The following is a 144,179-nucleotide window of genomic DNA, read 5'->3' as shown; positions in this document are numbered from 1 at the left end:
TAAGTTCGTTCTTAAGTTACAAAGCCATGAATACTAACTTAGTTACATCCCCACAACTATAAATATACATAAAACGGTCAAAATACAAAATAGCAAACAACCTTCTAACAACTTTCAAGCTTGAGGTGGATTGTCGTCCACCAGTTCATTTCCAAGGCCTGAAAAAAATAATATAAATAGTAGGGTGAGCATAAAGCTCAGTAGGTGACACTTAAGACACAATTCTTATGTCCTTGTGAATCCAAACAAAGCATAGGCCAATGGGATATAGGGATCATGCAATATAGGGAATTAAAACAATATGCACGTCATTTCCAATTATAAACCATGCAGTGCAATAAAATGCAATGCATGCTAATGTCACTCCCCTTTTTCATTCACAAAACCATCACTTTCAAATGTTAATACAGCCCGCCCTTTGGTAACCCCGCCGCGACACGAGAGGAGGATTGGCTATCGTCCCTAGACCTTTGGTAACCCCGCAGCGTCATCGAGGGGCCCGAATAGCTCAACCACGCTAGGGCGACTACCTAGTCCCTTCTAGGCTATATTAACCTCCGGCCCGTTGGTAACCCCGCAGCGACCGGATTTATCAAAACTATTTGACAAAACTCTTCTCCCAAAATTCCTCCCATTTTCATTTTAAGACAAATTCTCCCATTTCATGCATCCCAATGACATGTGCATGGATGTACATATAATCTCAATATTATGACAATGGGAAATTTTGGCACAATACAATTAAGCATGGTCTCATACATCACATTCAGCAAGTTTACACATGGTGGACATAAACTCAACATATAGGCAAGCTTTTCACATAATACATCACATGTGCATAAACATACATTTCTCTAGACAACATTAAAATAATCATTAACACAATTAATCCCCAAGTAAAGCATGTTAGCACATAAAAGAGGTGTAATTCACAAAAAACACCACAAAGCCATCATCTATACATGCTTTTCACATAGACAGGTCATAACCCTAAGACATGAATTTTTTCTAAACATCACTTACACCTCATTGAAGCAATTAATTCTCAAATTTAGCATGTCTAGCACAACAAAAGAGCATAACTCACAATGGAACAAGAAGAGAGTGGATTAAGATGCCCCTACCTCAAGATTGCACCAAAATCCTAGAAAATGGGTCCTCAAATTCGAGCTCCAAGGAAGGTAGCAAAACTGGAATTGCTGGTACTAGAACGTAGAGCTCGTCACACTCGTCGTTTTGCCTCAAACGGCACCTAAATCCGGCAAGGATTGAGAGAGTAATCAAGGGTTAAAGCTTGAAGTGAAAAAAAAGAAAAAAGGAAAAGAGAAGGAGCCGAGAGTAGCAGTCGGGAGAAAGAGAGAGAAAAAGAACAGAGACTAACTTGGTCTCTTAATTCATTTAAAAGGGACGTGGGTCCTACCTCTCTTTTTCTAATTTCTTTTTCTCTTTTTTTTTTTTTTTCTTTTAATACACACCGCACACACAGGCATATATATATAAAGGCACAAACATTACAATGACTCTATCTGTAAGATGGTTGAGGTGCATATAATTATCATAACAGAAGGATGTTAAGTACCCATTACCTATATGGTATTTGAGAAATGATATGGCTAGTAATCTGAGCAGAAGTATCTTTCTTCGTGTCCAAGGGGTTTAATGAGGTAAAGTACTAAAACACCCCAAAACTATTTTCTTGGAATACATTGCAATGCATGCAACCCAGTGATTTTATGTCTTTCACTAAATAATTTCTACATCAATTTGAGAATGGAGGCTCTGTTCCATAATTCAATGTTGGGAATCCTCGACCCCTCCCCCCTCTTTATGCTGACATATACTTTGCAAACTAATCTTAACTTTATGGTGGTTCATATCCACACTTTACCAAATAAATGCACTAAGGATGTCATTAATGACATTGATGGTCTTGTCAAGAAGAATGAAAAAGCCTAGTACAGTAATGTATGAAACGAATCAAAGTAGACTTAATTGACTATAATTTGGAAACATAAGAAAGAGCTTTACAAGTCCAGCAGCAATTTATCCACCAACACTTGACTGTCACTAGCGTTCAGTCCCTTGGATATTAATGGCATGTAATACCCCTACTTTTCAAAAGGATAGAATTGGAAATTTAATTTAATAAAGGATAGAACTGGAAATTTAATTTAATTTTTTTTTTCATTGATTAATTGTGGTTGCTTAATTGATTTAATTAATATTTGTGTGTATTTAATTTACATGTTAATTGCGATTGTTTTAATTATATTATTTGAATTTATTTAAATTAATTGCCTTAGTATTATGCAACTTGAATTTATTATCTGATTGATTTTTTTTTTAGTACTTATTTAATTGCTTTATTTAATTAATGTACTGTTTTCTATATGGTAACTTGGGGGTTTTATTTTACACAGATGTCGCCAACATAGTTAGGAAATGGATGTTAGGGTTTTGTTTTCCTGTTGGTAAACGAATTAGAATTAGGTTAAGATTTTAGGTTCTATAAATATATAGTTTAATGTGGGTTTACGGTTTTATAAAAGTACACAAAGTTCTTCTCACATACCTAAGAAATAGTGATAAAATACAGAGTGCAATAGAGAGGAATTTTAGGAAAAACAGAGAGTAAACCTTGAGAGTTTAATAGAGAGGTTCAAAGAGTAAGGAATGGGGTTGCTTCTGGGTTTAACCAAGAGTAGCAGAGGCGTGGAACGACAGTTTAGAAGGTGGTCGGAAAACTTCAGAGACGATGGTTTAAAGTTTCAAATATGAAATTCAAGGCAAGTCTCTATTCTTCTCTTTCCCGTTAATTCGTGTTCTGTACATGCCTAGTTAGACTCCAGGGATTAAATAAAGGCTAAAATGGATTTAAACAAACATAATAACATGTCTTCTATGCATTTATGATTTTATTTGATCCGGTTGAATTAACTGTTTTGCATGAACTTATGTTTTTCTATTATTTGCTCCTCTGGTTGTTTACTTTTAAGTTTTGTTTAACGGAGGTTGGTAATGCGAATGAAGGCTTTGAAATTGATCTGAGTCTAAGATTAAACTCTAGAACATGTATTTAGAACAGTATTTAAAATTCAGGAATAAATCTGTTATGAGTTGCTTTGAATTGCTAATTGAAATTCTGAAATCGTTGTTCCAGATCTTGGTTTCAACACATGTTATGAGTGGATATCAGTGGTTTAACATTTGTCTAGGACTAAGATTTAACCTTAAACAATGATTTAAAAACATTACAAAGGCTCAGATAATCACCGGAGTTGGAAAAGACGAGGCAGGAACGGACGAACTGCTCTAAAAAGGGAGAGAGCTGTGATACCCCTCGGATCCGAGACACGGGTTGATCAGGCCCAAGCCCGAGCCTGAGGGAATATCAAACAATTAATATTTTATAATGAACACGGAATACAAAATGAATTAAGAAATGAAATTAAAGCTGAAAGGAACTAAAAACAAGATCCGTAAAATATTATAATTATTAAAATCCATCAAACCCAAACTCCAAAACTCCATCAGTTTACAACTCGGGAATCCATCTCTAGTGGACCCCTATTAAACATCCAAACGGAAGATAAAACAACTATAATAAACATCCAGAAATAAAACTATGGAGAGAGCCCTACATCGTCGGAAGAGTGAATAGAGACCGCTGCTCAGCACGAACACGTCTAAGCCTGGAACTGTCGTGTACCTGAAAAATAGAAGTGGGTCAGGCTCACGCGCAAGTTCTATACTACTACAATCCAAACAGAGGCCCGATACGCATGTACATCCTAAACAATTTAACAATAGCTAATAGTCCGTAAGTGTATATATATATAGTCACACTAAAGGACTCTCACTGGAGTACAGGCCGGTCTCAACCTGAATAGAGGTAACATGCTAAAAACGCACACGAAGTGGGCATGTGTACCTAAACCTAAACAGGGTACACCTCTAACCATCGTATCCAGCTATGCATCCCAATGCATATACGCTCCCTAACCGTCGATCCTGAGACTCAAGCTCATATCGAGGTACCATAACAATATATTTAAAATCCATCCTGAATCTTAGTAGTGCCGCTCAACTAGTTGTTGCCATGACACTACACTCAATAGGACTTAACTTTTAGTTAATCCAATTCCTAACCCAGAGTCGGTAGGTTTTGGTATTTTGAATCCAAACCATCCCTAGTATACCACCGTCCCATACCGGTGTATACAATCCAATCATCCAACAGTTGATAATACAGACAACTACCATAAATTTCAACTCAATCCATATCTCCCTTTCTGTTACTAACAGTCATATTGTAAGCATCAATAAACACAATCAACCATATCCATAAACAGGCTCAATTTTATATCCATTACTGATACTATCAATTAAACACAGTCAAACTATTTTTCTACACATGCTCAGTTTATAGTGTTCCACAAAATCTGATCTAGTGCTAAGTTTAAATTTTATTAGCATCCAACATCCAGCAGTTGGTATTACAATCAGTTAAGATAACCATTAACTATGTCCATTCCTCCAGTAAGTGATACTAGCAGTGGTAAGATAAGCATCAACAACAAAAACCACAGTATCTATATAAACATGCTTAATTTAAGTTATTTTACAAAATTCCCTTTAGTGCCAAGTTTAAGACTTAATCTCATTCAACTCTAACACATCCCAGAAGAGTATAATCCAGATACATGCTCAGGTTATAGAGTTTAACAAGTTCCAGTTATATCATCTGTCTCACAAGATTTCTATTGCAGAGAGAGTTAAACACTACTAGCTTCACAAAATTAAACATAGTTTAAATACTTGATTAAGTCCCTACTGTCCAAGCTAATCTAAGCAAGTAGACTTATTTAACACCACAACAGAAACTTTAATCTAACCAAATATATCAATTAGACCCTCCATAATCACCCTGCACTCAACTGAATACTCCAGAAACAACTACAGCATGCAAAACTTACTGGAGAACGAAGAAAAAATAAAAATTCACCAAAGGAGACGTCTCTAAAAAGTGGAGCCGCCTCCTTTAGACCTTGGAGCCGGCTCCACTTTTTGGAGCCGCCTCCACCTAAAAAGGGAGCCGGCTCCTTTCAAGGGAGAGCCGGCTCTCTCCCTCTCTGTCTCGTCTCTTCGCCCTCTATCTTCGTTTTTACGCCTCTGCTACCTCACGCCATGATTTTCGGAGACTGTAACCCACTCCCAGTACATCCCAGTTCGTGCTTAAGTCCAGTTAACATTACACACATTGTTTTAAACAGAGATTCATGCAAGCAAACAACAGGTTCTTAACAGTTTTACAAAGCGTGAAAACTTACAGACCAGTTTCGGTTTAAGCACAAACAAATAATGTTTTAATTGATCCGATTAATCCTAAAATTGTTTAAGAATGCAAAGAACACGAAACCTAAGGGAGAGAGTGAGGATAGAACTTGCCTTACGCCGACGTTCGCCTCAATTTGCCGTCGAATCCTTCGTTTGCTCTCTATTTCCTGCCATCTCTAAAACTGCTCACAGACTTACTATGTAGTAGTATTATGCTAAAACCCTAGACAAACCCCTTAGATGAGTATTTATAAACCACTATAACCTTAGGCTCAATTAAACTCTAATACAAATCACTTGGCCCATTGAACAACCTAGGTTTAAAACATTGACGGCTATATAAACTATAACCCTAATGTAATACTATCTGTGTGCAACCTTCTATACTGACACGTTAAGATAGAATAAATAAGGAAATTGAATTAAATAACTTCAAGTAAAACAATTAAATAATTAACTTAAGCAATTAATTCAAATAAAACAAATAATTCAAATAAAGCAAATAATCACAATTAAGTCAAATAATTCAAGCAACTAAAAAATTAACCATTAAAAATTTAACTAAATAAAACAATAATCAAAGAATTTACAGAACACAATTAAACCAAGTAAAACATTAAATAAAACAATTAATGAAAAAAAAAAATTAAATAAAATACCGAGACTATCCTTTTGAAAATTAGGGGTATTACAAGAGCAGGCTCTCAAAATGAGAGAGCCAGCTCCCTTACACAAAGAGCCGGCTCCATGCTAAAAAAGTAGGCTCCCTAAGTTAGGGAGCCGGCTCTAACATAAATGGAGCAGGCTTTAAATTTTTGGAGCCTGCTCTTGCCCAGAAAGTGCATACTGAGTGTGTTTGTGTGCGTAGTTTGAGCTGTACAGTGAGTTCTAAAGTTGTTTAAAGGATACTGAGGGGTGTAATTAAATGTTAGGGACTTATTAAAATAGTGAAAACCATTATTACAATATTGGATTAAGGAAAGGAGTAAAATACAGCTCAAGAAAAATCTTTACGTTGCACTATTTTGCTAAGAGATTTAATTACTGGAACTTAGCAAATTGTTGGTATATAAATTAATTATATTTAATCATATTGTCCACCATGTTATAAACATAGTGGATTAACTATAATTTCAACTATGATTGGGTTGGAATCAATTGGTACTCAATGGTTGTTAAATGGTATCAGTTTATGGACTATATGTGGAATTTGAATGCTATGACCTATTTTAGCTATTTAAATTATTGGATCATGATATTTAGGTTCTGAAGTGAATACCTAATGTTGATATATATGTATGAATTCATATTGGTGCATATTGTGGAGGATGGCAGTTAATTATATAGTGTTGTTTTAGTAACTATGCTATGTTGGAGGATTTGCTAGTTTTATATATTGGAGCTTAACAAGATTGTTAAATATGATTTAAGTATATATAATAAATCATATTTCTGGGGTATTAGAAGTAGAGTGAATTAACTGGAATGACCTGTGCTTAGCTTGGGTGTAATTGATGCTTAAATTTCTGTTAATTGTATCAATTCATGGATTATGATGGTGAATGTGAATCCTTGAATTTATTATAGCAATTTACATTATTGGAGTTGGATTTTAGGCTGTATTGAATGTCTAATATTTATGTATATAGATTAACTTATCTTGTGCATACTGTGGAGTGTGGTTGATGACTACTTAATATTGTTTTGTCAACTATGTTAACTAGAGGATTGTATGTACCGGTATGGGACGGTGACATACTAGGTATGGATTAGTTCAAACACTAAATCCTACCTAAATTGGAATGAATTGGATTAACCATAAAAAGGTTAAGTCCTACTTATATGGATGTATATATATGAACCGGTATGGGACGGTGTCATATTGGGGATGGCTTAGCTCAAAATACTAAGATCTATTTAAATTGGATTAAGGTATGGATTAACCATAGAGGTTAAGTCCATCACCTACATGTGTCATATCAATTATGAATTGAAAGACTTACTATGGTTTTAGGATGGATTTATTATACAGATATCAGACCACTACACAGATGGATGATATTTTATATTAGGAGGAGTACAGACTTTATGTATTTATTATATGTGCCATTGTATGAGCCTGAGTCTCAGGACCATGGTTAGGGCGCGTATATCGCCTAGGATGGATAACTGGACATAGGTGTTGTCCCCTGGTAGGTCTAGGTACTCATGCCCACCTTAGGGTGCGTATTTGCATGTTACCTTCTATTCAGGTTGAGACAGACCTACTAGACTAGCGAGCGTCCTGTAGTGTGTACTATATATACATATATGGACTACTCTAGATATTGTTGAGTCTTTCTAGGACGTATCTGCATATTGAATTACTGTTTGGATCGTAGTAGATCAGGACTTGCATGTGGGCCTGACCCACTCTATTATTTTTCAGGTGTTCGACAGTACCAGTCTTAGAGCTGGATCGTGTTGATGCAGATACAGACACTCACTCTTCCGGTTACATAGGATTTCCTTTCTATTTTAAATTTTGGATTTTAATACTGTAAATTTAATCAAGGATTTGGGATTAGGGGTCCACTAGGTGGATTCCCGAGTTGTATGGTTTTAAATCATATTAATTTATTTATTTCAAGTTTGAGGATTCTTATGTTAGATTTCTTTCAGCGTATTATTAATTTGTTCTTAATTCAGTTTTATTTCTGCTTGTTTACATATTAATTGTTTGGTATCCCTCGGATCTGTGCTCGGACTTGATCACCCGTGGCTCTAGAATCGAGGGGTATTACATGGCACCCCTAAGTGCTTAATAGTAATGACTTCTGAACCTTAGCATATGTCAAATTTGAGTTTCAATTGAGGTCCTAATCCAAGATAGATATATTATGTTTTTGCTATGGTTAATAGTAAAACGAGAATGAGAAGCAAAAGAGTCAAAAACTTGCTTGATAATTAAGATTGATGTGAGATCACCATGGGACAATACAATAGCATAAGATCACCCGCAAAGCTTGAATAGTTTATCCTTATCTCTTTGCACTTTTAGTGGTATTGAAATGAGTGGTTGTGGGTGATAGTCTTATGAACAATGAGGGAAAAAATCTCTATAGTAATCACGAAAAGGGATGGAAACAAAAGGTCTCCTTCTCTATGTCTTTTTACACCCTCATATAACCCACGAAGTTCCTCATCAATAGAAATAAGAATATGGGAGTGGTGATACACTCATTGATCTAAAAAATCAGCAAGGGAAGGAAACCAAATAACTACAAAACGTCAATTAAGAATTCCCAGGAAAAAGAATCCAAAGTCTTTAATAAATCAATTTTGAGAGCACATTTGGGAGGGACTGGGTGAGTGTGATACCCTTGAAAAGGCTCCAAAGCCAACAAAATGTTATCCCCAGTGTGTTTGCTCTGAACAAAGGCACTTTGAGAGTTACTTATGAGAAAAGAGAGGGCGAGCTTAAGTCTATTAGCAATTAATTTAGAGATGCATTTATAGTTAGAATTATAACATGAAATAGCTAGATATGAGATGGGCTTGGTTTAGCGCATTTAGGAACAAGAGCAATGTAGGCAACATTCACTTCCTTCCATAACTTGCCATTAGAAGAGAATTATCTAATTGCTTTAATGACATCCCTCCCAATAATATCAATAACTCCAATAATGGAAAATAGGACATCTTAGGGTTTTATGTTAGTTTGAACATTTTTGGATTTCAAAATCATATTTTACCTCAATTTTTCTATTTATATTTTATAAGGGTAGCTTTGTTATTTAAAACTCCTACTAATAAATAATGGCCAAGATGAGATTATTTGCAAATAGTTGAGATGGAGATTCTTTAAAGCTCAAAAGGTCATTTGTAATTATGAGATAGTTAAAGGACTTTTTTTGGATTTTGTCCTTGGTAAAGCCTTTTGTTGATTGTATTAAAGACCTCAAAATGAATTTCACCTTTATTCACACGTTAAAGGGTTTTGATGGAGGTATGTATATAAATCTCTCTTACCAGTTCAATAGTTGATAATTTATGAAATGTGTGTTATATATCTAATACCAACAACCAGATATATATATATATATATATATATATATATATATATATATATATATTATTTTTAAAAGGGAAAAGAATAATAAGTATAGGTTCGTTATTATTACTCCCTCCATCTCGAATAAGTGTCATGCTTTCTTTTTTTATCTATCTCCAAATAATATTTCACTTTCCTTTTTCAAATAATATATTTCACATCTTTTACATATACTATTTGAGTTTAAAATTTTAAACTTCTATATTCAGAACTTAAAAGGACAAGTTAATAATTTTTCAGACAGATAATACATATCCCACATGTCCTCTTAAAAATTACTACTCTCCATAAGTGACACTTAAATTGAGGCGAGAATATATGTATCAATGGATGTATTAGGCTTAAGAGTTCAATCAAAGCATACCTTTTTATTTTTTTATTTTTAAACCTGACAAGAAGAATTAATAATTTAGCAAATATTAGAAAAAGAATATTCGAACCTAGAATCATACCTCAGTGTTGACGTTTATGATTGTGTTGTATTTAAATTGGATACTATTAAATATAACAATAATAACATGCCCTTTCATTAAAATAGTGTCATGCAAGCATATCTAGTACACTATTCACATTAAATACTCGCATGTGAAAGCGGAGTATATTTTAAAATGTGATTGTACGTACGGGTTTGAGTGAGTTTCACCGGTTTCTATGGTAAGATTTAATTGGATGGCAATAAAAACAAATTGCTAATAAAGCTTATATCTGATGCTGATTAGATGAGGTTGTCTAAAAAGGAACCATTGGAGAGTTTTGTACAAGTATGCAGAAAAGTTAGAATATATATATTTAATTATAAAGAAAAGAAATACTAATTTATTTGACAAGAGGAAAATCCTAAAGAAGAATAAGTTCAAAGAGAAAGCTATACATTGAAAATGACACGTCAATAATGAAGTGAAATATTTCAAAATCAAGTCTATAACCAATTGATATTTTTCGTGATACATAATTATTAAGTATTTTGAATTCATACAACTTTAGCTTGGCTTTTAATGTGTATACCTGGACAAGTTGTGATTTATGAAATAGTTCCTTTATCATAAATTAAATGTTATGTTCACGTTTTTTTTAACAAGATATTTAATTTGAGATAGAGGGAGTATAAAACTTATAAATTTGATAATCAATATTGCAAATCTCAAATAAAAATTGTAAATAAATAAATAAATAAAATTGTACTCAATTAAGTTATCAGTAATCATCTATGCCATTTTGATATTCTTATCCTTTTTAGCCATTTTGATATTCTTATCCTTTTTATGAATGAAAATCAATCCGAATTTTTAGATACCTTATTGCATTGGGTGGGACCATTAGGTAGAGCTGTCGGTTCACCTAAAGATCTGTATATCAAAGCCTTCAAGTCCATTCCAAGTGTCCCATTCATTTCTTATTTTGACTTTTTCCCCACTATTTTATCTGGAAAAAAATATCTTTTCACACCTGCCCCTACCCGACACACACAGGTGTGTGTGACCACACCTCAACAGTGCTGCACTGCTGCCCCCACACCCTTTGTGCATCCGCTAGGACCTACGTCTGCCCTCATAGCATAGGTCTTCATTATATCCGATCACTCTTTTTTATTTATTATTATTATTATTTTTTGTGTCTTTATTAAAACTCTCCTAATAATGTTTGAATACATAAAATAATAATAATAGTTATGAAAAAAATAATAACAATAATCTATATTCATGTATGATAATTAAAAAAAAAACAGAGAAAAGAAAAGAAATGCGAGAAAATACGAAATAATAGTATTCTTATTTGGATAAGATATAAGAGAGAAAAAAAAAAAAAAAATCAATTGAAATAATAACAATCAAATTATTATCATACATTTTAAATAATATTGAACATGAGTAGAATAACAATTTCCTCCTTCTAATTATTGGCTCCTTCTAATTATTGAGGACAATTTTGAGATTATAAAGTTACTACTTAATAGTTAATACACTATTCTTAACTCATTTCCTTCTTTATCTTTTCATTCTTAGAAGGTATAACATTTGAGGAATAAAGAGAAATATCTATCTATTCAAATCCTTCCTTGTCCTTTCCTTTCTCTCCACTAAAGTCATCCAAACACTGAAACACACTCTCTCATTCTTATCATTTATTTTCTTCTCTTTTTTCCTAACTCCCCCAAATCTTCCCATCCAAACGAAGCCTTAATTATGAAGTACCGACATTGTCTTGATCATGGTGTCCAAAGCATTGTAACTTCTGCTTGTTAATGAAGATAGGGATCGGAACACCTTTCAAAAAAGAAGAAGATAGGATCTAAAGGCAAGCATCGCGCGCATTCTCCCAACACTTGTCGATGGCTCTCTCTTTCATTTTGAATTGACTCTATGTCAACGCATGTACTTTACAATAAATCTAGGCAACGTGTTACACCATAATTAGTTATTAGTTAATTTATTGGAAAAAAAATAAGGCAGAAAAAAAGTCTCATTTTTTATGCATAACATGTAATTAGATATTAGATGAACGTGATATATTATTTATGTGATATATTCGACTCACTTAATATATAATTTGAGTAAAAGTTTGGTATATATAATTTGAGTAAAAGTTTGGTATATAGGAGATTCAACTTAGGATAGTGGACAGAGTAGAGATAAACATTCAAAAGTTTAAAAAGGTGTAGGGTTGCAAAAACACGTTTTTACATTCAAAACACATTTTCTAAATAAACAATCACAGTGAAAGTCAGTTTTATTTAATGAGAGTTGAGTTCAAACAATTCATGGCTAGGCTCATTTGTGTTCATTGATAGGCTCACTAAATCTCGGTACTCGTTTATGGAGATTGTCGAGCTCAAAATTGATTAAGTATATACTGGATCAAAAAATTAAATCAGGTCGAGCTTGACGAATATTGCTCAAGTCGAGTTTTTCTTCATTTTTTTTTTAACAAGAAAATTATGCTCAAGTTGAATTTGAATACTATTAGATATAGGTTCGGGTGCTCGAATCAAGCCCGAGCTCTTGGCTGAAGCTGCTCCAAAATCAACTAATCAAATAGGCTGGATATGTTGGATGAGCAAATGACATCTCGTGAATCTTTCAAAATAAATATGGTAATGGGTGTACGTTTGTCTATTTATTTAAAATTTTAAACTATTAGGTAATATTGCATATCCACTCATTTATACGTGTACAATTCAATTTTCATTCAGATCTGATATGGGAAAAGTCTCACTTGTACCATTCTCCCTCACTCAAACCCGCATAGCGCCCTCGTCACGGTTAGGCCACCCTGCCTACCCGGGGTGAAGATCCAAACGCCCTTCGAGTTGGCAGTTTGGAGTGACACCGAATCAAGGACTCGATTTGACTCTGATATCAATTGTAATGAGTGGGTTCTTACCCATTTATTCAAAAACTTAAATTATTATATAGTGTTGCATACCACCCAATTATACATATTTCAATTCCCATACAAATTTAATATAGAAGAAGTCCCATTTGTTATATATGAAGGCACAACGGAAGCATTTAATAAATTTTCTGAATCGTATCCACATGATATTTCATCAAATCAATTAATACTGTAAAGGAATCTCATACCTTTGAACGATTGATTAATCGTCAACACTCCAAGAATAATAGTGAATTAGATTGGTTCTCTTTTTGGCCTTGAACACCAGTAAACATTCACCTCTATATCCCCGGAATACACAGGTTTGTGGAAACCCTATATCATTGTATATCTTCCCGAATAAGAGATATATCATGTATATAGATGGGGCTAGAGATGAGGATCAAAAAAATGAATTCTTATCCTAGCTCCATTTAGATAGAGATAGAGTTATCCCATAACTCTATCATATCTAATTAATTACAATAAGCACCACAATAATATTGTAATTGCACTCTATGATTTAGAAATTACAACAAGGCCCTTTCATACTAAATAACTATAACTAAGTCCCTCCACTACTGAATATCTATAAGTAGTCCCAAGGAAAATAAATACTGTCCCACCTGAGGCATGCTTACTCTTATATTCCTTGAGTAACTAATTTAATCTTTATGATTATTGAATTTCTTTTATAAAAGAATTTTCAAAATAAATATTTTTCTAAATAAATAATTTAGTAAACATTTTACTAAAATGCCCTGGCCATGTTTTAGTGATCAAACTTATTAAATTGCATCAAGGGGATATTCTAACTCTTATAAAGAGTGTGAATTCCATGTTGAGCATTTGTGTTCCCTGAGCTCCAACATTAGCGACCCAAGATACCATGGTATTGACCTTAAAAGATCTCACATGTTAGTAAGTCAAAGTGACCAATACTGAAACTTGAGTCCACTAAACCTCTCAGGTTTTAGAGCTTAATGTATTTAGTAGATAAGAATCACACCAAAATAATAACAGTGATTTGTATGGTGTGATCTTATAGTGATCCAGTTCAGTGTACTCTAAGCACACTAACACACTACCTTAGAGTCAACTACCCTAATGGTCGAGATAAACCATCCTATCTTGTAAAGGTAAAGCGTGTTACAGTCTTACATATAAAAGTGCCTAACTTTTATCACTGACTGTGAACAATGCCAAGGTGCAAGAAACCAGTGAGCCCAAATCTCCTGCGTGTAAATCTCATTTACATACTTAAGTCACATATAATGCAACTTGAGGACAATAATGCATCTCATGCAAATATATGTAAAGCCCAATGCATGAATATCATATTTATAAATAAAATATCGAATATATATTAATTAATTGGCTTGTAGGGCATATAATCCCAACAATATATATATATATTAGGGTTTAGGAGTAATATATATATATTGTTGGGATTATATGCCCTACAAGCCAATTAATTAATATATATTAGGGTTTAGGAGTAATACAACTCAAGTTGACAAAATAAATCAATTAAAAAATAAAATATTTAATAGACATTCTATATATATATATATATATATATAGTTGGGATTATATGCCCTACAAACCAATTAATTAATATATATTAGGGTTTAGGAGTAATACAACTCAAGTTGACAAAATAAATCAATTAAAAAATAAAATATTTAATAGACATTCATGTGGAACTCTCTTGGTATCATATTGTTTTGTTAATAAACTTTTCACACGAGTTTTAAATTATTAGTTTTATACATTTATTAGTCACTTGTGTTTTGTTGACCAACTTATCTAATCCAGCTTTAAATTATTTATTTTTTTCGTAGCATTACTCAAATCAGGTTTGGATTCTGACTAATGACATTGAAGTCACTATGGTATTTTATCGTGGATTTAAATTTATTATTATTATTTTTTTTTTAACAAAAATTTTATACACTCAATTTTATGGCTAAAAAGCTTAAACTATTACCTTCAAACTTGGAAGGTTGCCATTAACTGCAATCCCAAGTGTGTTTGTGTGTGTATTATATATATATATATATGTGCGCGCGCGCGCGTGTGCGCACTTGCATTGCATGCTCCTGAGTCGGGGTTCCCACATGTTACTTAAATGAAATAATTCTATTCCAAGTACTGACTCACTGTGACCCATTAACTTCTCTTCATGTGTCAAACTTGCTCAAGCTAGTCAAATGGCTGGGGGTAACCAAATACAGTGTGTGTGTGTGTGTATATATATATATATATATGATATATCTTTGAGTTAGATTAAAGATACTTCAAGTTTTCTTGTTTCAATTAAAATGGAGGACGTAATGTGGTTCAAAAGTTAATGCGAGCAAATATATACCTTTTCCAACATTAATTTCATTGCGGAGTGATAATAGTCAAATATAGACGTGTCAAACTTGTTTAACTAGTCAAAAATCTCAAGTTTTTGTGTTTTTATGCAAAATTTGACATTTAGGTTCGTTTGTTTGAACATAAAATATTTTTTTATTTTCGGATGTTTGGTTGTAATAAAATATTTATAAAAAAAATTATTAAAATTTAATAAAAATAACTTATTCATTAATTTTCGACAAGTTATTTTACATGTCCCGCCCGATAAATTCGACCTCAACGTAAACTTTTGCCAAACACCAAAAAAGTAAAAATAAAATAATATTTTACTTGAAAAAGAAAAATATTTTTCAAAAAAAATATTTTATATCGAAACAAACGAAGCTTAGAAGCAAAAAAGTTACAAAACGAGCCCAATGGAGTGTTTTTGGAGTATGAAGATCGTGAAAGAAGTGCATAAAATTTAATGTTGACTATTTGACGTAAAAAAATAAAGGGTAAATTACATTGACCTCCCGTAAAGTATGAACAAATCTCACACAAGTGAGGTGTTTCAAATTTATTAGTTTGAGCTCCCTTGAGGTTTGTGTGTATGCTCAACAACCGCCTTTCTCCGTCCAAACTTGTAAAAAAAAAAAAAAAATCATAAAATGATCAAGTTGCCCTTACACTCATTTTATTTATTTATTTACAATATTTTTTTTAGGAGGGGTAACGGTGGCGGAGAGGAGAGTGAAAGTAATAAGAGAGATGATATAGAAAATTGATTTTTTTTTTTATATATATATTTTATAATATATTTTGTATTATAAAAATATATTACATATAAGGATATAATTGACTTTTTATAATCTTAAAGGAGGTCAGAGTAATAAATCTTAAAAGCTTCACCCTTGTGAAATTTGTCCAAACCTCATTGGAGGTAAATATAATTTACCCAAAAATTAATAAAACACTTGTGATTGAGTGGTAATGGACGGATAATTTGTGAGATATGTGTGTGAAAACTTATCTTAAAAAAACAAATGCCTAGTTTTTAATAATTTTTTCCTTTTCAAATGTGTATTTGGTTTTAAGAAGTGTTTTCATATTTCATGTAAAGTTGTGACATGTTTTTATTTATTTTTTCCTTTTCAAATGTGTATTTGGTTTAAAGAAGCCTGTTAGGTTTTCATATTTGGTGTAAAGTAGTGACATATGAACGTGATAATACTGATATCATCCATTTTTCAAAGAGTAATGATACTTGCACTGATTCGTTGCACTGAATGTTTCTGATTAGTTATTTATACATAACACATGTAAGTGGATGTCTCTACTTATTTATTATACATAAATAGACTCATTAAAATAAATAAGTTTGACAATTCATTACAACAAATCCTATTAAAATAAATAGGTCTGACAATTTATTATAACAGATTACATAAATAAAGAAATGGGACTCTCCATTTTCATATACTATACATAAATAACCAATCAAAAATATTCTATACAATAATTCAGTATAATAAATCAGTGTAAGTATCATTATTCCTTCTCAAATATTCCAATATAATTACTACTAATATATAACATATCCCACAAAACAATACTGAATACTTTTGGTTTATCTATATATATATATATATATTTCTTCGCTTCTCAAAGAAAATGTTTGATGTTCATACCTATAAAAGACATGTGAGCTTTGACAAAGAGACATCTTCATTTGTCTTACCTATAAAAGAAATTTTTGCTTAAGTCACCGAAAATTAAACTTTAAAATGCAATATTAGTCACTGTCATTTCACTTTTCAGCTAAGAAAACGAAGTAATGCTATCTGGGGTAAAGCGGCCCAAGTTAAGCCTGCACCGTTTCGGTCCAAGTTTCTACAAAATTATACGATCATTGGAGAATAGGTATTTTAAAAAAAGGTATTTGGTCGGTCCCGTGCATGGTTCGAAGCGGTGCGCATGATACGCACCGACGTGTGCGCATCACATACGGCTTTATTAGTCCAGTGCATTGGGACATTCAATATCTATTCTTTATTATGGGCAAAAAAACAGATGAGGAAACATCTATAGGTAAAATCCAAAAAAAAAAAAATTAAAGTTCTTGAACTGTGGGCTTTTTGTAACTAACTTCCTGAATTACAAAAAATTTCTTGAAATATCAGTTTGTTGCAATTAAGGACAATGGAAACTTTTTCGGTCAAACTCTCTTACTAAAAATGTTAAATGACATTCATACTCTCATACAAAACGACAAGGAAGTTTCATTAAAATTTCATAGGCCTAAATTGAAACCAATGACATGGCAGATTGTAATATGAAGAGAAAAATTATACAAGCACTAAAAGGAAAGATGGGGAGAGAAAGCAATTCAGTTATATGCAAGGCTGAAGATGGTGATGTGATGGCTCGACCGTGGATGATGGCGACGGCAACGAGCTCGGTTGGATTGAATCGGCTGTTGATGATGGATTGAATCGGCCGTGGAAGAATTGCAGCGGTGAGCTCGCTGGCTGAAGTGGTGGCAGCGGTGATGGTCGTTTATGATGAAGAACTACGGTGGACAAGGTAGCGAGGACAGAACTAATGGCGGTTCGAGGAGGCGTGACTGGCGCAGAGATTGGTGACGACTGGTGCAATGGTGGGCGACGGGCTCGGCTGCAGCGGCTCGAATGGTGAAGAGCTCGGCTAAGGAATGTGGACAGCTCTGTAAATGGGTTTTTGTTCTTTTTTTCCTTTTCTTTTTTTGGCTTGGCTTTGTAATTAATTGGTGGTGATGATGATTGGTGGTGAGGGGTGAAGGTCTGCTAATTAGGGTTGCAATAGTGATGATTTGGGTTTGGATTTGCAGAGAGCATATGCGTTAATTATTATTATTATTATTATTTTCAATTGGGGATGGCTTTGTGATGGGGATGAGTGGTGATTGTGGAGGTTTTTGGTGGAGGAGCGGTGATGGTTTGGTGGTTTTGGTTGAAGGTAGTGGTGGTTATAGGTTTGATGTGTTATTTGGCTACCAATTTGGAATGGGGCGATGGGTGGTGACCGTGGTGGTGGTTATGGGTTTGTAGAGATGGATGGTAGATGATAGAGATAGAGAAAAGAGATATTGCAGATCGAAACCAAGATGGATCCACCAACTATTGATTTAGAATGATATAGTTATATAAATATATATATACACACACACACACACAAATTACGGTAATGGATTTAGGAAATAAAAGGGAATTTTAGTATTTTTGAATGACAAGGGTGAAATTTTAGAAAAAAAGTGACATACACGTGCCTAATAACGGTCAAAATTTTTTTGACGGTGACCGGAGTGGGTAAATTCCAACGAAGTACCATAGTTCAGGGAGATTTATTGCATTTTGGCTTATAGTTCAGGAGGTTTTTTTGCACTTTACCCATTCTTTAATGGAAATTATGTCCATATTTTTTTGTAATATAAAAAAATAATATTTACACTCCATTTTTTAGTATTCTTTATGAAAGAATTGTCATAATTATTCTTAAAAAGACTCCCCACCTCATAATTATTTTATAAATACATTTATACTTTACTTTTAAAGATAATTGTCTCATTTTTTAGGCAAAAGTGCAAAAAATAAATTAAAAAAAAAAAATCAACCTTAAAGCACAATCACCTCTATGATATAAAAGTGAACAAGTCAATCCCTGTAGTTTTAAAAGTGAACAACTTACCCCCTTGCATTTTACTTCCGACCATTTTTTCGTTTGATGTTATTGTGTATTTATCACACTACCCCCTATAACTAACTTTTTTTGATAAAAAAATATAAAAGGCAAAATATCTTAAATGCCCTGTATAATAAATTGAGGCATTGCATGACTCTAAATTGACTTAAGTGTTGTAACTCCTCATGTGGGCTCGGGCCGAATGGATTTTCTATTCATTTTTTTTTTCTACAAAATTAAAGAACGCGTGTCCATTAAATGTTTCCTCACCCTTCCTCATTTGTATTCATGGTGAAGTAAAGAGCGAAAAGACAAAAAATCATTAACAGAAAACTAATTTGCAACTTATTGAAGTTTTAAGTAAATGAAATCCTTAAAAGTTATTTTAAGGTGAGGAACAAGGAAGGCTTTGAGGTCAAAAAGAGATTTACAATTCCATATTTCAAGTCATATCTAAGAGGGGCTTTAATTACATACATTTCATGGTTGTATTATATTTTCAATTATTGATATCATATTATTACATTACAGATCATTTGATATAATCTAGTTCCCAAAACTCTTCTAGTAGTTAGAAAAGATATAATTGAAAGAAATTACACATGAACATATATAATACACATGAACATCTATATATGGTCAAACAATAATGATATATATGTGTGTGTGTTTAAATGAACTGAACTTGGAGGAGAGCAGATGCAAATGAAAAGGAGAGAATAAAAATAGGTTTGATTGGAACAAAGGAATGCAAAAGTCTTTTATAGGAAGATGGGGTATACGGTCATGCATCACAATATGAAAAGAAAGTGACCGGAGGTAAAATGTAAATAGACAAATTGTTCATTTTTTAAATTTTAGAGACTAACTTACTAATTTTTATACCACATGAAATATTATGCTCAATTGGTAAAACTTCAAGATTTTTATATTAAAAAAATAAAAAATAAATTTTTACTTTTTGAAAAAAGTACGAGAATCTAACACTCATATACCACACATACATTTGTGTGTTTACCTTCTTCTTTTCTTGTGTTGCGGCAAGTGAGTTAGATGATTGAAATAACTAATTTAGTGCTATAATTTATTGATATTTTTTTACTTTCTAAAGGAAAAAAAAAAAATCAAGTGCTCATATGAATAAATTAAATGTGTGAATTTCTAGTCAAAAATAAAAATAAATGGTAAAAAATGCAAAATGGGACCACTTTGTATACCATCAATTTAATGCTTTAGGTATGTTGAATGGATAAATTTATTTATTTGAGCCCCTATCTTTTTCTTAATAATTAATTATACTATTATTTTCATTTTAAAAAACGTTTCGCGTTTGAGTCATGATTCCCAACAAACAAAGTTACTTTTGGGACTAATATTTAAGTAGGGAAGGGATGAAACAATTAATATTCTATCCTTTTACCAAACCACTTTATCATCTAAGATATTTATCGCGATAAATTGCTTTTGGATATCCTCCCTGCAGAGTCAGTACTAATACTGTAATTGATAACTCACGTCATGAAAAAGAAGCGAGTCCAAAACCATTTTATCATTATATCAACTAAACTATTTATCGCGATAAATATTGATTGAAGGATCTACTAGATTATGGATGAAGAATCTACGAGAAATTCACAATCAGAAAGCGAAGTACACAATCCTAAGAGGTGCGTGTAAAAACACGCGTTTAAATAAAGTATCATTTGTTTTTTCTTTGTTTTAGTAAAAGCTTGGATAAATGTGTAAAGGACAAAAGTGTCGTAATCACCTCTTTAAGCGAAGAAGAGCGTGGGACCAACCTAGCATTGTTATGGTACAAAAGCATTTAATCAATTTAAAAAATTACTTATTTAAGAATCAGGATAAATAATACTTAAGTTAGTAGTAATGTGTAAGCTTAAAATATTTCCATTTTCTTCTTTCTTTTTTCCATCGTGCTGTTATCAAATATTAAAAAATATTATTTTATTGATAGGTGTCATCTTTTCCCTAGTACTAGCGTTAAATTATGTCAATTAATTTAAAAAAATTTAAAAATTACACCATTTTAAAATAAAAAAATTTACAAAAGTTTAAAAACTACATCGTTTTAAATTAAAAAAAATTTACCATACTCTAAGTACGTTTAACGTCGTTATATCTCCCTCATCTTTTTTTTAAAAAAATATCTCTTTCTCCTTTTTATTTCTATGTTAAACAAGTCGCAATGGTCTCTACCAATCATTACTATTACAGACTTACAGTAAAAGTTGCATGTCTTGCAATTACATTTTCGTCCATTTAATATTCATTTTTGGCACAAAATATTTCCCCAATTGTAGGAATGAGCAAAAGGAGAGAGAGGGAGGATTTTTTTAAAAAAAAAAGATAAGGGAGATAAATGTAGTTAGAGTATGGTGAATTTTTCTTAATTCAAAACCATGATAAATTTTCCTTCTCTCAAAATTGTGCAGTTTTCAAACTTTTTTTTTTAATTAGTTAACTGGTTTAATACTAGTATTAGATAAATTTTAAATATCACATGTCAATATGTAACAAATTCAACTTAAAATAACTTAAAAAATATTTAACTTAGAGAAATCAAACCTGTTTGGGAAGTGTTCCCATATGTTTTGTAATGTTCCATGCTTGCTACAGTAGCCCATTTTGAGAACAAAACATATTTGGACCGGTTTGTTTTGTTTTCAATAATACCAGAACACTTTCAAAACAAATCCATTATTTGGCCCAAAAGCTGAAACAAGGGGTAATAATAAATTTTTTTTAGGGCAAATCATTTCAGCCTCTCAATCACCTCCATCTCTCATTCTCAACTCTGGAACTTGCCCCCCCCCCCCTCTCTCTCCAACTGCAAACTACAAAATCTATAAGAATTAGAAGTTCAAAACCCGCCTCCATCTCTATTCTCGTTCTCAACTCTGAACTTGCCCCCTATCTCTCTCTGCCTTTGCAAACTACAAAATCTACAAGAATCAGAAGTTCAAAACCTATATATTTCAGTTTATCTATATGTCTGCAAGAATCAAAACCCATATCCGCATATCACTTCAGATTATTCAAAACCCAAATCGGCATATTTGTTTGAAAGAATCAAAATCCATATTGGCATATCATTTCAAAAGTTCAAAACCCATATCGACATATCATTTCAGATTGTTCAAAAAATCAAAATCCATTTATGTCGTTTAATTTACCATCAGAGTGAGCCTTGCAACCTCTATCATGAGGGATATCGATGGAGCTAATGATGAGGGGTTTCCAGGTTTCAATCTGCGGAGGTCGAAGCAGTGGTTGACCAAGAAAGACAAGGACTTGGAAGGAGTGGCGGCGGTGGTTTGCGGCTTTACTTCTATGACGGCAATGATGGCGGATGCCATAATCGGAGATGATCTGGGTGTTGTTGGGAGAGATAAAGGAGGCGATGAGAGGAGAGTGAGATGGGTGTAAGGAAATAATGAATGAGGAGGAGAGAGAGAGAGAGATTGGGTTCGTGAATGTTTTGAGGAAAGAAAGATTGAGTTTATGGATGTTTGAATGTTTTGATTATCGTCAAATATATTTTGTTCTCAGTTTTAAACACTATATTACAAAATACTTATTTTGCTTCGGAGTGAAACAAATCATTACAAAACACCACACTTTTCAAGTTGACCAAAGCATGAGACTTTTAAAAATAAATAACAAAGGTTGTATCAATGCTCCGTGTTTTGCGCTTCACTCACGCATAAATTACAAGCTAGTGATGTCAAATTCCACGTGGAGAAAAAAAAAAAAAAAAAACACTATTTTTGTTTCCACATATTTGATCATGGTAGGAAACTTTATCAATCAATCAGACAACCCTGATCCGGTCAAATCAAGAAATTTTTTTTTTTTTTTTTTTTTCAAGGGAGGTTTCGGATCCTTCAAGAGCAAGATTAGTCTTTTGGAATAGTCATAATCAGGTTCGGTATGCTAAATGTTTACTAATGAAACAATAATTTTTTTTATTACATCTATTGATTTTATGTCAACCCATAGGGTTGGTTTGTTATGCGCATTGTCATTAATGTTTTGTTTAAAATAAAACAAATGTTTTGTTTGTAGATTGTTTTAAATAATGATCGAAAATATGTTTGGTAATATTTATTTATTATAATATTTTTATTTTTTAAAGTAAAAATATAAAAATATATTTGATAAAAAAAATGTTACAAATTTGAAAAATACAATAATTAGTAAAAATATCATTTAAAGAGTTATTCTTTTAAAAAAAAATATATATATTATTATTCATTGCTATGATACTAAACGCTACAGTGCCGAAACATATAAAAACACTAAATTGGTGTTTTGATTTTTTGTCACTATTCAAGAAACATTTTAGTATTATGCAAAATAAAACAGTTTTTACTAAACATGTTTTTTTCACTATTCACTTCTACAATTAGACATGTCAATGGATTTAATTTCGATCAGAATCCGAACCAATTATCCGAATTTGGATTGAATAAAAAATTCAATAATCCTTTTGCTTAATAAATCAGATATGGATTAAGGGTGATCCGATCCGATCTGATAACAACTAAAAATTATATATATATATATATATATATCTTCACAGTGTGGTCAAGCTTCAAAAGAGTGAATTGTTAGATTGGTAGGCAGCTAATCCCCTCCAATAAGTTCCGTTATTCTCTTGTTTTTCTTCTGTTCTTCCTTTTGCCTTTCTTTATACAAATTTCAAGTCCTAATTTGTGTTGTTCTTACAAGTCCTAATTTTTTATTTTTTCACCTTTTCCATCTTCTTCTTTTTTCTTTCAAGCCCTAAAATTGACATTAAGGAGTTGTTCTTACCAGCCCTAGGTTTTTTTTGTTACTGAACAAAGAGTACAAAATGCCTATTTAACTCACTTTTTCTATCTTCTTCTTTGTGCAGGATTTCATCTCTTTTCTACTCTTCTTCTTCCTTCTTACCATCCGTAAAATTACCATTAAGGAGTTATTATTCAAGCCCTAAGTTTTTTTAGTTACTGAACAAAGGGTGCATAAAACCTATTCAACTGCTTTTTTTTTTTTTTTTTTTTTTTTTTGGTTTGAACTTCTTTTTTCCATCCCTTTAAGAAAAATCATCTTCAGAATTGATTTTTCTCTTTTTTCCCCAGTTTTTCTTGCGCTGATAATTGTTTTTCTTGCTCTTTAATTTCTTTGATTTGTGCAGAAGTTTAAAATAAAATATTCTAATCCGATTATAGGATTGGATATCCTATAAACAAAATAATCGGATATGAATTGATTAACTAATAATTTGTTTGATTATCGGATCGGAACGGATCATTTATAATGCTTATTCGATTCAAATCGGATCAATCATGATTCGGTTCAAATAGTCTAACTATCATACTAGACAAAAATAAAAATACCAAAAATAAAACTCATACCAAACCCGTAAATGGGGTGATATCAAATTACATATATACTTCCTTACTCTCAATTTATTTGTTCATTTTTGGGTATTTTAGCTATTTAAATTAAGGGACATCCATTTAGTTAGTGTCCTTTAAAAGTTTCAAGTGGGTCTACTTTTCCGGATGATCGCCAATAGAAACAAAATTCTTTTGGGGCCCACCAATATATAAGTATCAATTTAAACTTTAAAAAACATATTAAAAGTATTTATAAAAAGATGTAGTTATTTAATAGAGAAATGATAGGTCTTCCGATTATAATTGACGATTCATCTTTCGAATATAATGTGATTGGATTATATTGGAACTCTTAAAATAAAATCTCGTAAATATCTCTTTCTTTTCGATATTATGATGTGGAGAAGTGCGAAGCTAGCATTGCGATAAGACATGTATTGTTTAGGGCTTTTGGCCCGTGTTCAAAACTCACTAATATTTTATTATTATTATTTTTTTATTCTTTAGGTAAGGGGGACAGTTTTAAACCGGTGTACTCTCCAACGGGAGGGCCTTTTCACCCCTCCCGTTTAATTTGTTCACTCGTCTCGTTTAGTTCTAGAATTTTTCATCTTTATTAAACTTTTTTTTCATCAAATACAAATATATAGTAACTAATAAAAATTTCATAAAAATTAGACGATCAATAATTTAACATAAAATTCATGATGTACTCTATTTCACCACTTATATATAAAGGTACTGATGAAATTTGAAATATAAAACTAACATGTTGGTAGGAGAGGTTTTGGATCCTATTTTTGTTTTTACCTATTTTATTTATTTATTTATTTATTTTTATTTAACAACGTCGTAATACTTGACAGCATATGTTAACACACAATATAAAATAAATAGATTTAAAATTGACTTAGTTGTGTTCAGATTATAATTATGTAATTCTAAATTGACACACTAATAAGTGAATTTAAAATTAATAATTAATTTAATTGTATTCTGATTGTAATTATGTGGTTCTAAATTAACATACTATGTGGATCTAAATTAACAATTGCTCCATTTCTGTCAAGGTTCTTCGTATTATGTTAGTGTCACTTGTTTGATAATTGCTCTATTTGTGAAATAAATAAATAACATGAATAATGATAATTTAAAATATGATACTCAAATTTTTAATGGTGGTGTGTCATGACTCATGACACAAATATATCCCTAGTAGACTTAGAAGTATCAGACTTCTCGTAACAATGCAACACTATAAATTTATTATTCTCACGAAGTCATCATTTCATGTAGAAAAATTATAAGTCTTCTGATTTCAATTGTCGATTCTTTCTCTAAATATAATAGAATAGGAAATGAGTCGAAGAGAAAGAAATATTTACGAAATTTTTTTTAAGAATTTTAACTGATCCAATCATCCTGTATTCGAGAAAAAAATTGATAATCGAGTTTGAAAACATTTTTCTTTCACGTATTGTTATTCGATGATGACAAGGATAAACTGTTCGGACGAATTAATTATGAATGGAACCGATGACCGCTTTTCTAAGACTAGTTTGGTTTGGAAAATTAAAGGAAAAGTAATATTAGCTGATTGGTAATGGTGGTCATATTAGCTGATTGAAAGTGGGTGACAGTCTTATCAATGGGTCCCACTGTCCTTTCTTAAGACGTAAGTGACTTCTCCATTTCCAACACCACAAATCCACATACCATGATATGTATCGCGATATACAAATATTGTACGATATGTTATATATATATCTCATATAGTTCGGGATTGACGAGAATCGAGATCCTATAAACTAAGATGACCGGTGGGACCGATCAACAGACGACTGGTTACTTTTTTTGCCCCTTTGACACATCACGCGCCTTCTACACTCAAAATTTACTTTATTTGTCCCAAAATTTTTGCCCTCTCTATTTTGAGATGTGATCCGAAAGTTGTTTTTTTTTACAACATTTTGTGTAGACGAGGGTTAACAGTCTAAAGAGTTATTTTTCACTTTTGTAGTACTACTACATGGATTTTTTTGATTTTTTTTTTTTTTGCACTTTTGCCCAGTTTGCAGATGCCTCGATAGTCTAATAATTAGTGTCTTTGATGAATTTTGAAATTACAGGTTTTGACTTCCTGCATTTATTAATCTAACTTTTAATAATAATAATATTAAAATAATAATAATAATATCTGGTCTAGTTTAGGTTATTATTATAGCACAATAAAGAGGTTAAATTTTGGGCCGCAGACTTCAAGCCCAGTTCACTTATGAGCCCCAAACATCATTGGTCCAAATTAGGTCATAGAAGTCCAAATCCAAGAAAAAATGCTTAAGATATCCCTATTCTTCTTTTTTTTTTTTTTTTTTCCTCTTTTCTTTTCTTTTTCACCAAATTAGATAAATTTTTAAATTATTTTTACCATTAAATCCATCACTACTTTATTTATGGGATTTATTAAATATTTATGAAGGGTGATTTAGTAATTTAAAACTTTTATAATAGGCTTACTTGTATTCTATCATATTTTTCGCCCATATTTGAGTGGATGAAAATTTATGAAGGAGGAAGGATGATTCATCCTTATCCTTCCTATTATCATTTATTTCCTTATATCATCTCTACTAAGGAAATTTGTTTTGTTTATTCTGAAAAAGGATTCTTGTACCGAATAGTTGTAGTGAATTGCTAACAAATAAGGAAGCGAAATCCTCCACTTAGTTGTATTTGGTATAAATAGTCAATTAAAAAACTGCAAGTGTTCCTCTCTTCTTTCCTTCCGCCTCTCTTCTTTCCTTCGTAACGGACATAGCATTAATGATAAAGATTGCAAAATTAAGTTTTGGATGAACAATAAGTTGCCTCATTAAATTCTTGAATGGAAAATGATATAAATGGCAAAAAAAATTTGACTAATTTTTTTTGTATACTTGGAAAGAAAAAAATCCTAATAGATCAATGCTCATTTATTAACACTCATTAAAGCTTCTAATTAATCAAGCTTGGTCTTTCTAAGCTCAAGCTCCAATTTTTCAACTTCACTCAAGCTCGAGTCGGATCAAACAACCACCAATTTCGAAAACAAAACTGACCTTGAACAACAACCAATTTTACAAAGCCAAAGCCTTAACAGCCAAATACTCGCTTCTGCTTACCTTTTGCAGCCTATTCAAATATATGCAATGGAGGTTAAACTGGCAATATCAACCTGGCATTCGAATTTCATAAAGTCTTCATCCAATTTTTTGATATAAAAACACACGCACAACAGACAATATTAAAGAGATGGGCTTGGGAGCTCCGCATAGGTATTGGCCCACTAACTGCTCTTGTAAAAAGAGGGAGGAAAGAGGACCATCTCATTTTATGTCAATTCGCCCACATGACACACACATAAAACCATTTTGGACTAGCCAAAATTCATAAAAGAAAGTTCAAGAGATTTATTTGTAATATATTAATATTTTTGTGGGATTATTTTTTTAATTAGAGAGTTTGAATTTAATTGGTTCACTAAGAATCAATGGACTTAGGACCATCTAATAAATTTTCTCTCTTGAGGAAGGCAAATGACAATGTTTTCAATAGTTGAAAGACTCGCTTGTAATTTAGTGAACAACCTGCTAAAACTTCCAAATTTAATTTACGTTTTAGATGAGCATTACCGAATGACTTAGTTGATAGAATGTCCAACTCTCCTAGCGGGCCCAAGGATATTGTCAGAGGCAATTGCAACCAAGCATCAAGAATAGAAGGGCAATGAGAATAGGAAAGCAGGGAATCGAGTGCTAGATGAAAAATGATATCAAAATCCCTTCTAAATTGACTCGGGAAAAGGAGTTCAAGAAGTGAACTGAACTCGTGTTCGAGTCCCCCTTACTCTTTGTTTGTTGGGGGAATTTTTTTGGGTTAAGTGCAGAAACCCCTGTAATATAGGTTTTGTGTACAAATAGTCTATTATTTTTGAACAATGCGTATTTCAGTCTATAAAATTTTGAAAAGGTGCAAATAAACCCCTCTGACTACTTTTTGATTAAAATTAACATAAAGTAAATTTAAAAATCTAATTTGCCCCTTTCTCTTCCTCTTCTGCCTTTTTTTTATCAGTTGTGTTTCATCCCTTCTCCATTTTATTTTTTTAATATAACATAAATTTTTGTACACGTTTTATTTTATTTTATTGGGCAACCTAATCAATCAGGATTGAAAGACACGTGTTCTTGTCTAAAATGATAATTTTACCTTACTTTATTTTTTAAATATTATTTCATTTTACTGGCAACCGGATATTATAATCTTTTTATGTAAACAAAGAATATTTACACCAAATTAAAATTAAAAGAGGGTGTTATAGGGGTATTTTTTTTTTTTTTTTTTTTGGCACTTAACCTAATTTACGTGGATCGTAATCTATTTTGATCATATCTAATTCGTTTTGGGTATCATTATCCATTTGTAGTCGCCCAGAGGACCTTAGTTTCTTTATCCATATTCCGTCGCCTACGTGTTTAAATCCAGCCCGTCAATATGTGAGTTTGTCCACGTGGTGTTTGATCCTTTCGTTTTTTCCTTAATTTTGACGAGAAACCAAATCATGTACAACCGTTTATGCTGGTGTTTTTGGTTCGCATTCTCCAAAACCATTGATTTCAATGGGGTCCACATAAACCAGCAATAGTTTGCGTTTGGACCTTATAAGCAGCCTACTGTCGCAACACACGATATTTACTTGTCATTAATTTTTCCAAATCGACGGCGCAGAATTCCAAGCCCAGTTGTCCAATATGAAGCTCTCCATCCAAATTGCTCTTAATATTCTCTCTCTTTGGGCTTTGAGAGAGATAACCGTTGACCCAGAGATCTAGGGTTTCAATTTCTCTCTTTTCAATCCATTCAACAAATTACAGAAACCCAATTCGATCTATTATCGTCTAATTAGAATTCGAAGGATTCAAGATCATCATTTCTGTAAGTTTGCATTTACTTATATTATTCTATATATAAGTATGTATTGATCGTATCATATATCGCTCATATATAATTCTTTATATATGAACTACAATGGATAGTAATTATTCAGCTCTGCCTAAGAATTCTTTTGTGGAATTACAAGTGCAAGACAACGATTTTGGATCTCGAAACCCTAGATCTTCTCATAAAGAGAGCTCTTCCAAATTGCTATCTATTGATGATGAACAGGGTTTTATCAAACCACATAACGTAGATGATTTAGATCATCTCGATGATGATATTGATTTAGATAATCTACCGCTTATTGTTCCTGGTGGCAAGGATGGTTCTGGGATTTATGGGGCTGTCTTTAACCTTACCACTTCGATTATTGGGGCTGGCATTATGGCCTTACCTGCCACGATGAAAGTTTTAGGTTTGATTTTAGGGGTTATTTTGATAGTTTTAATGGGTATTTTGTCAGAGATCAGTGTTGAATTGCTTGTCCGGTTTTCTGTTCAATGTAAGGCGTCTTCGTATGGGGAGGTTGTTCAATCTGCATTGGGTCGAACTGCTAGGATTTTGTCGGAAATTTCAATAATTGTGAACAATGCGGGTGTTTTGGTGGTTTATTTAATTATTATGGGCGATGTCATGTCGGGTTCACTCCATCATGTTGGTGTTTTCGATCAATGGTTGGGAAATGGCATGTGGGATCATAGGAAGTTGTTGATTTTGGTTGTTTTGATTGTTTTTCTTGCACCACTTTGTGCTTTGGATAAGATTGATTCATTGAGCTTGACTTCTGCTGCTTCAGTAGCTCTTGCTGTTGTTTTTGTTGTGGTTGCTTGTGTTATAGCATTAATTAAGCTCATTGAAGGGAAACTTGAGGCTCCTAGGTTGACCCCAGATTTTGGGTCAAAGAAGGCAATTTTAGATCTGCTTGTGGTGATTCCGATAATGTCGAATGCTTATGTTTGCCACTTTAATGTTCAACCTATTTATAACGAGCTTGAAGGACGCTCACCTCAGAAGATGAACCGGGTGGGAAGAATCACAACTATTCTTTGCATTGTGATATATGCTTCGACTGCTATATCTTGTTATCTACTATTTGGAAAGGATACTGAAGCTGACGTGCTAACTAACTTTGATAAGAACCTCGGAATTGATTACAGCACAGCCTTAAACTATATTGTCCGTGTTGGCTATATTCTTCATTTGGTTCTTGTTTTTCCTGTTGTCCATTTTTCCCTGAGGCAAACAGTAGATGCCCTAATTTTTGAGGGATCACCTCCTCTATCAGAGAGTAGAAAGAGGTGTTTGGCCTTAACTGCGGTTCTGTTAGGACTTATATATTTTGGCTCTACTATGATTCCCAACATTTGGACAGCTTTCAAGTTTACGGGGGCAACGACGGCAGTCTCATTGGGTTTTACATTCCCAGCTCTTATTGCATTACGGTTAAGCAAGCAAGGGAAAGGTCTGAGCTGTGGAGAGAAGTTTTTGTCTTGGGTGATGTTGATAATGGCAATCATAGTTAGCATCGTTGGGACGATTGGCAACGTCTACAGTATGAAAAGCCAATCTTAGTAACCTTCTTTCCTGTTCAAGGCTTACTTTTGGAAGATATCAGTTTGATGAAGTTATACAGAATGTTATTTATGGGAGGACTTTTCAATTCATATGTTGCTGTGCTACCTGGGTGATTTTGTCAACTGAAAGATCATTGGGTACAAAGTAGACCGTTGATACTGGAGTGAAGTTTTTTTACTAGTAATCAACTTGGGGTGATTATGTTAGGAAGTGAAGATAAGGCTGCGACTTGGACAAAAATTTGAGGGGTTTGTTCCTTCTGGATACAATCCCTCTCTCTCTCATTTATCTTCCACAAGTTTGTGATGGATTGACAGATTGATTGAAGAATGCAAAAAGCAATGCACTGCCGCGAGGTTCCATTAAGTGTACGTTGTTTTAATGAATTCATTTTTATAGTTCATGCTGTAGTTTCTTTTTGCCCAAGATTTCTCTTCATTTTCACTTATCAAAAAAAAAAAAAAAAAAAAAAAAATTGTTTTCCTTTTCCCCAATTTTTTAGAACAGGGGTTACTTAAACTGTATGATACATCAGTTACTTTGGTAATAAAATGATTTATGGTATCTTTATTCGATATTTTGAAGCATACTTTTTGGATAAAGCTTTGTTATTTACTTGTATTGTTGGTTATTGCATTATGGGCTTGGATTTCACACTTATCAGGGAAACAGGAAAAGAAAAAGAAAAAGAAAACAAAAAAAAAAAGAAAGATATATTGTAGGTTTGATTTTAGCGGTATCACAATTTTGACTATCATTTTATACAATTGTTGTATTGATTTTTTTTTTTTTTGATTGGATAAGTAATTGTTCTATTTATTTTAATTCCTACATAACAAAGACTTTGAGACATTGGGAGTTCTGTATGCTCTGGAATATAATCAACCTTCAATGTCCACGAACATAGGACTTTGATAATCAAAAGAATAAAAAAGAAAAGATAACGGTTCTAGAAATTGCTTTGGCTTGATTTCCTGCTCATTTTATTTTAAAATGATGGCTTCACTTAGTTTAATGAATTTCAAAGGTTGAAAGTTGAAACATGGAATGTTTTTCCCTGAATGGGGACGGTTTGAATTAAAAAGAACTACAAAAGAACAAGGATAAGTGAAGGCATATCTTCACTAAACATGAAAGGGAATGAACCATTTCCAACTCAAAGAAATCAGAATATATATATATATATATATGTATGTATAAAACCATAATCAAGAAGCTGTGAAGGAGATGAAGGTCTTGAAGCAGAAGCCCAGACAAATACAAACACTTCCAAAGGACCAGATGAGCAATTTCAAGGGCTGGTCTCTTAGAATCACTATGGACAGAAGAATTCCTCTCAGCCCAGATTTTTATAGACCAGTAGGCAAGATGCATATAAGGAAAGAATACTAAGCATAAGGGCGTTTGATTCCTAATTCCCATAAATCTGACTTGGGAAATGTTCAGTAATGTAAAAAATTGACAGAATAATATTATTAGGACTTCCTTTGTAGAAGGACAACACTAGTTGTGAAGATATGCAATAGATATAGCAAGTGATTGCACAATATTCGGTCGAAAATAGGCCTGAATGATTTACTGGTAGGACCACAAGAACAAGTGAATAAAAACATGAGAGGTCATGGATTTTGTCTACCCCACAAAATAATTGTTTTTGAAAGAATGGATAATCACCTGCATGTGAAAAATTTATCACAGTTGGACCCCATTCCTTAACGGCTTAAGCTTTAAGCAATTGATAGTCTAACATGGTGTTAGAGCTTTGTTTTTGCATGTCTTGGTTCAAGTCTTCTCATTTGCATCTGTTTTCTGATTTCGTATGCAAGTATGCACTTTGTTCTAGTCTGTTCTTTTGGCTCTCCTTGTGTGAGTTGGGGTCGAATGTAAATAAGGGTGTGAGAGCTTTATATATATTGTTTGCCTGTTCCTTAACAGCTTTTGGTGCAATTGGTAGTCTAACAAGATATTCAAATCCTCATGGTAGATAAATCTTAAAGCATTGCCATGTTTAGTCACCAATTCATCTTTATCTCTACCTTCACAGAATTGAGCTATCAGAGAAAGTGTTTGATAGTGGTCTATATTCATCTTACATTTTTGGCAGACTGAAGCATGATGGTAGATAACCAGAATATTACTTAATTAAAGATACAAAAAATAGTTTATATGCTACTCTGAAACACTGAACTGGTTAGTGATACTGGAGATGATCATCTGGCACCACAAATCCTTTTATGGTGTCAAATTTCCCATCAAATGTACAACTCTGTTCAATTCGTTGTTATAACTGACTTGCAATGCTTCATTATTGAACCTTCATGACATGGATCTTGGGTTTTTTCCACGAACCGTTCCATTGAAATACAGAGAACATGATCTTAAAATATTCTGTGACGGTTTTGAGTAGTCTTGGTAAGGAAAACCAGTGGTTAAAACTCCGCTGTTCCTTCAGAATTATTTTTTGCCTGAATTATCATAAGTTCATAACCTATATAAATCTCCAAATGTAGAGTGACTGCATTTAAATTCGTCTCTATGTTTGTTTAATATTTACTTAAAGAACGAAAAATAGTTTATACGCTACTCTGAAACACTGAACTGGTTAGTGATACTGGAGATGATCATCTGGCACCACAAATCCTTTTACAGTGTCAAATTTCCCATCAAATGTACAACTCTGTTCAATGCGTTGTTATAACTGACTTGCAATGCTTCATTATTGAACCTTCATGACATGGATCTTGGGTTCTTTCCACGAACTGTTCCATTTAAATACAGAGAACATGATATTAAAATATTCTGTGACGGGTTTGAGTAGTATTGGTAAGGAAAACTAGTGGTAAAAACTCTGCTGTTCCTTCAGAATTATTTTTTGCCTGAATTATCATAACCTATATAAATCTCCAAATGTAGAGTGACTGCCTTTAAAATCATCTCTATGTTTGTTTAGAATGCATTTGCTGGCAAACCACACACTGATATATGTTGGACCTTATCCACACAATCTCGAGGACATGTAGTGCTGATGGAACTACACCAGCTCTGTTTGCAGAACAATGTTCTCAATCAATAAGTTACATCAGATTCATTACTGCCAATCTGGTGATGCTTTTCAATGACAAAGTGGGAATTCTAGGGCATGTTTGGTGTTCAGTTCTTTGAAAGAAACAGTTTAGAACTCTGAATACAGAAAACATTTTTCCCAGAGGAAAATGAGTATTATGCATTCTACGAAAAGCTTTGATGGTTATATATATTTGTAAATATGCCTCTCCCAATTCCCGCTCTATGTCAATTTCTCTCCCGGTGGTCAAGCTGGTTTTCCCTAATGTCGTTTGCTGGCTTCTGAATGTGCAGCTATCTATTAATGCTTCCCAACTGCATGCTTGATGCTATGGCCCCTCCTAATAGTCCTTCTAGATGTATCTTGCTCATTGCCACCTTCCTAGATGTTACTGTAGTCCTAGGAAGGAAATTGTTCTGGTGTCACTGTCATGGATTTTCAAATTGTTGATTTCCCTGCAATTAGTCCATTTGGAATGAGAAACCCTAACAGTTTCAATCTTAAGATTGTACGGTGCTAGGGTATGCCCTACTTACCTTACCAAACATAAGAGTAAATAGAATTAGTTTATTCTTTTTGCTTTTTCCAAAGCTTGGGAGAAGTAATGATCTATATATACTGAAGATAGCTTGTTTGATGATTGGATGCAGAAGCCAAGCGCAGGACCGTTCGAATTGTCAAAACCGCAATCTTATCATAGTTTTCACTTTTCAGTTGAAGCAACCAGTAATGAAATTTGGAAAAAATTATAATTAGGGATGTTTTGGAAGGTGACAAGTATGTGCTTTGTAAGAAACCAAGCACTTGCAAGTGAGAGTAATTAGGTTATAAAATGGCTTTAGAAGTCTCTTTATTAATTGGTTCTAGTTATATAATCAAGTATTGTGGAACTGCTGCTGGTTGGTCGAGCCTTTTGAAAGTAGTTTGCAAGTGACAGAAATTAGGTTATAAGTTACCTTCCATGTGAGACTCAAGTGTCCTAACCATTCAGGACAATGATCTCTTCTCCTGCATGTGAATGGTAGACAATAGACATGGCATGGTTATTCTCTATAATTTATTCACTTAATTATGTTTAAGCTTGCTAGTTTAGGGCTAATCTTGTCCCCTTGCACGCGCATACTTAAATTAATGTCACCAGATCATCATTTTGTCAACAATCTTGATGTAGTTTTCACTAAATTTGTAAACTCAATTATGGTGGCCCAGGAAAGCAATATAACTACCAAACCAAAATTAAATTCATGAACTCAAGTCGTCTTCAATTGCAAAGCGACATATGCATGATGCATATCACAATTAACCTAAAGAGAACGGCATAATATTAAAGTTATTTCATTGTCACCTGAATGTTACGGCTGACCCTATGAAGATCTCGACGTGAATATTTTTATTTTTTAAGTACACTGGAACAAAAATAACTTCATTGATATATGCTTTACCCTTTTGAACAAAAGTAAGGATAGGACTACAGGAATTAGGGAAGTACTTGTGCAGTCGTTGTATTACTTATTATGTCCCAAACTGACGATGTCCTGAAAGCTTTACCGTGTCATAATTTTAGGGTGCAAAACTATGAGTACTCAATTGGCTTTAGGCTCTTGTGAATCTCAAACCAAATCTATGTGGATTAGAAAATGTTAACTTTTCTCTTTGTTTGAAGCAAAAACTCCAAATTTTAGACAACTCAACCATTGCCTTTTCACATGGAAAACAGTAATTACTCTCATTTGCGCTCGTGAATTCATCCAAATCCACACTACTGTAGTTGATGGGATCATATGGCTACATGAAACTTGGGGGGAGACAAAAACATTATAAAATCCATGTATTTCTACTCTTGGAAAGAATTACTTATTGTCCGAGCAATTGAGTAAACTTTGTGACAATGTTAGTAGTAAAGGTAAATAACCCTGAATGTTCACTATAAGGCTTGAATCTCTCACCTCTTTTTTCTTACTAAATAAACTAATGATTCAATGGTTCTGACACACCATCACGCTACACGTCTTGATACAAAATTTATAGACTATGATCGTTTTTGCCATGCATTATATGTTTTTAAGTTTTCGAAGAGTGAGACAAGAAGTCAAGTCTTTATATATTTACTAGAACATTATTCTAAGTTTCGCAGCATACTTGTAGATTAAATTATTTTTGAGTAAATTTGGTGAAAGGCGTCTGTCATAAAAATATTATACTATTATACTTATAGTAGGATCATCAATATTATGTTAAATGACAATAGTTCAACTCAGATTGTGATCATATTGTGTTCTATATAGTTATACTAGTTAATATATTAGAAATTAGTTGGTGAAGGTAGACAAAAACCTAACACAAGTAGTTTATCAACAAGTCAAACCATAATATATAGACTTCATGGATTAAATCATTTTGGGTGGTTTTGCATGACAGTGATGTGATAGAGCACTATACTAATAGAGCATCATTAATACTGATTACTGCTCTGAATGACAAAGTTCAACATAATCTAAGATCATATTATGTTATACATGTTTATACTAATTAATGTGTTAGGAATTTGAATTAGTTAGTGACGATAGACAAAAACCTAACACAAATAAAAATCAAGTCAAATCAAGCTCATACTATTATATACTATTTATCCTAGAGACCTACCCATTTTGTTTTGCCCAGAGAAAGTAGATTCTCAGTAAGATTTGGTAAAAATGCTTTTCTACATTACCAAAAGTCGAACAAAGTAATGAGCCTATTTATAATACTTAATTATTAATTAATAAAAGCTCCTTAAGGATCAATTTACTAATTTTAATCTCATGTTCATATGGTCATGATTTTGTTTTTTAAATCAGGAGAATTGATTGATATGAAAATCTTGTTTTGAAATGAATGAAGAAAAGTAGTTTATAAGGATTACCAGAAACAGAGAGTTAATAATTAGGTTCATCAATCTATTACTAATCAAATGACACCAACCATATTGGTTGAAGTTAAATGAAATTAACTTTAAAAACTAGTCTGTAAATTTGGCCAACCATTATACAGAAAAAGGCGTTGCTTTTGGACTAATTACCAACCCTAAAATCAAAAGGGTACACCACAAAGTTTGAAATTTGAGTCCCATTGATCCACTTTCCCCCACCTATAAAAACAAAACATAGTAGTGCGTGGCCCACCAATCACTAACCTTTTTCCAAGCCTTGATTGATGGCAATATATACCTTATTCTTCACTCCTAAAGAAATTGATCACACATGGCCTGTTTTTGGAGTCAACATGACCTTTAATTCCCTACATGCCACTCTTACCTTTAGTCACTCTCAAGTTCCAACTAACACCCACCCCAATAAAGCACAACCATAGAGTAAGTCCATTAAGCAACTTCCACTTTATTTATATACACATCTCAAACTCTCACAAGCACATAACATTTCACACACAATTGAAGTCATGGACTGGTTTTCATGGCTATCAAAAACTGGCCTTGAGCCTTCTTTAGTGTATGAATACGGTCTATCCTTCTCTCACAACGAGCTTGAAGAAGACGACATAGTTTACTTCAACCATGAGTTTCTCCAAAGCATGGGAATCTCTATAGCCAAGCACAGGCTGGAGATTCTCAAGCTTGCTAGGAAAGAGAAAGGAGGGAGTCCACATCCCATGTCGAGGCTCATTGTCGCGATCAAGCGGACCAAGAGGTGTCTGGCCAAGTGTATTCGGACATGGGCTCGTCACGAGGACAAGGGTGCTCTTGTGGTGGTGCAGAGGCGGAGTTATAGTTCTAGGTGGAAGGGTGCTATGTTGAAGAGGAACAAGAGGCTGTTTGTGGCTAAGCAAGGGGGGACACTTTTGCTCACAAATGGTAGTCCTATGGACATTTCTGGTCCGAGGGTTTATAGCTTTTCGAGTCCATTGGTTCATGATGATTTTCGCGAGGATGAGAAGGTGGATGGTGATGGTGATGGTGATGGATATTGGTCGACTGGAGTTGAAGAAACTAGGTGGGATACAATGTTTCAGGATTTGAAACCTACTTGAAGGTGGTGTGGCTCTCTCTCTTTGTTTTTTTTAAAAAAATATTTTTTTTTTGTAATGTTAATGTGAATGGTGAGAGATTGGTTTTATGTTTCTTCCACCAGAGAGTTTTGGCTTGGGTGTTTTATTGTTTTTAGGAGAATTAGACCTTGTTTTTTATTTTAGTGGCGGGTCATTCTCAAAGCCCACTTTTTAGCAACACTAGGGTCTGTTTCAAGAGTAGGTATTTTGTGTGCATCTGGCATGTTAGAGCCGTCCATGCATAACACGTACGAGAACAGACGATTCTGATGTCTCGGTACACGGTGTACCGAACACACCAATATATTCTCATCTTTTAGGAAAAAAAATTATCGCCTTGTTTCTGAATGGTTGTTACATTTTCTAAGCTTGGATCCTTGGATCATTGCCCTCTTTGTAAGTTTTGACTATATAATGTTAAAATTTTAGGAATTTAATTAGCATTTTCTTGTGTGCTTGTTACTTCTTTATATTTTGGTAAAACATAAAGCACTTTGTGTGGATGGAGATTTTTATTTTTTTATAGTTGCTACGATTGTAAAACCTGAGAATACATTGTGAAAAGTACACTTCAATGTAAATGTTGAGCGGGAAGCATTTTCAACGAAAGAATTGGTCTTCTCTATCATTATTGTTTGACAAATAATATCAAAGACTATATTTGTATATAACTTGCTCCTCACAACACTCTAATGGGACATGGTATAATTACCATCATGACCCTTCTTTATAGTTTGTGGTCGTATGTCCGCTCCAAATTTTTGCTTACCAGATAGAAGTAAATAAAATAGTGCACAGCATATGGAAAACTGCATCAGAAGCAATGAATACGTAGTAAAATAAAAACTCATTCTTAGATGATATGAGAAAAAAAAATTAGAGATCATCTTTGTTTCCTTATGTTCTCCAAAACACCCCTCTAGTCACAAATTTCATTTTGCACACACCCTTTCTTGGTCAAACATACAAAGAAAAAAAGAAAAAAAGAAAAAGCACCAAAGTGGCTAAGTGGAAAATGAGAAAGAAAAAAAAAAAAAAAGGAAAAAGAGAAAAGAAAAAGAGAAAGCAACTCCTTGTGTGTTCGGAGAAAAATATTTTATTACCATTCATTACCATCATGATTAACGGGGGTAACCGTGTGGATCCTACAATTAGAGCCAAACATGATGCCTTTTGTTTTTCCTCAAGAATTTATCCCTTTTTGTTGGCCATCTATATACACACACACACATGTATATATACATGCACCACATTACATGTCTAGGTGCAAGACTACCTAACACATCAAACACCATGTTAAAATGTCATTCGTGTAGTTTAGGCATGTTGTAAAGATTTTATGTAACATAGGACTCTTGTCAATACGGATATGGTGTGATGTATTGCTATTTCTTTTTTTCTTTCTTTTTTAGTTGGTATTTACCCACACATGCTTTTACTAAAGCTCAAACTTGTGATTTTCTTTTAGAAAGTAGTGACACTAAAGCTCAAACTTGTGATCTTCTTTTAAAAAGTAGTGACCTGATATAGTTAGACTAGTGACATTTTGGTACTAGATCACTACTTTTTTGTCACTTCCATAATTAATGTTGTTTATATCCCCCAAATTAATTGATTGTTGCTAGCCTTTTCCATTTGCATTTGGTATGGTAAAATTCAGAATTTGTGTAAGTTAGAACCATTTGGAGGTGGTTTTGCATAAGCATAACTATGGTCAGAGAATGACTACTAAGACCATTTCATGAAATTAATTATTGATATAGGACAAAACCTAACACAAATGAGAATCAAGTAAAAGTTAAAAAAAAAAAGAAAAAAAGCTCTGTTCTCCGAGGCTTCCCCATTTTGTCTTGCCCAAAAAAGGTAGATCCCATTCAGATTTCTTTTACTTTCTTGAAACTGTGACAGAATGCATTATTCTAAAGTTTTACTACCATTGAAAATGATATTATAGTTTCATGGTTAGTGTCATTTTTTCTAAAATAATGAAAATTCAAATTCATTTGATTTGAAATAGCTCATGTTGCATCATTACATTACCATTAAAACGGCACCAACAATCTGATAAATTGACATATTACTGAGAAATCACAAATTGGTAAGAAAATTGTGATATATTTCAAAGTATAAAGGCCAGTAAATTAGGCTTACTATTGCAGAAAAAATATTGTAAATCCTTTCCTCACATTGCAAGAAAGGTATTGCTTTTGGAATTAAGCTAACTACCAAATGGTGCTTATATTCATCAAAATGGCAATTTGTTGAAATTTGAGTCCTTCGATCCCATTTTGCCCCAACAACACAAAACACACGACACAGAGGAGTCGTGACCCACAGACTTAACCTTTACATTGCATCCCATTTTTGGAGGGACCATGACCATAAACAACCACATCCCTTTCTTTTCTTTTGTCACTCTCAAGTTCAACTACCATCCAAGTGATGAGAAAACTAAATTAAAGTCAATTTAGCCATCAACTTCAACACCCTCATTTCCTATTTGCTCTTCACCATCTACTTTATACACATATATCTATCCATTGAATGCAAGCATATCCATACCACACAACAACCCATGGACTGGTTCTCATGGCTATCAAAAACAGGCCTTGACTCTTCCCTTGTGTATGAGTATGGTTTAGCATTTTCTCACAATGAGCTTGAAGAAGACGACATAGCTTACTTCAACCATGAGTTCCTTCAAAGCATGGGCATCTCCATAGCCAAACACAGGCTTGAAATTCTCAAGCTTGCCAGGAAGGAAAGAGGAAGCTCACATCCCATGTCAAGGCTTATTGTCGCGATCAAGAGAACGAACAGGTGTCTTGCAAAGTACATCTGGACATGGATTCGTCGTGAGGACTCAGCTCTTGTGGTGGTGCCAAGGCGTTGTTCGAGATGGAAAGGAGGCTTGTTGAAGAAGAAGAGCAAGAGGCTGCTGATGGCTAAGCAAGACAATACACTTCTGCTTACAAATGGTAGTCCTGTGGTCATTGCCGGTCCTCGGATTGATAGTTTCTCAAGTCCAATGATCCATGATCTCCACGACGACGAGAAGATGGACCGCTATGATGATGGGTATTGGTCCAAGGGTGTTGAGCATATCAGGTGGGATACCATGTTTCAGGATTTGAAGCCTACATGAAGATTTTTACCATTGATGATGGTTTACTTCCACTAGAGAGTTTTGGATTGTGTGATTCAGAACACTCTTGGTATCTCTCTCTTTAGTTGTGAGTAGTGATAAAAGGCCACTTTAGCACTATTGTTAGTGTCTCTTTCAGTAAAGGAATGTCCCCATCTTTTCCATGTTCATGTCTTTATCTTTTGATACAAAGGGAAACCACCAAGGACTTGGTTTTTGTAAATATCATTCTGCTAGATTTTCTTTTTCATTTTCTTGCAGTTTCTTTTCAGACAGTCATTTCTGTCATTTTCCATAAGGAAGTGGTGGAGAAGGATAGATGATCTTTGAACCCTCATCTCAGCTTTGAGGCCATTGTCATTTTTCAAACCTTCAAACTTTATGAGAACAGAAAACTACTGTCAAAAGTTGAACCAAACAGACCGACCCTATGACTCTGGAAAGAAAACGAGGCCGAATTTTCCTTTCATCAAGTGAAATATGAGATTTGATTGATTGAAGCATCAACCATTCTGTCAAGGGATGTTCGCAAACCAGATGGAAACTGGATCAATCCATAGCAATTACAAGACTTTCACATGCAATGAAGAATATAAATTTGTATCAGATTTGAAGGAAAACATAATTGAAAGATCTTTAAACAATCCTCAGTAACCAAAGTCTATAGGAAGGCATATTAATATACTGTCACACAGTTTTAGTATTATACACTCACTTGCACTTCAACTACCATAATGTCATAGCTCATTTATTTAGGAAGAAAGTCTCTTCTCAATTCACACAAAATTCACAAGATGTGATCCTCTCCATAATAAAAGAGAGATCAAGCCTCATAAAAATAATATAACTAACAGAATTTGATGACCAAAGTGCAATCTTTTCCATGTAGGTACAACATACATAGAAGCTTCAAAATCTTTCCCAGATGAACCGTCAGCCGTGAGACAAGCCGTTAGTTGAGAGAGAACTGAAGCTCAGCTACTTTCAGAGCACAAAAAGTGACGAGTGCAAAACATGCAATTCACCTAGAGCTCAAAAAATTTATTACATTCCTTTATAAAGCGCATATACCCCAATTTCTAAGAAGTGCATAGTTTCCGAGAATCAGTGGTTCGAACTTGGAGGCAGTCGGAAAGAACCCCCACCATACAGCATCTGGTAGACTGGTCTTATTCTGACTGTGAGAATAATGCTCAATATAGTGCCCAGACCACAGACACCGGCCAGAAACAGGAATGTGACTCTAAAGCAATTGGCACCCAAGCACGAGGACCCTCCTTGCTTCTCAGCCTCTAAGTCATAAATATAACCAGCAAGACCACCCGAGAAGAGAAGTGCACCAATAGGATTGCCTAGCTGCATAAAGTTGAATATTATACCAAAATGTTTCAAGCCAAAAAGCTCCGAGGCAGTTGGAATCATTATACCAAACTGAACACCGTAACAAATCCCAAGCAATGCTGTTGCAGCATAAAGGGTACCACTGAGAGCTGACGCATAAAGAAGAAATACTACGATCATGATCATCTGTGTGACTGTCATCCAAATTGTTCGAGGAATTGTTCTTGACCTGTAATAAACAGAACTACCAAGTTTACGACCCTTGCAAACTATTAAAAAGAATCGTCTGTCGTACATTCAACTTTGAGGTTAAACTTTTTATCCTGAGATGGGAATGCATTTAGACCTCCTCGGTAATCTACATAATATCATGAAAAAGTTGGAAGCCATGAATACCAGATTCAACAAGAATTTAAAATAATTAATTCTAAAAAAATAATTTAGGAAAAAGAAGATAAGGGTATACTATATTCAGAAAGTAATTGAGAAATACTAAATTACATACAGTGAAACCATATTTATGTCCTGCAACCAAAAAAGTAGGGTGTAATTTGGGAGTGCTTCTAAGATCCAATAACTAATGATATACTGTTGTACCACTTATTATACCAAAGCCAGATAGCAATTACCTCACAAAGTGTTCAGAAACAGCCCCGGATCCAAGACGGCCCAGAAAGTTGCAAAAGCTGAATAGAGACAATAATATTGTTGCATCATCATTACCTAGAGCAACTCCAATTTGTGCCAAATTATTGAGAACGGTTACTCCAGAACCAACCCCAAGGAAGTATACTAGCCACAGAAGCCAGAAATCGGCCTTAATCAAAGCTTGGCCGAACTTGAAATCCTCCCCCCTTCTGGGTTTCCTTTTCTTCTTCACCGCCCCCTCTCCCATAGCCAGAAGTATCTCTATATCTGAAGAATCTTCACTTTCATGAAAACTTCCAAGATATGCCGGCGATGAAGATGGAGTCAATAAAGGATCTGTTTGATTTGAATCACCACCTTCTGCAACCAAATCATCTGAAGAACTAACTGGTGGGCCAAATTTCTTGGTAGTTGCAGGAAATAATGTCATTTTGACGGGGATTGCAAGAGGAGACATTAGAAGAATAACCATTATGGCGATCAATGTGTAGGAAATGGCATTACTTAGAGATAATATGTCTTTCAATATTGTGGTTGTGAGAAGATAGATGGCAAGAAAGATACTTGCAGCCTGGGTAAACAGAAAATGGACATGGACGGAAGAGTCTTCGCCAGAAGCTGGAGTACAAGGCCGAATAAGATATATCATTGCCAAACATATAACTGGAAGCCCAATTGTGAGCAATAGCAATAGTTTTGAAGCAGACTCATTCAGCACCATAGTGTACACCTCGGTATATACTGCAGCACTAAGCCCAATATAGCCTTTGAGAATGCCAGCAACTGTGCCCCTACTAAGAGGGAAGTTCCTCATATTAGTCACAAGCACCGCTGTGCCAAACCATGCACTGCTATGAGTAGCAAGACAGAGTGCAAGCCACAACTGCCAGAGATTAAAAATACTTGGATTAGAAGTATATACTTATGCGCTGGAACTGAAACACTATTGTTCTGAACTCAAGCCCCTGAATGCAACAACAAAATTAAGATATTATAGCATGCTAGACTGTAAATAAACAAATTGATTCTAAATGCAAGAAAGAAAAAAAAAAAAAAAAAAAAGAAAGGAGAAAGGGAATTTTAGGAATTTTCCAACAATATTAATCATAGATATTATTTCCTCCATTTGGTATAGGGATATATTGGAACGGACCTTCACCAGGAGTTCTGAACTAGAGCAGTCAACAGGTTAGATCAAGATCCAATTCCAACCCAATTACAATATCAACTTAGATCCATCTGTTCAAATGAGTCCAATTAAATTATCACAATGGTTAATTCACATATGCCATATTATATTTTTTGAGGATAATTTAGTAGTTTCATAAGATGTCAAATAATATAATATCAATTTTGTTTTTTAAATCTCAAACTCCTTAAGTTTGTGTCTGATGTGTACTGATGACGGATTCTGGAATATTTACAAAATTTGGCAGCAAGATTTTTGCTAGATGCCATCTTAAAAAACACCTGACCATAGTACCAGTAATAATTTTCTCTTAATGATTGAATTGCAGCCAGGGACTTACAGACCAAGCTTAATCAAACTGCCAAACTTGGCTTACCAAAAAAATATATATCATTCATTTAATTTGGAAAATATTTTACCATTCTATTGTGCAACCAAACATTGGGAAAAAACACACACACACACACACACATATTTTATGTTGAAACAAAGGGAGCATAAGTGAACATGGCAAGGTCCTGTTCTTCGCACAATATCTGAAGCTGAAAAAAAAAAAAAAGAAGGAAAAATTTAAGATGTTATGGAAAAATCGAGTGCATTAGGATGAAAAATTTCAGGATGCTTTTTGACTGATTTGCTACTTGGACACCAAGGGAGTACCTTCAGGCCTTGTCACCGCGAGTAATCTTTTTTTCAATAAAACCATAATCAAGTAATTAAAAAATTAAGTATAATCTTTGTATAAGCAGTGTTTTGCTTTTCAGTTGATCTGGAAAGCATGACGCTAGATTATTCTTTCTACAATGAACACTCTCTCCTTCAGAAATGTCAAAAAGGTACATGGAAACATAAAAGTTGCAGACAAGATGAGCCTACTAGAGTGCCAGGTTCTCTCATCCTAGAGGCAATGCACTGATTCTCATACTTCATTCATTTATAGCATCTCCTATAGTATTACACTGAATGAAAGAGTGACCAGGGTTCAACTTAATCCAAAAGATCGAATATTATTTCTAATATTCCATATAAATTCCAGTATCTCAGGTATCATAGGACATAATCAACCTCTTCCATTGCTACTTATGCTTAATTTCTTAATAAGTGGTACAAGAAAGAGGTAACTTCGTGAAATACAGGTCTATACTTAATTATTTTCACTACTTTTTAGGAGCTGAGACACTGATTTTCCTTGTTTCTACCTTAGTAAAATAAACATCTAACCAATCATATATATATATATATATTACAAGAAAATTAAAATATCATAAACAAGATAATGTGTAAACCTCTAGACCACATTCAAACAACTAAATTATACTTTAAATTTGGAATTCAACTGCCTAAACAACTAAAATTATACATTAAGGAGGGTAAATACTTTATAAAAATAAATCCAGAAAAGCTAACCCCCGTGAAGAAGACAAAGTAAGAGAACATTCAATTCGCTTCCAGATCCTAAGGTAAGAACGAACTTCTTTTAGAAGGGAAATCTACATCTCAAATCTTCAAATTAGAGAACCAAGATAGAGACTTCACCCAATTCAAGGAAATATCAAATACCTGTAACCTATTGTAACATTTTCTGAGATTCACAGAGAAAAAACCAATGGCACTGGACTATCACCTTCCACATGAATGCTAGAGTAGTTCACATTCTTTACCTCCTTGTCTCCTTCAGACTTAAGCAGAGTGCACCAGTCTTTCTCGTGCTGGCTTTCCAGATGCCAAGGAATTACCAAGGGTAAATAAAATGCAACATTCATAATATATTATTATTTTCCCAACACAAGACAGAACTATTATTATTATTTTTTTTCCCGGAAATTAAAGCAACTGACATATTGATGGAATGGGGATTCGAAACTGGGCCTTTGGCCACAAGAACCACATGCTCTACCACTGGGCTATCACACCACATCCAACACGACAGAACTTGATTCCCTGAAAGTTGAGTTATCAAGAAAATGCGTGAGTATGCTAAGGATGGGTTCCAAGGGCAAAAAGTTCTGCTTAGAACAAGGATGAATTTTTATTTTTTTATTTTTTCCTTCCTAATAGTGGAGTACAAAGAAGACTAGAATCCCACAAAATTCTTTCTAAACCAAGTAGAGTTTCCATGCTTGATCACTTCCTTAGACTCATATATGTCCTTAAAATATTCTTCTACTCCTTCCTTATTAAATTAATCAAAATGAAAGAAGAATATTTCTATACAACCAATTTGTCTGAGTGACCTTAAAAACCTAAAAGGCTAAGAGGCCAGAAAAGGGCATTCAAGATGGATAAAAAATTGCAACAAAAAACCAGCTAATGATAAAAGAAAAACAAAGTAAACTAGGCTTCCACATAATGAATAACAAGGTAAGCAACAGATTGTATCTTCCTCTTCCACAGGATAAAGTATGAGCCAACATTGCCCCATCATTTCTTTGACACATGTCTCTAATTTTAACTTCACATTTTCCTTCAAAAACTCTCTCCTACAAAATTATTACTTGGGAAGGGACAGGAGAAAGATGAGGAAAGGTTAGGCCCTCTATATGACCATAATTAACAGTGATACGCATAATAAAAGAGTATGGGATTACAAAATTATAACTTTAAAATGATGGAGGGTGAAAAAGGGAAGGAAAAAAAAATTCTATGAAGGCCTAACTAAGTTGATATTGAAAATTTGACCTAAGAGAAGTCTAATGATGGGCAATGAAAGGCAAGCTTTGACAAACAGAATTTCAATGGGCAAAATGGGTACTTCCTTTAGGCGGATTTGATTCCAGCTGCTCATAAGAGCTCCATGTTCTTTAAACCAATCACAGCATGCTAGACACTATTAAGTTTTCTCGGAAGTAATGCTAAATTTTCAAGAGAAAACAAGTTGCCAACTTAAAGACCACCATGACAATTGGGAATGATTGGCAAGTCTACTGAGTAGTATTTCTCCTATTTCTCCACGCCAACTGAGAACATAAAGATCCCTCTAAAAGTACTAAATTCTAATTGCAATTTTCAGCAGCAGGAATAAAGACAAAGTACACGGGGATAATGGTAAAGTAGACTTGATGGAAGCTAACCAACCCCTTCAGTGTATAATAAGCCATGCAGCGTAAATTTGTAAGATTCGAATGTTGTCACAATAGAATCTAACCGAACATTTAAAACGTATGGACCAAAAAAAAAAAGAACAGACATGATATGGCACAAATAGTTGGCGTGACATATCTTAGAAATGTAGGATAAAACCATGACAGTAAAGTACATAATTTTAAAATATAAAGATAGTGTTCAAGAAACATTAATTTTCTTTTCATTAGTCCAACTGTAATGATCCTGATTAGTATGTGTGTGTGTGTGTGTGTGATGTTAATAATGGAAGAGTTTTGTTTGTTTGTGGGGCCCACTAGTATGTTTCATTATAATGGCCTTAAGGCCATTACACAGACCACATTTCTCACTTTCTCACGTCAGTTTTCTCCCTCACTCTTATTTCTTTTTTTTTTCTTTTTTCTTTTCTACACAATTTCAAGCCATGATCTAGAGATTTTCTTTGGGAATTGATCTTGCCACTTAAGGCAAAGTTGATGAGCACGTCGAGACCTTCGTTTTGATCGGAGCAATTTCTAGTTTGGAGCACTTTTGAAGTTTCGAATTTTGGGTGTAAATTGGGGCTTTTCATCTATTTTGAGGTAGGGGTGCTCTAATCCACAATTTCTTGGATTTCTTGTGAATTTTTCCTTTAATTTGACTCTAAGCATGCTTAATTTTAATTATCTTGATTATGTTTGTTGTGGTTGTTGGTATTTAAGGTGATAAAGGCATGTTATGTGTTAAGTGAACTTATGAATATGATTAAATTCTTGTGGTGAAGAAGCATGCTTAGTGTTGATGTATTATATGTCTTATGATTTTAAATTGCTATGAAAAATGATGTTGTAGTTATGAAAATAAATGATTTTATTTTATACCTTATGTAATTAAGTTGCTGGATTTGCGAATTGAAAGTATGTAAAATGCCACGATTTAGAAATATGAAAATGTGATATTGTGTGGAAATTCATGTTTTAAACACGCCTAAATGATGTGGATGATATGTACGAAATTTTTATATTGTCATAATATTGAAGGAATTGCATAATTCATGCATTGCCATTGGAAAAGTAAAGGGAAAAGTTTGTTTTAAAAACAAATGAAATTATTTTTGGGAAAAGTTTTTGAAAAGTGTTTGTGAAAACCAGACGCCTAGGAGGCGCCTAGTGGTTAGTGTAGTCTAGAGGAGACTAGGGAGAGACCTTAGCGTGAGCTAACTAGGCCAGATACGACGCCTTGGAGTTACCTTGTGGTCGTGGAAAGTTAGCCAATCCTCCTTTCATGACACTTTGGAGGTGCCTTGGGTCGGATTGCACTAACGGTTTGGATGTTGAAACGGTATTGTTTCGGAAATGGGAAGCGACATTGCATGTCATGGCATTTCATTGGCATACATTGTACATTTGGTGGTTAGACAACTTGCGTATGTATTTGTTGATATTATCGTTGCTTTATTTGTTTTCCCCGAGACATGATCCCGTTTACTTCTACCCTATGTTTTATGTGGATTCACGGGGTCGTAAGAAGTGTGTCTTAGACACTTCCTACTGAGCGGTTACCCCATTTTATTATTAATATTTTTCACGATATGGAAGGGAAGTGGCGGACAACGCTCCTCCATAGGTTTTGAGGGGTTAGTGGACTGTCTTGGCATATTTTGTAATTATAATCTCATTTTATTATTATTATTATTATTTTTTATAAACCCTGGAATGACACATATATTATGTATTGACATAGGAAAGGACGGTAGTGTCTTTAGTTGACCTCGGGTTCGAATAAGGACCTGGTTAACGATTCAGACCATCGGGTTTGGGTCGTTACACCAACAAACATCACTTAACTCTTTTTTCTTTCTTTTGGTAAGGGAAGTTACACAAGCACCCATTTGTTCCCAATACTTGAACCCCCAACCTCCCATTTGGGAGGAGGAGGAGATACCACTTGAGCTACGCTCTTGGTCGACAAACATTACTTCACGATAATTAAAAATCCAATATTTTATGATTGTATGAAACTTATAAATGTATATTCTAATCACCCTTGTCATATAAAGAATGTCATAACAAGGACACGGCATATATAATTTTAACTGAAAAGAATTTAATTTTACTTCTCTTCCAATGGCATGCTTGATTGGGGAAGTACGGAAAAGCTTGTGATTCCCTTGATGTGCAGTTGCATTATTAAGTCCTTTAAGAGTTATCATGTTGTGATAAACTAATCCCCAAAATCCAATGACAATCTATGTATATGCAACCGAACATAATTGCAATAACCCAAATTCAAAAATCCTTCTAGAAATTAAAACAATGGGTATACACGATTTTGTCCAGAAATAAGAACCCCTGCCAGTATTTCCAGACAAACAAGTCCCCATGCGGCATAACAATGAATCTGCAGATACTTATAACATAAAATTTACCAGAGGGGGAAATTTACTCACGAGGCTGTAGTTTCCAAGCAATAAAACAACAAATTGGTATACAAAAAAAATTAATAAGACACCCAGTTAATCTAAGCAATCAATCCAAATGGGTACCAAAAACGTACAGTAGTCTCCACAGCAATTAAACAACCAATTGGTATGCAAAAAATTTACTAAGACACACCCAGTTAAATTGTTAATCTAAGCAATCGATCCAAATGGGTACCAAAAAATTGATCTTAGAGAGAAGGAAATTGAGCGAAACTCACCACCCAGTAAGGGAGGGACTGAACAGTCTGGCTAACAGCAAGCCAGAGGACACCATAGCCCAAGAAACAGGAACAAACACCAACCAAAAGCACAGCCCAAGGTGGGAATTTGTTGCAGGCGATGCCAGGAAGAATACCCACATTCTCTCCAATATCATTGGCCACTCCAAGAATAGTGAGCTGTTGCTGACTATAACCCATAACTGATTTCAGAGCCGGAGAGTACAGAGGGAAATTGTACGAGTTCCCAGCAGCGATTTGGACCCAAATGGCTGCTCCAAGACCAACCCATGGTGGTCGGCTTCCAGCTTTTACAACTACCATTTTTGGGTGCTTTGACAAATTTCATTCAGCTTTGAAATAGGCTTATGAGAGCTTATTTAAGCAGACAACAACACAAAAGGACAATACTCCTACTAGGGTAAGAGTAGAGAGAGAAACTTGGTGTCTTTTTGATGGTAGATTGAAAAAGAGAGTTTGAGGGGAAGAAAAAAAAAAAAAAATGTGCACGACTCTTCAGATTGGGACAGTGTTGTTTTGAAGTTTAATTGTTTTGGCCAAACAAGTCAGCATCTTTATTGTAGTTGGAAACACTGTAATATTTCAAATTTATAATCTACATGACAATCCGACATCTTGAAATTTTATTGGGTAAAAGAGAAGAACTTAATCCCCCACAATTGTTACTGGTCAATTACCTGTAAACACATAAGTAATTGTGTTGAAATTGTATAAATTTTATTTAATTCTTTTTATTTATATGTATTATAATAATTCGTCGAGATTAATAATTTCGAAATCATCTAAAATTTTCTTTTAAACAAGATTGAGAGATCAAGTGAATCATTAATGAAAATTTAACTATTTTAAATTGTAATATGATATATATATATTAAAAATAAAAACTGCCAGCATTATCTGCCAAATGAATCCTAATATATATATATATATATATATATACTTAATTTTTAAAAAGTATGTTAAAGAATAGCCTTTTTATAATACTCTAGATTGTATAAAAAAAAAAGAAAAAAAAGAAAAGAAAAGAAAAATCCTCTAGAGTTAAATACTGCTTTCAGACAAATCAACCAAACAAACCCAAAAATTTTTTTTTTCTCAAAAATCACCTTTATTATGACGTCAATTATCTGGTTTGAACTTTGAGTGAGAATCGAATCATCTTTATTAAAAAAAGAAAAAAGAAAAAAGAAAAAAAAAGTGTATTTGAAAAATTGTTTCTTTCACACCATGAATAATAAAACACCCCCCTCTTTTCTCTCTCTATCTCTAAGTTTTTAAGTGATTAGATTTAGAATGGAACCCTAAATATTTACTTTTGTTTACATTCCCACATTAAACAGTTTTTAACACTATCATAGTGGTTTTCAATTTGCCCATACTATATCAAAAATATATAATTTTAACCACTTTCTTTTGTAACTTAAGTAGGTTTTTCTCATAACATTATTAGGAATTGTATATTATAGTGAGAAAAGATAATGGTGAATTTTATTTTTATATTTCCTCAGTTTTAAAAAGAATGTTTGGTGTTGAGAATCTAATTTTTTAAGATAATGTGCTTTAGTATTTTTTTATTGTATTCGTAATGAATAAATTATCAAATTATCCATAATAGATTCATAGAAATGTGATGTTTTATTTTTTATAAGTTCAAGAAGGTTAAATTAATAATGTTATAAAAAAAAGTACCTTGTACTTTGATTTTTCAATTTTGAAATAACAAAAAAAAAAAAAAAAAAAAAAACAGAAAAAAAGACTGACAATTTTTGTTGAGACGGAGTAAGTAGTTCAAGTTGTGCCGGAATTTCTTGTCATGGTAAAAAAGAAAAAAAAAAAACAAAAGAAAATGTCAATAAATGTCTTGACATACAAGGCCCAAAAATGGGTGGAATAAAGATGAAATGAAAGTGACATGGAACTGCCCAAGTCCTGGTTCCTAAGGTGAGACGTGGCTGGCTCGGTAATCCAAACCCTTGTCAATAGTCAGCCCAAGCCATGTAGAAGTTCAAAGTCATGCCTACACATTTGGGCTGCCTCAGCATTAAGTGGACTATTTATTGAGCTAGGGCTAGATCTATGTCCTAGGTCCACACACTCTACTACAAAGTACAAACCAAAAATCTCAGCTCAAGTTTCCTCCAAGATTCGAACTATCTTTGGCTGGGCGTGGCCGTCTATCATTGACTTTGGGTTATAGTAGGTGTACATAATAACAAAAGATGAGGAGGGCTTGAGACAGACTTGATTTGATAAATTGATATAGGTTTTACTTTGGTTCAGTTGCATAAAATTGTATTTTTCTTAATTTATTTCATATTTTAATTTCAAAACATCAATTCTATGTAACCAATATTGTATTAGTTTTTTATTTTATTTTATTTTTTCTTAGTTGGTACTTACACATATTTGTCTCTTCTGAGACTTGAACTCCTGACCTCCTTTTGGGAATAAGAGAGTCAAGAGACTGATACCGCTAACAACTGCCCGGTTACTCCAAAAAACCAAAAAAAAAAAAAGTTGAGTACATGTGTTAAGGGTTGATATGTCTCGCCATCCAAAAAGTGGATATGTCCTAACACATACCACATCAGAAATTAGGAAGCTAGAAAAAATAATTTCCCCCATTGTGAATAGGCCTTGATATTGTGCTCAATTATCTGTACAAATTTGGAAGAAACTCAGCCAAACAACAAAATGAGCTTACTTTAGGAGAAAACATACAACCTCAAAACTTCCTGTTCCTATGGTCCTTTCTCCTCAAATGAGTCCTGAGAAAATGCTGTCTTGGCGAGTTTGGTATATTTCCGGTGCCGCCTCTCTCTTGCATAGAGTACCCAGAAGATCAAAGAAAGCATTACTGCAGATGAGACCAAAGCCAACCCAATGTAGATCCAGCTGCCATATTGCCTCAAACCAGGACAGTGATGCTCACTTACACTGGTGAATGTTTCCCGAACAAAAGTGCAATCTAGTAGATCAACGAGGAATGGGCCATAACGATACAAACCATAGCTCACATTGACTGCAGCTGTCATTTGGTTATACATGTTGGGGGTCAAACGGCCTACGGTGGTGCAAATGTTACTAGCTGAAACTTGGCACACATAATTCTTCCAAACCTGCATTAGACATACACAAATGGATTGAGAAATTTGCAAATTCATTCCAATTTTCTTTCTACTTGTCAGCAACCAACAAAGGAGAAGCCACAAGGGTAGGTGCTTCCATTGTCTATTAAACTAGTTTTCAATGGATAACTCGAGGGGGCCTCTTTTTACAAGAAAAATAGTGCACATACTTTACAAACAAATCACTATCCCCATCCGTCAACTCTCGTTATTCAGAATTAATTTTCCCTAGAAGTAAAGCAAGATGAAAGCAATTGGTCTATTTCAGCTGTTGTATTCATGGGGTTAAACAAGATTTTCGGTGAAAACAGCAACGAAATTCAGCTAATGAAATATAGGATTTGTTGAAAGCAAATGAAATATAAACCAACAAATTATCAATAAGATAAATTATAAATTCACCCTGGTTGCTTAGCTATATATAGATTGTGATTCAAAACTTGCCTGTGTTGCATTGCTGAAATCCACTTCACCAGCTGCACAAATTCGGTCTGTTTTGTCAGGACTGAATGGATTACAGAGAACAGGTACCAGTGGACCGGATTGATTGTAATAGAGAGGTGTAACACTAGGTGGAAAATTTCCGTTGGACACGTTGGTGATGATTCGGTTAACCACTCCAATTAATTGGAAAGTGACATCTTTGCTCTCTGACAGGGTTTCTTGGGCAGTTGCATTGTCCACACAGGGGAGAATGTCATCTAAAGCTGTATGAGCCATGGGATTTTGAACCCATTGATCCATTGCAACACAAGTGTCTCCTACCACACTTGAATATGAAGAAAAATGTGTTATTTATTTTTCATCAAACAAGATAGAGAAAAATGTGCATTAGTGAGAATGGATTGATTATTGCTATGTGGAGAGTTTCATGAAAATTATATATAATAAAATGATTGCAAACATGACATATATAACACTAAAAAAATGTTCCACAGTTTTCTTTTTCAACACATTAACAAATAGGTAAATTTCTAAGAAGCTGTATTCTCATTGGCGAAAATGAATATGTATTGCGTGTGTGTGTGTTTATATATATATAAACAAAAAACAACCAGTGCAGTTGACACTTATATAACGTCTCACCACTTGACCTTCATCTCATGTCTCGCAAGAGATTACTGGTCGTCAATACATTATGGTAAAAAATAAATTAAAACATTGGGAACTGTTCCTACTTTATCCTGCTGGCATAACCAGCAAAGCAACTGTATGGAATTTCCAGTAGCAGTTTAATTGATCTCAAGATAATGCAAAAACGTTACTGCATACCCAAGAAAAAGGGAACAAAGAATCACTTACTTCATAGTTTATCATAAGCCTAAAAGATTTTTCTTTTTTAAAATATAGCAGGAATAACAAACACCAACAAAATAAAGAACAAAACATTTTCAGGAATTTTGGTTTTTTAAACTCAGGAGCTAGGAAGTAATGTCCATCAAAATATTTGAATGTAAAATACATTTAAACAGATCTACTAAGAAATTTCAATTGACCTCAACATTATTTTATTAAATAACAAGATATGTGACGGGGTGGCCTTTAAAAACAAGATATAAAATGTTGCGGGGGCAATTTTAAAATTTTATAGGCATGTCATACAAAAAAGAAAAAGAAAAAAGAAAAAAGAAAAGGAATCAGTAGGTATATAATACCAAAAAAAAAAAAAAAAGGTAGGAGCAATTGCCCCCACTGACTCCCAAATAGGGCCCGTGCCTGCAATCAATATGGATATTGAAACAGCAGATAAGAATAAAATAAAATAAATTTGATTGGAGATTTATGGTACATGAGATGCCCTTTCCTTCCTACCATCTTCCCGAGAGGTAAGGATCCTTTCTTTCTCCTCTCTTATAGCAGCAAGAGTGAGTAATGCTAGTTATGGACGGATTTCTTGCTGTTAGATCCTTTCTTCTATGAGGTAAATTTATATGGCTCTTTCGCCAAGTGAAGCAGAAAGCAAACCCCTAGAGACTATTATAATACCTCCGGAAGCCAAGAGGGTGCAGTCCTCCCCTTGACCGGAGGATGGGTAAATGCTTAAGCAGGAGAAGACTAAGCAACTAGAGATCTATCATGTCTTCACCTACCTAACAACCTGACAAATTCCCCGTATAGAGCCAATATCGTATTCTGATATAGCATGTATGAACTTTTTCATACAAGTAAAAGATTGTCCAAAATCCAATCACTCTGTTGGAGGATATGAAATTTGCCTTCACCCAAGGAAAAAGAGCTCGCCATAAAGAAGCTATAGGAGACGGAGTGTTCACCCAAGATCTCCGATCGTGTCTGTCCCGGATGAGCCTAGCTCTCCGGCCTATGCGGAACCGTACTCCTTACTTGCTTGCTGTTTCCGAGTGTCTAGGTGCACATAACATTAACTAATGTGCTGCTCTTCCCAAATACTTCCCCCATTGACTATGCTTTACTGCACTCAATAGGTAATCTTAATTGGCATTTCATTGTCTCAGGATTTCTAAAGTACTAAATTCTCTTACTAATATTCTAACTCTTAATTCTTATATTTACACAAGTCTATCCATTGTAGTATCCCCGTATTACTCACTAAAATTTTCAGCATTTATTCCAGGATTGGTAAAAGTTTAACTCTACAAAATGTAATTGACTCAATCATTTCCCAGCAGACTTCTTTGAAAGAATGAAAGAATTACTAAATTGTGTATCTAAATTTTCCAATGGATGGGCAGCATTGTCCTGAACTCCAGCCTCTATGTATGTAGTACTAATATCCCTTCCGATAAAAGTAAGATTCATCACATTTGAGATAATTCATGGTAATCTTACCAAAACTTCGTTTTGCATACTTACAGCAAAGTTTGCAATGTCTAATAAAAGTTTTCAACCAAGTCAAAGAACTCCATATCATTTTTCACCAGAGTTCTAGAAAGCATTGATGGTACATTGCCTAAGAATCTCACCTTGCTTGACATTGATGATGTGAGTGTATATGATCACTAGTAAATTTTAAAATTTAACAAAAAATACATTGACCAGCTATCGGACTTTCGAACTATAGGCAATGTTTAAGCAATTCGCTGAACATGATTACTCAATGATTAACCTCAATTAAATGGCACCCACAGTTTCTCAAACGATATTTTCAGGCCATATTAACTGCGTCCAAAAGCCTCATAAAGAAGGAAAGAATTTTTTTTATAGAAAAGTATAGGTGGCAACATTTAACAGAATAATCCAATAGACATACTTATGGAGAAGTAGAAATACGCCACACAAGATAAATGTGCCCGCCACAAGAATCCATCCTATGATCACCAAACTGCAAGCAATATGGGAAAAAAGGGGTCATGTAAATTAAACTAACAGGCTTGCAAGTAGCAAGAAAACGGAAATGTGCGCTCATGTCACTTACACGTACACAAGAAACTGAATCCCAAGAACAGAGAATACTGCATCAAATAATAAAATAAAGTGAGGCAAGATCTTCAACTGTTAGAAATCTGAAACTTGAATAATTGAGTAAGATGATCAAATGTCTTACAGAAACCAAGCAAAGCTATGAGAAGCATCACAGCAGCAATTATGATAAGTGCCAGCATCCTGCATTGTATATTTCAGCCATTTCATTCACAAAGTAAACCCCCATAGCATGCAATACATATGAAATAGTTATAAGCATTAACTCACACGGACTCCAAAACGTCTCGTATATCCTTTGAGTTCTTCTTCGTCTCGTGCTCAAGAGTGCTAGCAGAAGCATTAATCATCGCATCAACATTGTCAATTTTGTCCTGGACATCTGGAGGTAGAAAAATTTGATCTACTCCAATCTTCTTAGCTGCAGCAAGATAATCTGATACATTCCTAAGATCCTGGACAGTGGTCTCTGACTGCCTCACAACATAGTCCAATGTATCCTTTGTACTACTGTGAAACTTTCCCTGTCCAGTGTACAGAACAATGCATCCAACACTGAAACCAAAAAATATAACAATGGGGTCTCAAGTAGTCAATCTAAAATCAGATGTGTGTGTGTGTGAGTGAGTGAGAGAGAGAGAGAGAGAGAGAGAGAGAGAGAGAGAGATACATGGCAGCAATGGTGAAGAAAGAAAGAAGAATAAGAGAGACTGCATAAGCAGTTTGAGAATAGCCATAACGCCGTCTTCGGCAGCAGCAATAACAGAAACAGAGGGTGAGCAAGCACAGGCCAAATGCCAGAAGCCAGATCGCGGCAATAAGGAACAAAGGTGCAGCAGTAAACGCCACAGACTGCATAAAAGGCAATTAGAGAGAAAAACAAAATTCGTCAAACCAACACGAAAAAAGAAAAAATGCAAATGAGAAATTATGCAAACACCCAAATGATAAAAAAGAATTCAGGGTTTGGGTCTTACATGGTCTTGAAAAGATATAGATAAAAATAGGTATAACCCAAAAGTGTGTGGTGTATACCACGAAGCCTACCACAAGAGAACAGTCCCTCCATGTAGACACATCCTATGAAAGTGAATCAGGCATGTTTTGAATACTGACACTTTATGCACTCTTGAACATGAGTTAGACACTTTATGGACGTGTCCCGAATAAAATTCACTAAATTTAGCCTGACATATCCCAAACACATGACGACACTCCCTACAGAAGTCCTCTAAAATAAAAACACATCCAAGAATAACCACATTTGTCAATCTTGGAAGCAGTATGAACACAGCTCAAAGTGCCAACCTTTTTTTTATGGGTTAATTACAACCACACCCCCTGAGGTTTGCCATATTGACAGCCATATACAACTTAGCTATTTTTTGGACAAAGACACCCCCTAGGTTTACAAACTTGAACAATGACACCCCAAATATGATGAAAATACATGTTTACCCTTTGACCATGTAAAATGACCAAATTACCCTCATCCAAAATATCCTTTCTTTTTCCAATTTTTAGATCTGCCCATTCATTTTGTGAGCCCTTCTTCCCCGCCGTTCATCAAGCCGGCACGAGCCATCACCGTCCCGTCGTCGCCCTCATCCGAGCCATCCACAGCCGCAGGCCATCAAGCCGCCACAGGCCCACAGCTGAGCCCATCACCGTCCCGCCATTGCCCTCATCCGAGCCATCCATAACCGCAGTCCATTCCTCCATCGTCTACTCACAGCCATCGCCACTGCCGCCGAGTTGAACCAACCTCGCTCACCGCATCCGAGCTCTACCACCACCGAGTCCAACTCGAACGAGTCAACGCCCGTCACCGCCGCTGTCAGTCAACCGCGCCCTTCATCGCCGTTCCAAAGTCAATCGAGCCAACTGTCGCCGATTCTATCCAGCCAAGCTATCCACCACTGTTCAGTGTTAACAACCCGTCGCCCACAACCGAGGCTGTCTTCCCGTCGCCCACAGCCAAGGCCGTCTTAAACACGGCCGAGCCCTCACTAGCCAAGCCTTCACCGGCCGCCGCGAGTCCTCCACGACCGAGCTATCCACAGTCAAGCTCTCCACCGGCTGAGCACTCCATTTTGCTCGCCAGCCGTCGTCCTAAAAGTGCTTTCTGAATCGAGATAGTCACCCATCACACGAATCTAAAACCCAACTCCACAACACTCGACGACGGCGGGCGGCTCAGCCGGTGGAGGGTTCGGCCATGAGAGGAACTGCGACATGGAATCGGCGAGCAAGAATCGAGATTAGGGGTTTGAGATGGGGGTTTGAGAGATACTCTGTGTGTGTGTGAGATAGAGAGAAATTTGGGTTTAATTTACGGATTGGGAGGGTGTGGAAGAAGAGGAGGAACTGGGTTGAGAGAGAGAGAAAGATGAGATGATGAGATGAGATGAGATAATGAGATGTTGAAAGAGAGAGATGAGTTGCGAGGGTAGTTTGGTCATTTTAGGTGAGGATTAAAATATATCTTAGGGCATATTAGACATTTCATGTCACTTAAGGCTGTGTTTGGCTCCATTTTTTTAAAATGAGGTGTCATTGTTCAAGTTTGTAAACCTAGGGGGTGTCTTTGTTCAATTAATGGCTAAGTTGTATATGGCTGTCAATATAACAAACCTCAGGGGGTGTCATTGTAATTAACCCTTTTTTATTTAAGAAAAACACGTGGTCACCACAATTGAAACCTGCAACTAGTTACCTACTCTTCTGCAGTGAGAAATCTCATGTCTGTCGTGCTTAGCACACAGCCAGACATTTCTCATGCAATTGGTGCTATGAGTGGGTTTGTTACTAATCATGAATGAGCATTGGGATGTTGCCAAATAGATTCTTATAAACTTGAAGGTTACTTTAAATTTGATGGTAGATAATCTATATAATGATTTGAGTATTATATCATGGATTCATTGTAATCTAAACTACAGGAGGAGTTTATCTTGTCCACTACTCTAATACTAAGAAGGTGAAGGGACAATGTTGATTAAGCAGTTCCTCTTATAGCTAGTTTTGAAGACAGATGAGCCTGTGGTACTTTGTGACAGTCAAAATGCTATGGTTTTGAGTAAGAAGGCCACCCAGTGTTCTTACATTAAATACATTGGTGTTCAATTCATTGGATAGCTACGATGATAGAGAAACAATTGATGCAACATATGAAGAAAACATGACAAGAACCCATCTGATTTGAAAGAAAAAAAAAGGTTGTTCCAGGAAAGAAAGAAAGAAATTAAAAAAAAAAAAAAATACTACATATATATAGTTGGACAAATGGATTCCAACGGAGGTGTATCACGGGGTCTAGTCCCATGACAACATAACAGCTATGTGGAACTTGTTATATCAAGAAGGCTATGCGAAATACAAAGAATAACCGGCCGAATAGTGCATGGTGCGCATGTGAGAAAACACAAGAAAAAGAAGAGAAGGTAGAGGTGGCAGATTGAGGGGCTTCTTTTTGGTATATAGTGGAATTGCTAAAACGTTAAAGGTTTTTGAAGATTATTTCATCTTGGATCCCACTACCAGATACAGATTTCTTAAAAATGGGTTCTTCGCATGACATGGATCTTCTCCAACTCGACTTATCAAAAAAAAAAAAAAAAAAAAAAATGGATCTTCTCCAACTCGGCGAATGGTGTGATTTATGGAGAAAATTAAGGTTTTTAATGCTCTAGGCAACCTTTGTAATTTCTAGGCATATTGTAATACCTTAAATTCTGGACATAAAGTTAGAGAGAATCAGTGTATTCATTATTTTGAGATAGTAATATTCCGTGGATTTGGCTTGTGGTTTTTCCTGTTAATTTGAGGGCTTTTCACCTAAATCTTGGAATTTTGTTGCATTTTTTAGGTATATGAAAAATTTGATTAATTATTCTTTTGCTTGTGGTAGGATTGATTAGTCAAACGCGCTTTGAGTTGGTTCTTGAATCCTTGGAATTCTATTACTTGTATTCTTTAAGAAAGAAGTGTCAGGACTTGCTCAACCCCAAAAGGTGGAACATGGTTTACCAACAGGAGAAAGAAGAGCCACAAGATTTGAAATTTTACAAAGTACAATCTGTTAAGATTCCTACCAACTATTATTTCAATAAAAATGATCAAAACTCATGACATAATTGACTAAAATTTAGGGATCACAACTCATCATACAACCAACCAATATCATATGGGAAAAAATAATAATAATAATAATTGCCTACACAAAGAAAAAATAAATAATAAAGAAGAAAAAGAAAAGGGCAAAAAACCTTGAGGAGGGAAATATTTTAGGAACTAAAATTTTGTTGTTGTAGGCGTATTATGCAACAATTAGATGATAAAAGGGAAAACCCAAGTGACAGAACAAGTGAAGCATATCAAATGTTCAAAACAATATTACAAAATCAAGCCAAACTCAGAGACGTAATCAAAACCCATATAAGATAATTGATTGCATAATTTAGAACATAAAAAAAATAATAATAATACTAAATAAATAAATTCACAAAATTAGAAGAAAAAAAAAGTTAAATTGGTTTGAAACACTTACAGAGATGTAATGTTCTTCGCTAATATTCCACCCGCCCTCGTAGTAATTGAAATTGTCAAGTGGGTCTCTCCTGTGGGTTTTTTCAGCAGCCAAAATCATAGATGAATTATTTACAGGCATACCATTGTTCGCCTCGAGAACAGACCTCCTCACTCCCCATGAAACGGCACCGTAGTCACCCTCATCATGATCGAACATCCCTACAAGTAATTAAAACCCACATAATAAGAAAAATACTCCCCAGGAAAAAAAAAATGTTTTTTCATCAAAATAACGACAATGTACTGATAGAACAGAAGAGAACACATCTGTCGATGGAAAGAACAATCAATTAAATTTCCGGGAAAAAAAAAAAAAAAAATCAATTAAGACCCATTTGTACATAACAAAAAAAAGAGATAATTAAAGATTACCCGGAATGTGTAGGGTTTGAGGGTGATGAAAGTGAGAAGCTCCATATGAGAATGAGAAGAAGGTTGAAGATATGAGGAGTAAGATCGGTAGAATGAAAAAAGACAGTAATTTAGTTACACATAACATCATGTGTTCTGATCACCCTGTTTCTTCTTTGATTTCTCCGTGAAAGTGAGAAAAATGAGATGACTTGTAATAAATGTATGCTCTAGTCCGAAAGATATAATATATAGAGAGAGATATAGAGGGAGAGTCAGAGAGATTGTTCGACTTACAGAGCTGCTGTTATGGACATATGCGGGATTCTAGCAGTGTAATTGAATAGTTGGATACCACGTCTTGCCGGTTTTGGATTCACATATATGATACTCCTATATGTAACGTATAGCTGGCATTTGGTGGTTTTACGAACATGCCCCCTAGTTCAGACAAGCATATGCTACAGACGGACCAGGATCCCCGGTCCCTTGCTGTTTGGGAAGGGACTTGTTCAATTGCACCAAAACTATGCCGTTTTAACATGGAGTTTTTTACACGGAGTATTTAATTATTGGATTGAGATTTTTTTTTAAAGATTTATGAAAAGTTAAATAAATTATTTAATATATATTTTAATTCATTTAATTAAATATGAAAGTCTCTTATGAATTTTATCCCAACTAGGCATTGGGTTCCATGCCACGAATAGAGAAGAAATTATTACATGTTCGATTGGCATATATATTAATAAAATTAAATTAAATATAGTTATTTACGTGTTAAGTATTGATTGGTCGAAATAATATAATATTTTTTTGTAAAAAAATTACAAATAAAAATGTATACTCACTCACGTAAAAGTAATACTCTGTATTAAAAGTTTTTGAAAGGGCGTTTTGCTTACCAACTTGTCATTTTAAAGTTAGAAAGTTTTTAAAAATTTAGCATCATTATAGAAATATAACATTTATTTAATTATCCAAAAAAATATATAACATTTATTTTATTTTGACTTTTCAAATTAGATAATTAATTAGGGATATTTTAAAAATGAAAAATTGACTATGGTAATATGTAACAGGGTAAGTATTGTAAATTTCTAATAGCATAATAATATAATATAGGGCAAATTGTAAAAAAAAAAAAAAAAATCTCGACTTTCACCCTGTTTGCAAAAATTTTCCCTTAGGAATACGTTTAACAATTACCTCCCTCAACTATCATGAGAGGGTTATTTTAACTAACCTATGTTAAAGTGATTGTGTGATAGAATTTTTGGACGAAATTACTCTTAAAATCAAAACAATACATTAGTATTACTAAAGTACCCACCACTCACTTTATTTTTATTTTTTTAACGGCATAAAACACAAAAACAAGGCATCTTATTATGAAACGAGGCTTTTGATTTTTTTTTGGAAATATTCTTGCATTTGGAATATATATAGTAATATGGTAGTTATTTATCAAATGTCAACTTAAATTGATTTTGGTGAAAAAAAAAAAAAAAATCTTAGTTAGTACTCACACACACATTTTTTTTTTTTTAACTTAAAAAAAAAACTTGTATCATGATTTTTTATAAAATAAGATAAAGAAAGAGATATATATACGAGAAATTCAAAAATATCAGTATCATGATTTTTAATAAAATTTAAAAGTAAAAATTTATAAGATTCTTAAAATTTTTGGATACAGCATACCCAAAAAAAATCAAGTGGTGTCCACCATAATATCGAAACAAAACCCCCTTCCCCCACCCCAAAACATATTTCACACTTATTTTTTATTTGTTTATAGTCAAAAGATATTTCACTTAAATAACAAATATTTGTTTGGACTATTTTTAATTATTTATTTATTCTATCAAAGCGTTTATTATGACATAAAATTTTATTTTTTTCAACATCATAAATCTTAATCCCAATACTTTTAAATTAAATTGTGATATGCTACACACACACACACACATATAAATGAAAAATGAAAGAAAAAATTAAAGGCCTCGTTTCAAAATTCGTTTGTGTTTTATGCAGTTAAAAAAAAAGTGAGTGGTGGGTGCTTTAGTAATACTAATGTATTGTTTTGATTTTAAGGGTAATTTCGTTCGAAAATTTTATTACACAATCACTCAAACGAATATTTCATGTTAAGGGTAATTTTGTCCGAAAATTTTCCTCACACAATCATTCTAACACAGGTTAATTAAAATGACTCCCTCATGATAGTTGAGGGGGTTAATTGGTAAAGATATTTATAAATTTGCAAACGAGTGAAAGTTGAGGAGTTTTTTTTTACAATTTGTCCTCCGTGCGTGCGTGCTTCGAGAAAATGTGGCACTCTATTTGCAAAATCTAAATATCAAAATAAGAGTGTTACAACGGGGCAAAAAAAAGTCACAGAACGAGAGACTTCACATTAGAAGAATTTCATATTTTACAAATTAAATGATTAATTGTGACCTTTAAATGCACAACCTTATGGAAGGATCCCCGAAATTACAACAAATATATGGTAAAAAGATACACTGGGGGTGGCTTGTGCTTTGTAATTACTCTGAAAAAGTTGTCAAGGTGGCTGCAATGTTTTATTAAAGAAATGAGCAGCACAGAGGTTGCAAAGGCTTTAATCCTCAAAGATAGTTTGAAATTTCTTGGTCAGTGGGGTTATTCAAATGTGAACGTTGAGTTTTATTGCCGGTAAGTGATTAATCTTATTCTTACGGATCCTTTATGTTCGGTCATCATTCAAAATATCTAGTTGTTGATTCATTAAGATTCGGGATTTGAGTTAATTTGGTGCCCAAGATTATGTAATAAAGTTATACATGAGATGGTTAAATGTGTTCTTAGTCGAAGGATAGGTGATTTGACGAGGCAAGGCTTCATGTTGAATTGTTTTATGAGAATCTTTACTTCCAATCTTTATAATATTTGATCAGGTTACAAAAAATAAATAAATAAAAAATACTATATATATTTGTTAAAAAAAGGAATTTATACAATTTGTTCCTATCCATAGATAAATGTAATTTTTTAATTTTTTTTTTTTTTTCCTTAGTTAAATGTACACAAATATAGGTTGAGGGGGAAATGAACCATAGAGCACTTAATTAAGAACAATCCAGCCCAAAATTTAGGCCCAACACAATACAATCTAACAATGATGTCATTTACTAGTAAAGTGGGTTGAGTTTGGAATAGTGGGTTGAGTTTGAAATGGGGACCAAGATAGTTTTAACTCTTTATTGATCTTAAAATGAAGAATTTTTTCGCTGAGTTAAAAATATATATATATATATGTAAAGAATAAACATTTTTTAGATACTTTTCATCTTATTTACTTCTGTATTTACTATTTAGTGTTTTAGAATGAAGAAATGTCCAAAAGATAAAGAAATAATTAAATAAAATGTATAAAAAAAGGTAAAACATTGATATTATGGATTCACAACAAATAGAAATGAACGTGTAATGCACTTTATTGGTTTATGTATTTAAAGTAGATTGAAGGGAAGTCTAAAAGATAAAGAAGTAATAAGTTAATATATTAATGTTAAAAAATATTTTGAACCGTATTCCTGAATAGTACGTATGTTGTGGGGTCGAAATACATGCTCTAAGAAAAAAAAAATATCAAAAAATATTTCATGTAAGTAACCCTTCTTAAAAAAACTAAGACGCCTCATTATTTTAACATTAAAAGAGTGATATATGTAACTATTAATTAAAAATGCGCATAGAAAAAAAAATTGACATTTGTATGGAAGTATAGATATATATATGAATATTATGACATTCACAAAATGGATCGCCAAATTGAAATTCAAGAATTGAGAGTTTATTCTCTTCCAAGATTATTTTTTCTTTTCAAGTTCAATATTATATTATTTTTTATTATATTCAATATTATATTATAATTAACTGAGAAATTTCAAAAGGTGTAACTGTTGCACTGATAACATATTTATTAGTATTTACCCAAAAAAAAAAAAACATATTTATTAGCGCATTTAATTTAGGACGAGTTATGGTCCGTTGGTCTGACTTTTAGGATTAAAAACTATAAAAAGAGATGTAATGCCTGTATAAGTGCACATGTGTATATATTTGTGTGTGTGGACCGTGTGGTGTACTTTAACAGCAAAAGAAAAAAAAGAAAAGAATAGAAAAAAAAAATGGGTGGGATCCACTCCAATTTTAGGTCCATAGAATGGGTAATGGGTCGTTACAGCTCACTGTTTTTCTGTTTTTTTTCTTCTCTCTCAGGTTGCTCCCTCTCTGCCGCTTGCCTCCTTTTTTTTTTTATTTTTTTTTATTTTTTTATTTTTATTTTTTTTACAATTAAGCTTGGTTAATTCCTCATCTCTTGGTATTTTGAAGTGCCGTTTGCGGCAAATTGGAGCCCATGACGAAGTCTTCAAATTCATACCAACAATTTTAGCTTTTGGCCACTCTAGGGAGTCCGAAAATCTTGACCCATTTGAAGGGTTTGCGGTGCAAATTGGGAGTTTTTTTGCATAACATAGAGGTAAGGGTCTCTAATTCTTACAATCTTGTTCCTTTGTGAATTAATTGTTCTTGATTAGTGTCCTAGCATGCTAAATTGTGATGATTGTTCCTTTGTGAATTAATTTTTCTTGATTAGTATCCTAGCATGCTATATTGTAATAATTGTTCTTTAAAGTACTTAATTGTATATATGAAATATGTAAGAAGGTGTATTTAATTGAATTATAACGTGTATTTAATTGAATTGTATAAAAATAATAATAATAATAATAATAAAATAAAATAAAAATATGCTTAATGTGTTAGTTTTCCATGCCAATTAATTTGTTAGAAATTTATGTGAAAGTTTGTTAATTGTGTGTTAAAAATTCTCTCCATTTTCATATATGCACATAAGCATTGGGTATGAAAGAAAAGGGAAAGTGTTTTGAAATGAAATTAAAAGGGGATTTTGGGGAGAATTTGATAAAATAGTTTTTTTGGGAAAAACTCGGTCGCCGCGGAGTCACCAAAGGACCAGTATGTTAATATATCATAGAGGGAATTAAGGAGATTGCCCTAGCGTGGTTGAGCTATCTGAGCCCCAAATGACGCTGCAGAGGTATCAAAGGTCAGAAATAATAGCCAATCCTTCTCTCGTGTCGCTGCGGAGTCACCAAAGGGCGAGTTATATTAACAGTTTGTGAAATGATGATATTTTTCTGAAAATGGGGAGTGACATGCATAACATTGCATTCATGGCACGAGATTTATTTGCTTTGAACTTAGAATTGATATTGTGTTTTCCCGGCTTTGCATGATCCCAAATTCCTATTGTCTTATTTTTTGTTTGGATTCACGGGGACACAAGAAGTGTGTCTTAGGGACCATCTACTGCGTAATTTTGCTCACCCCTTTTATTTAACATTTTTTACAGAAAACGGGAAAGAAGTGGCGGATGATATTCTACCACAGACTTAATATGAATTAGGAGCTTATTTTTGTTATTTTTGTACTTGGGTCACTCTTTTTTTGTAAGACTAAGCATAATGTACTTTGTACCTTATGGACTTTGAATATTATAATTATACCTATGGGCTTCTAAAGTATAGACATTTGATCTTAATATTGTATTTTGGGACTGTAATTATGATATTTGGATGATATAGTATGTGGTTGTACCACCATGGAATGTATTAGATGTTTATTGTGTTGAAACAGGTTAAAAATGTTTTTAAACAGGTTGTTGTGGTAGGACGATTTTTAACGGAGGTCATGCCGATTTTTTTTTTATTTAAATTTTGGCATTAGTTAGGGTCGTTACAAGAAATTTGCGTACAATGTATATAAACTAATAAGTATATCTTATTTAAAAATATATATACAATTTATTATTCATTAAAACATATCTAAAAAATAAAAATGTAGATGTACACATGCATTAATCAATTATTAAAAAATGTATATAAACTAATTAGTATATCTTATTTTCATTAAAAAAAGTATACAAAAAAATAAAAATATAACTGATATTTATTTAGAGTGTGTATATATATTATACAGATATAGAATCATAGATAGATGCAGATACATGTATGTACATGGTATTTCTAACTTATGAACTTCCATCAATTTGAATTTATCAGTTCATATCAGAATCCAAATTCAAGTTTAAAATTTTGAGCACAGTTTAAATACAATAAATATAATCAATGGATAATTCAAATAAAATTTAACTCATTTGATCAAATTTTGAATTAAATCTAATTTACTTTATAACTATTTATATTTGGATGGACTCCTTATTCACAACTAGTATTTTAAACCCCCGATCACGATCCACAAGTCAGCCAAAATATACTTCAGACAAATCTATTATTCAAATTGTAGCTAGTAATTACTGATGTCGACAACAAATCTATTGTTTTGGAATTTGATTGTCATGTACTAAAAAAAAAAAAAATGAAAAAAAATTATTAGAATAAAAAATTAATCACGTGGCTTCGATTAATTTCAAAAGTAGGTATTTTTATTTTCATTCAATCGGGTTTGGTAAAAAGTCAAGCTACACTCAAATTAAGAAGCATATTTAGCTTAACATGCAAAGCTTCGGAATTTCCGATTGGAGAGACAAAGGGTATTAATTTAGGGTGCATTTAGTAACATTTTTGTTTTTTTTATTTTTGCAGTTTTAAGAAAACAGAAACATTATTTTACTTTCTTGAGTGAAAATAAATAGTAGAAATAATGTTTATTAATACTCGTCGTTGCCACAAATTTGATAACATAAAATAATAACAGTGTTTAGTAATACATATTTGTTACAAAATGTATATAATATTCTTTAAATTTTTTATTTTATTTTTTTTAGGAATTAGTGATTAGAGGGAGAGGGAGAGGGAGAGGGGGACTTGAACACGAATTTTCGGATACAGGAGCAACTTAACCACTCATGTACGACACTTGCTTCCATTAATATCAAAAAGTCATAAATCTACAAAATCCAATTTTAAATTATAAATCTTAATAATACCCAATATATCATAAGTACAAAACTAGATATACCAAGAAAAAAACACTCCTACTAATTATGTATATAATACATGTATATACATGATGTATACATTTATTATGTGATTTATAGTATATTTAGCATATGATAATTTATTATGATTTTTTTTTTAGGCAATAAAATATTTATTTTGTTATAATATTGTAAATCAATTATAATTTAATATTTACATATAATATAATAATATAAAATATCTACGGTATAATAATTTAATAACATTATATTCTATATCAAAAATTGTTTTGTCACAAAAAATAATTTACATTATTATTTAATATATTATATATTAAAATATATTTTTATCAAATAAAAAATAATGTACAACATTTAATATATTTTATATTAAAAATATATATTTTTATTAACATTTAATATGCAACTTAGTATATAACACAAATAATATGAATTTTATTTAAAATGAATAGTGTCTATGTAATAACAATAGTGAAAACGTTTTTGCGCTATAGTGCCGAAAATATAAGAAACATCGATCTTTTTTATATTTTCTCTTTTCTTCACAAAAATTGAAAATGTTTTCTGTTAATAAAAAACAAAAATATATTATTAAACACGATTTTTATTTTTGTTTTATTTTTTTAAAAATTAACAAAAAAAAACACGAAATGTTCCTCGTTATTAAAGACAACCGAATGAAATAGTGTCACATCATAACTCTCAATATATTATTATTATTAACTTGAATCGGTGATGTGAAATTGTTTTATTATTTAAATCAATACCGGGACCTCTTCTTCAAAAGAGAGACTCCCGATACCCTTGCCTGTGGTTCTTCCAATTAATTACCTATGACCAACACCCACCTCTATCACTTTTATGAGTTTAAGGATTATAATTTTCTTTTATAATAAGTTGTGTAGCTCATGTATGTATCTATATATATATATATATATATGTATAATTTTATTTTTAGAATTGAAATAATTAAATATAACTCCATTTATATGTATATTAACAAAAACCATCTATCTTTCACTTTAAAATGCGAAGAGACAGAGGTAGTTGAATTTAATAACTTATAAAATTCCAATTGCATGACCAAATTTGTTGGAATATGGGTAATGAATGTTGTATCCGTCAGATTCGTTCTTAATCAAACTTGACACCTTGTTCAAATCTTGGCAAGGAATTATTCAATTTTTACACAAAAATGGCGCGGCAGATAATGAGACTATTTAGGGTTAGGGTGTGAGATATGAATTTTGTAAGTGATTAATTTTGATGTCAAATGGGTATGATGGAATTGTAACATTTGTTTTATTTGAGTTTCGATGTTGGAAGCAGAATTATAAGTGCAACTTTTGTTGTTAATTATACTTCTGGTGGGTACATCATTTAGAATTGGTACGTTTAGTGAGAACATTTTATATTTTAAGTTGGTGAGATAGAATTGAGGAAAAATTTGTTTAATTGAAAAATTCAAAATCTGTAAAAGTCTGATTGATCCATTTGTTTGCCATCTACCACACTTCATTAGAGTGGTGTACTAGAGTTTTTCCTAAAATTTGCCAAAGTCCGACTAGAACAACTTAGTCTGATCGGTCGCAGTTGTCAAAAATATTTCTGACTTTTTTTTTTTTTTAACCCAGTAATACTTTCCTGAATATGTTTGGATTTCAGTTTTCGGTAACTTTAAAATTTTTTTTTTGCACCAAACTCTTTGATAAGTCCTTGTACGATTTTTTCCTTACATAAGCACTCTAAAGCTTCTATAAATACTCTTAATCTCTTATGAATAATTAGAAGTTTAGAGATTGATGTTTTTACAAGAGAGTTTTTGAGAGTCAGAAAATCATCCTTAATTTTTTTTTTCTTTATTTGAGAGCACACTGTTACACAACAATCTGACCAGAATTCAAAATTTTTGAAAATCTAACTGATTCTGTGAGAAAAATAGGTTTTTCTTTTCATTTATACATGTTCGAATGGATGATTCAATTGGACTATGAAAGGGACAAAGTGTTCACAAAGCATTCGTGTTCTTTCAACAACTCGCATACAAGGATTGAGGAGTAAGTTAGAAGTCTACAATAATTGGACGAAGAATTACTAGTGAAAGCTTGAAACAATCTGCAATTAGTTCTTAGTAGAGTGAAGTAGGTGTGAGTCTGAGACACAGTCTGTTGTACTTTATTTTAAGATAGTGGATTATTTTACTCGAGATTGCGAAAATCTTTGTGATTTTCACTTCGGTTGGTTGAATTTCTTCCAACAAGTGTTTCAACACAAAAAACTTGGTGTCAATCTTAAAACTATCTTTACTTTACTTGCACTTTATTTTTGTTTTGTGAATTATTATTTTAGTTTTATTTTGATAAAATTAAAATAAACAAAAATGGGACAAAAGAGGAAGTTAAAGTTAATTTGTCGCGAGGTTAGATTATATTGATAAGTGGATGCATGCCTCTCTTATCATCAATATATATATATAAAGAAAAGAAACTAAACAAATACAAAGGCATAGTTATAAGATTTTCAGCCTGAATTTCTATCATTACACTAAAATGCCAATCAGTACGCCTCGAAGATTTTATGTGGTCGCCATTGCATCCCATTTCCTAAGTGCAAAAAGTAGGCTTTGGTTTGGGCTTTATGTGAAATCCAATATCCACTTTGAGAAAAGGCATGGACTAGTTTTATTTTTGCACCTAAAGATTCACAAGTTGTGGTGGGCTTGCTCTTCAAGCACTCGCGCGAGTTTCCTCCAATTTACACCATTTCTCAACCCAATAACCAATTAAAGCGAGCGTGCATCATTAGACGTGCACATATAATTCTGCCAAAACTCTCAAAATCATCACTTGACCTCTTCTTCTCTCTCTCCCAACCATGGTTCGATCGTAGTCGCTGTCGTGACTGCCGACACCAACACCGTCAGTGCAAGGTAACCTTCCCATTGGGGATTCCAAATTGTTGGTGGATAAAATGATATCTAGCTGGAGCAACGTCACGCAGGGTGTTTTCTTTTGGGGACAGACTTGAGCTGATAAAGCCTGCACTCCTCTTTAACCTACAAACTTTTTCCAACATTCTTAATTTCTTCGTTAATCCAATTCTAAGGAAATATTTCTATATATATCTCTTGGGATTCCCAGCAATGCTTCCTGTTCTGGATAAAGTTTTGAGTAAACTACTCCAAAAATAATTAAAAAACTCTTTGAATTATGTTCGAATTTAAAAATGATTTTCTTAAAATATGTTTTATGCATAATATTCCTTAAACTATCATATTTTATTACAAAATGTCCCATTTTCATTAAATAACTATAATGCCATTTTTAAAATTGAATTACACTTAATCCATTTTTTTATTAAAATAAATTATAAAAAAAAATCATACTAATTTGATGACATTCTCCATTACATTTGCACAAATTTACTTTTAATTATTGAAATTAATTGTTTAAATAAAAATCTTACGTAGAAAATTTTATAACAATTTAAGTAATTTCTTAATTTTTTATGAATATATTATATGAAAAATAAGCGCTAAAAGAATTTAAATCGACAAGTAAATTTTCATAACATAAGGTATCATATTATTGGGGTGTCCGGGCTTTGCCCCGACTAATCCAATAAAAAATAAAATAAAAATTAAGGCAAGGTATCACGTATCATATTCTCTGACAAGTAAATGCAAAATCATTGTTTAAAATTAAAAAAAAAATGCTCAATAGAAATCTTAATTTAAGCAAAGAATCCAAACAGTACGTACTAGGCACAGCACCATGACAAGCATTAATTACAACCTACTGAATACAATCACAACATATATATATCATTATACAACCGTCCATCTTTAGTGAGAAAGACAAGCAAAATCAGATGACCGGACGGAGCTAGAGAATCTGCAAGTCTGTCTATGAACGGAGGAAATCTATTCACGAAATAATAAAAAATCCACCAAAAAAAATATATTAAGGCAAGGGTATCACATATCATATTCTCTAACAAGTAAATGCAAAATCATTGTTAAAAAAAAAAAAAAAAAGAGCTCAATAGAAATCTTAATTTAAGCAAAGAGTCCAAACAGTACTAAGCGCAGCACCATGACAAGCATTAATTACAACCTACTTAATACAATCACAACATCATTATACAACCTTCCATCTTTAGTGAGAAAGACAAGCAAAATCAGACGACGGACGGAGCTAGAGAATCTGCAACTCTGTCTGATGAACGGAGGAAATCCATTCACGAATTACATTGTAGTTGTGTTTGTGATACGGAATATATGAGAACAGGTATACACAGAGCAAAAGGCTTGTAAGGCCATCATCAACAAGAGCAAAACAGCAGCCAGCAGTGTGAGAAATCGCCATGACTCAAACACATTACTCTTCATGAATTTCCCAACTCTAACCTTCCACCCACCATTGTAATATTTGTTCACATCTTCAATCACTTTATCTAAGAAGGGCACTTTGGTCAACTTAACAGACTTGCTCATTCCATTACACAGGTTGGCCACTTCCGCATCAGTCTTCAAATGGTTTAAAATAATTCCTTTTTTTCTAAGTAGCTCTACATCCTCTTCGTTATCAATAATCCCATTCATTAATTCAGTGTATCGAGTGAAAACCAGTGGCCCGCATGCATTGCAAGCTTCATATGCTACTAAATTTCTAAAGACTGTCTCCGTGTTCACGTCTAAACTAACCGTGGGAAGGTACAGTGTCACTTTTTTAGCATCGAAACTAATGGTTGAGATGCTACCATTAGTGGGTAAGAAATGAACACCGGCTTTGAAGAGCTCGGTGACTGAAGGGATTGTGATTTCCTCAACTAGTGGAGGTTTGCTAATGTTAGCATTCGAATTAGAACTCTCATTTTCATGTTTTACTTCTTCTTTTGTTTGAGAGAAGAACAATTCAATGGGTTGTTTCAAAACTTTAATCCCTGGAAGGTTAGAGACAATTGTCCAAGGCAATTTTATTATCACTTTGACAACCTTTGAGAATATTACCCTCTTGAGAAGACGTACCGGACCCTTGTTTAATTTTGAAAGTAGTTGCCAAATCACTTCAAGGATTTGTTGAACATAGCTTGAGTTCCCAAATGAATCTTCTTCTCCTTTCTTGGAATCTTGTCGATTCTCATTTACTTCAGATATTTCGGATGATTGATGATCTAGTTCCAATTTGGGCACTATCAGATGGTACAAAAAGTCTAGCAAGTGAGAGCTCTCAGAGACTCGAACTTTTGGAAATTCTTCCATCATCTTGAAGGAAGAAAGCTCCTTGCACAATCCCATTAACATGGAATGTAACATATCATCTGACAATTCCGACGATGAAAATTGGAATTCTAGCGTCTTCCTTAGTAGGAAGAGTGGGATTTGATTCTCCAACATGACCATGTCGCGAAGAATGGCATTGTGGGCTGACTTTCTGCCTGAAATATCAACCAAATGGGACATTCTAGATGAAATTCTGGTTAGAGTCTTACCTTCTTTGAGAGCATAGATTTGAAGGAACTCTAGCATGAAGGATGCATCTACTGCCATCATCCAAGCCAAGGTTTCGCCATTGAAATCTAGGAATTTGTGGTAGGAAGCTCGAATCCTCAGCTCCAGCTCTATCATCTGGTTGACAAGATGTTGGAACTTGAGGCTCTGGAACTGTTTCTGCATTCTTTTGGCGGCAGCAAGCTTATATCTCTCCATCTCGTAGAGCTCGGGACGGCAATAATGGTATGGACCTAGTGCAACTTGTTGTGGAATATATAAATCTGGGTCACTAGCCATTAGGGTTTTGGGCACGCTGAAGATGCTGACGGGGATTTCAGCTTCCTCTTCGAGCTCTTCATCTAGGGTTCGACGGATTTGAATCACCCATCGTTTTTCATCAAAGTTTGAGGTTATGGTATTGGTGGGTTGAAAGGAAGACATGTCAGTTGCTCTGGGAAATGTTTGTTTTGGGTAAGCTAGGTTTCAGTTTTGGTTTAATGAATGGTGGTGGTGGGGAAGTTAAGAGATCGAATTGAGGCTTTAAATGGTGGTGGTGGTGTGTCATAAGAAATGCGTTTCTCACATGTCTAATTATTTCATATTTTAAACCTAGCTAGCTCCATCGGCTCTCACTTTCCCACTTGCCAAAAAAACCAAAAAAGGAGTCCCCCACCCTTTTAAGACCCTTAGGTTTTTTCATACGACATATGCTATGGCCTTTGGCCTGTGGCCTGTGCATAATTTCATGTGGTCACAGCTCTACACTTGTTAAGCAAAGACAAAGAGATCGAAATGGACAATGATATATGTAATGCAGTGTGTTTGGATGAAATATTGAATTTTAAATCAGTCCTAATTAGCTAGGTCCATTTCTATGTATGGTTAATATTTAGTTTTGATAAAAACTAAAGAAGTTGTTTTAGCAGCTCTCAAGCTCCCAAGAAATTTGGATTTTATTGCCAACATTGACTCTCCTGAAACCTATATATATATTTTATTCACAATTAAAATAATAACTTATTTTTGGTCGGTAAAATTAAAATTTATTAACCACAAATTAGAGCACAAAGATGTTTAATGAAAATAATAATAAGCTAGTACTTCGAAAGTTAAATACATTCCATGTGAATGAAAAATAACAACCTACTTATAATGTAATTAAATATACGTGCTCACATAAATTTAATCACAAGTACACTTTCAAATGCAGACACCACTTGAACTGGGGAACAAAACCTATTTAGTCTGCAAAGTAAACTCTCACAACCCAAGAGATTAGGGTTTAAAATTACGGTGCAACTAGCCTTTAATGATACACGAAGCTTTGATGATAATGATCACTATGTGCAAGTACGTGTTGACACCTCACTTTGGTGGGCCCTGTGTAGATGACGTGACATGTATATGTTGTTGACATGCATGGCAGTACAGTGCATGGGATCACGCCTCTTTGATTGGTATTCCTTTGGATGGTAATCATGCAAGTAGGATAAGGTAAGTAATGTGGTTTTATTCTTTGTATGAAAAACATGGGGTTGTAAGGATTTGGATGCTTGGCTTGATATGGTGGTGTTTGTTTAAGAAAGATTCAGCACCCATAGAATCTGGCACATATTTTATTGGGATAAGGGCAAAAAAAATCCCAAATAAGGGCAATAAAACTTTCTATTAAATTTTTTTTTTTTTCTTCATATAACTTCCTATATTATCTATTTTTTAATCAAATTGTACCATAATCATCAATTTTTACCATATTTATTTATTTATTTATAAAAATCTTAAAATACCCTCTACTGTTTTAAGCAAGAATTTTATTTTATTTTTTATCTCTATCCTTTCTCTCTCTCCAAAACCGTCTCTATCCATTCATCATGGTGCCAGCAAACACCATTTTAGGCGAGCACCAAAAGGCCCAAAAGCAGCAACTCACCCTGTCATCCAAGCTTAAAAACCTTGCTGCTAATGATGAAGGTATATATATACACACCCACGTGTGAAATATAAATTTGTAATTTGGCAAATTTTGTTGTCAAAACGAGTCGAATATATTGAGTTGTAAATTTTTAGTTCGAATTGTCAAGATTCAAGATCGGAAGCAGAATTGAAAAAGTGATTGTGTACATATTTTGATACACTCCGTGACAATGAGAACAATGATTTAGGAAGGAAAGTGAGTGTGTGAAGACACTTGGGTGGTTCAAAATTGGGCTTTTAATGAAAATTTCCATTCTGCTTAACTTGAACTAGTTCATAACTTGAATCAGTTCAACTTTTGAAGGCTTTTTAGTGATATTCAAGTTCAGCCACTCTTGAATCGGTTCAAGTAGTAAAGTTGATTTTCTCAATTTCACTTCTGGCCAACTTAAAACAGTTCAGCCCCTCCTGAACCAGTTCAACTCCTTCAGACCTTTTTGGTAACTTTATTTCTTGGCCTGTTTTGACTTCTTATTTTGGGTAGACTTCTTCCGTAATGACCATGTACGAAATTGGCTAATTTTCAAAATTCTATATAATATCATTTTTACTCAAATATGACTCAAATTTGACGATGAATTTTTGGAACTAAAATGGCAGATATATTTTTTTTTGGGTAAGTCAATTTATTCAAAGAAAGGAAAAACAATACAGGCTACCAAAAGGTAGCTCGAAAACAACAAGAAGAAAAAAAGGCACTAAGTTGGGTCTTGGTAGGGTGAAGGGGTATGATCGCGCCTGAGTCAAATTTCAGTGTACTTTACTTCATACATAGTGGATCGTTTTACACTCGGGAAAACACAAAAAACCTCGAGGTTTTCTAATTGGTTTGCTCGATAAAATTTCTGGTGTCATAACTCAATCTTTACTTTTCCTACTTTACTTTTTAGTATTTATTTTTGTGGTTATGGATGTTTAATTAATCACATTTGTGGATAAATCAATCTTTACTTTTCGTACTTTACTTTTCAGTATTTATTTTTGTGGTTATGGATGTTTAATTAATCACATTTGTGGATAAATTAATCAATCACAAAAATTGGGCAAATTGGCCTAATCATCTTCTCTAGGTCATTTAGGGAGTTAATCACAACTTAATCAACTGTAACTTCCGCACCGCATAACTTACACCACGCATGGTTGAAACTTCTCATTGTTGATGACCGAATTCTATGGAGATGGATCAAATATACTTTGCCAGCTACAAAGGATGTTGCGACTCAGTGCTTGTCAGAATAGTTCCCTGAAGTTTTTTACCGGTTTTAATGGACGCTACTTCTCCTCATTTGTTTGAACCTTTTGGTCAATGAAGATGGGTTTTGTACGGTCGGAGCTCGCTAGTTCTATCACCGAAAGAAGAATGTACATGGATATTTGCATTTGGGTTTGTCAAAGCTTACATGTAGGTCTTAATGGTCTTCAAGCTGATGGAGTATGCTGTCACTGGAATTTCCAAGTCGATCGTAAGATTATTGAAAACAAGTTGCGTCAAGGTGGTTTGAAACTCGCTGTTGCTTGGACTGAGGCTCGAAGGGGTTTTGCAATGGTGGTTTGGTCGCTAAAGATGTGATGTGGAAGTTTGTATTAAAAATAACTTCTTTTTTTTTTTTTTTTTTTTAGTTAAAGGTAAGCTTTTATAAAAGGAGAAAATATGTACAAATCAACCCCAAAGTTTTGGGGACATCAAACTGCAACATACAGAGGAACAAAAGCTAACAAGCAAAAGCTTGGCATGAGAACTATAAACAACATATGGAAGCAAATCAGGCTAACAACAAAACCAAAACTTACACGAAGACCATTCTAAACCAAAGCTAAAGAGATAGCATCTCATCAAATCTTTAACTTAGGACAGCAGCAGCTAATCAGTGATAAGAGCCTGGGCATGAGCTAAGCTGCAACTTTCCATAAAGAGTTTCTGCAAGTTATCAAGCTTGTTAATATTTCTTAGGTCAGCTATTTTCTTCAACTTGATTGAAGCCAACCTCCCTCTAATTGATTTCCTAATCTGATTGATGATAGTATTTGGGGGTGAGGATGAGTTTCTGAAAGCTCTATTATTTCTCTCCATCCAAAGAAAATAGACAGCAGTTGAGAGCAATAATTTGTGGACCAAGAATCCCATTGAACTCCAGTGTGAAGAGCACCAAGTGATCAAATCATTCCAGGAAGAAGGTTGGATGTAAAGCCCAATTGAGTGCTGAATGTATGACCAGATTACCTTTGAATACTGACATTGGAAGAATAAGTGATCCAGTGATTCACAGTTAGCAAGGCAAGATAACATGTGTTAATATAATGTTTGTGTCTCATTGGTTTTCTATCCAAAGTGTATAGTTTTCCCTTTATGGCCAACCAGGTGATGAAACTGTGTTTGGGGATATGATGCTTAAACCAAATGGTCTTGTACCATGTAAAATTGAATGTAGAGGGAAGGAGGTCGTTGATTGTATGAACAAGAGAAAAATTAAAGTTGGGAGAGGGTAACCATATTACTGAATCAGCTTCAGAGGATGGGTTTGGCAGCTCATTTAGTTGAGATTGGAAACTCTGTGATTGGAAGAATGGAATGTGAGCAAGTGAGTCAGGGACTTCCCAATGATTCAAGGAAATTAATCTATCAATTTTGACTCTCAAGTCCAGTTGAAGAATTTCCCCATCATTGGGGTAAATTTGGTTAAGAATAGGACCATTTGGAAGCCAATAGTCCAGCCACATCATAGTGTTAGTACCCTTCCCTATCTTGTGCTTCAACAGACCCCTTGCCATGTCCCTTAGCTTTAACAACCTCCTCTAAAAACCAGAGCTTAAAGTTGTTGACTTAACTGTCCAGAAACTTTTAGCTTTGATTAAGTATCTATAAGACCCATAGGCTTTCTTTCCTCCTAGCGAATAGCTTCCATATATGCTTCAAATTTGCAATAAGATTTGTCATTTCCAAGCTTGGGAAGCCTAAACCACTATTGATCCATGGCATACACACCACATCCCATGCAACTTTAGCACATGATGACTTCAATTCAGGACCTGACCAAAGAAACCTCTTCAAGATTCTATTAACTTCATCAATGACTTTCTTGGGTAGGACAAAAGTTTGTGCCCAGTAGTTTTGCATAGAACAAAGAATGGATTTGATAAGAACAGATCTACCAGCAAATGAAAGAAATCTAGAGGTCCGTCTCTTTGCTCTAGCTGTGATTCTTTCAACCAAGTGTGCAATCAGTTGAATTGAGAGCTTTAGATGTAAGTGGAAGTCCCAGGTAGGTGACAGGTAGAGATCCAGTATTAAACTGAAGGAGGTTAAGGATGTCAGTTTTGGTTTGATGATCAACTCCAGAGAAAAATACAAGACTCTTGGATGGGTTTAAACTTAGCCAGAGAATTCCAGAAATTGATTCAGGGCCAGGAATAGTGTTTGAACTGAAACCAAACTTCGATGTGAAAATAACAGTATATCATCTGTAAAAGTAAGGTGGGATAAAGCCAACTTGCTGCACCTCCAGTGGAATTTAAAGTTAGGATTGTTGACAATAGCATTATTCATGGCAAGGGTAAAAACCTCCATTGCAATGACAAATAATAAAGGGGAAATAGGGTCACCTTGCCTAATCCCTCTTCGACCTTTGAAGTAACCCAAAAGCTCACCATTTTAGGAAATGGAGTAAGATGGAGTGGTGAGACACTGAGAAATCTAGTTAAGCAAGCAGGCTGGAAACCCCATGAGGTTAAGGGTATCAATTATGAACTGCTAATGAATATTATCAAATGCCTTCCTAAGATCCACCTTTAGAGCACAGCTAGGAGGGTGTGATGACTTATGATACCCATTAAACAACTCATGGGCAATGATTACATTTTCAGAGATATGCCTACCTTTCACAAATTCATTTTGAGAGGGACTAATCAAGGTAGGAAAGACTGAGCTAATCTTCAAAGCAATCAGGTTGGATATGCATTTAAGGGTATTTGAAATCATGGATTGTTGTAGGGTTAGGAGTTTTGGGCACTAAGGCAATGTAGGAAGAGTTGATTTCTGTGAGCAACTTCCTAGAAATAAAAAAGTCTTTGATTGCAGCTGTTACTTCTTAACCAATGATAGGCCAAGAATGGGTGAAAAAGCTTGAATTATAGCCATCTGGTCCAGGACTTTTAAAAGGGTGAAAGGAGAACATGCACTATCTAATTTTATTGTCAGAGGGAATTGCTGATAATGAGGGAATGAGGTCTGATGGAACTATTTTGGTGATAAGGTGAGAAAAGGATGCCATACCTGGGTAGTGTTGGTAAAGCTGTCCAATTGAGTTTTGAAAATGGTTGAGAAATTCTGGCTGTAGATCCTTCCCATGTAGTTAGATTCCATCACTATTTAGGATTGATTCCACTTTTCTTCTGTTACATTTAGTGGAGAAGTTCTTCATGAAGTAGAAAGTATTATTATCACCTTCTTTCAACCAAAGAATTTGTGCCTTCTGCTTGTAAAATAGTTCTTCAGCTAAACAAAGCTCAGTGAATTTGTCAACCAGCTGCTTCTTTCTATTCCTTAATTGATCATCAATAGGGTTAAAGTCAAGGTTGGATTGACATGCATAGAGGTCTTCTCTACAAGCTTGAACTCTAGAGGAGATGTCACTGTATTCCTTCTTGTTGAGTTGCTTAAGTGGTTCTTTCAAAGCTCTAAGCTTCTGTATAACTCTGAACATTTTAGTGCCTTGAACATCCAACTGCCAACCATTTGATACAATTGAAAGGAAGTCTCTGTGGTTTGTCCAAAAGTTGAAGAACCTAAAAGGTAGATTCCTTATTATATTAACTTCCCTAATACAGACAATCATTGGGGCATGATCTGAGACCCCTCGAGGTTTGAAACAACAATTAGATTTAGGAAATTTTGCCAACCAAGCTTGATTTGCAAGAACCCTATCTAATTTCCTTGAAATATTAGCACACCCAAAGCTTTTATTAGTCCAAGAGTGAAAGATACCTTGATATCTCAGGTCTTCAAGCTCATTTCTATTCAAACATGACTTAAAATCCTCCATACCAGGAGTCCATCTCAGAGCACCTCCAAATGAGTCATTAACATGTAGCAAAACATTAAAGTCACCCAAAAGGACCCAAGGCACAGAAGCTTGACCATGAATGTTAAGACTTCTCCATAAACTCTTCCTTTCCACTGCTGTATTGGCTCCATATATAAATGATGCTAGACATCTAACCTTAATTCAGATCCAGAATGAGGATAGAGTAGTTAATGGATTGGTTTGTAGTGCTTGATATTGAAAGACTTAGTTTTTCCGAATTCCAAAGGAGCCATACCCTACCAAGAACAGAGTGGGAATAATTGTAAACAAAATTCCAGCTAGGGGCAATAAACTTGTGCACTGTCTCAGCATTATCAGGGCTGATTTTGGTTTCCAATAAGGCAATAAGGGACAATTTGGAATCTCTAATGAGATTCTTAACCTCTACTTGTTTGAGGGGAGAGTTCAACCCTCTTACATTCCATGCAGCCCAATTCATTGAGAAGAGCTTGAGAGGCTACACATACTTCTAAACCCTTTTAAGGTAACAACCTTCCCTTTTCCTTTTCCATGCTTTTTTTTAGTCTTTGAGAATTTAGGTTTCCTTGGTTGGATCATTTTTCCCTCCAATGGAGAGAAGGCTGGGTCATTGCTATCACTCTCACAAGCAGAGAATTGATCTATTTCCTCTTCTATCTCATCCCCATTCTCCTCTAGATTTCCATTAGAGAGAGCCTCAAAGGGGTTAGCAGTGGTTATGGGCTCAGAACATATTGTTTTCCCTGGAATGATTGGCATAGAGAGATCAACATACAAACATATCTCTTTCCCTTTGCCTGAATCAACAGTCTCAGCTGGGGAGATTTGTGGTGTGTTGATAAGGCTGGGAGAGGGTGAGATGGGGGTGATATTGGGGTCACAGTTGGTGAGGGGAATGGAATGTTTGGGAGTCTTCCTCGAGACTTTTTTCCATTCATGAGCATGGTTAGAAGTACTTGCATCAGTGTTAACAGGAACATTGTTTTTAGGCAGACAACTTCCAGGTAAGTGGCCAAAGGAATTACAATGAATACATGAATTAAGTTTGAGAGATAACACCAGATTTTTGTGCTTGGAAACCCTAGTTAGAAGAAATCCAACCAACCGAGACAAAAATCACAGAGACTTTCGCAATCTTGAGCAAAAACGATCTGCTATGTTTGAAGTAAAATACAACTCATTTTAACTCAGGCTCACACTCCTTCACTCTATCAAGACTCAACTCACTGAACGACGACTTTGCGACTCCCCCGTCTAAAAGCTCACAACTTCAAACTTACTCTTTAAATCTTGTAGAAGGGTTACTGATAGATCAAACCAGATATGTAAAACTTAACAAAAAAAACTAGATAAGTAAAGTCCCAACAAAAGGTTGGAACAAAACAAAAACCCAACCCAACCCACAAAAAGTACAAAATATCATAAACTGATTCAGATTTCAGACTACAGACACATTGTGGTGAGAAAAACGTGGCAAATGGCGGATCCATGAATTATTATCAAAGGGGTGTGTTAATATTTGTATAGGCTAATACTATTAATAAATTTATTTATTTATTTATTTTTATTAGCTGGGCTAAAATTGGCTGTGGTAATAAATTTTTATTTTTTGGAGGGCTCAAAAGCCCACCCCAGGCATTCAATCTGGAGGACGCATAGGACGCTTCAGAACGCAACAGGGAGAATGGAATGGAGATATAAGTGGTATATAATCTTCTTGATAATTGGCGCCCATGTAGTGCACTATATATATATATATATATATTTATATACACATGGTTGGAGCATTAGCCAAAAAGCTAAAGTATCTTCCATCATCACTGGCATTCTGGCAACCAGTAGGGCATGGTTTAGATATGGTTGGAGCATTTTAGGTCCCGGGGTTATGGCCCTTGTAAATATTTTTTCTTCGTTTTAAACATAATATTTGATTTTTTGTAAATCATTAAAAAGTCCAAAGTGACTAATGGGTGATTACCAAAACAAAAAAGAAAAAAAGACACTTGAATTTTGGGCATGGTTAACCCATAGTTCAATGGTATCATGAAAGTACTTCATATTAGATACTACACACACAAATAGACATATCTGCACTTCATTTTATTTGTTTCCTTCTCCTCTCCTTTTCTTTTTAAAACTCATGTTTAGTCTAATATTCTCTTCATAAAGTATACTTGCGTTGGTGTAAGTAGAAGTACTGCTCTAAATCAAAGAATATATTCTTGCTATTGTACATATATATATATATAAAATCTTCCTTTATTCCTTCTTTGGTTTGCGACATGTATATAAGTCTATAGTAATTATATTTTAATAATTTTATATTATCCATAATATGCTAATCACATAACATATTGACATATTCTCTGTCAAGCAAATGCAAAATCATATATTATTTAAAACTAAGAAAAAGCTGAATAGAAATTTTAATTTAAGGAAAGAATCCAAACAGCACTGAACACAGCATCATGATCACGACATGCATTAAAAACCTAGCAATTTAATACAATCACAACATCATTACATTCTTTCTTCTTTAGTGAGAAGACAGCAAATTCAGACAAACCGAAAGTAGATAATATTGCAAGTATGTCTGATGAATGGAGGAAATCAGGAATACCACCACTCATGATAGAGATGTACATACAGGATCACGAAACCGTTGAAACGGTAGTGATATGATTGAATATACGAGAACAGGTATACACAGAGCAAAAGGCTTGTAAGGCCATCATCAACAAGAGCAAAACAGCAGCCAGCAGAGTGAGAATTCGCCATGACCCAAACACATAACTCTTCATGAATTTTCCAACTCTAACCTTCCACCTACCATTGTAATACTTGTTGACATCTTCAATCACTTTATCTAAGAAGGGCACTTTGGTCAACCTAACAGACTTGCTCATTCCATTCCACAGGTTGGCAACTCCTTTTTCACTCTTCAAATGGTTCAAAATAATCCCTTTTTCTCTAAGTAGCTTTGCATCCTCTTCATTATCAACAATCCCATTCATTAATTCAGTGTAACGAGTGAAAACCAATGGACCCGATGCGTTGCAAGCTTCATATGCTACTAAATTTCTAAAGACTGTCTCCGTGTTCACATCTAAACTAACCGTAGGGAGGTACAGTGTAACTTTTTTAGCGTCAAAACTAATGGTTGAAATGCTACCATTAGTGGGTAACAAATGAACACCGGCTTTGAAGAGCTCGGTGATTGAAGGGATTGTGATTTCCTCAACTAGTGGAGCTTTGCTAATGTTATCAGTCGAATTAGAACTCTCATTTTCAGGTTTTCCTCCTTCTTTTCTGTGGGAGAAGAACAATTCAATGGGTTGTTTCAAAACACTAATCCCCGGAAGGTTAGAGACAATTGTCAAAGGCAATTTTAATATCACTTTGACAGGCTTTGAGAATATTACCCTCTTGAGAAGACGTACCGGACCCTTGTTTAATTTTGAAAAGAGATTCCAAATCACTTCAAGGATTTGTTTAACATGACTTGATTTCCCAAATGAATCTTCTTCTCCTTTCTTGGCATCTTCTTGATTCTCATGAACTTCAGTTATTTCGGATGATTGATGATCTAGTTCCAATTTGGGCACTATCAAATGGTACAAAAAGTCTAGCAAGTGAGAGCACTTAGAGACTTGAACATTTGGTAATTCTTCCATCATCTTGAAGGGGGAAATCTCCTTGGACAATCCCATAAACATGGACTGTAACATATCATCTGACAATTCCAAGGACAAAAATTGGAATTCTAGCATCTTCCTTAGTAGGAAAAGTGGGATTTGATTCTCGAGCATTACCATGTCGCGAAGAATGGCATTATGGGCTGACTTGCTGCCTGAAATATCAACCAAATGGGATATCCTAGATGAAATTCTGGTTAGAGTCTTACCTTCTTTGAGAGCATAGATTTGAAGAAACTCAAGCATGAAGGATGCATCTACTGCCATCATCCAAGCCAAGGTTTCGCCATTGAAATCTAGGTACTTGTGGTAGGAAGCTCGAATCCTCAGCTCCAGCTCTATCAACTGGTTGACAAGATTTTGGAACTTGAGGCACTGGAGCTGTTTCTGAATTCTTTTAGCAGCAGCAAGCTTATATCTCTGCATCTCATAGAGCTCCGGACGCCAATAATGGTATGGACCTAGTGCAACTTCTTGTGGAATATATGAATCCGGATCACTAGCCATTAGGGTTTTGGGCACGTTGAAGATGCTTACCGGGATTTCAGCTTCCTCTTCGAGCTCTTCGTCTAGGGTTCGACGGATTTGAATCACCCATCGTTGCTCGTCAAAGTTTGAGGTCATGGTGGATTGAAAGGAAGACATGTCACTTGCTCTAGGAAATGTTTGTTTTTGGGTAATTAAGTTTCAATTATGGTTTATTGAATGGATGGAAAGTTAATTAAGAGAATGAGGCTTTATATGGGCTTAAACTTTAAAGTTGAAAGTATGAAATTTATTTTAATTGGGGTTTCATAAGAAATGCGTTTCGCATGTGTTAATATTTTAAACCTCTCATTTTCCAGAGGGTCTCCCTCCCACTTGCCAAAAAAACAGGGGGTTGCCACCCTTTTAAAACACTTATTTTTTCATATGCTATGGGACATTTCATATTTTCATGTGGTCACAGCTCTGCATTTGTTTTTTTGACTTTAAAGAAAGAGAAATCAAATCAACAATGATATAATAGAGTGTGCTTGGATGAAATATTGAATTTTCAACCACTCTTCATTAGCTAGGTCCCTTTCTATGGTTAGTATTTTATTTTTAATGAGGTATGCATGCATTTTCACTTTTCTTGTGACCCGTTTTTACATGTTTTTAATGAGGACTCTTATTAATTGATATAAATTAAAAAGTATGATGATTGTGATAATTGCCTGGAAATTCTTTTCATCATAACTAGTCAAAAACCAAAAAACAGAAACGACACAAGAAGTAGACTAAAGTTGCAAATACAATCTTATTTTAAAGATGAGGCAGGCCAAGTGTTTGGTAATGGATCATTATAAATATTACTGTAATAAATAATTATAGATGAAATGTCATCACATAACATTTTATTTGTCTTGAAGAAAACAAAAGCATTAACCACTATTAATTTTTCTTTAATGCGCAAGCAAAATGTAAGAAAGCAACATAAGGGGTTGTTTTAGTTTTTAAAAGCCTCTCAAGCTCCCAAGAAAATTGGATTTATTGTCAAACATTGACTCTGGTGAAACATATTTAATTTTTTATTCACAATTAAATAATAATTTATTTTTGGTTGGTAAAATTCAAATTTACTAATTAAAAAAAATAGAAAAATTAGAGCACAGATATATTTAATGAAACTCGGAAGTGCCACTATCAAAATACTGACGCCACTTGAACAGGGGAACAAAGAGTACTGCACCTGAAGCGACTTATTTAACCCGAGTCATGCATGAACCGATTGATAAGGTGGACAAACTATATTTAGAATACTGCTACGTTAAAAATATAAAATTTTAGGACAAACTTACCCTTAAATCGATCTCCTATCCTTCTTCCAGCAACGTCGATCCTTATCGAGCTCACATCGTTAACGAAAAACCCTCACTTATCGTCTTCGTCCTCTTGTTGCCGATGCACTGTCTGACATAAAAAATGTCGTCATTTTCCGACACAAATTTTGCCGTTTGATGGAAATTTGGATTTGAGAGTCATCAAACACATCGTTTTCTTCAAAAACCCAACTTTATTTATTGTCTGACAAACTAATTGATTGATGATACCATTTCATTATAAGAACTTCTCTTAAATTCAATTGACCCATAATTCTAAATTTAGCTCTTTCAAAACTTACGGGCATAGAACTCACCTTTCAAATATACTCTCTTTTCTTAAAAAATATTAATAATACATAATATTAATTGAAAACAACATAAAAAGAAAAAACAATTCATTCGTTGCAACAAAGTCCTATAGAGAAAAGTATTTTGTAGAGAGAAGAATTTTCACAAAAAAATAAAAAAATAAAAGTTACTATATAACTGATGTACAAAGTGATGCGAAGAAGGTACGGATTAAAGGATGATTTTGTTTAAAATTGGTTTAATTTTGTTTAGAATAGGCAGCACATTTAGTATGCCAGGTGGGATCTACCAGGACGTTTGATTTATTACCACATTAAAAGCGACTGTTCTTTATTTATTTATTTTTTTTTATCGAGTGTCTTAGTGTTGTTAAGTCCTTAATTTTCGAGAGAAAAAAAATCTATTTAGTGTACGAAGATAACTCTCACAACCCAAGAGATTAGGGTTTAAAATTAGGGTGCAACAAGCCTTTAATGACGTGAGAGGTAGGTGTTGTTGACATGGCAGTATGGTGGAATTGGAGTGACGGAGTGTGCGTGGATCACGCCTATTTGATTGGTATGACTTTGGAGGTAAACATGGATAAGATAATTGATTTGGTTTTATCTTTGTATGATGATAAACAGTAATCATGGCCACATATTTTTTTTAGTATTTTGATCTCGTACATTCCTTTGTTTTCATATTTTAATCTTAGTTGGTTTCGTTGGTCACGCAATTAGATTTAGAAAGTATTTTTGCTCATCGTCCGTCCACTGTGAATAGGTTGAAGTGTTGAACTTGCCTCATTTAGTGGCTAACAACAATATGTCTTTTTACCAAAATGCCCCCAATCCCACATTGGAGTAGGGGGCAAAACGAAGTGTCTACGATGAGCTTGGTAATGTAGTCCAAATGCCGCGCACCGCATGGAACCTCAACACAAGCTGCACATTCAACAGCCCAACATAGAACTCATCGCCATGATCAACAACCTGCTATGAGTAGTGTTGAAACCAAAGTGAAGAAGATCTATATGAGATCTCCAAATCGATCAACTAGAGAAGTATGGAAGGATTAAGGCAGAAAATTAAGCCTACCATATATGTTCCACACCACCTTTCACTCAAAGACTACCCATTTAACATGAAGGATCCTACAATAATGGTCTTTCTTTGTCAAGAAAGAGACTAATTTGCAGGGACGGAGAGAATGGGAAGGGAATAATTTTAAGTTTTATTATACGTCACCTGCTCATGAGTGTCATTATAACCTACCAATTATATTTAGTTACATAAATAAAAATACAATTACTTAAGTTGATTTAGTAGTATTTAATCTGTTAGTAATTTCATTCCATTCCATTCCAATCATTCCTTTGTTTGATATGTAATTTAGAATGACCATTCTATTGAAATAGGAATGAATTTAGAATGACCATTATATTGAAATAGGACTAAATCTATGGAATGCCAATTCCATTCCCAATTATTATTTTTTTTTAAAAAATAACCTTCCCAAAAAATCTTCATGTTCTAAGTCCAAAAACCACAATTACCTTCCACTACAACCTTCCACCATAACTACATCTATCTTTCACCACCACCACCCCCACCACCACCTTCCATTACCTTCCACCATAACCACATCTGCCTTCCTTTCACCACCACCACCTTCCACCACCACCACCGTCACCTCCTTTCACCATAGACACTGCCTTCCTTTGCCGCAACCACCACCATCGCTATTGCTTTTCAACATCACCACCACCTTCCACCACCAACGCCGTCATTGCATTTTACCACCGCCACCACCTTCCACTACCACTGCCACGACCAACGCCACCATCGCCTTTCACCACCGCCGCCACTATCGCCTTTCACCGCCGCTACCACCTACCACCACCAACGCTGCCAATGCCACCTTCCACCACCACCACCTTCCATCACCAACGTCGCCATCGCCACATTCCACCACCACCACCACCGCTATTACCTTTCAATACTACCACCACCTTCCACCAATGCTATTGCCTTTCAACACTACCACCACTGCCTTTCACCACAACCACAGTCTTCCACCATCATTGCCACCATCGCTATTGCCTTTCAACACCACCACCACCTTCCACCACCACTGTCTTTCACCATAATCACAGCCTTCCACCACCACTGTCACTACCGCCGCTATCTTTCACCACCACTACCACCTTCCACAACCACCTTTCACTGCCACCACTGCCTTTCACCACCACTACCACAATTTATTGGAAGAAAATACGTATGTGAGTACCACTTAAAAATAAAAATTGTAGAATTCATAGATATGTTTTGTAAATAAAGCTATCCAAACATTTTTTTTTTTTGGCATTTGAATCCTCCAGCTCCTATTTTTACTAGAGGGTGTTGCATTAATTTTTTTGCATGAGACTATTTCTTTCGGACACGTGCCAAGTCGCAATGCCGGTGTACCAATTTTAATTTAAGAATGTAATATGACCATAGCAACTTTAATTGGGAAAAGATTACTTATTAGGAAGCTGGGTTTTGAGGGAGACGAATCAAACTTCAGACATCCACCCTTACTTGATAAATTGTTCCACCCGCCCCATTGGTGAGTATCCATAATATGCAAATCACATACCATATTGGCATATTCTCTGTCAAGTGCAAAATCATTATTTAAAACTAAGAAAAAGCTGAATAGAAATTTTAATTTAAGGAAAGAAAGAACACATCATCATGATCACGACAGGCAATAATGTTAAAATTAAATTAATACTATGTTTATTATGTATTTTTAAGTTTATTCATGTATTTTTATTATACATGTATTAAGTATGTACATATATCGAGTGAGTGCATGTATCATGTGTGTGGTTGGAAATTATCTTGAAAAGTTCAATGGTCTTTGAGAGAATAATATATATGGTCTAAGAAATTTGTTGTTGAAATAGATCAACACAACAAAAAGAATTGAATACAAAATAATAATATTTGTTGATCCATTCATTCTTCTCCTTTCTTCACATAGAAATTATTTAGTTGGTTGAAACTAACGGCCAACAATTAACAATATGGCAATTTAATACAATCACAACATCATTACATTCTTTCTTCTTTAGTGAGAAGAAGACGGCAAATTCAGACGACCGAAGTAGATAATATGCGAGTATGTCTGATGAACGGAGGAAATCAGGAACACCATCACTCATGATAGAGATGTACATACAGGATCACGGAACCGTTGAAGCGGTAGCTATAAGATGGAATATACGAGAACAGGTATACACAGAGCAAAAGGCTTGTAAGGCCATCATCAACAAGACCAAAACAGCAGCCAGAAGAGTGAGAATTCGCCATGACGCAAACACATAAATCTTCATGAATTTTTCAACTCTAACCTTCCACCTACCATTGTAATACTTGTTAACATCTTCAATCACTTTATCTAAGCGGGGCACTTTGGTCAACCTAACAGACTTGCTCATTCCATTCCACAGGTTGGCAACTTCTTTTTCACTCTTCAAATGGTTCAAAATAATCCCTTTTTCTCTAAGTAGCTTTGCATCTTCTTCATTATCAACAATCCCATTCATTAATTCAGTGTAACGAGTGAAAACCAATGGACCCGATGCATTGCAAGCTTCATATGCTACTAAATTTCTAAACACTGTCTGCGTGTTCACATCTAAAGTAACCATAGGGAGGTAAAGTGTAACTTTTTTACCATCAAATCTAATGGTTGAAATGCTACCATTAGTGGGTAACAAATGAACACCGGCTTTGAAGAGCTCTGTGATTGAAGGGATTGTGATTTCCACAACTAGTGGAGCTTTGTTAATGTTATCATTCGAAGCAGAACTCTCATTTTCAGGTTTTCCTTCTTTTACTTGGGAGAGGAGCAATTCAATTGGTTGTTTCAAAATACGAATTCCTGGAAGGTTAGAGACGATTTTCCAAGGCAATTTTAGTATGAGTTTGACAGGCTTTGAGAATATTACCCTCTTGAGAAGACGTACCGGGCCTTTGTTTAATTTTGAAAGGAGATTCGAAATCACTTCAAGGAGTTGTTTAACATCATGACTTGATTTCCCAAATGAAACTTCTTCTCCTTTCTTGGCATCTTCTTGATTCTCAGGAACTTCAGTTATTTCTGATGATTGATGATATTGTTCCGATTCGGGCACTATCAAATGGTACAAAAAGTCTAGCAAGTGAGAGCACTTAGAGACTTGAACATTTGGTAATTTTTCCTTCATCTTGAAGGGGGAAATCTCCTTGGACAATCCCATAAACATGGACTGTAACATATCATCTGACAATTCCAACGACGAAAATTGGAATTCTAGCATCTTCCTTAGTACGAAAAGTGGGATTTGATTCTCGAGCATTACCATGTCGCGAAGAATGGCATTATGGGCTGACTTGCTGCCTGAAATATCAACCAAATGGGACATCCTAGATGAAATTCTGGTTAGAGTCTTACCTTCTTTGAGGGCATAGATTTGAAGGAACTCAAGCATGAAGGATGCATCTATTGCCATCATCCAAGCCAAGGTTTCGCCATTGAAATCTAGGTACTTGTGGTAAGAAGCTCGAATCCTCAGCTCCAGCCCTATCAACTGGTTGACGAGATTTTGGAACTTGAGGCTCTGGAGCTGGTTCTGAATTCTTTTCGCGGCAGCAAGCTTATATCCCTGCATCTCATAGAGCTCCGGACGCCAATAATGGTATGGACCTAGTGCAACTTCTTGTGGGATATATGAATCCGGATCACTAGCCATTAGGGTTTTGGGCACGTTGAAGATGCTTACCGGGATTTCAGCTTCCTCTTCGAGCTCTTGGTCTAGGGTTCGACGGATTTGAATAACCCATCGTTGCTCGTCAAAGTTCGAGGTCATGATGGATTGAAAGGAAGACATGTCACTTGCTCTAGGAAATGTTTGTTTTTGGGTAAGTTTTCAATTATGGTTTTGGGTAAGTTTTTAATTATTGTTTTATTGAATGGAGGGGAAGTTAATCAAGAGAATGAGGGTATGAAATTTATATTAATTTGGGGTGTCATAAGAAATGCGTTTCGCATGTGTGAATATTTTAAACCTCTCACTTTCCAAGTGGGTCTCCTTCCCACTTGAAAAAAAAGAAAAAAAAGAAGGGCTTTTGCCACCCTTTTCGAATGGTGTATATATATATTTTTAATGAGGTATGCTTTCACTGCGACCCTTTCCTTGTTTTGCAGGTTGGATCAATTAGAACGCTTATTAATTGATATATATTAAAAAGTATGATGATTGTGATAATTGCCTGGAAATTCTTTTCATCAAAACTAGTCAAAAGCAAAAAAGGAAACATATTACTGCAATAAATAATTATAGATGAAATTTCATCATATTACATTTGATATGCTTGAAGAAAACGAAAGCATTAACCGCCATTAATTTTTCTTTAATGTGCAAGCAAACATGTAAGAAAGCAACATAAAGAAATTAAAGAAATTGTTTTACTTCTTAAAAACTCTCAATCTCCAAAGAAATCTGGATTTATTGTCAAACATTGACTCTCGTGAAACATATTTATTTTTTATTCACAATTAAAATAATAACTTATTTTTGGTTGGGTAAAATTCAAATTTATTAATTGACAAAAATAGAAAAATTAGAGCACTCATGTATTTAATGAAGCTAAGAAGTGCACTCTCAAATGCTAAATGGAATGAGAATAGAATAAATCAGAGAATGAAATATGAATGTGAATGGAGAGAATGGAATGAAAAGGTAGGAATAGAATGAAATAGAGAATGGAATGAAAATGAAATAAACTTGAGAATGAGAATGGAATAAGAATGAAATGAAAATGGGAATGAAAATGGAATAAGAATGAAATGAAAATGGGAATGAAAATGAGAATGAGAATAGAATAATAATAGAATCTTAGTTGGTTTTGTTGCTCAGGCAAGTTGATTTAGAAAGTATTTTTGCTAATCGGCCACTGAATAGGTTGAACTTGCCTCTAACGACAATATGTATTTTTACAAAAATGCCCCCAATCCCACATTGGAGTTGGGGGCAAAAAGGAAGTGTGAGCTTGGTAATGTAGTCAAATGCCACTCACCGCATAGAACTCAACACAAGCTGCACATTCAATAGCCCAACGACGCACCGCATAGAACTCATCGCCATGATCAACAACCTGCTATGACTATGAGTACTGTTGAAACCAAAGTGAAGAAGATATGAGATCTCCAAATCAACTAGAGAAAAGTGGACTAATTAAGGCAACAAATTAAGCCTACCATATATGTTCAAATCATGGTGGAAAGCCACAATCCACACCACCTTCCAGTCAAAGACCCATTTAACATGAAGGATCCTACATAAATGGTCTTTCATTGTCAAGAAAGAGACTAATTTGCAGGAGACGGAGATAATTGGAAGGAAATAATTTTAAGTTCTATTATTTGTCACGAGTGTTATTAACTAATTATATTCAATCACATAAATAAAAATGTAATTACTCCAATTAATTTATTAATATTTAATCAGTTGATAATTTCATCTCACAAATATTTCACATACATTGAAGTAAGGGTTTTTTTTTTTTTTTTTTCAAAAGAAAAGGACGGATAGAGAAAGAATTAATAGGGAATTTTGGGAAGAGCTCTCTCTCCATAAATTTAGAGAGAAGTCCTTCCTTTCTCTTGGACAATGTGTTACAAAATAATACTACGTATTGGACGTTAAACCTTGGTTTCGGTGCTTTTATTCTCTCTAGGTGAGAATAAAGCCACATTTATTATATGAGGATGAATGAGTAAAACGTTTGTTCATTTATTTAAAAGTCTTAGTTATTGGATTGTATACTTATTCATTTATATTTAATTATTTTTTTATTTACATACGATATGAGACAAATAATCCTTGTTACATTCTTTTTCACCCAAACCGCAACGCTCCCGTTGCAGCTCGGACCATCCTCTCTACCTAAGCTGTAAACCCGAACATCCTCTGAACAGTGCGCTTGGCGTGACACTGGATCAAGGACTGATTTTCACTCTGATACTAACTGTAACGAGTAGGTACTTATCCATTTATTAAAAAATTCAAGTTGTTGGGTAATACTGCATACCCATCTATTTACACCCAATCACTTTTTTATTCAAATTCGAATTCAATATTCATTTAAATATGTTCAAATGGACCTACTAAAATATATTAAACCTTTGCTTGTTCCAAGACAGTGAGCCAGCTGCCATTTGTGTGCAATATTTATCTACAAATCATCACTTTCTTATCTCCATGCAATCAAACCCTGGCACCCAAAGTCCAAATTAAGTTTCCTAAATATTCTTTGACATTATACAAACGCATGAAGTCCTGTTGCTAAATATGTTACACTATTTAGCCTAATGAAAGTATTAACAACAGTTTTTAGTCTTTCACAGCAAAATTGTAAAACTGTTTTGCTGTAGATATATTTGGATTAGGATTTTTTTTTTTTAAATCAGCGAATTGTTTAATCAAATAATTTTAGCAAATACAACTAAGAGGAGGGTTCTACTTCCTTATTTGTTGCATAATTAGATAATTAAAAAAATAGGTCTAATAATTCATTGTAACTATTCAATGCAAAAATTATTTTCCTTTTATGATATATCAAATGTCTTAAAATACGATACATTAATTGATTAATATTTGAGTTATTTTTTTTTTTTTTCACATGTACTTTATTTTAATACCTCAATAAAGTACATTTCTTTTTCAATTTTTTTTTTTACTTTTTATTTTTTATTCTTTGTGCTTTGGTGTAAGCAATTGAACACTTGTAATTTAAAGAATTTATTCTCTCTATTGCATCTCAAAATTAATCTTTCATTGGTATATCTTTAGTAATAAGCAATATATATATTTAAAAACATCACGATCTAAGTCACATAAAGCGAGAGTGAGAGCGAGAGCGAGAAAATTAAGTCATAAATGGTGAGAATTTGAAACACAGCGCGCTCGCGCACTCGGAGAGTGAGAGCGACACCTATTGAGAAAAATGCGCGCTTGGAGAGTGAGAACAACACCTATTGAGAAAAATTGTGCGACTAAGATTGCGATTATGCAATTTACTGAATCTGCCTCATATTAATTGTTCATCTTTATATTTAGGATTGTCCCATATTAGTTGTCTTGTTTGACTTTTCATAACAAAATAATGAATCTTTTCATATTTAGCCTTCAAAAATTTCAAAACTTAATACTCTCTCCATTTCAAAAAAAATTGTTCAATCTTTCTATTTTTATTGGTTCTAAAATTAGTGTCCTTTTTCTATTTGAAAAGTTAATGTCTTATTTTTTTTCTTCCTAATATTACCAATTTAATCTTCTTGCATTGAACCTATAAAAAAGGTAACCATCACATCATTGTGGACCCATTAAGAGTAAAATTAATAATTCATTCACCACTAGTACAATTAAAAAAAGAAAAAATCATTCTCTTAAAAACATTAAATTTTCTAAAAAGTACATATTTAAACCAACAACTTGATAACTTAAGCGCCAAAAACAGTTACAAGACCGTTACAAGAGTCCCAAGTATTTGGCAACGTGCAAAAAACATAAGCATTTAGCAATGCTTCATTGCAACTAATTGTTAGCTGATTATGAAAACGATCAAATCTTCTTGCCAATATTTGAGTGCGGGACAAATGCGCTTCCACTTAATAAAAAAAAAAAAAAAAAAGTGAGAATAATACGCAATGGAAAAGAAATAGAGTATGCATGTTGGTTGATAGAGTAATAAATATTTTTTATATTAATAATTCTTATCTAATTAGATTTTCTTTTCTTAAAAATTCATAATAAATAGATAAATAGGTAATTTGAGTTAGAATTTTATAGAAACTCTTTTAAAAACTATTTTTATACCAATTAATAAATATTTTTTTATATTAATAATTCTTGTCTAATTAGAATTTTTTTTCCTAAAAAACTCATAATAAATAGATAAATAGGTAATTTGTGTTAGAGTTTAAATATATTCTTTTCTAATGTGATAGAGTTTCTTGAAAATAAAATAGTTAATTTGTGTTAGAGTTTTATAGAAATTAGTTTATTTTCTTTAAATATATCATTGTCTAATTAGATTTTCTTTTATTAAAAAACTCATAATAAAATATAATTTGAGGTAGAGTTTTAGAGAAATTATTATATTTTTTATATCAATTAATAAATATTTTTTATGTAAATAATTATTGTCTAATTAGATTTTCTTTTATTAAAAAAATCATAATAAATAGATAAATAGGTAATTTGTGTTAGAGTTTTATAGAAACTCTTTTAAAAAATTATTTTATTTTTTAAAAATATATCATTGTCTAATTATAGTTTCTTTTATTAAAAAACTCATAGTAAATATATAAAAACAGGTTATATGTGATAAAGTTTTAAAGAAATAAAATAAGTAATTTGTGGTTTAGTTTTACAAAATTATTTTATTTTCTTTAAATATATTCATAATAAATAGGTTATAGGTGATAAAGTTTTAGAAATCTTTTTTTATTTTTTATATTAATAATTCTTGTCTAATTAGATTATATTTTAATAAAAAACTCATAATAAATTGATAAATATGTAATTTATGTTAGAGTTTTATAGAAACTTTTTTAAAATCTCTTTTTATAGCAATTAATAAATATTTTTTATAATAATAATTCTCGTCTAATTATATTTCTCTTCATTAAAAAAACTCATAATAAATAGATAAATAGGTAATTTGTATTAGAGTTTATGGAAACTCTTTAAATATATCATTGTCTAATATGATAGAGTTTTATTGAAAATAAAACAGGTAATTTGTGGAAGAGTTTAATAAAAATTATTTTATTTTCCTTAAATATATCCTTGTCTAATTAGATTTTCTTTTATTAAAACACATAATAAAAGGTAATTTGTGGTAGAGTTTTAGAGAAATTATTTAATTTTTTTATATCAATTCATAAATAATTTTTATATTTATAATTCTTGTTTAATAAGATTTTCTTTTATTAAAAAATTTATAATAAATGGATAAATAGGGAATTTGTGTTAGAGTTTTATAGAACTTCTGTTAAAAAAATATTTTATTTTCTTTAAATATATTCTGTTTAATTAGATTCATTTTGTTAAAAAACTCATAACAAATAGATAAATACAGGTGACATGTGATAGAGTTTTAAAGAATATAAAATAGGTAATTTGAGGTGGACTTTTATAAAAAATTATTTTATTTTCTTTAAATTTATTTATAATAAATATATAAATTATGGTTATATGTGATAAAGTTTTATAAAAATAAAATAGCTAATTTGTAGTAGAGTTTTATAGAAATTATTTTATTTTTTAAAATATGATTTTGTTTAATTAGATTTTATTTTATTAAAAAACTCACAATAAAATTGATAATGTCATAGAGTTTTATAGAAAATAATTTGTGGTAAATTTTATAGAAATCCTTGTATCTTTTTTAAATATATTTGAAGATGCAAGAAATTCATACTCTCTTTCTCTCTCTAGAATTCTTACATTTCAACTAAAAAATATCTCCCTCTTTCTTTCCATTACTTCTCATATTTATAGATATTTACAAATGTTGACGGACTGCTGGATCTGGGTCTGTTCCTCCATAAGTCCTGGTTACCTTTGATGGGCTTATTCGCGTTCGGCCCATATGGCAGTGTCTTTTTATGGGCCTGACCCAGCTATACGGACCGGATGTCGTGTTTGCAAGTCATATCCGGCCCATGTCATCTCGGGCCTCCTCAACTGCCCCTATAATTACCCCTTATTTAATAAGGGGGTAATTATTGATGGCGTCTCATCATGACATTGACGGCTCGAGAAACCCACGTGGGGGAACGGACGGTCAGGTCCAGAATCAATGTTCCGGGGCTCGATGAATTTCTCGCCTTCCTGACGCTTCGGCCCTCGGGTCCCCCTCGCCTTTATAAGGCTCTAGAATACCACTTCATGCCTTTTTACCGTCTCCATCATCAGTCAAATCTCTCTCTTTTTAGAACAGTGCTAAGCTTTTTCTGGTGAAATCCTTCAAGAGTCATTCTTCCAGCGATCTTGCAGTGCTCTTTGTTGCTCTCTACCTCAGAAGTTAGTTTTGTTCCTTTTTACTTTCGGCAGGCTTCTTTTTACCCTTTTAGATCCTTCAATCACTTCCACCATGGTTGTAGATCTAGATGTTCTTCGTATGAGACTTAGATTTCCTGACAACATCCAAGTTAGGGTTTGCCCTAAGGACGTTAATATTATGACCGGTGCCGGCCTTCTCCCCGGTGAAGTTTTTTTTTCAAACCTTCAACTGAATGTCGTTAGGTTCCCTCTGCATCCCTTCTTTAATTATGTCTTCAATAGACTAGGGATATCCCTCCTGCAGGTAAACCCCAATTTCTTTAGAATCATATCCGTTATGCTACTGTTGATTCGTGACAGAAGTCTGGAACTTGATCTCATAGATCTTCTTCTGTGTTATAAGGTCAGTAAGATCCGAATTAACGAGCCCTTCTACCACCTCTACCCGATCGAGAAGATGTCCATATGCACGGATACAATCAAATCTGAAAAGGGTTGGAGGGATAACATTGTGGGTATTAGTGGGGCTTGGTCTTCGCCGGCTGCAGAGGATTATCCAATCCCGAGCGCCTTTGGCGTCTGTTCTGTTTCCTCATATAAGAAATTCAAATCTCACAAAAACGATTGTCCTTGCGAAACATGTGTTCCTCGCTTTTGTACTTTCTTATGCCGCTCCTTAGGAATACCTTGTGATGACTTGAGCTACAGTGTTTGCAGGGATATGAGTAATTACTTGAAGAAATACGTTCTGAACGATATTCCTTCCTGCTCAGACCTCCTCACTTCAGACAACCTTCTAGCGCTCTCAACCCTCGGCTATACCATGAGCAGGCTTCAGATTCCATCTTTTGGCAGGAAGAAAAATACTCCCCCAGCCACTTCTGCTGCTGGGGCAACCTCCTCTCCTGCATCAGCCTCTTCCTCAGCCACCATTTCTGACACCATCCCGAGCACGGTGGCTATTGACTCTGTTGTCAGCACCCCTGCTACCATCCTGAGCGCATCTCCACAAATCACTACAGCCCCTGCTGCCGCTGGGGGCGCTTGGGACAAAGAACGAGGCAAAAGGCCTCATCCTGACAGTGGAGTCGACCCTGAGGAGGAACCTCTTATAAGAAAGACCCGGGTCTCTGGGCCGGGTGCTTTCTTGCACCGCCCAGTCAGAGCTCCTGCCCCCTCCGGGCCTGTTGCAGCTGGTGCCTCTGCTTCTGCTTCAGGCTCCCCTTCTCTTCCCACTTTACCACCATGGGCTCCTCGGTACACCCGAACGGATGGGACGTTCGTGAAGCCGAACGAGACCATGCTAAAGGATGGCCAGACCGCCATGGCGTATTATAGGAGCATGTGGACTCCGAAAGACCTTGAGGCGGCGAAAGGTCTATCCCAGAAGGATGTGTTCAGCCGCTTTCCCCAGTCTGCCATGGAGGTGACTTTTATTTTCCAACTCATGAACCCTCTCATATTATTTGGTCTTGCCTTCGTCCGACCAGACTATCGGTTTAACCATTATTAATGTATATCTATGCAGACTTTGTTCGGAATGATGGCTATGCAGAAGCAGGTTGAAATGGGGAACGCCAGGGCTCGTAAGTTTTCTGATAGCCTGGAGGTGGCCAATAAGGAAAACGACCTTCTCGCCAGCAAGAATACCGAGGTGTTGACTCGGCTTGAAAAAATCGAAAAAGAAAGAGATGTCTTGAAGAAAGAAAACGACTCTCTTCAGGATGAGAAGGATGCCCTGCAGCTTGAAAAGAGTATCTGGCAGACTGAGCGTGATTCAATCAGAGACGAAAAGGCAGAGCTCCAGCGCCTTCTGGCTGATGAACAGTCTGCTCGGATGGCTTTTGAGAAGAGAGCTCTGGACGAGCGTACTGCTCTGATTGATACCATCAGCAGAGTGAACGGTGGGATGCTGGCTCTTTATACTCGGTTCTCAAAGGTCGGCGCTCTTAGATATGCTCAAGGATTCCGAGAAGGTTTCTCCGACCGAGTTCCGGATGAGGGACAGACCAGCTCAACTCCAGATGAGGTCGATAGGGATTTAGGGATTGACCCTCTGGGGGTCTATGTTGACCCAGAACCCACCGAAGCGGAGCACATATTTGATGAGTGCCAGGACATTGCTTCCTCTAGGATCACTACAGCTCCTCCTACCGCTCTGCCTCTAACCGCTCCTCAATCGTCAACTGTGGTACCTCCCATAGCCACTGCTGACGTTGGCCCCCAGCAGAATGACTCTGTTATTCACCTTGATTCCCCACCTCGTGAAGGTGAGATGGCTGATGGGACCGAGGAGGCGGGTCGGCACAATCAGGAGGCTGTCGGTACTGAGGCAGCTAGCTAGGACTCCTCCGGACTCTTCGATTCCATACTTTTTTGTAACAATGTAACTTCAATATTTCATTTTTTGTAAACCCAATGCTTATTATGAATGAGATGACAGAACTCTTTTTCTCTTTTTCCTTTGTGTTGCGCTCTGTTCAAACCCCTTTTCAATATATATATACCTTTTCTCTTTCTTTTTTTTTTTTTTTTTTTTTTTTTTTTTTTTTTTTCTATATTAACTTTGTCGTGTGCTTGTTTATGGCAAGTGCTTGGCGTTCGGCTAGCAGTGCCAGCTGCCACTTATCGTGCTCAAGTGCCTGGCGCTCGGCTAGAATGCCACTTGCCACTTGGCTTTTTATTTTTTAGCAAGTGTCTGGCGTTCGGCTTATGGTGCCAGCTGCCACTTATCTTGCTTAAGTGCTTGTCGCTCGGCTAGAATGCCACTTGCCACTTGGCTTTCCATTTTTTAGCAAGTGTCTGGCGTTCGGCTTATGGTGCCAGCTGCCACTTATCTTGCTTAAGTGCCTGGCGCTCGGCTAGAATGCCACTTGCCACTTGGCTTTTCATTTTTTAGCAAGTGTCTGGCGTTCGGCTTATGGTGCCAGCTGCCACTTATCTTGCTTAAGTGCCTGGCACTCGGCTAGAATGCCACTTGCCACTTGGCTTTTCATTTTTTTAGCAAGTGTCTGGCGTTCGGCTTATGGTGCCAGCTGCCACTTATCTTGCTTAAGTGCCTGGCGCTTGGCTAGAATGCCACTTGCCACTTGGCTTTCCATTTTTTAGCAAGTGTCTGGCGTTCGGCTTATGGTGCCAGCTGCCACTTATCTTGCTTAAGTGCCTGGCGCTCGGCTAGAATGCCACTTGCCACTTGGCTTTTCATTTTTTAGCAAGTGTCTGGCGTTCGGCTTATGGTGCCAGCTGCCACTTATCTTGCTTAAGTGCCCCTTTTTTTTTTTTTTTTTTAAAAAAAAAACCCTTTTAAAAAGGAAAGCTTATTTTTATAAATTTCAGGAATTTGCACATTCACACGTACTTGATTGAAAACATACGACATCCAATAAAGCTGAAACTTAGCTTTTATTGATAGTACCTCTTCAAAGATGTTGCATTCCAGGGCTTGTTGACCAACCTTCCCGCCATAGTCTCTAATGTGTATGCCCCCTTCCCTATGACTTCTGCAATTCTGTATGGGTCTTCCCAGGGTGGCATCATTTTTTTGACTATCCCCACCTTTCTTTTCAGAACCAGATCACCAGGGGCAAAATCTCTGTGTTTCACTTTTTTGTTGTGACTATTCGCCAACACTTGCTGGTATGATGCTAACCTTATTGCAGCAGCGTCCCTCTTTTCGTCTATCATATCGAGGTTCAATCTTAACATTCTGTCGTTCTGGTTTCGACTCCATGCTAAGCTTCTGCTAGTTGGGACCAAGTGCTCAACCGGTATAACCGCCTCGGTACCATACGCCATTGCAAACGGGCTCTCCCCAGTCGGCCGCCTCGGGGTGGTTCTGTAAGCCCATAGAACGTTCGGGAGCTCATCCAACCACTTCCCTTTATGGTCATCCAGCTTCTTCTTAATGCAGGCGAAAATTGTTCTGTTTGTAATTTCTGCTTGTCCATTGGCCTGGGGATGACTTACTGCAGCCAACTTCTGATTAATTCCATATTCCTCCAGCAGCTCTCTTACTTGCTTGCTGTCGAGGTTCGTGCCATTATCCATGACTATCGACCTCGGAATGCCAAAACGGCAGATAATATTGTTCCAAATAAATCGTCTCACATGAGTCTGAGTCACGCTTGGATATGGTTCTTCTTCCACCCACTTAGTGAAGTAAACCGTGGCCAGTAACACATACTTGTTCTGAGCTCTTGCCGTTGGCAGAGGACCGACCACATCCATCCCCCATTGCGCGAAAGGCCATGGTGAGGCCATTACGTGCAATTCCTCAGGTGGTTGGTGGATCAATGGCCTATATCGTTGGCATTTATCGCACCTTCGAGAGAACTCCTCCGCATCTCTTGACATGTTCGGCCAAAAATACCCTTGGGTCATTGCTTTATGCGCTAACGATCTTCCCCCAGAATGATTGCCACATACACCTTCATGAATAGCTCGCAGCACCTGCTGCGACTCTGCGGGGTTGACACACTTCAAGTATGGGCCAGAGTAGGACCTTCTATACTGCTGGTTATGCACGATGGCGTATTTTGCAGCATTCTTCTTGATTTTCCTAGCTTCATCCCTTTGCATAGGCAAAACGCCATCTCGAATATAAGTGATGATGGGGTCAATCCAACTTGGTTCATACGGTATGACATTGACTTGCCAAGGGTCAGAGTCCAGAGGTTCTTCGAAAATAGATGGCTGGGTCAGTATTCCTATTGGAATCACCCTCGCCAACGTCTCGCCAGAACTCGAAGCACTACACGCTAACCGGTCCGCATCTGCGTTCTGTTCCTTCGGTAACTGTATGAATTCAATCTTTGCAAAGTCCTTGGCTTTATGCAGAACGGCAGAACGATATGCCTCCATCGTGTCATCCTTGGTCGCGTACTCACCATTTACCTGCCGCACAATCAACTGCGAGTCACTATAAACAGTCAAACTTTTGACCTGTAGCTCTCTGGCCAACTTTAACCCACTCAGCAACGCCTCGTATTCCGCTTCATTATTGGTGGCTCGGAACTCAAGTCTGAGTGCTTGAGTCAAAGAAGTACCCTCTGGGGTTTGCAGTTTAACCCCAATTCCAGCCCCCATCTAGTTAGAGGAGCCATCCACATAAAGTTTCCAAGAGCCGCATCTAAGGTCTTCTTCCGTATCCTCGGAATCACATTCTAGCAGGAAATCGGCTACCGCTTGCCCTTTGACAGCTGTTCTCGGCTCATACGTTATGTCAAATGAGCTTAACTCTATGGCCCACTTTGTCATTCTGCCCGAGAGCTCTGGCTTGTGCATAAGCATTCTGATTGGAAAAGTTGTTAGAACAGCTATAGGGTGGGATTCGAAATAATGCCTCAACTTTTTTTTTTTGCATTTACAAGTGCAAGTATCACCCGTTCGGCCTTTGAGTATCTTTGTTCTGCCTCTGTCATTGTTTTGCTTACATAAAATACCGGGTGTTGCACCCCTTCCTTGCAACGAATCAGAATGGCACTTGTCGCGACACCAGATACTCCAAGATATAGAAATAACTTTTCTTCTGGATCCGGGGCTGACAGGACTGGTGGATTCTGCATATATTCCTTCAAATGGGTCAATGCTTGTTATTGCTCATCCCCCCAGACTTGTCTTCCATGACTCCGAATCGTGTCAAAGAACGGCTTGCAGCGATCTGACAATTTTGAAATGAATCGACTTAATCCAGCTATTCGTCCTGTGAGGGCTTGCACCTCTCTGATCGTCTTTGGCTCGGCATTCTTAATCGAAGCCTCTGCTTGAGCGGGGCTAACTTCGATGCCTCTGCGGTTGACCATGTGTCCCAAAAACTGACCGGAACTCACACCGAACGAGCACTTGGTTGGATTGAGCCTCATCCCATATCGCCTCAGTACACCAAATACATCTTGCAGATGTTTCAGATGATCATCCTTCTTCCTACTCTTTACCACCATATCATCAATATAGACTTCCACAATCTTTCCTATTTGATCCTTGAAAGTTTTGCTAACAAGTCTTTGATAAATTGCTCCCGCATTCTTTAGTCCGAAAGGCATAACTTTGTAGCAGTATGTTCCTCGCTCGGTTACAAAAGAAGTTTTTTCTTCATCTGTGGGGTCCATAGGGATCTGATTATAACCTGAATAAGCGTCCAGAAAGGTTAAACGCTCATACCCGGTGGTGGCATCCACCATTTGATCAATCTTAGGCAGCGGGAAGCTATCCTTCGGACAGGCTTTGTTCAAATTGGTGAAATCAATGCATACTCGCCATTTCCCATTCTTCTTCTGCACGACAACGACGTTGGACAACCAATCAGGGTAGTGTACTTCTCTGATAAATCCCGCATCAAGCAGCCTATCAACTTCTTCCGCTATGATTTGATTGCGTTCTGGAGCAAATCTTCGTTGCTTCTGTTTCACTGGTTTAAAATTGGGATTGACATTCAAGGAATGACAGGATACGGAAGGATTAATTCCAGGCATGTCTAGGTGACTCCATGCAAATACATCGGCATTGTGAGACAAGAAGTCCACTAGCTCTTGCTTCTCTTCTCTGGTCAGTCTTATTCCTACTCTGGTAGTTCGTTCTGGCCTGGACTGATCGATCTGCACATCCAGAAGGGGTTCTTCGGTCAAGTCAACTGACTCCTCCACCCTGTTCTGCTTGGGCGGAGGTTCCTGTAATTGCTATCTGGGGCTTGCCGGTCGGACGGACGCCTTCCCTTTCCCAGCATACTTTAGTGTGACGGAATAACACTCTTTGGCTGCAACCTGATCCCCCCGAATGTCTATCACTTTATCTCCATCGGGTCCGAGGCACCTCATGACCTGATGCAGAGTTGAGGGTACACCTTGGACTCTGTGAATCCATCCTCTTCCCATCAGGAGATTATACGAGGGGTGAATTTCTACAACCACAAAAGTTTCCATAAGAGCTCGTTCTGCAGCTTGGACTTCTACTTCCACCATCCCGACGGGCTCCACCCTCTTGCCATCGAACCCTAACAGGGGATTTCCAGTGGGCTTGAGCCTCTCTGGTTTAATCTCGAGCCGATCAAATGTGTCCCTCGGCATGACATTCGCACTGCTCCCGGGATCGATCAGAACTCTGCGCACTAAGCAGTCCGCCACTGTCAAACTGACTACCAACGGGTCTTCATGGGGGACTTAAACACGCTGCAGGTCTGTCCTGTCGAACTTTATCTGCATCGACGTGATCTGCTGGTGTAGAGTATTCACACTGCTGACCCTTTTCTTCATCTGCGCCTGCCGTAGGCGCGCTCGGAGTAGCTCATCTGACTCTTCGCTAGGCTCGGGTCGACCGTGGATAGCATTGATTATACGAACTGGTTGTGAATTGTGGGAGCTTTGTTTATGACTCCTTTTTATTTGTTCCACCGGTCGATTCTGCTCTATCGCCGAGCCTTGAACATAACTCGCGAACTCCCCTCTAGCTATCAACATCTCCACTTGCCTTTTCAAATTCCTGCATTCGTTAGTCTGATGACCGAAATCGAAATGGAAAGCACAATGTTTAGTCTGATCCCTCTGTTCGAGGGGTTGCCTAATTGGCAGTGGTGGATGAAACTTATCTTTGTTCTCCTGATATAGCCTCGCCAGAGTGACCTTCAGCGGAGTAATCAGCTCTTCCTCCCTGGACCTCTTTTCTGCCTTCCAGGAGGTCTGACGTTGCGGCTGAGCCTGCTTCTGCCTGATCTTTGCCTTGGACTTTTCCTCGGTCGACACGAGCGACGCTGTCCGAGCATTGGCTGCCTCCTCTTCTTCTAGGCGCACAAAGCCATCGGCTCTTTCATTGAGTTCATCCATAGTCGTTGGCGTGTTCACTACCAGACTGGTGTGAAACGGAGTTCCACGTGTCATGGCTAACTTGAAGGCTTGAACTGCTGTAGAAGGGTGGCATTCGATCACCATACTCTTAGTGAGATTAAACCTGGTGAGAAAAGCCTGGAGACGTTCATCTTTGTGCTGTCTCATTGTGAATAGGCTCGAGATGTCCTTCGGCGGATGCTTGTTCCCATAGTACTGGCTTATGAACCGATCGCACAGGTTTCTGAAGCTACCAATGGAGCTCCTAGGCAAGTTCTTGAACCAGCTGAGCGCCGGTCCAGCTAGGCTTGTAGCGAAACATTTGCACATTAAAGAGTCGTTTTCCGTATTCAGGGCCATTTTCAACTGGATATGGTACACATGATCGATCGGATCGGTTGTTCCGTCAAACAGAATAAAGACCGGCATAGCAAACTTCCTTGGATGCGGGGCATTCAGGATCTCGTCGGTGAATGGTGAATCAACCGTCCGAGCTGCTGATCGGAGAGCTTCATTCTCTCTCTGGAGTCCAGCGGTAGCTCTGTGAGCTACGGTTCTGCCCTCCGAACCGCGATGAGTGATTATAGCCATGGAGGGCCGGTAAGACGGATCGAACGACCGTTCCTCTATGAACTCTCTTTGCCAAGGCGACACTACTCGGCGGTGATCAACCTCTATCACTTCCTCTCGGTTGAACCTTTCCCGATGCGGATCGAAGGTCATGGCTTCATTCTGTCTAATCTGCTCATGTCGCGGATCAACGTGAGTCGATCCTTCGTGATCCTCAACTCGACGAACATTTGGCGGCAAATTGTCCATCATCCTTTCATCACGGTGGTGAGCTGACTGATTGTTCTCGTCCTGCTCGCCTTGATGCGCGATATTAGATTGAACACCTCCTTCACCGACCGGAAGTGGATGCGAAACCTCAGGTATTTGCTGATGTTGCATTCCAGCTTTCAATTCTGCATTCTCTTTTTTGAGAGCTTCGATCAAGTTCATCAACTCCTCAAGCTTCGTTTACTGGATAGCCTCTATCGAATTGGAGCTTTCACCTATCATTATTCCTGAACGGAGTAAAGGCATTAATCTCAGATTCGTGAGTAGATCTGAGCTTCGTGAGTGCGAATTTTTCAGATCTGGTTTCGAATTCTCCGAATTATGCTTACGGTTGACGAGATCTGAATTGTCCGAATTCTAAATCTGTCAGATCCTGTCACAATCGAGCAACTCGTTGTTGCGTTGTTCTGAAGCCACTTCCGCCAAAGCAGCAGGAACTAAGATTCTTCCAAAGTAGGTCACAATCGCTCAGATCTGGATCCAACTCCCAAAGATTGAGTTTCGTTTCCACGAATTGGTCTGAATCCACACGATATTGATCAGTGATCAATCAATCTTCAACGCTTCCCACAGACGGCGCCAATTGAAGATGCAAGAAATTCATACTCTCTTTCTCTCTCTAGAATTCTTACATTTCAACCAAAAAATATCTCCCTCTTTCTTTCCATTATTTCTCCTATTTATAGATATTTACAAATGTTGACGGACTGCTGGATCTGGGCCTGTTCCTCCATAAGTCCTGGTCACCTTTGATGGGCTTATTCGCGTTCGGCCCATATGGCAGTGTCTTTTTGTGGGCCTGACCCAGCTATACGGACCGGATGTCGTGTTTGCAAGTCATATCCGGCCCATGTCATCTCGGGCCTCCTCAATATTCTTGTCTAATTAGATATTCTTTTATTAAAAAAACTCATAATAAATAGATAAATAGGTAAAATGTGTTAGAGTTTTATGGAAACTCTTTTAAAAACTCTTTTAATATCAATTAATAAATAATTTTTATATTAGTAAAAATTCTCTAATTATATTTGTTTTATTAAAAAACTCATAATTAAAGGTAATTTGTGGTAAAGTTTTAGAAAAATTATTTTATTTTTTATAGAAATTAATAAATATTTTTTATATTAATAATACTTGTCTAATTAGACTTTCTTTTCTTAAAAAACACTAATAAATTGATAAATAGGTAATTTGTGTTAGAGTTAACATTAAATTTTTTAAAATCTCTTTTTATATCAATTAATAAATATTTTTTTATATTAATAATTTTTGTCTAATTAAATTTTCTTTCATTAAAAAACTCATAATAAATAGATAAATAGATAATTTGTGTAGGAGTTCTATAGAAACTATTTAAATATATCATTGTATAATGTGATAGTGTTTTATTGAAAATAAAATAGCTAATTTGCTGTAGAGTTTTATACAATTTATTTTATTTCTTTAAATATATCTTAGTCTAATTAGATTTCCTTTTATTAAAAAACCCATAATAAAAGGTAATTTGTGGTAGAGTATTAGAGAAATTATATATTTTTTATATCAATTAATAAACATTTTTTTATATTAGTAATTTTTGTCTAATTAGATTTTCATTTATTAAAATACTCATAATAAATAGATAAATAGGTAATTTGTGTTAGAGTTTTATTGAAACTATTTAAAAAACTCTTTTTATATCAATTAATTAAAATTTTATTTATATTTTTAAATAAATACTCAGATAATTTTAATTTTATTAGGAAATTTTTAATTTGAATTTTATTATGTAATTTGAAATAAGTTTTTAGGTAATTTGAATTTTTTTTAAGTAATATTTAATTTGAATTTTATGAAAACGTTTTTTTAAAAGTATTAGGTAATTTGTAATTTGAATTTTATTAGGTAATTTGAAATAATTTTTTAGGTAATAAGAATTTTATATCAATTAATAAATATTTTTTATATTAATAATTTTTGTCTAATTAGATTTCCTTTTATTAAAAACTCATAAATTGATAAATAGGTAATTTGTGTTGGAGTTTATAGAAACTCTTTTAAAATCTTTTTTGATAACAATTAAGAAATATTTTTTTATATTTATAATTTTTGTTTAAATAGATTTCCTTTCATTAAAAAACTAACTCTTTAAATATATCATTGTCTAATGTGAATTACGTGATAGAGTTTTATTGAAAATAAAATTGGTAATTTGTGGTAGAGTTTTATAGAAATTATTTTATTTTCTTTAAATATATCATTGTCTAATTATATTTTCTTTTATTATAAAACTCATAATAAATAGATAATGTGATAGAGTTTTATAGAAAATAAAGTTGTTAATTTGTTATAGAAATTTGTATTCTTAGCTATTGACATTGCATTGATCAATTGTAGAAATGGTAACATGACTTTGACATTTGGAAATATGAAAGTGGACATTAAAAAAAGGGAAAGAATCTACCAACTTATTTGATTTAAAAATTTGAATTCACAAATTTAGTTTTTGTTAGTAAAAAAAATTAAAAAATAAAAAAATATAATTGGTTATCTTTTTTGTAAAATTTTAAATACCTCCCGTTATCTTTTCTGTAATTGATAGACCATTAGTTTCCCATTGTACACAACTTGTAAAATGTGAGTGTTCTTAATGTGTTGAAAAGTAATTAAATGTAACGTGTTGATAAATGTACACTACCACTAGCAGGTCAAATTGTTTTACACTTCGCCCCATGTTTATTAAGTAGCCATCTAAACTCTTTAGAGCTTCATTGGCTCGATAACTTGCAGAGGAAGTACTTGTGCATGGAAAATCTTCTGACATTAAATATTAATTCATAATAAATAGATAAATAGATAATTTAAAATTAAGTTCAACCGAAAATCGAAAAACATTGAAACCAATAAATAGTAAAATAAAAATAAAGACTAAAGAAGAAGGAATAATGATACTTCAGAAAAATAAAAAGTAAAGAAAAAAAATAACAATAATAACTCAAAATAATAATAAATTATGAATGAATAAAAAATAAAAAAATAAAAAAATAAAAGAAAAAATCACAATCCAAAGTAAACTTACCAAATCAACCACTTCTAAACATCAATTAGAAAGAGAAAAATAAAATAAAACAAATCAACTACTTCTAAATACAACAAATTAAGAATAACAAATTTTGAACCATCCAAAATATAATTACAAAGACTAAAATAAAAATAAAAACTGAAAAAAGAAGAATGATACTTCTGGAAAAGAAAAAGAAAAAAATAATGACTTAAAATAATAATAAATTAAGAATGATCCAAAAATAATAAAATAAAAAAATGAAGAAAAAAAATCAAACACTTCTAAACATCAATTAGAAAGAGAAAATAAAAATAAAACAAATCAACTACTTCTAAACATAAACATCAATCAGAAATAAAAAAATAATAACATAATAATAACGCTTATAAAAATAAAAAGTAAAGAAAAAACTTACGAGACTAATTGTAAAGAGGGAAAAAAAAAAAAAAAAATGCACACCACAAGCCCGACCTTATATATATATATATGTTATATGTGATAGAGTTTTATAAAAAATAAAATAGGTAACTGAATTTTTATTAGGGAAAATTACATATAAATGGAGTCAAAGTTTCATATTTATTTAGAGGCTGAGTCAAAATTCCATATTTCTCTAAAATGGATTGCTGAGGTGGCACATGGTTTTTTACTATTTAGAAATTGTGGTGCCTAAAATACCCTTCCGCGAAGGTACTACTTTTTTGAACTGAAGGTACTACTTTTTGATATCCATGTACCATGTTTTTTAAACACTCGCGAAGGTACTACTTTTTCTCCGAAGGTACTACTTTTTTGAACGGAAGGTACTACTTTTTGAACTGAAGGTACTACTTTTTTGTTAGGGAAGGGCATTTTAGGCACCACAATTTTCTAAACAGTAAAAAACCATGTGCCACCTCAGCAATCCATTTTAGAGAAATATGGAACTTTGACTCAGTCTCTAAGTAAATATGAAACTTTAACTCCATTTATATGTAATTTTCCCTTTTTATTATGTAATTTGTGTTACAGTTTATAAAAACTCTTTTTATATCAATTAATAAATATATTTTCATATTAATAAATAAATACCGAAATACTGAAACATTTTACACCTTTAATAATAGTATAGATATATAATTTTTTTATTAGGAAAAAAAAGCTTCTTATTTTAATTTGAAATATAAATCAAATATATATCTATATATATATAATTAAAATAGCAGCAAAACCAAAATAGATTTGAAAAGAGCCAGAAGTCTTTTAAAATGCCCGTACATTAATATTTGAAAATTATGGTGAATTTTAATCAAAGTCATATTAAAAAATGCAAAAACACTAATAAATGAAAACATAAATACAGGGATTAGCATCACTGAGTACTAGATTTGACACCTCATCATCGTTTAGTTATCTGAGTTTTGGGGTTATGGTCATGGACAAACAATGGTGGGCCTCCTTTTTCTCTAGACCTTAAGCTTTTCTCACAACCAACACACGCACATGCATGCATCCCCGCACAACAGCTTCCAAGCAGCTTCTGTTTCTCCAACTTTCATTTGCATTATTTGTAACTCCTTTTCCTAATTATAGTATAACCATCCCATTAACAAAAGAAAACCAATTAGCAAATGGGCAATAGCCACAAACCCACTCCCGTCGGGATTCGATTTTCAGTGAAAGAATGTGTGTATGAATTTATTTAATCCTTCAAAAAAATTTAAAAAAGCCAAATTTTCTTTACATCTTCTTTACTTCTCGACATTGACAAAACAAACCATGATAATCCATCAAGGAAAGTCATGACGAAGCCAACATGAATGTACTGAACATTGGCTGGTGACACATATAAATTGTTGCAATAATTATTGTCCTATATGGCTATATACATACATCCATTGTGTAACTGAGTTGATAATTGTTCCGATCTTAAGAAGTCCTATAGGCATTGATTGTGCGATTGATAATTGGCATTGATTGTGCAATAAAAAACCACTGTCATTATAGAACTGTTTTGCTGTAGTTATGGCTGAATTACTATCTTCTTATGTACTTTTTTCTATCCTGCGCTTTATAACACCACATCAAATCTTAAAATACGTTAGGTCAATTGATTAACATTTTGAGTTATTTTTCGTCACAATAACATTATGTAGTTTGATGAAAAGATTAATGACGTGAGGATCCATCCAGTACAAGGAAAAGTTTAAGAGAGGACCCAGTTATAAATTGTCCAGTGCATGAGATTGTCTAACTAGGTGCTCCACATGTTTAGTTTAATTTGTCCTTAAAGTACCTTTCTTTCTCTGTTATTTATCTTATTTTATTTTATTTTTTTCCTTTAGGTACCTGTATCTTAAAGAATTTATTCTCTTTATTGCATCTGGATGTTAATCTTTCATTATTCATTTAGCAAGAATTGTGAAATTGTTGTCCGAATATAATTGGTTTCGGTCCTGGCCGAATCTTTCGCTTTTCTCTTACGGGTCATGGACTCAGTTCCCTAACTCTTTAACTCATAGCCTAATATATAAGAACGTTAAGAGTATAATGTGAGACAACTCTTACAGTCACAAAAGTTGTACCCTCCATATTTTATACAAGAATTATTGATGTAATCCATTTTAAATTCATTTCACTACAATCGAAGTTATTGCATAATAATGTAGTACGTTGCATTAGCGACCAAGGCACGAGATCTCCTCGAATCCGAAATCCTACAAAATATTCTTAATTAAAGGTAGGAAAAAGCTCAATTAATATCAATAATACAATTAATTTCAATATATATCATCACCACCACATATCTACGAAAGATATGAAAAACAAAAAACCACTAGTATTGCTTTTCAAAAAGACACAGAATGTTGGGTATGAAGAAAGTTAAGAATACAAAGTATGCTTCATGAATAGAAAAAATAAATCATGAATAACATCACTCTGTGGTAGATGCAAAAATTACACAAAATCACTAACTGGTTTGGACATCAAATATGCGAGCACAAGTGTAGACAGAGCAAAACGCTTGTAAGCTCATCAACAATAGGAGAAAAATAGTTGCCAAAAATGTGAGAAACTGCCATGAGCCAAACACATAAATCTTCATAAATTTTCCAACTTTGATATTCCACCTCCCATTGTAATACTTGTTGACGTCTTCGATCACTATCTAACACAGGTACTTTGGTTAACCTAATAGACTTGCTCATCCCATTCCAAAGATTGGCCACTTCTCCGTCACTCTTCAAATGGTTCAAAATAATCCCTTTTTCTCTGAGCAGCTTTGCATCGTCTTCATCGTCAATAATCCCATTCATTAATTCAGTGTAACGAGTGAAAACCAATGGCCCCGATGCATTGCATGCTTCGTATGCTACTAAGTTTCTCATGATGACCTCTGTGTTCACGTCTAAGCTGACCAGAGGGAGGTACAATGTATTTGTTCTAACATCGAAACTAATGTTTGAGATGCCACCCTCAGTGGGTAAAAAACGGACACCGGCTTTGGAGAGATCGGTGACGGAAGGGATTTTGATTTCCTCAATCATGGGAGGTTTGTCGGGGTTAGTACTATTTGAGTTAGAACTATTCTCATTTTGGGGTCTGCCTTGGGAGAAGAATGACAATTCAATCTTTTGTTTCAACAATCTAAATGGTGGAAAGTTTGAGATGATACCCAAGGCAATTTTTGTATCACTAGAAATGGTCCTTTGTTGAATTTTGAAAGGACCTCCCAAATCGTAACAAGGAGTTGTTTAACATTGCTTGAATTGGCAGAGGATTGATCTTCGCCTTCCTTGACTTCATTTTGATCCTGATCAACTTGATCAGTTACCTGGGATGATTGATGAATATCTTCCCAATTGGTCACTATCACATGGTACAAAAAGTCTAGCATGTGAGCATGCTTGGAGACTTGAAGATTTGGTAATACTTTTACCATCTTAAAGGGAGAAACCTCCTTGCAAAATTCCATTAACATGGAATGTAACAAATCATCTGCTAATTCCAACTGTGAGAATTGGAAATCTAGCATCTTCCTTAATAGGAAGAGTGGAATTTGATTCTCCAACATTACCATGTCACGAAGAATGGCATTATGAGCCGGCTTTCTACCTGCAATATCGACCAAATGGGACATCCTAGAACAAACTCTTGCCAGAGTCTTACCTGGTTTGAGAGCATAGATTTGCAGGAACTCAAGCAAGAAGGATGCATCAATTGCCATCATCCACGCCAATGTCTCGCCATTGAAATCAAGGTATTTGTGGTAGGAAGCTCGAATCCTCAACTCGAGCTTTGTCAACTGGTCCACTAGAGAGTGGAAGTTGATGCTTTGGAGTTGTTTCTGCATTCTTTTTGCTGCACCAAGCTTGTATCTCTCCGTCTCATGGGGTTCGGGACGCCAACGATGGTAAGGGCCTAGTGCAACTTGTTGTGGAATATATGAATCTGGATCAGTAGCTAATAGGGTTTTGGGGACGTTGAAGATGCTTACTGGGGTTTCAGTGTCCTCTTCAAGCTCATCATCGAGGATTCGACAGATTTGAATGACCCAGCGGTGTTCATCAAAGTTTGAGGTCATGGTGGGGTGGAAAAGAAGAGATGATGTCTCTTGTTATAAAAAATGTTGTCTATTATGGTTGCAAAGTTTGATTTGTTCAATTAATGATGCAAAAGTAGTAAAGAGTACGTGGCATTAATGTGTAGATAACACTACAGGATGAACTTTAACTTATAGGGTTTTAACTTATCGAAAATGTGTCTCTCATGTCACCTCAGTTCTCACTTTCATCTGCAGTACTGAAGAGTACTAGCTTCCACGTCTCTTCCTTTTAGTGAATTGATGCTTTTGATTTTCAAGTGAAGGGAAATAAAGAAAGGACTTTGTGTTTTTGTTTTTTTTGAAGGTACAGGTAGGTACAAATGAGTTTGACCCGTCTCCTTTAATTAAGAATTGAGTTACACATTGCGGAAATGCATTGAAGAACAATAACATCGTAATGACGACTTTGTGTATGACGTGAAGTCTGTAACTAAAAATGATAAAATAGACACCGATAATGAATTTAGAGCCTTGTTTAATGGTTTTGGATGGGAATGGGTTTTATATTAAAAAGTCGCAATTCGTGAATTTTTGAGTGTTATATTTATACTCTTTACATTTATTATTTTAACGAGCAGTGCAGTTCTAGATTTCACTAAAAAAAAGTAAAAATTAAAAAAAAAAATTAAAAAATTAAAACTGTATCACAAATAATAAATAAAATATTATATTTCTCCACTCACGTCACTTTCTCCTCTTTTCTAGACTAGTTTCTCTCTTACAGTATTCTCTTTCCAAAAAAAGATGCATAGCCTTTCTAATAATCATCACAAGGTCTAACTTTACATTCATTTTTAATTCTAATGTGACCAAAAATATATATAGAGGAGAAGAACCTAGGCTAGCTTATACAACATTTGTTTGTGCATCGATCATCAACCTCCTCTACAATGCATCAACCAATTGTTCATGACTAGTTTTGTTTATAGGTGTCTTAAATTTTTTTGAATAATCATCCATAATCCTAAGCCATATTTATGCAGAAGAGATACAAACATAATCTTAAATTTTGAAGTTATAGTTTCGGACCAACACATAAGAATTATAATTTCAGACCAACACATAAGAATTATTTACATATTCTTCGATTTTCTTCATAATTAATTATACATAACTTCAATACACACACACACTGTGTTGAAGTAAAAATTTAGAACTAAGCAGCTATGATTGCCACAGACAACTTCCAAAAGGAAATCTAAGAACAATCCAAGAAAAATGAAATTAGCTCCCAAAAGAAAATTTTAGTGGAAGATTCTCTCTTTGGCTCCTAAAAGAAAAGCTAATTACGCCACGTTTTATTAGTGATAAAATCATGAAAAACATGTCTATTATTGTCTTAATTTAACATCTAATATTTCCTGGCTTACAAAAATATAATAATTTTTTTTTTAAAAAATACCGACCAAGGAAAGGACGGGACGTGTAAGGTCTTCCGCCCCGTTTTATATTGCAAAAATATTATTTTAAAAAAATACCGACCAAGGAAAGGACGGGACGTGTAAGGTCTTCTGGTCCCACCCCGTTTTATATTGCGAAAATATTACTTTACTCTTATGTTTTATATCATATGCAAAATTACTTTTGTTGTTGGAATAATATTGGTATTTTTATTTGGTTAATTTAGTACCACTGTATAAACTTTAGAAGAGTTTTTATTTGGTTTATATTCTTAGATGTGTTTTTAAAATTTGAGTGAAAATTTTAAAAAAGAAAAAATTATTCCGACCTAAATGTTTTGGAGAGTGATGTGGCTGGAACGAGTAAGAGGCCCGTCAAAAAAATCCGCTTGCCATTCTTATCTATATATAATTTGATAATAACTTCGTCAAAAAAACCCGCTTGCCATTCTTATCTATAGATAATTTGATAATAACTTTTATATATTACTGATTCTGTCCTAAAATATTTATATATCTATTTTTTTTTTTTTTAATATTCCAAAATATATATTCCTTTTCAAAAATAAATATACTATTTTTCATCATATTCTCAAAGTATTCATTTTCCATTTACTTGATTAAAGACATTAAATTTTTAAAGGAAAAGTAAATAATGTCATACTCCATTACGGTCCTGCATACAAGTCATTTTCATCACACAAATAAACATTCAAAATTGCTGTCACATTCAATCATGAAATAAGTTTAGCACCTTACTAAGATAAAAATGAAACTTCACTCATTAATCATTATTAAGTATACTTGTATAAAAAGTTGAAATCTCAGTACATTTCAATTATTTTGGGACAGAAGAAGTAATATATATCATTTCTAAAATTTCCTTACTTAATTAAACATTAAGCGTTCTCATTATTTATCTTAATTTTTTTTTTAAAGATAAGTATTGACTTGTATTTTACAAATTACTTGCCACAACCCATGATTCTCTCATCCATTTTTTTTATTTTATTTTATTTTTTATTTTATTTTTAGGAAAGTAAAGTTTAGGGATGGCAACGGGGCGGAGTTGGGGTGGAGTTGGCTAAACCCTACTCTGGCCCGTTAAAAAATTCGTTATACTAACTCCGCTCTAACTCCGGGACGGGTTTATAATTGGTATACCATCCCCACCCCTATTCCGGTAGACAAAATACTGACTCCGGCCCTCATATTCCGTTTAGTAAGTAGTGATTCTAGTGAATATTTAGTTAAAATATATTAATGGACACTTAACTTAAATATATACTTTATATATATATATATAATCGAGGAGGGGGCGGGGGTGGGGTGGCGGCATCACTAAATCAGCCTCCGCCCCAAACCCACTTCGGGTTTTTAATTCTTTTACCATATCTATCCCAAACCCATTTATGGAGCTACCAAATTCGTCCCATTAGAAGGGGAGCAAGGCAAAAACCAGCGGGTCAGAGAAAATTGCCATCCTTAATAAAATTATACCACTAAAATAATGCATCATTTAAAGAAACATTATAACATTGTCAATTTTTCTTCCTTTCACGAATCAAATATGTGAAACACATTTTATAAATTTTCATCACACTTACAATTTATGATAATACCACTTAGAAAACGTACGTTTAAGACGCGTTGAATTCTTCGTTTGAGTATCACATAAAAATAAGTAAAAAGATTCGTATCACTCAGAATCTCTTTGGTATGAATTCATCTGAGTTTTGGAGGGCTTGGCCAATGGCCATGGACAACCCATGCATGGTGGGACTCCATTTTCTCAAGTCTTAAGCAGGGGCGGAGCCATGATTCAATGTAAAGGGGGGCCAGAGTGTGCAACATTGTGGAACAAAGACATAGCTCGCATTAGTCTTCTAGAGTCCCAGACCATGTCCTAGATTGCAATTTGCATCCTCAGCAAAGTGGTGGTCCAACAGATTGTCAGTTTGTGTGAAGCCTGAAGGTGGAGGAGAATGGAGATTCGAGAGAAGGTGAAGAACAGAAGGTTAGGGCAAGAGGGAAGGGCGGAGGGAAATTTTGGTTGTGCGCGGTGCCCTAATTTGAGGGCTGATTCGGCCGAATGTTTTGGGTGGAGGGGGGGGGGGGGGGGTAGTAAATCATATATATATATATATATATATATATTTTTTTATATGTATACTAATAAAAAAAAAAAATTTTGGGGGGGCCAGGCCCCTGCTGGCCCACCCCTCCCTCCACTCCTGATCTTAAGCTTTTTTCACATAGAACACATGCACGGTAGCGTAGCTCATCAAACTTTTGACGATATAGTGTGTTGGACTGTCCCTTCCAGGCAACTTCTATTTTCCAACTTTCATTCTTGTCCTCATATTTTTCCCTAACGACCTAACTAACTATATATATATATATCTTATAATAATAGTACTATCTCATTTTTTTCTCCATTGAAGCACAGACACGAGGTACGGATACGACACAGCATAAATGTAGTATATGACAAATTTTAAAAAAATAGAACACGCATACGGCTGGGATATGCTTATATATATATATATATATATATATATATATATATATATATATTCAAAATCCACAATACCATAAATCTAACCTCTCCAAAAAATACTAAAGAAATACTTCAATTAATTAAAAGCAAAACAAAGTTATTAACAATTTTACAGTTTACATTTTACACACATCCACAAATATAATTGTTCTGATTTCTCTTTATTTTTTTTGCTACGGTCTAAAAATTTATTTAATTCCAGTACTGAGATGAATGAATCAATTAAAAAAATAAATATAATGAATTCATAAAATTTAATAAAAGTAGAAGTTCAAAATCTCAGTCAAAAAAGTTAAACTTCTAAAATTACATTAGGTACTCCATTTTTTATAAAATAATTTCAAAATATATTTCGCCGTGTCCAATACGTGTCTCAATAAAAAATAATTTTAGGACACTTTACAGAAGTGTCTGACACATGTTTGAGTCTCGAACGCGTGTTCGACATTAGTATGAGACACCTGAAAGGAGCGTTCGTACTTCATAGCAAAAAATCAAATCGTATCAAATGAAAAAAAAAAAAAAAAAAAAAAAAACCCTCAAACCGAGTGGAATTGCACAAGTACAGTTCTTATGAAGCCAACTTAGCATTTTTGAACTTTGAAAAGTATTTCCTACTTTGGACTGACGTGGAACTACTGAAGCATTTGTTGAGTTTTGGCCGGTGAGTCGGTGACAGGTATAATTGTTACTCTGTAAAATATTTGTTACGGAGTATTTTGTTAAATAAAGAGAGGAAATAAATTTTTTTTTTTTGAACATTTTAAAAGTTTGATTAGTCACAAAATTTATTTTTCATAATCACGTGGGTAACTTTCTCATAACATTTTTTTGGATAAGATTTTATGATCTTGCAAAAATGTCCTTTAATTTATAGTAATTTCTCATCAATTTTTTTTTTTTTTTTTATAAATTTATTTTAATAAAATAATAAGGAGTGCTAAATACAGTCACGCAAGCGATTGTGCACATTTCATTGGTTGAAAAACACAATTATAGAAATTATAATTAATGCCTTTTTTCTATTTTTTTTAAATAATAAAACTTCAACTTTTAAGACCAACTTATTCTTTTACATTTTTTTTTTTTTGTACGTGTATATATATATATCCTTCATTCTTCTTTACTTACCTACCTTATTTATTTATTTTAATTTTTTTTTTCAATTGTTTTTAACTATATATATATATATATATATGCTCACCGTGTGAATGCTTTATCACTGTTTCTCCCTCTTCTTTAGATAAAGAGAGAGAGAAAAAAAAATTTATGTTAATTGATTTCTTCTTTCCTTTTTTTTGTTTTGTTTTTTTTTTTTTTCTTTTTCATTTCAATTCTTTCATTTTCTATATATATATATATATAGTAGTTAACCATACTCTTAATAGATTGTGAAACCATACTTCTCTTATCTCATATATTAACTAAAACTCAAATTTTATAATATTGCTTCAATTAAAACTCAATCTCATGCCGTTATTTTAATTAAATTACATAAAATATAATAAAAAATCCATCAAGGTGGAATATATATATATATATATATATAAAAGACATGTAAACAAAAAAAAGAAAGAAAGTAAAGAATGAAGTATAGCCATATATATCCAATCAGAAAAGAAAGAAAAAACAAGGAGACAATTGTTAAAAATAAAAAATAAAAAATAAAAAGAAAAAAAAGTTAAATATATGTAACAAAGAAAAGAAGGTTGGTTATTAGGTATAAAGAAAGAAGAAATAATTTAAAAAGGTAATTTGGTCTTAAAGTTGAAGTTTTATAATTCCAAAAAAATATAAAAGAGACATTAATTACAATTTATTTTTCAACCAATGAGATGTGCGACTGTGAATAAATAATCGCTTGCGCGACCGTGTTTAAAATTCCTCTAAAAGAATAGATTAGTGTTCTATTCTTTTAACGCAGTTAAGTTTTTCTCGCACTTCTCCCTAGCACAACTAATCTTTTAACGCTCGGATGAATTCAAACCATTTAAAAAAATAATAATAATAATAATATTATTGTAACACAGTTTACAAAATATGCATTGGTCCATAGAAGAAACATTAGTGACAATGTTCTCTTTGCTCAAGAATTGCTATGGGCTACCAAATGTGCCCTTAAAATAGACCTCCAAAAAGCATTCAACTCAGTGGGCTGGAATTAAAATTTTTGATGTTTTAATTAATTAACCATCCAAAATTTCATTATTTCCTTCATTACATGGGTCATGACAAGCTTAACTTCCACATATTTAATGGCTATATTAGGGCAACAAAAGTCCTTAGGTAAACCTACTATCTGTGTTCCTTTTTGTCATTGCCATGAAAATTTTCTCCTCCATAACTCAAACAATCTCCTCAAGCAATCCTTCTTTCAAGTACTATTGGAGGAACAGAAACATTTGAATGGAAGCCTAAGTTCAGTTTATATCCTCAAAGTTGAGAGGAATTTCTTGCCAAAAACATTCACAATAAGAATTTCTTATAAATGGGTAATAGTCAAGGAGGTTTTTTTTTTTTTTTTTTTTTTTTTTTTTTTCAATTCTCCCTTAAATAAAAGGGAAATAAAAAAAAAAAAAACCTTCTTAAAGCGCAAATGACTTTGAGTGCACCTTAGTTCATATCCAAGTATCCTGACCCAAACTCGGGTCAACCGGAATTTAACTAGATAATTTTGACCCTGTTTTAATTGTAGGCTTCCCATGCCCCCACCCTAAAAAACACTTTAATGTCGAGTCTTAATCGTACTACGGAGTAATTTTTAGTAGAAAAAAATTTGGCGCTACTATTTTAAATCTCGCGGAAAATTATCTCTCATTAATCTCTATTTAGTTATCTCTGTTATCTGTACACTTTGAGTACTAGCCCAAAAAACTCCCATCCATTTCTTTCTCAGAATCCATCAAAACCCATAACCCTCTCTCAACTGAATCTATATTCGTTCATCAATTGAAAGCCCTAATCCAACCTTTTTCCTCGATCGATTTTAGGTTTTTTTTTTTTTCCTCATTTGTACTCACACACACATGCCTCCATGGAGGCTCGAACCCTTATCTCCCTTTGAGAAGTAGGGCCTTGGTACCGCTAGACCACAGGCCTGTTGGTTGATTATAGAGTTCGAAGCTTGTTGATTGATTCTAAGGTTCGCTTGTTCTGATTTTAGGGTTCGAAGCTAGTTCACGTTCACACATTGGTGAGGAAATCGGAAAGTAAAGGATCGTGGGAAGAGATGGAGTGACCGAGATCGGTGGCTAAAGTCGAGTAATGGGGCAGCGAAAAAGATTGCATATGTGCATGATTAAACATCATGGAAAAAGATTTCAGGGCCAGCCTGCTGGACCTGGCTGCCGCCTTGCGATATTTTTTAATTTTTTTTTATTAAGGGGTGTCTCACCTTTTTGCGTGATACCAATCTTCTCTAAATCCTGTCACATGCCAACTTTCAAGAAAAATTTCAAATACATAAACTTAGGGGCTTTTTTTATAGTCACATGATGTTAAAGTTTAGAATTTTTAGATAAATGAATTCTTTAAAAATATTGACGTGGATATGGAAAAATACTATGCATTTTTTTTAAGTGCCCGATCTCCCCTTTTTATTATTGTGGCAAAATGACTCAGTAACCACTTTTTTCACCTATGTATCACTTTTTGTGCACTCAATAACACTCTTTCTACACCTAAATACCACATTTGTGCAAGACATCTAAGATCTTGTTCTTAGATTTTGGGTTCACTAAAAATGGTCACCCTACAAGTCTAGGGGTTAAATGTAGTTTGCCAGTAATATATGATACTACAAAACTAAAAAAAATCTAATTGCTGTAGTCTATATGGCCCGTTTGGACAGCTAGTGGGCCAAACGGGCATGTTAACAGATTTTCTAGACTGATCCCAAAGTATCCGTTTTTTACCAAAGAGGAGAGTTTTTTTTTTTTTTTGTTTTTTTTGTTTTTTTTTACTGGAAATAGTCCAATGCCACTTTTCGGCCAAATACCATCGTTTAGGACCTCAGAAAAGAGTTTTATTTGTCGTATAGGATGTTAATATTTCAGATTTTTTGTTCGGTGTATAAACGAACTCGGATTGCTCTCAATTTTTATATTTAGTACTCCCTTTATCCAAAAAAAAAAAAATGTCTCTTTTGGAGAATGGCGGCTCACAAATTATTTAACAAAAACCACTCCCTCTGGCCCAAAAAAAAGGAGTAGTTTTTGTTAATTATTTTTCTTTTTAGTATTATATTTTCTTTTATTATAAATATGTGTGAAAAGAGCTTCCGTTACTTGGAAAATATATTTTAAACATTTGTGTCTGTGTGATTTGTCTTTGAGTATGTATGACACAAACAATAGGAAATTTCTTGAATGAACACAAGAAGATTAATTCTAGCTTGAACGTCTCATCATCATTTTAGCACATTAAATTCATTTGAGTTTTGACGATAGGCAAACCATGGTGGGAGCGTCCTTCTTTGTTTTTTATTTCTTATTTTTATTTTTTTTTTATTTTGTTAAAAAGGTAAGCTTTAATAAAGAGAAATTATGTACAACAAAGTCTATTGAGCTAAGCCCAGGAACAAGCTCCAAGGCAAGCACCAAAGACTAAACCAAGCAAAACACAAGACCTACAGCAATGAGGTCAAAACAGGTACTACATACAAATGGGACAGACAAAACTAACCAAAAGATTGTGCAGCTCATTGTAAGCTACACTCACTCCCCAATCACCGGTATTGAGAACAGGTCTATTTCATATTAGAAACCATGATTGACCAGACGCAAATGAACATCCTTGTAAGAAGAGTTGTTACATTTCCTCCACTGAATTGATTTTGTATAACTCACCACTGTTTCTTAACTTGAGTGAGGCAAAATTTGCTTTGATACACCCTTTGATGAGATTAATAATATGATGAGTAAAAGCTGTTTTGTTCCTGAAAGCTCTTGAATTTCTTTCCTGCCATATGAAGTAGATGGCACATAAGAGAAATAGCTTATGGGTAATGAAATGCTTCTGAGTCCACGTTGAAGAGTGCCATGCTACAAGATCCTTCCAATTGTCTGGTTTGATGTAGAACCCAACTGCATGCTGAACAAAATCTCACACAATGCTGCTGAATTGGCATTTGAAGAAAATATGATCCACTGATTCACTCTTTGCAAGACATAAGTAGCAAGCATTTGTATAGTGTTTCTTTAGCATAGGTTTAGTATCCAATGTTGCTAAACTTTCTTTAAGAGCCATCCATACAATAAATCCATGCTTGGGAATATGGTGTTTGAACCATATAAGATTTTCCCAAGCAAAAACCAGAGAGGGAGGGGAGCAGGCACGAACCCAGTAGGTGACCAGGGGGGCAAATGCCCCCCTAGATTTTTAATATTTTCATTTTATACCCTTATTTTTTAAAAATTTATGAAAATGCCCCCCCTAAAATTACAATTCGCCTCCACTGGATTCTTTTTTTTAGCATTTTATGCTTCAAATTTTGATAATTTATGAAATGCCCCCACTAGAATTATTATTTCCCCACTGATTTTTTTTTTTTTTTTTTCATTTTATACTTTAAATTTTTTAAAATTTATGAAAAAAACTTTATTAAAATTACAAAAATGAACCCATCATATAATTTTGTAACCACAAATTAAAAAGCCGCCCCCCCTCACAAAATTTTCTGGGTCTGTCACTAGAGGGGAGAAATACACCATAGTAAGCTTTTGAGAATATTCAAATGCTGAACTTGGCAACCATTGAACTTGATCAATCTCATTTGATGGAGAGGGGATACTTTGAAGTTGTAGGAAAATTCTTGTGAATGGAAGAAAAGTACATGCTAAAGAGAATTTGGGATGATGGTGGGCGCGTCCTTGCTCTAGTTGTTAAAGCTGTTTTTTCACGTACAACACATGCATGCTAGCCCACTCATCAGACTTTACACTGTATAGAGCGTTGAAGGCTTTGTTTCATCCCCCAAACAACAGCTTCAAAGAAACTTCTGTTTCTCTAACTTTCATTCTTGTCCTCATATTTTTTTCCCAACTATAGTAACATTGACCAAACAAAAGAAGAAAAAAACACATTTTTCTTCACATTTTCTTATAGTATCCATTTTCTTCACGAAATTCACAAAACACGTCATTCTGACTCGAATTGATCTTGATAAGAAGTCCTGTAGGTATTCATTGTGTAATTGATCTTGATAAGAAGTCCTATTGGTATTCATTGTGTAATTGATCTTGATAAAAAGTCATATGGGTATTCATTATGTAATTGATCGATCTTGACGCTCGTCGTATTTGTGAAAAAGTCCAATCATTCTTCATGTAATTGATAATGTAGGGTATTCTGGCTATCACTCCTTTGTGGTCCTTCTGATAGTTTCTGTTCTTTGGTTCACACCTTTTCCCATATCCTGTCCACTTCAATTTTTTTTCCCATTTTGCATCACATAGATCGTTTGGTTTTCTTCATATCCCAAATCTGTGTTTTCTAGGTCCTGTACTAGTCGCTATTTTAGCCATAACTGTAATTTTTTTTTTTTTAACACATTTAAATTCTTTTTTTAACACATTTATTCTTGAGTTATTAAAAATGAATTTAAGTACATTGAAATCTCTTTTCAACTTCATTATTTCTAGTTTTACCACACTGAAATTATTTTATGAGTTGAAATTGCTTTGAAGTTGAAGATACAAGAAATTCCTCTCCCTATTTTGATAGAGTAACTCTACACTTCAAGATTTTTTATCCTCTTCTTCCCTCTGTTTTCCGTCTATTTATAGACTATTACATTCCTTCTAGAAGCTTCCTAACTAACTTCTTGCACTGGGCTTCTTTTTTGGGCTTTTCTTGATCATGGGCTTTACTTTTTCAATCAGGTTTCTGGCATGGTCTGCTATTCCTGGGCCTGACTTGCGAAAGCTTGGTTTGGACCTGGATCACTTATCCGACCCATTTTTAGTGATATAGACCTGGCCTGGCTCATGCCATATTTGGCATCCTCATCTGCCCCCATAATCTCTCCCTAATTAATTAGGGTGAGATTATCGAAGGGATCTAATCATACCTTGTCGGCTCGAGATGATTGCATGGGGAAATGAGCAGTCGGCTCTGGAGCCAATGTTTTGAAATTTGAAATCTCTTTATCTTCCTTACGTATTGGTTGCTGGGTCCACCTTTTCTTTATAAATCCCCCAATCTGTACCTAAACCTTTTTCTACTATCTCTATCACACATCTCTCATCAATCAAATCACTATTTACCCTTTCCAAGTAAATCAAATCTTCCTAGTGAGTTCCTGCGAAAGATTCTCCCTTCTCAGCCATCCTGTTGTATCCTTTGCAATCTTCAATCCTCTTGAGGTTAGTTTTGCTTCCTTTTATCCTTTAAAATCTTTACACACTTCCTTGGGATTTCTGTTCGTCTTTACCATGCCCATTGATTTAGACATTCTTCATATGAAGCTTCGACTTCCTAGTAATATTCTCATTAGGGAGTGCCCCAGGAATGTAAACATTAGAACTGGTGCCGGCCTTCTAACCGGTGAAATCTTATTTTCCCTCCTTCTTCTAAACATTATTAGATTTCCTTTGTACCCTTTTTTCTGTTATGTCTTTAATAGGTTGAGGCTTTCCCCTCTTCAAGTAAACCCCAATTTTCTTAGGGTTTTGTCAGTTCTGCTGCTTCTAAATCATGACAGAGGTTTAGATCTTGATATTATAGATCTTCTCCTTTGTTACAAAGTCAACAAGATCAGGTTGGATGATATGTACTACCATTTTTACCTTATTGAAAAGAGATTCATCTGTACGGACAAACTTGATTCTGAAAAAGGGTGGAAGAAGAGCATAGTTGGGGTTAGGGGGGCCTGGTTTGCTCCGGCTGCTAGGGATTACCCCATCTCGAGCACCTTTGGTGAATGCTTTGTTTCTTTGTACAAAAAGTTCAAAAACCACAAGAGTAACTGCCCTTGTGAAGTTTACATTCCTCGCTTCTATGATTTTCTTTGCAATTCTTTAGGTACTCCTTATAACAAACTAAGTTATTACATTTGCAGAGATATGATCAACCATCTGAAGGAATACGTTCTGAACAACGTTTTTTCTTGTTTGGAACTTCTTGTGTCCAAGAACCTTAGCGAAATTTCACTCCTGGGCACTACCATGAAACAGATCCAAATCCCCTCTTTCAGCAGGAGGAAGGACCCTCCTAGGAATGTCGCTGCTCCTGCCCTGGCTTCCTCTCCAGCTTCGGTATCATTTTTTGCCACTACATCCAACACCACTCCGAGCGTTGTGCATGCCATCAATCCAGTCGTCAATGCCTTGCCTATCAATCCGAACACTGCTCCAAGGGCTAGTAACCCTTCAAGCGCTACTGCCTTTGTCCAAAATAAAGAGTGTGGGAAAAGACCTCAGCTTGACAGTGAACCCGACCCCGATGACATTCCTCTTTCAAGAAGGATCCAACCTTCTGGGGTGGGCACATCTTTAACTCCCCAAACTATGGCTATCACTACTCCTAGAACTGGCGGAGCTTCTACTTTTCCTCCTAAATTAATTCCATTGACCCCCCGATTCATCTGAGTGGATGGGTCAGTGGTCAGCTCAAATGACACCATATTCAAATATGGCCTAACCGCCATGGCCTATTATAAGAACTTGTGGTCCCCCAAGGATATTGAGGTGGCTAAGGCGTTAACCCAGAAGGAAATGTTCACTTATTTTCCCCTGGCCACTATGGAGTTAATTCTCAATCTCTCATTTGGTAAGATTAAGTAAACCTTCATACACTGACCTTTTTGAACATACGCTCGGCTTAATTAGTATTCGTGCATTTGTTTGTAGACTCTGTTCAGAATGATGATGATGTAGAAGCATGTCGAGTCATCCAACGCCCAAGCACATAGGCTTGCCAACGAGCTTAATAAAGCCAATAAAGAAAATAAAATTATCAGCACCAAGAACGCCGAATTGATGGTGCAACTGAACAATGTTGAAAAAGAAAGGGATGCTCTGAAGAAGGATGCAAACTCCCTTCAAGATGAGAAAAACGCTCTTCATATTGAGAAGAACATCATGCAGACCGAGCGGGAGGCTCTGAGGGCTGAAAAAGAAAATCTCCAGCGCTTGCTGGACGATAAACGGTCAATGCGACAGGCTCTTGAGAAGAGAGCCTTGGATGAATGCGAAGCCTTGCTCGGAGTCATCGGTAAGGTTGATGGAGGAATGAGGGCTCTCTATGGTCGTTTATTTTGGATCGGGGCCCTCAGGTACGCCGAAGGGTACAAAGACGGCTATACTGACCGTTCTCCTCCTGAAGGTCAAACTAGCTCCTATGCCGGTCCAGATGATGTTGATAAGGAATTGAAGATCAGCCCACCTAGAGTCTATGCTGACCCTGACCCCACTCCTGCCGAGCACATCTTTGAAGAATGCCAGGAGATTGTATCTTCTGGGGTCATTCCTATCCCCTCATCTGTCCAACCTTTGGATAATCCTCCTCTATCCACCATGATTCCCCCTTCAACTGTCGTCGAGGGCGGAACTCATCCAAACGAGATGATTATTCAGCTTGACTCTTCTCAAGGAGATGTGGTGGCTAACAGTGGTGAGGAGAATACTGAGCGTGGTCAAGAGACCAAAGGAACTGATAGGGCTAGTTAGGACCCTATAGATGTGCCATTTTTTGTACTGTACTCATTTCACTAGGATATTCCATTATTGTAACCCAAAACTTTATGAAATGAATGAAATGAAGCGTTTTTGCTGATCTTTGTTCCAACTGTTAACACCAGTTGATTTCATTTTTGCACAAGTCTTTGGCATTCGGCTCGTAGTGCCACTCTTATTTTTCATTTGTTGTGTAAGTGTCTGGCGTTTGGCTCATAGTGCTTAAGTGTTTGGCGCTCGGCTAGAGTGCTACTTGTTACTCTTACTTTTCATTTTTTGTGCAAGTGTTAGGAGTTCGGCTCATAGTGCCACTTGCCACTTTCACTTTTCATTTTTGTGCCACATGCCACTTACTTGGCTTAATTGCTTGGCGCTCGGCTAGAATGCCACTTGCCACTCTCAATTTTATTTTTTTTTATTTTTTGCGCAAGTGTTTGGTGTTCGGCTCATAGTGCCACTTGCCACTTACTTGGCTTAAGTGCTTGGCGCTCGGCTAGAATGTCACTTACCACTCTCATTTTTTCATTTTTTGTGCAAGTGTTTGAATTTCGGCTTATAGTGCCACTTGCCATTTTCACTTTTCATTTTTGTGCAAGTGTTTGGCGTTCGGCTCATTCCATGGCTTGTTAACTAATCTATACATTTATAAACCTGTAATTCAAAATTAACAATACTCAAAATGGAATACAATTTCTACTCGTAGTACCTTTTTAGAGACATGGCATTCCATGGCTTGTTAACTAATCTTCCCACCATAGTCTCTAAAGTGTATGCCCCTTTTCCTAGGGCAGCTGCCACTCTGTACGGGCCCTCCCACGGTGACATCATCTTCTTGACAATCCCCACCTTCTTTTTTAGAACCAGGTTTCCAGGTGCAAAGTACCTATGCCTCACTTTTTTGTTGTGGCTATTAATGAGTGTCTGCTGATAGGATGCGAGCCTTATTGCTGCTACGTCTTTTTTCTCTTCTAGCAAGTCGAGGTTGAATTTCAACATGTTGTCGTTCTGCTCTTAACTCTATGCTAGGCTTCGAACAGTTGGAACTAAGTGTTCAACCGGTATTACTGCCTCGATGTGATACCCCCAGATTTCTGGATGCGGGTTGGCCTGGCGCATGCCCGAATGCCCGAGGATATCAAAAACAAATGGCAATAATCGAACACAGAATACAAACATGATAACTGAGAATAAATAAAATTGCTGAAAGAAACTAAAATGATAATCCAGTAATGAAATCCTTAAAATAAATTTTTATAAATAAGAAAATATTCTGATACATCCAAACCTCCATTATTAATACAACTCGGGAATCCATACTATGTGGACCCCTAGAAAAATCCTAACTGAAAAAGCGACTACATAAGAATGCTGAAACATAAAGAATCTCCTAAATAACATAATCTGGAAGAATGAAATAGACGATCCCTGCTCAGTATGAAACAATCCCTACTCTTGACGATTACCTGAAAAATGAAGGTGGGTCAGGCCCACGTGCAATTTCTACTCTACTATAGTCCAAGCAGAGGCCCGATACGCAGATACATCATAGATATCTCAACAATATCTATATAGTCCATAAAAATATAAATATATATATCCATACTACATGACTCTCACTGGACTATAGACCAGTCTCAACCTGACTAGTAGGCATCATGCAAAACGCACTTGGAGTGGGCATGAGTACCTAGCCTTAGTAGGGTACACATCAAACCATCATAGTTAGTTATGCATCCCACTGCATATACGCACCCTAACCATCGATAATGAGACTCAAGCTCATATCGAGGTACCATAACTATATATATAAATTCCATCCAAAACCAATGAAGTGCCACTCAACTGTTTGTTGCCAAGACACGACATTTAATTAGGATTTAAATGTTATAATTAAATCCATTTCCTAAATCTAAAATAGGTAGGAGTTAGCGTTATGATCTAATCCAAACTTAATATGCCATCGTCCCATACCGGTGCATATAATTCACAAAATTCATATAATTGATAGAACAAGTAAAACAGTTCAACAATTAAAATCTAGTATAGGTAGGAATTAGCCTTTTGATCTAATCCAAACCTATTATGCCACCGTCCCATACTAGTGCATACAATCCATAACATCCATATAATTGACAGAACATAATATACTAGTTCAGCAATTACAATCCAAAACATTAATCCATGTAATTTACAGAACAGAGTTTAATAGTTCAGTAATTAGAATCCAAAACATTAATCCATGTAATTGACAGAATAGAGTTTAATCGTTCAGCAATTAAAATCCCAAAACATTAATCCATGTAATGGACAGAACAGAGTTTACTCGTTCATCAATTAAAATCTAAAATAAGCATAGATCAAGTATGATAAGTAAATGACCCTATTATGCATCCAAAATAAGGTTTAAAATCATGTCCCAGTTATCTAAATTGCTAAAATCAGTTTAAGTAATTTAATACTCTCTATCCGTTAATAGCATGCAAAGTTTTTTAAATTCCCATATTGTTCAAATTTTTAGCATATAAATAAAAATTATGCCTCACAGGGTTTTTAAGACACTCTAAATTAATATATAAAACCTTTATTAACATCCTAAAACAGTTCGGGAAACCCAACTTGTCCAAACAGTGCTAAATTAACTCCAGAACGCAAAACTTGAGAGCAGGCTCCATCCATGCCTAGAGCCGGCTCTATACAAGGGGGAGTCGGCTCCCCATCACTTGGAGCCGGCTCTTCAGTTGAGGGAGCCGGCTCCCACTTCCGTGGAGCCGGCTCTCTCCCCCTCTGAGAGCCCTGAACCCGTCTTGCCCTTTTTGCTTCGTCTCTGGCCACTTCCAACCCTTCTGTTCTTCATTAATATTGAACCTAAGAGTCTAAACTGTATCCCGTAGCATCCCAATCATTTATTTAAACTAGTTTGCATTACTAATTACGACGAAAACAATTAACAATTCTATATGCTTCAAGAACAGACCATGTAATCTAAATTCGCAAGAACTATTCCAGATCAAATTAAACACATATAGATGATTAATTTAACATATAATAAGCATGCAAGATTCATTTAATGTCCGATTAAAATCCTTGAGATCATTTAGGCATGCACAGAACACAGGTCAAAGGGAGAGAGTAAGAATAAAACTTGCCTCTTAAGGTTTCGGTTTGAAACCTTTAACCGTCCTCTGCCTAGACTTTCCGGCGACTTCTGATTGTCGTCAAGCCTCCTACTGCTCTAATCCTATTCCACAAGCAGACCATCTTCCTTCCTCCGTGATCCAGCCTTTCAACTTTCGGCCAAAACCCTAGCTTCATTTCATGTTTTTCTCTCAACACTCTGTCTCTAAAAAGTGGCGTGAATAGGTTTTCTTCCAATCAACCCTTGACAGACAAACCTAATATGTATATATAGGCTTCAAACAAACCCTACTCCTACTCATAACCTACGTCTAATAGTAATAGAAGAAAAAATAATAAAAGAAAATAAAAGCAAAACATAATATATATAATGAAGTCGGCACTTATATATATATATATATATATAAATTTTACATATACTATATATATATACATAAATTAATTATACTTATTAATATAATTATTTAATATACTAATAAGTACAAAATCCCTAAATATACATATATACTCATGTATATCTGTACCAACATCCCTGGGTAATATATCCATACTCGTTACTCACCCTTTCTAAGTAGTCTATGTACCTTAAGTGAGTGGTCCATTACTACTATATCCAAATCCATCCTTTTAAAAAATAAAAATAAAATAAAATAAAATAAAACACATCAAAGTCAACTAGTAATTAATTTTATTCAACACTTAATTTAAACAAAAACACTTAAGCACACACTTAAATATAAACAATTAATTCATTTAAACACATAACATGAATCCACATATACACATAGCCATGTAAACACTAAAAATACACAAGAAATAAAAATTTCAATTTCAATTATATCCTTTTGAAAACTAGGGATATTACACTTGGTGCCGTATGCCATAGCGAATGGGCTTTCTCCGGTCAGTTATCTTGGGGTTGTTCTATAAGCCCATAGGACGTTCGGAAGCTTGTCCAACCATTTCCCTTTTTTCTCTTCAAGCTTTTTCTTTGTACAAGGAAAGATCGTTCTGTTTATGATCTCAGCTTGACCCTTCGCCTATGAATGGCTTACCGTTGCTAACTTATGATTGATCTCATACTCCTCCAATAATTCCTTCACTTGTTTACTATCGAGATTAGTTCCATTATCCATAACAATCGATCTTGGCATGCCAAAGCGACAAATGATATTACTCCAAATGAAACGTCTTACTTGGGTCTGGGCCACATTGGGATACGGTTCTGCCCCCACCTATTTGGTAAAGTAGTCCGTTGTAAGCATAACGCATTTATTTTGCGACCTTGTAGTAGGCAGAGGCCCAACCACATCCATCCCCCATTGCGCGAAAGGCCATGGTTTGGCCATTACGTGCAAGTCTTCTGGTGGTTGGTGGATCAATGGTCTGAACCTTTGGCACTTATCGCACCTTGTGGAAAATTCTTCTGCATCCTGCGACATGTTCGGCCAAAAATACCTTTGTGTCATTGCTTTGTGTGCTAGAGACCTCCCTCTTAAATGATTGCCACATACACCATCATGGATAGTTCGCATGATCTGCTTAGCCTCTGTAGGAGTGACATATTTCAAGTAAGGACCCAAGAAAGACCTTCTATACAACTGATTATGCACAATGGCATACTTCGCATCGTTTGACCTGATATTCCTCGCTTCATCTTTGCTTTCGGGCAAGACACCATATCTTATGAAAGTGATGATTGGATCGGTCTAACTTGGCTAATATGGAATGACATTCACCTGCTAAGGATCTGAACCTGATGGTTCTTCAAAGATTGATGGTTGAGACAACACACCAACTAGAATCATCCTTGCCAGCGTCTCTCCAGAACTTGACGAACTATATGCTAGCCGATTAGCATTTTTGTTACATTCCCTCGGCAATTGAACTTAACTTGATCAAAATCTTTTGCCTCGCGCATAACGGCAGAACGGTATGCCTTTATTATTTCATCCTTAGTTCCATACTCCCCAGTTACCTGGTGAACGACCAGTTGCGAGTCGCTAAAAGCAAGTAGATTTTTGACCTTCAGCTCTTTGGCTAACTTCAGTTTAGCCAGCAATACTTCATACTCCACTTCATTATTGGTCGCTCTGAACTTAAGTCTGATTGCTTGACTAAGTGTGGTGTCTTCAGGTGTCTGTAACTTGATCCCAATTCCTAACCCCATCTGATTTGAAGAACCATCGACAAAAAGCATCCACGAAGAGTCTCCAGGGTTTTCCTCTAGGTTCGCTGTGTTATACTCTAGCAAGAAATTAGCTACTGCTTGGCCTTTAATGGCTGTTCGGGGTTCATACGTTATGTCAAAATAGATCAACTCTATCGCCCACTTTGTCATTCTTCTCGATAGATCCGGCTTATACAGGATCACCCTTATAGGAAAAGTGGTCAGAACGACTATAGGATGGGATTCGAAGTAGTGTTTGAGTTTCTGCTTTGCATTCACCAAAGATAAGATCACCCGTTCGGCCTTCGAATACCTTCTTTCAGATTCGGTCATTGTTTTGCTGACATAAAACACCGGGAATTGCTTATCCTCTTCACATCGTATCAGAACGGCGCTTGTTGTAATGTTGGACACTCTGAGGTATATAGAAAGCTTCTCACCGGATTTTGGGGCAGTTAAGACTGGTGGGTTTCGCATATAATCTTTCAACTTGGTCAGTGCTTACCTTTGTTCATCCCCCCAATATTATTTTCCATGACTTCTTATTATATCGAAGAATGGCTTGCAGTGGTCTCACAACTTAGAAATGAATCGACTCAGTGCCGCTATGCGTCCGGTGAGATCTTGCGTCTCCTTGACTGTGCTTGGTTCTGCATTATTTAGTAGAGCTGCCACTTGAGCTGGACTAACTTCAATCCCTTTGTTGTTAACCACGTGCCCCAGGAATTGTCCGGAACCTACTCTAGACGAGCACTTATAAGTCAAATGATGGTCTTTCTTTTTGCTCTTTACTACCATATCATCGATATAAGCTTCTACGGTTTTATCCATTTGATTCTTGAAAATTTTGCTGATCAACCTCTGGTATGTGGCTCCGGCATTTTTCAATCCGAATGGCATGACCTTACAACAGTAAGTTCTTCGTTCAGTCATAAAAAAAGTCTTCTCCTTATCATTCGGATCCATAGGGAGTTGGTTGTAGCCTGAGTAGGCATCTAGAAAAGCTAAACATTTATACCCAGTTGTAGCATTTACCATTTGATCGATCTTCGGAAGCGGAAATCTATCATTCGAGCAAGCTTTGTTCAGGCTGGTAAAGTCTATGCAGACTCTCCATTTCCCATTCTTCTTTTGCACTACCATGACATTAGAAAGCCAGGATGGATATTGAACCTCTCTAATGAACCTTGCCTCCAGCAATGTGATACCCCCGAATTTCCGAATGCGGGTTGGTCAGGCCCACGCCCGAATACCCGAGGATATCAAAACAAATTGATAATAAACGAACAGAGAGTACAAAAGAATAAAGAAGAATAAATAAAATGCTGACAAGAAACTAAAATGATAATCTAATAATAAACCTCATAATATATTTCCATTAATTAATAAACTCTTCTGATACAACTGATCCTCCAAAATACAACTCGGGAATCCATACTGTGTGGACCCCTAGAAAATCCAAACTAAACAAATGACAGTAATCTAAAACAGGAAACTGAATCATAAAGGAACTCCTATGTAGCATCGGAAGAATGAAGTAGACTAATCCCCGCTCAGCACGAACAACCTCTACTCGTGACGAACACCTGAAAAATAATTGTGGGTCAGGCCCACAAACAAGTTCTACTTTAGTACAGTCCAAACAGAGATTCGATACACGTATATATCCTAGTCAATCCAACAGTAACTAGTAGTCCGTATATATATATATACACACTAAAGGAACCTCACTAGATTATAGGGTTGTCTCAACCGGAATAGTAGGCAACATGCAAAACGCACATATAGTGGGCATGAGTACCTAGACCTACCAGGGTACACAACTACACTATATCTAGCTACACATCCCTGGCGATATACGCGCCCTAACCATTGATCCTGAGACTCAAACTCATATCATGGCACCATACTTATATATATAAAATCTAGTAACCATCATATCCAGTATAAATTAATCCTCCATAAGTCATTCAACTTGTTCAGCTGACCTGACTTGAATATAAGTAGGATTTAACATTTTAGTTAATCCATTCCCTTATAAAATAGGTAGGACTTAACTGATAAGTTAATCCGTCCCTAGAATGCCACTGTCCCATACCGGTGCATTAAACCACACAATCCAACAATTGATGTAACAATTAAGGAAATACATCAAACATTCCATAAATAACTATGATAAATATGATATCAAGTTATCACATAATAGGAATGACTTATTATTTCTTTAAACTTTCTATATCACATGTCCTATACAAACTGAATCTTATATATGATGATATTTTATTATACCGTTAAATAAAAATTCTCTATATCCAATTCATCCTACACATTTAATCTCAATTACTAAAATATTTTAAAAGATTAAATCCATTTATTTGTTTAAAACATTCAAATAGCAAGCATCATTATGATTGAGTCTATTTAAATTTATTTAAACCCAAACTTAGTTCCTATTTAATGTTCAGGAATCCTAGGCATGTTTCTACGTTCCATCATTCCACAGATATGAAAAATACATAATTTAAATATATAAAAATTCACACCGGAAATCAAATCAAAATCATGCATTTATCAATTCATAACACAAGAACAGATATAAACCAATTTCATAAAATCTATGTTCTAATCCAATTAAATATGCATAATTATTTAATTTTATGTGTTTAATAAATCCTGAAATTTCCTTGGCATGTACAGAAATACGAATCAAAGGGAAAGAGATAGAAGAAGAACTTGCCTTAAACTTTCGGACTGAAAGTTTAACTTCTTCTTCCTTAATCTTCTCTCTAAAGGGTTTTCTCCTCATTCCTTCCTCTTTCTCCTTCTCTCTCTAACTCTCTCTCTCTAGAATATATTACGTGATATATTTTCACTCCTTTTTCAACCTATAGTTGTGTATTTATAGGCTAAATAATAACTCTATTCCTTTTTCCAATCCAAGTCAACTTAATAAAAAAATGAAAATATTAAAAAGGTAACTTAAAATATGTTACGTATATAATCTATGTATATCCTTATTAATTAATAAAATATATACATTAGATTATTTATTAATACTAAAGTTACCATAATATTAAAAGGTAACTTAAAACATGTTACGTATATAATCTATCTATATCCTCATTAAATAAATAAAATATATACATCAGATTATTTATTTATACTAAAGTTACCATAATATTAAAAAATAACTTAAAACATGTTACGTATATAATATATCTGTATCCTCATTAAATAAATAAAATATATACATCAGATTATTTATTTATACTAAATTTACCATAATATTAAAAAGGTAACTTAAAACATGTTACGTATAAAATATAAGTATATCCTTATTATATAAATATATAAAATATATACATCAGATTATTTATTAATACTAAAGTTACTATAATATTAATAAATTACTTTCCTTTTTATATATATGTATATACATATATATCTATATATATACATATACAACTATCCATGGGTAATTATCCATATCCATCCAACCTCCTATCCAAGTAGTTCATGGGACCCAATTAGTTAGCCCATTACCACTAACCATAACCATAAAATAAAATAAAATAAAACATTTAATCATTTAATTTACAATTAATTACAATTAATCAAATACATCATTTAAGTACACAATCTAATTAAACAAATAATACAAATAACACCTAGACAAAATACAAATAACACATAGATAAGTAGCCAATTAATCAAGTAACACTTAATTCAATTAAACACATAAACAATTAGTCAAATAATCAATTAAACAATTAAAAAAATACAATAAAAATAAATAAATAAATACCGAGACTATCCTTTTAAAATTAGGGGTATTACATTCTCCCCCCCTAACAAAAGGAATTCCGTCCTCGGAATTCGCCCTTACTTCCTTCCATTATGCTTGGAAACTGTGAGCGAAAAATATCATCTTATTCCCAAGTAGACGCAACCTTACTATAAGGGTTCCACTTAACTCCAACATACCAAGTGGTAGACAGGGTTCCTATATTTTAAGAAACACAATAATCATACGATGCGTAGGTTGTATCAAATAACAACGTAATCCTCCCATGTCGACAAGGGAATGATCTACATACCTCCAAGTGCCATAGAATATACGCACAAACTCCTATGCACCCAGAGCTAATAATTTGATAACGCTAATTCAGAGGTGACTGCCTCAATTGCGAAACACAATCTTCTAAAAGTCAATGTAATAAGTAAAATTGACCTTTTTTCAAAAATCGCCTTTCTTTCTACATAGAAAACAGAACGAGCAAACTACTCCCTGATATAAAAACTCTAATATACGAGTTCAACTATTTACAATATCCTACTGTTGCCTCCTAACCGCGCGCAGTTCAATATAAAGGGAAGTATCTATTTCCGACATATTTTTAAATGAAGTTGAGGTCTGATTGTACAACCCTTACTTCCATTTCTAACCAACAAATGAGAGGTATGCATTGTGAAAGATACAAAACCTCCAAAGTTGTCACACTAACCTCCTTGTGCCAACAATATCACAGACAAAATTCTGACAAGTGAAGTAAACACTTCCAACAGTCCATGAAAATCTAGGATATATGCCTCAAACATATCCTTTATGGTCTAATTTAATCTCTCGATTAATTCCTCCGTCTATATATATGAAGTAGAGCTGCTGCTCTAAAATCTTCATAAAGCTCCTTCGAAATAGCACTTTGCATCCATTAATATGAACATCCACATGCTATAACACCACTATCACTGAACTATATAACTACTATGAAGTTCTAAAATAAGCATCACTCAAATTTATGTCCTCAAGCGATCTTTCTCAATCCACCACTCGGATTCCATATGGAAAATTGAAATTCCAAATCAATGTCGATCCTTCCCACCAACTATCACTCCTGTTTAGTTCAACTTCCATATTTGTTATAAGAAGTGGCTAAAGATTCCTATGATATCTAATGATCAACTTTCCACATTTGTAGCAGGTTTTACACTTAGGGCAATTATATACACGTCCCTATCCGTACCTGTTCACCAAAACTGACATTTGATGTCGTGATGTACCTTCTAATCGTCTGGGTGTACCAAGAAAAATTATAAATTTCCATCTCAGTCGCCCGACAATCATATCACTATTTATAGAAACTACTAACTCCTCCTCCAGTACCTTAAACTCCATCTAAGTAAAGTAACACCTTCTCTAGGGTCAGATCCGATATTCAAAATTGACCTCCTGAACTACCTTGGTAATAACAAATGTTATTATTCACACTTTGCATCCATCTAAGCCGTCTCGTGATCCGTTATATTCATATGAACTGATATCTTACCAGCTCGATCAAAATAGACAACATGAAACTGATTTAATTTTATCAGTCAACCAATATCCCATCTAGAATCCTGACCCTTACATCAAATCAGCAATCCCTCAACTAAATCCGTGAAAATGCTCTGTCATTTCCACTTCAGTATAGAAAATAGCTGCAAGAATCCAGTGATCTCTGATGGTCCATCTCTACTATTTAATAAATATTAGACTTAGAGAAAAAAAAGCACTATATTTCTCTTCCTGCATGTCCTCCAAACATCTGCTTCATATTGTGAAGCATCATGTTTCTACTAGGGTGAATAAAGAACTAAGAGTTGTGAAACTCAATCCTTGTATCCTCTATCAAATTTGTCTACAGAAAGTACCGTTAGTCCGGTACCACCAGCTTTCGTCTGTACCCATTGTTTAAATTGGAGCATCTTCAAAAGCGAATTTTGTAACTAAATCTATCCACCACTGATCCGTGATAAACTTGCCGATATTAAAAATCAATCGGTAATTCAATTTATCAATAGTTAACTATGACTTTAACTCAACAAAAGTCAACAAGCTACGACATTTCCATATATACCATGCACCTCATCTTTATATAAGTATTTGGTCTCACCATCTTGTCTTTGACACACCCTGCTTCTTTAAGACAAGTTAATGACAATCCGACTTCTTTATCTAATTTCAAAAGAATATGAAATCTTCCCATCCTCTACATAAGTCATCAATTTCCTTGCAACAGCTAATTGTTGCAAATTGTGACTAAAAAACTAATTCCATATTATTTATGAAAATGAAGAGACTTAGTTTCCTCCTCCATGTGCAACACCGGCAAATTCCTCCCAATGACACACCCTCTTGAATAAATTCTTGATTAAGAATTTACTGATGAATATTTATTCAGTCTCCTATCCTCACTCGGTGTCGTTCCAATAAGTACTTAATCCAGTACTAAATCCTCCTTCTGACTTGGTAACAACTTCTGAAATTTTCAAGAAGATGTTCAGCAAATCCAGCACCTCTGATATATCATCATGGTGTTTTAGTGATCTTTTTTTACCACTACCTCACGCATACCGAAACATTAACAATCACCAATATCATGGCGTTGTAATATGATACGAATCCATACCTAACGTAAAGTATATCAAATTAATCGTTCTAGATTGTTTGACTCGTAGTGATGGTTTAATTATCTCATCCCAAAACACACCATAATGACACATGTCCAGGTCCAATAGATTGGTTAGATTTATGTGTATCTACCAAATCCTATGACCGTATGCTCACAAATTTAGCGTAAATAGCGCTATGCCTCCATGTTATTAAAACAATAATTGGTTGATCACACACTTATGTCCCCAACTAAACCATATATCAAATCCCGAGTAATTAACAAAAAATAAAATAAAACACATATGATAAACACAATAGAACAAAATATACTCCTACTTAGGACATCGTTCTTTCTAAAAAAAAAAAAAAAAAGTCTCCTTTGAAATCAACCTTACTAGATTGTTTCAAAATTTCCTTTTATAGTTTCGTAAATAATCATTCAACCTCGAAACATATCCTTTAAAACATCGCTTAAAAGCACAAATGTTTTCCTAAGCAAATACTAAGGGCTTAACCCTCATCCTCCTTATATGCGGAATGTAAATTGTCTTACTTGACTTTATAAATCAAATTAGAACGTCACAACATAATACCAATGCCTTTTTGTATGTGACTTAAAAATTATGTATTTCGTTCTAATAAGAACACATCCGATCCCCAAACTCCTGAACAATACTTCTTATATACCTCTTTTAGAGATGATAAGAAAGATTTAATTATTTGTAGATTGATCAACCTCAATTCTACTAATAACATTCGCTATACTACTAGCAATTCAGATTACCTCGCGCAATCATCCCTTTTCAAGATTTAGTACCCTCTCTATTGGATACACATAAATCTTCTCCATTAGGATCCTCTTCGGCTCCTACTCCTTGCTTATCTCCTTTTTGAGATCAACTGAAGTCGTGTTGGTCTCGATATGCGGTGACCTATCACGTACACCTAAATCCTTCATTGGCTTATACTTTTAAAGTAACGCCAAACGAACCTAAACCGTCAATCCTTAACTCTGCCTTCTGGCAACGAAATCGATAACATACTCCTCTACTCCTTTGGGTATTTATTGCTTTCGCCTTGAACCCATCCTTTTTTTAGTGCCAACCATTCTATGACTACAGAATATAATTCACATCAGCTCCTCCTAACAAACCGTAAATAAAGTACAACGAATCCTAATATGGGCTCTAAGTTTTAAGAGACGCAACGCGGAAGTCACATAACGAAAGACACTCCTAAGGACACTTGAACCTGGAGTGCTCTGATACCAACTGTGATACCCCCGAATTTCCGAATGCAGGTTGGCCAGGCCCACGCCCGAATACCCGAGGATATCAAAACAAATTGATAATAAACGAACAGAGAGTACAAAAGAATAAAGAAGAATAAATAAAATGCTGACAAAAAACTAAAATGATAATCTAATAATAAACCTCATAATATATTTCCATTAATTAATAAACTCTTCTGATACAACTGATCCTCCAAAATACAACTCGGGAATCCATACTGTGTGGACCCCTAGAAAATCTAAACTAAACAAATGACAGTAATCTAAAACAGGAAACTGAATCATAAAGGAACTCCTATGTAGCATCGGAAGAATGAAGTAGACTGATCCCCGCTCAGCACGAACAACCTCTACTCGTGACGAACACCTGAAAAATAATTGTGGGTCAGGCCCACAAACAAGTTCTACTTTAGTACAGTCCAAACAGAGATTCGATACACGTATACATCCTAGTCAATCCAACAGTAACTAGTAGTCCGTATATATATATATACACACTAAAGGAACCTCACTAGACTATAGGGTTATCTCAACCAGAATAGTAGGCAACATGCAAAACGCACATATAGTGGGCATGAGTACCTAGACCTACCAGGGTACACAACTACACTATATCTAGCTACACATCCCTGGCGATATACGCACCCTAACCATTGATCCTGAGGTTCAAGCTCATATCATGGCACCATACTTATATATATAAAATCTAGTAACCATCCTATCCAGTATAAATTAATCCTCCATAAGTCATTCAACTTGTTCAGCTGACCTGACTTGAATATAAGTAGGATTTAACATTTTAGTTAATCCATTCCCTTATATAATAAATTAATCCTCCATAAGTCATTCAACTTGTTCAGCTGACCTGACTTAAATATAAGTAGGACTTAACATTTTAGTTAATCCATTCCCTTATAAAATAGGTAGGACTTAACTGATAAGTTAATCCATCCCTAGAATGCCACCGTCCAATACCGGTGCATTAAACCACACAATCCAACAATTGATGTAACAATTAAGGAAATACATCAAACATTCCATAAATAACTATGATAAATATGATATCAAGTTATCACATAATAGGAATGACTTATTATTTCTTTAAACTTCCTATATCACATGTCCTACACAAACTGAATCTTATATATGATGATATTTTATTATATCGTTAAATAAGGATTCTCTATATCCAATTCATCCTACACATTTAATCTCAATTGCTAAAATATTTTAAAAGATTAAATCCATTTATTTGTTTAAAACATTCAAATAGCAAGCACCATTATGATTGAGTCTATTTAAATTTATTTAAACCCAAACTTAGTTCCTATTTAATGTTCAGGAATCCTAGGCATGTTTCTACATTCCATCATTCCACAGATATGAAAAATACATAATTTAAATATATAAAAATTCACACCGGAAATCAAATCAAAATCATGCATTTATCAATTCATAACACAAGAACAGATATAAACCAATTTCATAAAACCTATGTTCTAATCCAATTAAACATGCATAATTATTTAATTTTATGTGTTTAATAAATCCTGGAATTTCCTAGGCATGTACAGAAACACGAATCAAAGGGAAAGAGATAGAAGAAGAACTTGCCTTAAACTTTCGGACTGAAAGTTAAATTTCTTCTTCCTTGATCTTCTCTCTAAAGTGTTTTCTCCTCATTCCTTCCTCTTTCTCCTTCTCTTTCTAACTCTCTCTCTCTAGAATATATTATGTGATATATTTTCACTCATTTTTCAACCTATAGTTGTGTATTTATAGGCTAAATAATAACCCTATTCCTTTTTCCAATCCAAGTCAATTTAATAAAAAAATGAAAATATTAAAAAGGTAACTTAAAATATGTTACGTATATAATCTATGTATATCCTTATTAATTAAATAAAATATATACATTAGATTATTTATTAATACTAAAGTTACCATAATATTAAAAGGTAACTTAAAACATGTTACGTATATAATCTATCTATATCCTCATTAAATAAATAAAATATATACATCAGATTATTTATTTATACTAAAGTTACCATAATATTAAAAAATAACTTAAAACATGTTACGTATATAATATATCTGTATCCTCATTAAATAAATAAAATATATACATCAGATTATTTATTTATACTAAAATTACCATAATATTAAAAAGGTAACTTAAAACATGTTACGTATAAAATATAAGTATATCCTTATTATATAAATATATAAAATATATACATCAGATTATTTATTAATACTAAAGTTACTATAATATTAATAAATTACTTTCCTTTTTATATATATGTATATACATATATATCTATATATATACATATACAACTATCCGTGGGTAATTATCCATACCCATCCCACCTCCTATCCAAGTAGTTCATGGGACCCAATTAGTTAGCCCATTACCACTAACCATAACCATAACCATAAAATAAAATAAAATAAAACATTTAATCATTTAATTTACAATTAATTACAATTAATCAAATACATCATTTAGGCACACAATCTAATTAAACAAATAATACAAATAACACCTAGACAAAATACAAATAACACATAGATAAGTAGCCAATTAATCAAGTAACACTTAATTCAATTAAACACATAAACAATTAGTCAAATAATCAATTAAACAATTAAAAAAATACAATAAAAATAAATAAATAAATACCGAGACTATCCTTTTAAAATTAGGGGTATTACAAGCAACCTGTCAACTTCATCGGTTATGATCTAGTTACGCTCCGGGGTGAACCTCTGTTGCTTTTGTCTCACAGGTCTGACGTTCGGATCTACATTCAGATAATGACAAGAAACGGAGGGGTCAATCCCCAGCATGTCAGAATGATTTCAAGTAAATACATTGGCATTTTGAGAGAGGAATTCAATTAATTAACGCTTTTCTTCCTTTGCAAGCCCTGACCCTACTCTTGTGGTTCGGTCCGACCTCAAAGGATCGATATGCGCATCAACGAGAGGTTCTTTGGTCAAGATTGAAAGCTCCTCCTCCGTGATCTTGTTGGGTGGAGGCTCCTGTAATTGCTATCTTAGGCTAGCAGAACAGATGGGAGCTTTTCCCTTCTCAATAGCTCTTAGAGTTATAGAATAACATTCCTTGGCTGCGACCTGGTCCCCATAGATATCAATCACCTTCGTCCCGTCCGGACCTAAGTATCTCATTAACTGGTGCAGGGT

The 144,179-nt window shown here is 34.6% G+C and overlaps 9 protein-coding genes and 1 pseudogene across 9 annotated transcripts; 3 read left to right on the top strand and 7 right to left on the bottom strand.

The window, feature by feature from the left end:
* The first annotated feature begins 29,031 nt into the window (after window positions 1-29,031).
* Window positions 29,032-31,399, top strand: LOC132283222 (amino acid transporter AVT6E). The gene has a single exon (XM_059785148.1). The coding sequence runs from the start codon at window positions 29,338-29,340 to the stop codon at window positions 30,817-30,819; it is 1,482 nt and encodes a 493-aa protein (XP_059641131.1). The 5' UTR covers window positions 29,032-29,337; the 3' UTR covers window positions 30,820-31,399.
* A 5,855-nt stretch (window positions 31,400-37,254) lies between these two features.
* LOC132286478 (uncharacterized) lies at window positions 37,255-38,370 on the top strand. The gene has a single exon (XM_059788826.1). It carries the CDS (start codon window positions 37,322-37,324, stop codon window positions 37,907-37,909), a length of 588 nt encoding a protein of 195 aa, XP_059644809.1. The 5' UTR covers window positions 37,255-37,321; the 3' UTR covers window positions 37,910-38,370.
* Window positions 38,371-40,226: 1,856 nt separating this feature from the next.
* Window positions 40,227-41,320, top strand: LOC132286479 (uncharacterized). Its single transcript, XM_059788827.1, has one exon. The coding sequence runs from the start codon at window positions 40,503-40,505 to the stop codon at window positions 41,070-41,072; it is 570 nt and encodes a 189-aa protein (XP_059644810.1). The 5' UTR covers window positions 40,227-40,502; the 3' UTR covers window positions 41,073-41,320.
* A 479-nt stretch (window positions 41,321-41,799) lies between these two features.
* On the bottom strand, window positions 41,800-50,525 carry LOC132286477 (protein NUCLEAR FUSION DEFECTIVE 4). Its single transcript, XM_059788825.1, has 3 exons — window positions 50,032-50,525; window positions 43,043-43,944; window positions 41,800-42,642 (listed from the first exon to the last, which is right to left on the bottom strand). The coding sequence occupies exons 1-3, from the start codon at window positions 50,353-50,355 to the stop codon at window positions 42,177-42,179; spliced, it is 1,692 nt and encodes a 563-aa protein (XP_059644808.1). The 5' UTR covers window positions 50,356-50,525; the 3' UTR covers window positions 41,800-42,176.
* Window positions 50,526-52,281: 1,756 nt separating this feature from the next.
* On the bottom strand, window positions 52,282-61,872 carry LOC132286639 (uncharacterized). Its single transcript, XM_059788996.1, has 9 exons — window positions 61,542-61,872; window positions 61,129-61,328; window positions 57,250-57,431; window positions 56,850-57,134; window positions 56,704-56,762; window positions 56,575-56,611; window positions 56,410-56,481; window positions 53,625-53,949; window positions 52,282-53,171 (listed from the first exon to the last, which is right to left on the bottom strand). Exons 1-9 carry the CDS (start codon window positions 61,669-61,671, stop codon window positions 52,794-52,796), a joined length of 1,668 nt encoding a protein of 555 aa, XP_059644979.1. The 5' UTR covers window positions 61,672-61,872; the 3' UTR covers window positions 52,282-52,793.
* A 10,705-nt stretch (window positions 61,873-72,577) lies between these two features.
* On the bottom strand, window positions 72,578-74,631 carry LOC132284428 (putative UPF0481 protein At3g02645). Its single transcript, XM_059786547.1, has one exon. The coding sequence runs from the start codon at window positions 74,489-74,491 to the stop codon at window positions 72,803-72,805; it is 1,689 nt and encodes a 562-aa protein (XP_059642530.1). The 5' UTR covers window positions 74,492-74,631; the 3' UTR covers window positions 72,578-72,802.
* A 3,254-nt stretch (window positions 74,632-77,885) lies between these two features.
* LOC132281605 (uncharacterized) lies at window positions 77,886-80,369 on the bottom strand. The gene is made up of 3 exons (XM_059783297.1): window positions 80,295-80,369; window positions 78,521-78,817; window positions 77,886-78,254 (listed from the first exon to the last, which is right to left on the bottom strand). The coding sequence occupies exons 1-3, from the start codon at window positions 80,367-80,369 to the stop codon at window positions 77,886-77,888; spliced, it is 741 nt and encodes a 246-aa protein (XP_059639280.1).
* Window positions 80,370-83,735: 3,366 nt separating this feature from the next.
* LOC132281604 (putative UPF0481 protein At3g02645) lies at window positions 83,736-85,453 on the bottom strand. Its single transcript, XM_059783296.1, has one exon. It carries the CDS (start codon window positions 85,422-85,424, stop codon window positions 83,736-83,738), a length of 1,689 nt encoding a protein of 562 aa, XP_059639279.1. The 5' UTR covers window positions 85,425-85,453.
* Window positions 85,454-89,889: 4,436 nt separating this feature from the next.
* Window positions 89,890-92,103, bottom strand: LOC132285636 (putative UPF0481 protein At3g02645). Its single transcript, XM_059787832.1, has one exon. It carries the CDS (start codon window positions 91,836-91,838, stop codon window positions 90,150-90,152), a length of 1,689 nt encoding a protein of 562 aa, XP_059643815.1. The 5' UTR covers window positions 91,839-92,103; the 3' UTR covers window positions 89,890-90,149.
* Window positions 92,104-112,546: 20,443 nt separating this feature from the next.
* LOC132281603 (putative UPF0481 protein At3g02645) lies at window positions 112,547-125,281 on the bottom strand (annotated as a pseudogene).
* Between the last annotated feature and the right edge of the window lie 18,898 nt (window positions 125,282-144,179).

The sequence above is a fragment of the Cornus florida genome, unplaced genomic scaffold, assembly GCF_030987335.1.
Source record: "Cornus florida cultivar Cherokee Brave unplaced genomic scaffold, ASM3098733v1 CherokeeBrave_3.0.0_Hap2_Chr11, whole genome shotgun sequence".
Taxonomy (NCBI): Eukaryota; Viridiplantae; Streptophyta; class Magnoliopsida; order Cornales; family Cornaceae; genus Cornus; species Cornus florida.
This window is presented reverse-complemented; position numbering and strand designations above follow the sequence as displayed.

Excerpts from the sequence above, each read along its gene's own strand:
- LOC132283222 (XM_059785148.1), top strand. The coding sequence starts at position 29,338 with ATGGATAGTAATTATTCAGCTCTGCCTAAGAATTCTTTTGTGGAATTA.
- LOC132286478 (XM_059788826.1), top strand. The coding sequence starts at position 37,322 with ATGGACTGGTTTTCATGGCTATCAAAAACTGGCCTTGAGCCTTCTTTA.
- LOC132286479 (XM_059788827.1), top strand. The coding sequence starts at position 40,503 with ATGGACTGGTTCTCATGGCTATCAAAAACAGGCCTTGACTCTTCCCTT.
- LOC132286477 (XM_059788825.1), bottom strand. The coding sequence starts at position 50,355 with ATGGTAGTTGTAAAAGCTGGAAGCCGACCACCATGGGTTGGTCTTGGA. Across the intron at positions 43,945-50,031 it reads AGTCCCTCCCTTACTGGGTG|TTGTGGCTTGCACTCTGTCT; the intron begins GTGAGTTTCGCT and ends AATCTCTGGCAG. Across the intron at positions 42,643-43,042 it reads GTTTCTGAACACTTTGTGAG|GTCAAGAACAATTCCTCGAA; the intron begins GTAATTGCTATC and ends TGTTTATTACAG.
- LOC132286639 (XM_059788996.1), bottom strand. The coding sequence starts at position 61,671 with ATGATGTTATGTGTAACTAAATTACTGTCTTTTTTCATTCTACCGATC. Across the intron at positions 56,482-56,574 it reads ATTCAGTTTCTTGTGTACGT|TTTGGTGATCATAGGATGGA; the intron begins GTAAGTGACATG and ends TATTGCTTGCAG. Across the intron at positions 53,950-56,409 it reads GTATTTCTACTTCTCCATAA|TGTGGTAGGAGACACTTGTG; the intron begins GTATGTCTATTG and ends TTCATATTCAAG.
- LOC132284428 (XM_059786547.1), bottom strand. The coding sequence starts at position 74,491 with ATGTCTTCCTTTCAACCCACCAATACCATAACCTCAAACTTTGATGAA.
- LOC132281605 (XM_059783297.1), bottom strand. The coding sequence starts at position 80,369 with ATGGGAAGGATCTACAGCCAGAATTTCTCAACCATTTTCAAAACTCAA. Across the intron at positions 78,818-80,294 it reads GCTTTACCAACACTACCCAG|AGGAGGTTGTTAAAGCTAAG; the intron begins GTATGGCATCCT and ends TCTGGTTTTTAG. Across the intron at positions 78,255-78,520 it reads CATCCTCTGAAGCTGATTCA|TATTCAAAGGTAATCTGGTC; the intron begins GTAATATGGTTA and ends TTCCAATGTCAG.
- LOC132281604 (XM_059783296.1), bottom strand. The coding sequence starts at position 85,424 with ATGTCTTCCTTTCAATCCACCATGACCTCAAACTTTGACGAGCAACGA.
- LOC132285636 (XM_059787832.1), bottom strand. The coding sequence starts at position 91,838 with ATGTCTTCCTTTCAATCCATCATGACCTCGAACTTTGACGAGCAACGA.